Source organism: Brienomyrus brachyistius, unplaced genomic scaffold (assembly GCF_023856365.1).
Source record: "Brienomyrus brachyistius isolate T26 unplaced genomic scaffold, BBRACH_0.4 scaffold93, whole genome shotgun sequence".
Taxonomy (NCBI): domain Eukaryota; kingdom Metazoa; phylum Chordata; class Actinopteri; order Osteoglossiformes; family Mormyridae; genus Brienomyrus; species Brienomyrus brachyistius.
In genome coordinates, this window is record NW_026042368.1 from 581,266 (window position 1) to 725,444 (window position 144,179).

A 144,179-nucleotide genomic window follows, 5' to 3' on the forward strand; every position below is an offset into this window, starting at 1 on the left:
ACCTAACAAACAATAAACACGAAATAAAGGAGTGGACACAAAAAAAATGTAATGCAATGACCAGATTTAACACCTGGATTATGTCCCCCCTTAGTCTCCTTTGCTCGAGGCTAAACAGATTCAGCTCAGCTAACCTCTCCTCATTAGGCATTCCTCTAAGACCAGGAATCATTCTCCCAGCTAAGCAAGCCTGAGTCCGGCTTCCACTCCCCCGATTCCCAGCAATGTTAACTTGGAAGGGCGTGTTCTGTATGCACAACTGAGACAACCCAGGTGGAGCTCAGCTTATCGGCTGGCAAAATTGCCTTCAGGTATCACCCACCCTAGTGAGAGTCCAAGCTAGGGCCGTTCTCAGAACTCACCCTAAACGAGGTCCTGCTCAAAAGTTGTAATGACCGCCTGAGGTACCTGTGAGCCTTGCCCGTAATGAGTCAGTAGGTGTAGCCGAGCTGACACGCTTTTGGGCGTCCAATTGCTGAGAACTCCCCTTCGGTTTTGACAAACTGTACGATCGCAAGCAGTGACAGCAGAGCCACAGACAAGCTCAACCAGCAGAGAGCGAATGGTAAGCACCCAACACCCGAAGGGCTCAACTGATCACATCCAAACGACTTCCTGATGGGATTGTGTACGTAACTGGTTTACTGTTGTTAATAGTGGTTGAACTTCTATGCAAGTCCCCTTGTTGGGGGAGAGGGAATGAATGAAAGCATAAGGTGAAATAAAACCTAAAATAAATCAAAAAGGTTAAACAGAAATCAAACCAAATGAATTGTGTTTCTTCTTCAATTGTAAACATAAATTAGTTATGCAACAATAACCTAATTGGATGTTAATGTATTGTGATCAAATTGATTTAGTCCATGAAGTTAATTCCTGCTTTCAGGCAAGAACCTGTGTGTCCAATTATGCGTGTTGTATCACCGCAGTTGACCACCAGAGACCCAACTCAGATGTTGTTAACCTACTATGGCGGACCACTAGAGGTGCAATTTCAATGGAGTGGCACTGCTATGGCTTGCCACTAGAAGCGCAATTTCAAAATGGAGTGGTAGTTCTATGCCTGACCATCAGGGGAGCAATATCGAAATGGGGTCGTAGTTCTATGCCTGACCACTGGAGGCGCGATTTCGAAATGGAGTGGTAGTTCTATGCCTGACCACTAGAGGCGCAATTTCGAACTGGAGTGGTAGTTCTATGCCTGACCACTAGGGGCGCAATATCGAAATGGAGTGGTAGTTCTATGCCTGACCACCGGGGGCGCAATATCGAAATGGAGTGGTAGTTCTATGCCTGACCACTAGAGGCGCGATTTCGAAATGGAGTGTTAGTTCTATGCCTGACCACTAGAGGCGCAATTTCGAAATGGAGTGGTAGTTCTATGCCTGACCACCGGGGGCGCAATATCGAAATGGAGTGGTAGTTCTATGCCTGACCACCGGGGGCGCAATATCGAAATGGAGTGGTAGTTCTATGCCTGACCACCGGGGGCGCAATATCGAAATGGAGTGGTAGTTCTATGCCTGACCACCGGGGGCGCAATATCGAAATGGAGTGGTAGTTCTATGCCTGGCCACTGGAGGCGCAATTTCGAAATGGAGTGGAAGTTCTATGCCTGACCACTAGAGGTAACCAAACGGTTGCCGACGCAAGATGAGTGACACACACATTTAATGCATGCGCATGCCGCTTGCGGCCTTCTTCTGTGCCTTGCACAGTATAAACCCCCTTAAAACAATTACTGAAGCGAGACGGCGCTCGCGTTACGGCGACGGATTTAAATTGTGAGTGCACTATAATTTGTCGCAAATGGTGCTTAACCACGGTGGGTCTCAAGCACAGGAGACTCCCAATTTCTAAATGACACACTCACAGCGCAAAGTTGTGTTAAACTTGCTTTGTCTACAGCAGGCACACACATACGAGTATGATCCTGATAGGTAACTAAGCTATCGGTCTTATGTCCAAGCGCAACATAATTTAGGTTAGAACCTCGTAACAAGTATTCCCGTTTGCTAATAGAGAGATCTCTCCCAGGATATATAGAAACGGAGAAACTCCGAATCGAACCTGGAAACAAAGCGCTACATCTGAGAATTTCGTCAGACATATGGTTAAGGTTCACTGCAGTTTAATACGAAAGAACTACAATGAAATAACCGAAAATAAAACAAAATAATATAACTACTAATAATAGAAATAAAAATAACTATAATAAGCCCTTATGATCCCGCTTAAATGCCTTCAGATTGCCATGAGTGCGACTTTGGCAACCAGTTCACAGTAGCGCTTCTTCACTGCACGTTCGGTCATAAAAAATTTAAATTGTGTGCTCAGAATAAGTTTAAACCTTCTGCCTTGTGATTATTAACCAATTGTTATGCCGAATGGTCGGCTCCTCCAAACTCAATTGCGAAACACTGTGAGTCTGTTAATGTGTGACTTAAATGGAACTCATTAATAACCAGTATCGCGTAATAACCTGGGTTAGAATAGAAGGCTCATACAACAAGCTGCGTCACCAGGTAATGTAAACGATCGGTAGCGAAGCTCCCCTCACGGCCAACGAGAGAGAGTCTCGCGATATTTCAGGCGAATTTGAGGTTTCAGAGCGTAGATCGCACAGGCAGGGATTCTTGTGAGCACTCAATGAACAGAGGCTGAAGTTGTGTAAAAGACATGCATTTATTCCTATAACTAACATAAGACAGACATTACACCTAACAAACAATAAACACGAAATAACGGAGTGGACACAAACAATGTAATCATGAAAATGCAATGACCAGATTTAAAATGAGTAACCTTAAAAGGGAAAATACTGTTCTGCAATGCAAGCAATTTTGCAAAAAATCTTATCTAGCTCTGATTTAAAAGAACCCAGGGTTTTAGCTTGTGTTACAATAACAGGAAGACTATTCCATACTCTAACTACACGCTGTGTACAGAAATGCTTCATCAAATTCGTTTTAAAATGTTCTCCAGCTAATTTCCACTTATGGCCACGAGTTCTGGTATTTAAACTAACATTGAAATAGTCATTTGGCTGAAAAGCATCCAGACCTGTTAGAATCTTAAACACCTGGATTATGTCCCCCCTTAGTCTCCTTTGCTCGAGGCTAAACAGATTCAGCTCAGCTAACCTCTCCTCATTAGACATTCCTCTAAGACCAGGAATCATTCTCGTTGCCCTACGTTGCACCTTTTCCAAGGCAGCAATGTCCTTCTTAAGGTATGGTAACCAAACCCGCACACAATATTCTAGGTGGGGTCTTACCAAGGAATTATGTTATCGTAGCATCACTTGCCTTGTCTTAAACTCCACACACCTAGAGATGCAATGTGCCTTCTCGCGTGGTGTTCCTGCAGAGGGAGTCTGTGAGTGCTGGAGATTGGGGGAGGGGGCAGTGTGGCTATGTCTGCTCTGTGTTCCTCCAGACGAGCAAAGAAGCTGTTTAGCTCCTTTGCTAAAAGGGCGTTGCTGTTAACAGTGACGGTGTTGTTGCCTTTGAAGTTTGTAATGTGTTGTATTCCCTGCCACACCCACTGTGGGTTGTTGTATGTGAAGTAGACCTCTATTTTCTGTTTCTCTGCCTGCCTGGCAACCTTGATGCCCCTATTCAGGTTAGCTCTGGCTGCACTCTGTGTTCTTGACTGCGCTGTCTTGTCCTGTAGTATTGTATTGTTGCTCTTGTGTTTATCTTGCACTTTCTCCCTCTGTTTGTGCTCCTTTCACTCTGTATAGTTCTATCTTGCCCGCACTTGTGTCATCTTGTGTTGTTTCTGTTTTTCTTCTTTGTCTTGCACCGTGGTCCAGGAGGAACAATGTTTCCTTTCACTGTGTACTGTGTATATTGCTGAAATAACAATAAACCCACTTGACCACCTGCCTCGATTCATCCTGAAGAGTTTTCCAATGTTGTTCAAAGGTCTGTTTGTTTCGGGTGAAGGACACGCCCCTGGACGTGCTGGATAAGGGGACCACAGATCAGTGTCCTCAGTCCTGCTTCTCCCTTCAAAGCTGAGAGGAAGATGACCCGCCTGCTGGTTCTGGTTTTGGCTTATGGAGCTCTGCTTATCTCCACAGAGGCCCAGCAAGATTACCACAGTCTCCCTGCACTCTACAAGACGGCCATTAAACTCGCAGTCGAAAATGCTCATCAAGGAACCCGTCAGCACATGAATTTCTATAACATCCAGGGCCGTCCGAAGGTAACTGCTGAGAAAGTGTTTACAAAAGTGTGAAACTTTCATCATCTGCAAGCTGAACTAATGAGAATCACATTGATTTTGATGTTTTAATTTCAATGCATATGATGCTTAATGTCTCTTCACAATGAAAGTGATGGTTGTATATCTCAGCCCTGGTCAATTTTACCTTCTCACAGTTTCTCTCTGAATCTGCTGCAGTCAAGTCTGTGACAGTTTGCCATTTTTTGGGTGATTATTGTTTGTTATATTGCCTTTAAAACAGTTGTAGGCAATTTTGTATATAACGTGTTTATGTGATTTAGATCAGCAGTGAATACATTGACATTGAGATTCTCTTGAGAGCAACAAAATGTCCAAAGTCAACTGCAACAGACCATCGGGCTGACTGTATTTTCATGGACAAGAGGGTAAGTAAAGAGTCACTGTGACTGTGAGCATTGGACATATCAGTTAGCAAATTAATTTAGGTTCATGTTAACTTTTTTGATGCCCTGCGGAGGAAAGTTAGCCAACAATAAAGTAACAAATAGATAGGTGGCCTCAAACAGCCAGTTCCATCACCTTATTCTCAAATTTTAGTAGGTTTACAGGCTTAAAGGCTGGATTACCAGGCAGTTGAAATCAGCCTTAAATGGCAGTGTGGTGTTTTGTGGTGAAAGGGCAATTAAATCTGGTCAGAGCAGGGTAGATGCGCAGTGTGAATTACCCTTTAAATTTACCTCTTTAAATAGTGAACTACAGGACCACTTAGCTTGATCGGAGGACAGTATTTTAATACAGAGCAGTGTTCAGTTAAACGGGATTTGTTGTTCATACTTTTAGATGAACTTGCTTTGTATAATATAGCCTTAAGGTGACCCTGCTTTGGAAGCTCTTTCCTCTAAAATTGTTCTGTGTCATTAAACCCTGCAGTCCAGCAGCTCTGCCTTAAATCTTTAGATATATCTTTACTACACCTTCTCTCACTGTATTTATTGCCCACCACTCTTTAAATACTGTTTTTGTGTGTCTGTGTGTTTTTGCAGCCATTCATTAACTGTAGAGTTTGCAGCAGACGGTCTGGTAATAATCTTACACATCCATCAATTGACTGTGTACCAAACAAGAAAGTGGATGAAGTAAGTGTAGAGAGTCTTAGCATTATGGAAATGTAACAGGTGTGTGAATTGTGTCTAAACATGTGGTTAAACTTTGATTGTGTTTGTACATGCAAAAATTTGATCAGAGTACTGTTTATTAATGACAATGTTACTTTTAATCTGAACAACAGTGGCAGCACCAAGGAAAAGCTTGGGGGGGGGGGCTCTAGCTCCTCCTCCAATGACCATAGTACCCCCACAGCACCCCCAAAATATTGGTTTCATTTTTTCTTTAACTATCTGTAAAATCTGTATATTGTGTAAGACATTTTTGCGGTTTTTACAGCATACTTGTAGTGTATTTTTTCTTCAAAGTACACATAGAGGCTCTGTGAGCTAGACGTTAGAATTTCATATTTTATCATATTTTATCCATGCTGTAGCTTATCGTGCTGTGTGCTTCTATACAGCATCTACATAAGCTGAAAAGCTAAAGCACCCGCTCTAAATAATCTCACTCCCCTATAGCACCTGTAGCATTAAGTCACTGGCGCTGCCACTGCTGAATAAACGACTCCAATCTGACTAAACCGCTTAACTTTTCCTCCCCATGTTACATTTCAGGACAAACGACGTAATATGTGTCCTTCTGATAAACCTCCTCTCAGATCTAAAACTGCCTTGGCTTCCAAGGACACTAAAGAAGCTGAAGGAGACTGTCTGGGCTGTTTCTGATGGCTGATGGTCCTGCAATGTGGACCAGAGGAGGAAACTGGAAGGGAAAATGCTTTGCTTTATATCATGCCCACCCAAAGCCCCCAGTGAGTAAGCCATAGGCGCCGATAGCATGGAAAAACTCCCAAGAAGGAAGAAACCTTGGGAGGGACCCATCCTCCTGGGGCCGGCAAAGTGTAGGTGCAGGATCACAAAAAACTTAACGAGAGAATTCGACTGTCCCTCACAAAAACTGTAAAGTTTTAGTGGCTAAATTGCTTTTTCTATGCCTTTTCAAACAGGAGGAGATTTGTTTGGCTATATGTAGAAATTTTCTATACAATTTAGACAGCACAGAATCATTAACCTACTTTAATGAATTTATTTATACAACCACATATTTCACACATTTTGACATCAGTCATGCAGTGAAGATACAGTCTCTTTATTTCTTGACGCCAACCCTCCCCATTAATCCGGGCTTGGGACCGACACCTAGTTGAGCTGGCTTGCTCCCTTAAGTGGCTGGGTTAGGCTAAACTATGTACATATTTATAAAGACTACAATAAATTTATAAAGACCTCCCTAAATATGTAGTCTAACAAAACGCAGTTTAAAGAAGGTAGCCTACCTGGTAAACAAAGAAATTAAAAGGCCCACAGCATATAATCGGGCTATATTCCAAGCAGTTTTTAAGAACGTAACCTACATGGCGAAATTGAATTACTTTCTGGACCAACAAACGCAACCAGGCATGAACATTATGCACCTTCCTAGTCTTGATGTAAGTCGTCCTACAGATGAGGACGTTAGGCAGCCTTTAGATCCGACCCATCATGCACTGCAGTTTTTTGCAAATTCCTCAGACGGAAAACCATTAAATACCTCTTCTATTACCTTATATTACCTTATATTCATGTAATAAATATACAAATATCAATTAGTTGGAAATCAGCCAGACAGACGTAATTACTACAAATGGTTTCCACTGTATTTGTGACTCTGAGTGCCGCAGGCTTGGATGCAGTGCCGCACCATTTTGTAAGGCATGCACTGGCCAATCATGTAGCACTTCTCTCAGAAATATTAATGAGACATCACCTACCACCCTGCAAAAAAGATATTTGCCGCTTGTCCCCCTGCACATGAGCCAACTTGGCTGCGTCAACCAGCGGAGCTCCGGAGCCTCTGGAGAAACACGCGGCAAAAAAGGCTCGCATGCGGTCTTCCAAAGTTTGGGAATACTTCAGTCATGACACCTTTTCTGCGCCTCTACTGTAGCTGGCGTTAATGATGCTGTTTCAGCCATTTTATATTTTCTGTTTACTTATTCTGTCATGTAAGACTGAGACAAATTATCGTTTACGACAATTCTTACACACTGTAGCCTGACTTGCTGACTTAAGTAAGTTTAACTATAAGCTACCTTTGCTAGTGTTTGTGAATAACATGTTTCTCTAGTTATGAAATTATTCCATGTTTTAGCATCTGTTTCAACATTAAAGTCAAATTGGTATACTGAAATATATAAAAACTATTGAACTATTAACTTAAGTCTAACATAGAAAATCCTACTGAATCTCTTAAGATTTTCCTTTTTTGTTAATGCACTAATGTTTAAGAAGTGTCTTAATAAATTGAATTTCAGATTTGTGTGTGGGTGGGAGTGGGTGAATTGTATTAAATTCATACATTCATTCTTTTGGCTCAGACATTACTGACCTAAAACAAATTGAGGCATTGGGTAAGTGCTTAAATTAGCTACTAAATGGCAAAAAATATTCTAAATATCACATTTTCCATTCTTCGGTATAATTTTAACGAATCACCTATGCTGCCAAACATTAACGCATAGATTGTCACAACACTCTATGTTTTAGTTCTTCTTTATGTGTATAGGACGGTGTGATGGTTCTGGTGGTGGGTGTGGCCGACGCTGCTCGCGATGTTTGGCTATGCTGCAGTCCCAGGGACCAAGTTGGAACACATTTCCACCTTCAAGCTTAGGTGGAAAAACGGCACCGAGACCCAGCAGCAGGACAACTTCACTTGTCCAGACAACCAGCCCTGCTTCATCATTGAAGTAAGCCCTGTGAACAGGAGCGAGATGTACTTCTGCAGTGGATGTTATAGCGGAAAGAACATCCCCATCCTCACGTCTGCCGGAGTGCCCCCTCAAGTGGGTGTGTGACTTAACTCGATGGATGAATTGGACAGAATGTACTGTTACTAGAGGTCGACCGATATGGGTTTTTCAATAGCCGATGCCGATATTTAGGAGTCAGGGTCAGGCGATGGCCGATATATGCTGCTGATTTTTTTTGGCCGATAATTGGACGTTTTCCCCTCTATTTGCATGGTAAAATATCACACTAATAATAACAAACGATACACAAAATTTCTCAATTTAGCATTTATTGAATACTCAACTTGGAAACAATAACACATTTATAAACAATAAAAATAGCAGCATCAGAATCTCTGTTAGTGCACAATATAACAGCAAACTCCTCATGTTTGACGGAAGGAAATTTGTAAACAATACAAAAAGGAATAAGCATGTTATCTTCAGTTGTAATCCCACTTCCAGTCCCTGAGTCTTACTCACCACACTCATACTTCACAGCAATCAGACAGCAGTTAATTAACCAGAAGAGAAAAATGCAAAAACACAACAGAACTTGTAAATAATAACAAACTAATAGACAATAAAAATAGCAGCATCAGAATCTCTATTAGTGCCAAATATAGCAGCAAACTCCTCATGTCTGACGGAAGGAAAATTTGTAAATACACAAAGGAATGAGCACATCTTCAGTTTTAATCCCATTTCCAGTCCCTGAGTCTTCCTCATCCCACAAGCAGGCAAGGCATGTCACCCCGGTTGTGTGACACTTATTTTATATAATAAAATAAGTGCCCCCTGCGGCCCCAGAGCCCGAGCAGCCGTCTCCGCTGCCTGCAGCTACCGCGCCCACGTCCGAGGCGCTTTCCCTGCCTGCAGCTCCCGGGCAGGCGCCCCCTCTGCAGCCTGCAGCTCCAGTCCCTGGCCCCACTCCAGTCCCTTCTCCCCCTGTGACTCTGGTACCCTCACCCCGACGAGCCCGACCCCGGCCGCAGGTCCTTATGTCTGTGTCCCATAAGGGGAGAGGACACAGACGCACGGCTGGGGTCCCACCCGCCCAGCCCCCTGGCTCGCCCTCCCTCGCCGGCGCTAGGGCTTGGTCGGCGCCTGCGGGTCCTGGCCCTCCGGGTCGGCTGTCGTCTGCGGGTCCCCCTCCGCGGCCTCGTCGCCCTGCCTCGGTCCCTCCTCCGGCGTCTTATCGGTTGCCTGCGGGCCCCCCGACGGCGGCTCCTCATTCGCCTGCTGGTCCTCCCGCTCTGGCGTGTCGGAGGACGTCGCCGTCTGCTGCGGCTCCCCCTCTCTCCTTGCCCTCGCCAGGGTCCCTTCCAGCTCCTTCGTCCCCTTCCCTGGTCTCCCCTCCGACTCCCTCCTTCGTCCCTGCGTCTGTCCCTCACCCCGTCTCCTCGGCCCCTCCGGCTCCGGCCTCCCGGCCGCCTGCAGCCCTTCCGGCTGCCTCCCGTCGCCCGCTGGGTCTCCCTCGGGCTCCTCTTGGTTCCCCCTCCTTCTCTCCCTGGCCTCCCGTCTTTGTCCCTCCTGCCTCTGCTCCCCCTCGCTTTGTTCCTCCTGTCTCTGTCCCTCCTCTCTTTGTCCCTCGTCCCTCTGGCTTCTGCTCCTCTTTCCCCGATGTTCCCTTCGTTCACTCCCGGTCCTTTTGTCCTGCCTGTTCCCTCCGTGTCCCCCTTTCTGATCTGTTTCTCTGCCTTTCCTGTCTTATGTCAAGTCTTGTCCTGGCTCCTTCCCCTGTGCCAGTTCTGTCTGTCCGTTCTGTTCCCTGTCCCTCATTAATGAGGTTTTATATAGATATACATATATGCCCGGCTTGTCCGCTCCTCGTGTGTGCCACGCCCCCTGATTACCCACGTGTGCTTCCCTGATCGTCTCCTGCTTTGCCCGATTACTTTGATTAGTCATGACCTATTTTAAGTCCTGGTCTTACCTGTTTGCCCTGTCCGTCATTGTAGTTTGTCAATGCCTGCGTTCCGTCCTGCTCTACCCGCTCCGTTTCCCCGATTAAAGACCCGTTTTCACAAACACAAAAAAAACTATATGTATACATATACATACACTGAACAAAAATATAAACGCAACACTTTTGTTTTTGCTCCCATTTTTCATGAGATGGACTTAAAGATCTACAATTCATTCCAGATACACAATATTACCATTTCTCTCAAACATTTCTCACAAATCAGTCTAAATGTGTGATAGTGAGCACTTCTGCTTTGCTGAGATAATCCATCCCACCTCACAGGTGTGCCACATCAAGATGCTGATCTGACATCATGGGTAGTGCACAGGTGTACCTTATACTGCCCACAATAAAAGGCCACCCTGGAATGTGCAGTTTTGTCTCACAGCAAAATGCCACAGATGCCACAAGCATTGAGGGAGCGTGCAATTGGCATGCTGACAGCAGGAATGTCAACCAGATCTGTTGCTCGTGCATTGAATGTTCATTTCTCAACCATAAGCCGTCTCCAAAGGCGTTTCAGAGAATATGGCAGTACATCCAACCGGCCTCACAACCGCAGACCACGTGTAACCACACCAGCCCAGGACCTCCACATCCAGCAGGTTCACCTCCAAGATCGTCTGAGACCAGCCACTCAGACAGATAATGCACGGCCCCATGTTGCAAGGATCTGTACACAGTTCTTGGAAGCTGAAAATGTCCCAGTTCTTGCATGGCCAGCATACTCACCGGACATGTCACCCGTTGAGCATGTTTGGGATGTGCTTGACCGGCGTATACGACAGCGTGTACCAGTTCCCACTAATATCCAACAACTTCGCACAGCCATTGAAGAGGACTGGACCAACATTCCACAGGCCACAATTGACAATCTGATAAACTCTATGCGAAGAAGATGTGTTGCATTGTATGAGGCAAATGGTGGTCACACCAGATACTGACCGGTTCTGAGTCCCCAGACCCCCAATAAAGCAAAAAACTGCACATTCCAGGGTGGCCTTTTATTGTGGGCAGTATAAGGTACACCTGTGCACTACCCATGATGTCAGATCAGCATCTTGATGTGGCACACCTGTGAGGTGGGATGGATTATCTCAGCAAAGCAGAAGTGCTCACTATCACACATTTAGACTGATTTGTGAGAAATGTTTGAGAGAAATGGTAATATTGTGTATCTGGAATGAATTGTAGGTCTTTAAGTCCATCTCATGAAAAATGGGAGCAGAAACAAGAGTGTTGCGTTTATATTTTTGTTCAGTATATATATTTATGGGTGTATCGAGACTAGATGGTCAGTATGGATAACTAAGGTGCACTAAAACTGGGTGAGCAGGCAAGGCATGTCACCCAGGTTGTGTGACAATTATTTTATATAAATGTATATATGTATATATATATTCCATCCACCATCCCTCCTTTACGGAGAACTGCGTTATTTTTATTGTCCATTACGAAAAAAATAAAAAAACTATATATATATATATATATATATATATATATATATATATATATATATACATATATATTTATGGGTGTATCGAGACTAGATGGTCATTATGGATAACTAAGGTGCACTAAAACTGGGTGAGCAGGCAAGGCATGTCACCCAGGTTGTGTGACAATTATTTTATATAAATGTATATATGTATATATATATATATTCCATCCACCATCCCTCCTTTACGGAGAACTGCGTTATTTTTCTTTTCTATTGCTAATAAAAAAACTATATATATGTACATATATATACATATATATATATATATATATATATATATATATGGGTGTATCGAGACTAGATGGTCAGTATGGATAACTAAGGTGCACTAAAATTGGGTGAGCAGGCAAGGCATGTCACCCAGGTTGTGTGACAATTATTTTATATATATGCATATACATATTCCATCCACCATCCCTCCTTTATGGAGAACTGCGTTATTTTTATTGTCTATTGCAAAAAAACAACAGAAAAACTATATATATATATATATATATATATATATATTCATGGGTGTATCGAGACTAGATGGTCATTATGGATAACTAAAGTGCACTAAAATTGGGTGAGCAGGCAAGGCATGTCACCCAGGTTGTGTGACAATTATTTTATATAAATGTATATATACATATATATATATATTCCATCCACCATCCCTCCTTTACGGAGAACTGCGTTATTTTTCTTTTCTATTGCTAATAAAAAAACTATATATATATACATATATATTTATGGGTGTATCGAGACTAGATGGTCATTATGAATAACTAAGGTGCACTAAAATTGGGTGAGCAGGCAAGGCATGTCACCCCGGTTGTGTGACAATTATTTTATATATATGTATATATATATTCCATCCACCATCCCTCCTTTACGGAGGACTGCGTTATTTTTATTGTCTATTGCAAAAAAAAAACAGAAAAACTATATATATATATATATATATATATATATATATATATATATATATATATATATATATAGATATATATATATATATATATATATATATATATATATACATATATATTCATGGGTGTATCGAGACTAGATGGTCATTATGGATACCTAAAGTGCACTAAAATTGGGTGAGCAGGCAAGGCATGTCACCCAGGTTGTGTGACAATTATTTTATATAAATGTATATATATATATATTCCATCCACCATCCCTCCTTTACGGAGAACTGCGTTATTTTTCTTTTCTATTGCTAATAAAAAAACTATATATCCATCCATCCATCCATCCATTTTCCAAACCGCTTATCCTATTGGGTCGCGGGGGGTCCGGAGCCTATCCCGGAAGCAATGGGCACGAGGCAAGGAACAACCCAGGATGGGGGGCCAGCCCATCGCAGGGCACACTCACACATCATTCACTCACACATGCACACCTATGGGCAATTTAGCGACTCCAATTAGCCTCAGCATGTTTTTGGATTGTGGGGGGAAACCGGAGTACCCGGAGGAAACCCCACGACGACATGGGGAGAACATGCAAACTCCACATACATGTGACCCAGGCGGAGACTCGAACCCGGGTCCCAGAGGTGTGAGGCAACAGTGCTAACCACTGCACCACCATGCCGCCCCTAAAACTATATATATATACATATATATTTATGGGTGTATCGAGACTAGATGGTCATTATGAATAACTAAGGTGCACTAAAATTGGGTGAGCAGGCAAAGCATGTCACCCCGGTTGTGTGACAATTATTTTATATATATGTATATATATATTCCATCCACCATCCCTCCTTTACGGAGGACTGCTTTATTTTTAATATCCATTGCGAAAAAAAAACACAAGAAAAAGAAAAAATATCTATATATATACATATATATATATATATATGGGTGTGTCGAGACTAGATGGTCATTCTGGATAACTAAAGTGCACTAAAATTGGGTGAGCAGGCAAGGCATGTCACCCAGGTTGTGTGACAATTATTTTATATAAATGTATATATATATATATATATATATATATATATATATATATATTCCATCCACCATCCCTCCTTTACGGAGAACTGCGTTATTTTTCTTTTTTATTGCTAATAAAAAAACTATATATATATACATATATATTTATGGGTGTATCGAGACTAGATGGTCATTATGAATAACTAAGGTGCACTAAAATTGGGTGAGCAGGCAAGGCATGTCACCCCGGTTGTGTGACAATTATTTAATATATATATTCCATCCACCATCCCTCCTTTACGGAGGACTGCTTTATTTTTAATATCCATTGCGAAAAAAAAACACAAGAAAAAGAAAAAATATCTATATATATACATATATATATATATATATGGGTGTGTCGAGACTAGATGGTCAGTATGGATAACTAAAGTGCACTAAAATTGGGTGAGCAGGCAAGGCATGTCACCCAGGTTGTGTGACAATTATTTTATATATATATGTATATATATTTTCCCTCCACCACCCCTCCTTTACGGAGGACTGCTTTATTTTTAATATCCATTGCGAAAAAAAAACACAAGAAAAAGAAAAAATATCTATATATATACATATATATATATATATATATATATATATGGGTGTGTCGAGACTAGATGGTCAGTATGGATAACTAAGGTGCACTAAAATTGGGTGAGCAGGCAAGGCATGTCACCCAGGTTGTGTGACAATTATTTTATATATATGTATATATATATTCCATCCACCATCCCTCCTTTACGGAGAACTGCGTTATTTTTCTTTTCTATTGCTAATAAAAAAACTATATATATGTACATATATATATATATATATATATATATATATATATATATATGGGTGTATCGAGACTAGATGGTCAGTATGGATAACTAAGGTGCACTAAAATTGGGTGAGCAGGCAAGGCATGTCACCCAGGTTGTGTGACAATTATTTTATATATATGTATATATATATTCCATCCACTATCCCTCCTTTATGGAGAACTGCGTTATTTTTATTGTCTATTGCAAAAAAAAACACAAAAAAAACTATATATATATATATATATACACATATATATTTATGGGTGTATCGAGACTAGTTGGTCATTATGGATAACTAAGGTGCACTAAAATTGGGTGAGCAGGCAAGGCATGTCACCCCAGTTGTGTGACAATTATTTTATATAAATGTATATATATATTCCCTCCACCACCCCTCCTTTACGGAGGACTGCTTTATTTTTAATATCCATTGCGAAAAAAAAACACAAGAAAAAGAAAAAATATCTATATATATACATATATATATATATATATGGGTGTGTCGAGACTAGATGGTCAGTATGGATAACTGAGGTGCACTAAAATTGGGTGAGCAGGCAAGGCATGTCACCCAGGTTGTGTGACAATTATTTTATATATATGTATATATATTCCATCCACCATCCCTCCTTTACGGAGAACTGCGTTATTTTTATTGTCTATTGCAAAAAAAAAAACGAAAAACTATATATATATATATATATATATATATATATATATATACATATATATTCATGGGTGTATCGAGACTAGATGGTCATTATGGATAACTAAAGTGCACTAAAATTGGGTGAGCAGGCAAGGCATGTCACCCAGGTTGTGTGACAATTATTTTATATAAATGTATATATATATATATATATATATATATATATATATATATATATATATATATATATATTCCATCCACCATCCCTCCTTTACGGAGAACTGCGTTATTTTTCTTTTCTATTGCTAATAAAAAAACTATATATATGTACATATATATATATATATATATATATATATATGGGTGTATCGAGACTAGATGGTCAGTATGGATAACTAAGGTGCACTAAAATTGGGTGAGCAGGCAAGGCATGTCACCCAGGTTGTGTGACAATTATTTTATATATATGTATATATATATTCCATCCACCATCCCTCCTTTATGGAGAACTGCATTATTTTTATTGTCTATTGCAAAAAAAAAACAAAAAAAACTATATATATATATACATATATATTTATGGGTGTATCGAGACTAGATGGTCATTATGAATAACTAAGGTGCACTAAAATTGGGTGAGCAGGCAAGGCATGTCACCCAGGTTGTGTGACAATTATTTTATATATATATGTATATATATATTCCCTCCACCACCCCTCCTTTACGGAGGACTGCTTTATTTTTAATATCCATTGCGAAAAAAAAACACAAGAAAAAGAAAAAATATCTATATATATACATATATATATATATATATATATATGGGTGTGTCGAGACTAGATGGTCAGTATGGATAACTAAGGTGCACTAAAATTGGGTGAGCAGGCAAGGCATGTCACCCAGGTTGTGTGACAATTATTTTATATATATGTATATATATATTCCATCCACCATCCCTCTTTTATGGAGAACTGCGTTATTTTTATTGTCTATTGCAAAAAAAAAAAAAAAAAAACAATACATATATACATATATATTTATGGGTGTATCGAGACTAGATGGTCATTATGAATAACTAAGGTGCACTAAAATTGGGTGAGCAGGCAAGGCATGTCACCCCGGTTGTGTGACAATTATTTTATATATATGTATATATATATTCCATCCACCATCCCTCCTTTACGGAGAACTGCGTTATTTTTATTGTCCATTGCGAAAAAAAAAAACTATATATATACATATATATTTATGGGTGTATCGAGACTAGATGGTCATTATGGATAACTAAGGTGCATTCAAATTGGGTGAGCAGGCAAGGCATGTCACCCAGGTTGTGTGACATTAATTATTTTATATATATGTATATATATATTCCATCCACCATCCCTCCTTTATGGAGAACTGCGTTATTTTTATTGTCTATTGCAAAAAAATAACACAAAAAAACTATATATATATATACACACATATATATTTATGGGTGTATCGAGACTAGTTGGTCATTATGGATAACTAAGTTGCACTAAAATTGGGTGAGCAGGCAAGGCATGTCACCCAGGTTGTGTGACAATTATTTTATATAAATGTATATATATATTCCCTCCACCACCCCTCCTTTACGGAGGACTGCTTTATTATTAATATCCATTGCGAAAAAAAAACACAAGAAAAAGAAAAAATATCTATATATATACATGTATATATATATATATATATATATATATGGGTGTGTCGAGACTAGATGGTCAGTATGGATAACTAAGGTGCACTAAAATTGGGTGAGCAGGCAAGGCATGTCACCCAGGTTGTGTGACAATTATTTTATATATATGTATATATATATTCCATCCACCATCCCTCTTTTATGGAGAACTGCGTTATTTTTATTGTCTATTGCAAAAAAAAAAAAAAAAAAACAATACATATATACATATATATTTATGGGTGTATCGAGACTAGATGGTCATTATGAATAACTAAGGTGCACTAAAATTGGGTGAGCAGGCAAGGCATGTCACCCCGGTTGTGTGACAATTATTTTATATATATGTATATATATATTCCATCCACCATCCCTCCTTTACGGAGAACTGCGTTATTTTTATTGTCCATTGCGAAAAAAAAAAACTATATATATACATATATATTTATGGGTGTATCGAGACTAGATGGTCATTATGGATAACTAAGGTGCATTCAAATTGGGTGAGCAGGCAAGGCATGTCACCCAGGTTGTGTGACATTAATTATTTTATATATATGTATATATATATTCCATCCACCATCCCTCCTTTATGGAGAACTGCGTTATTTTTATTGTCTATTGCAAAAAAATAACACAAAAAAACTATATATATATATACACACATATATATTTATGGGTGTATCGAGACTAGTTGGTCATTATGGATAACTAAGTTGCACTAAAATTGGGTGAGCAGGCAAGGCATGTCACCCAGGTTGTGTGACAATTATTTTATATAAATGTATATATATATTCCCTCCACCACCCCTCCTTTACGGAGGACTGCTTTATTATTAATATCCATTGCGAAAAAAAAACACAAGAAAAAGAAAAAATATCTATATATATACATGTATATATATATATATATATATATATATATGGGTGTGTCGAGACTAGATGGTCAGTATGGATAACTAAGGTGCACTAAAATTGGGTGAGCAGGCAAGGCATGTCACCCAGGTTGTGTGACAATTATTTTATATATATGTATATATATATTCCATCCACCATCCCTCTTTTATGGAGAACTGCGTTATTTTTATTGTCTATTGCAAAAAAAAAAAAAACTATATATATATATATATATACATATATATTTATGGGTGTATCGAGACTAGATGGTCATTATGGATAACTAAGGTGCACTAAAATTGGGTGAGCAGGCAAGGCATGTCACCCCAGTTGTGTGACAATTATTTTATATAAATGTATATATATATTCCCTCCACCACCCCTCCTTTACGGAGGACTGCTTTATTATTAATATCCATTGCGAAAAAAAAAACACAAGAAAAAGAAAAAATATCTATATATATATACATATATATATATATATATATATATATATATATGGGTGTGTCGAGACTAGATGGTCAGTATGGATAACTAAGGTGCATTAAAATTGGGTGAGCAGGCAAGGCATGTCACCCAGGTTGTGTGACAATTATTTTATATATATATGTATATATATATTCCATCCACCATCCCTCCTTTACGGAGAACTGCGTTATTTTTATTGTCTATTGCAAAAAAAAAACAGAAAAACTATATATATATATATATATATATATATACATATATATTCATGGGTGTATCGAGACTAGATGGTCATTATGAATAACTAAGGTGCACTAAAACTGGGTGAGCAGGCAAGGCATGTCACCCAGGTTGTGTGACAATTATTTTATATATATGTATATATATATTCCATCCACCATCCCTCCTTTATGGAGAACTGCGTTATTTTTATTGTCTATTGCAAAAAAATAACACAAAAAAACTATATATATACATATATACACATATATATATATATATATATATATATATATATATGTATATATATATATATATATATATATATATATATATATATGGGTGTATCGAGACTAGAAGGTCATTATGCATAACTAAAGTGCACTAAAATTGGGTGAGCAGGCAAGGCATGTCACCCCAGTTGTGTGACAATTATTTTATATATATGTATATATATATATATATATATATTCCCTCCACCACCCCTCCTCTACGGAGGACTGCTTTATTTTTATTTCCATTGCAAAAATAAAACATTTTAAAACACAAAAAAAAAAAAAACGAAAATAATAATAATAAAAATTATTTTGAATGTGTATTCAAATAAGTTTGAATGTGTGTGAACTATATATAAATATATATATACACATGCATATACAGAAATATATACACACACACACATATATATATATATACACACACACACAGACACACACTCACATAAACACATACACACACTGTGTACAGTCTTATGCAAAGGTTTGGCACCCCTTGACAAATAACATCTTTTCAATTACAAAAGCAACAATATCAGTTAATACAGTCTCTTTAGGAACTGGGGGGAAAATACACAATATTTTCAGCAAACATTGATGAATAGTTACTTTTTATGCCATAAATTGAACAAAATTACAAAATAAAAACATTATTATGGCACTCTGCAAAAGTTTGGGCACCCTACGTAATCAGTACTTAGTAACACCTCCTCTGCCAGATATCACAGCTTACAAGCGCTTCTTATAGCCAGCTGAAAGGCTTTCAGTTCTTGTACTTGGGATTTTCTCACATTCTTCCTTGCAAAAGGCTTCTAGTTCTGTAATATTCTAATATATCAAGGGCTGTATTGTCAAATAGGAGATCGGCAGCATTCTCCCACCTGAGAAAACTGTACTACAATGCCCTTGATAGTGTGTAGAAACACACTCGTCAGCTCTAGTCCTCCTGTAACAACGCAAAAGGACTGGCAACCCTCAGGTATTTATGCGTGCGATTGTATGATAAATTCACCCTGACAGTCTCACACTTCTCTTGGTACCAACAGGTCTCATGGAATATATAAAAGGCAACTGCAACAATTATACTCGGCACTAAACATCGAGGCACGGAAATGCAGCAGAGCTTGTGTATTTCTCAGGATGCATTCTAGTAAAATGCCCGGAAAATGAGCTAAAGACATATTTCAAGGGGCACTATATAAAACCGATGGAAATTTTACTGATTAAATAAAAGGAAAAGCATCGTTTGAAAAATCACAAATGTTTCTAAGATTCAATGCATCGCTTTTTGACCACATCATAGCGATGAACACATCATTGTTCCTGACAATGTCCTAATACAGAAATAAAACTTTATGTTGGTAAACTCAAAAAGCCTTCAGCTGTCACACTGGCTAACGATCTCAAACGATTATAAAGCAGCATTTTGAAAAGCGCTGTTTTAAAATAACAGGTACAACACTTACCTTGTCTTCTGGCCAAATGCTTTTCACGGCTTGGCACTCCAACGGTGCTGAAACGAAATTTGTATTTCCTCCTACCTCGTTTGCCCTTCAGTTCTTCTTTTCTCCCTTTGGATGTTTTTTTCCTTCTTCTTTGGATATTGTTTTTTATTTTTGTTTGTTTTTTTTACTTTGCATGTTTTTCCTTCTTCGGATATTATTTTTTTGGCTTATTTTTTTAGACGATGTTTTTTTCGTCTTCTTTAAAAATTGATTTTTTTCGTCTTCTTTAAATATTGTTTTTTTTTTCATCCTTTTGATGTTGTTTTACGGAACAAGAGCCATACAGTGCTACTCTATCAGGAGGTAGCGCCAACTGAACGCCTTGAAGCAGTACCCAGCTCTTTTATAGGGAGCGTCAACCCGAAGTCAAGTTCTAGAACGTTGCACTCACTTTTCATTGGTTTCCCAGCTATGCTGTCAGAATAATGTTTGCTGATTGGTCGAAAATTTTAAAACGTACCCGAGTACTGTAAAAAAACTCAAGATCTTGCTACCCTACGGAGCACCCATAAGGTGATTTTTTTTATACGTTATATGCAGCTATTTGTAGCAGGCCGTAATTAGACTAATCCACCCTTTGTCAATAAAGCCAACAAGAGAACAGGTTGCCCAAAGTTTGCTCAGGTACACGCCACAGCACAACCTTAAAAACACATCCAGCACAAATCACACTAGTGAATGACACAGCAAATCACAGCAATAAAAAAGACCCCTATGGGCAATCCAGCACCCAGACTACAGGTGCCAAAAGGCCCAGCCTGCCTAATAATGAACCCAAAATATACATACAACAAAGAAAAAGACACAAACAAAAAAGAAAATAAAACTAGCCAGCTGCTCCCACTAAACCCCGCTCCCGAGGCCACTAAGCCGGCTGGCTTGATAATACACGATACAACCTCAGATAAAACATATTAAAGCAACACCAGGGAGGTTTACAACCTGATCCTTAAAATTATCGACCCGTAATTCCACCTTGAAAACCCCTAAAGAACAGTAGTTTACCCCATGACTCACTGCCCCATTCAAACAAAAAAAAAACAGGTTTTTGGGGTAACCTTTAGGTCAGCTCTTCAAAACCAGGTATGAGGACTCTTCAGCTAATCAGTCCTCTAATTAGAAATCTAATTAGGGAGTTGCAGCGAAAACCTGCATACACACCGGCCCTTTGCGGATAAGATTGTTCACCCCTGAAACAAGCAAACAGAAAGGCTGCTACACTGCAAATTCAATATGCCCGCCGATGCTCCACCAAATCTATCAGGACCCTGCCTGTCTTTCCCGTGCCTGCTCCTTTGCCAATATGCCCTACCATCGGAACATGCACAGCCATCTCGCCCCGGCTATGCCTCCAGTCCGAACTGCAGTTCCTATACCTGCCTATAATTGCCTGGCTACAATCCATCCCCCAAAATGAAATTGATGACCCAACGATCACAGCTAAGAATTCTATCCCCAAACCACTGGTCTTCCTCCCCAACCGAACGATCATTCACTGACCGTGGTAACTTATAAGGGTTGGTATGATGACCAGTGGTGGACCTCACCGAACGTTTAACTGGTCTCTACACCTCGGGGGGGACATAACCTCCTCCATTATACGAGGCCTACTTGTGGATGCTCTATTGCGACCCCTCCCACCAGCCCTGTCCCCGTAAAATCACAGAGTCCTCATCCGATTCCATTTCTGTTGCCCCTGTGGGCAACCCAGACTCAGGAGACATTACCAGAACATCTTCCCCTGACATAACAACCCCCTGTGGTACTGGACGCAACTCTGTTCGGTGAACTTGACGGACAACCCCGTCCCCCTCCATTGGAGTTGCAGAGTAAACTGCACCCTGATCTTGGGGACACCGAACTACCATATACAAACAGGCATCCCAATGATCCTGTATTTTACCTCGAACATGGTTCCGCAAACACACCAGCTGACCTTCATCAAACCCCTAATCATTAACCAACTCATTGTGTTTCCGATTTCGTGGTGTGGCTTGTTCCTCCAACTAAGCCTTCACATACTCTTGAAGCACCTGCAAACTTTCCTGATGGTTTTGTACCCATTCCTCCAAAGGTCCACCATACTGACTGATCCCGGCAGGAGCCTGAAGATAGTGTATCGGTAATCGAGGCTCACAGCCAGACCTTAAATAAAAAGGCATCATCCAGTCATTTGGTGGGGTGTAGTATTGTAAGCTTCTCTGCTGGAGGAAGTGTGTGAAGCAAATTGTGCAAAAAAAATATTAAAGCAACACCAGGGAGGTTTACATCTAGATCCTTAAAATGATCGACCTGCAATTCCACCTTGAAAATCCAATTACCATATAAAGGATACAAGATGTAAAGATGACAAATGACATGGCACACATTTGTTGTTTAGACTGTTGTGTCAGGTTAATTGAAAGCTGAAGGATCTTAGTGTTTACTAGTCTAAGTAACAGAATGTCTAAACACTGTGCTTGCCTTTATGGGTTTTTAAGCAGAACATATAGGTATAGAAACATATTAACATTACGTTTCACGATTCACTGACTGGAGAATAGGAGAATATACACATCAATATTACTACTTAAGTTAACTAACCCTAATCCCAACCCCTATTGGCACGGAGCCCGCCAGGGTTCAGGTGAGATATAAATCTGTAATCTGTATCAATGGTTTTGCTATCCATACCCACCCTATTAATGTTAGCTTCCCAGGGTTTCTTGTTAGACAAGCTCTGTGTCTCTCTATACCCCCATTTACTGCACGACTGATTGTCCATTTATAAAGAATCAAATAGGGTGAAGATGGTTTTAGTTTACAATTACTCTGGAAGGTGACCAGATTAAAAAAAACTAAATACCATGCCTACGTGTATGTAATCTCCATCACAGTCCCCATTTTCCCCATAATCCTCGTTTTGATAGTGCCAATTTGTGTAATGTGAGTTTTTTTTTTTTTTTAAAAACTGTTATAGAAGAACATACTGGATGCCACATGTGTACAATTACCCCTTTCTAATTAGTGGGGTCCGTTGTGTCAGCTACAGCCTTTACTAACATACACATAAGTATACAGTCTTACAGCACTTTTGTTTTCCTTTTGTATTTAATGGTTTTCCATTTAGGGGGCAGCATGGTGATGCAGTGGTTAGCACTGTTGCCTCACACCTCTAGGGCCCGGGTTCGAGTCTCCACCTGGGTCACATGTGTGTGGAGTTTGCATGTTCTACCCATGTCATCGTGGGGTTTCCTCCGGGTACTCTGGTTTCCCCCACAGTCCAAAAACATGCTGAGGCTAATTGGAGTTGCTAAATTGCCCATAGGAGTGTATGCGTGAGTGAATAGTGTGTGAGTGTGCCCTGCGATGGGCTGGCCCGCCATCCTGGGTTGTTCCCTGTCTCGTGCCCATTGCTTCCGGGATAGGCTCCAGACCCCCCGCGATCCAGTAGGATAAGCGGTTTGGAAAGGCTGCCTAACGCCCTTAATTTGTTTGCAATTTCGCCAGGTAGGCTACCTTCTTTAAACTGCGTTTTGCTAGACTACACATTTCGAGATGTTTTATTGTAGTCTTGGTAAATATATATATATAGTTTAGCCTAACCCAGCCACTTAAGGGAGCAAGCCAGCTCAGGTAGGTGCCAGTCCCAAGCCCGGATTAATGGAGAGGGTTGGCGTCAAGAAATAAAGAGAAATAAAGACAACTAATACTCCTAGTTTGCGAGATCTGACTGCAATGGCAGCACTGCTACAAGGGTGTGGATAAATCTATACAAATATCACCTGCATGCACATTACTTCTTTTACAATAACCAACTCCTGATCCATACTGTTAGTCGTGAAAAAAAAAACTATCGTGTACATAGAGGCCCTGTGTAAAAAGATAACTGCCAAGGAAAAGATCAAAAACATTTATTTCAAGGATACAAAGTTTTTATGGTCATGTACAGTGTACAGTGCAATTCTTATTTGATTAACTTGAATGTCTCCACAGACTAGACGATTAAACAAATAAAGCAGCGCAACATTACAGTAACTAATAACAAATAAACAAAGCTCACGAGTACTATTACAGTATTTATATCATTTATTTAAACTTAATTTTACCAGGTAAATTAACTACAAAGCAGTTACCACTGCTTTACCTGCTTCTCGGGAGAAATAGCAGATATACGTCATGTATGTGACTAAATTCTTAAGCCAATAAGGGCAAAGTTGTGTCGTAATGGAGGCGGATCCAGTTTGTGCAGCCGGTTAAAGACACTACGGGCATGTAAATGGAGAACGAAATTATAGTTATACCGAATCTCCTACACACAATACCAAGGTTACCAACTTTGGTCAGCTGACCGGAGTGAGACGTTCAATTCCCGTAAGATTTCTTTGCGCCAGCCTGAGAGTCTGAAAACACGTCACACCAGATGCATGAGAGATGGAAACCTGGGATATTCAGTCGAATCAGATCAAATATGATGCTAAGTTAGTACTAAGTTAAAATATGTTCCGGACTTGTAACATGCACCCATGATTTGGAACAGTCAGCAGGCTGTCTCTGGCCACGCCCCCTACACTCGGTCCGGCCCCTGGCTTTTCCTGAATTCTGATTCCTTTAGATAAACATTGACTTCATTGATATTGTTATTGATTTATCGACAGACCATCATACGTTTTAGACGTTATAATAACAACACTCTATTGATCCCCAAAGAGAGAAATTCTCTCCTTGCCTGCCCCCTCTTACTGTCCATGATACACAAGCACATATGTAGAAAAACGTCAGCTTGGAAGCCAAGGCTGGACTTAACCTACTCTTTAGGGTTCAACTGGAAACTGCCCCATGGCCGAGCGGTCTAAAGCCTCCTGCGCAGCGAAAATGGCCTTTCAAAGTAAGGGGTATTCTGTTCTCCGAAGTAAGGCGTGGGTTCGAATCCAACTTCCGACAAAAGTTCTTCAATCGCTACAGCAGAATTTGAGCCACTGATCGGCTTTAATTGCTTATGTTTTATTTTTGCGTTTCAGGCAAAACTACATAACACTTAAAGACACTACGGGCATGTAAATGGAGAACGAAATTATAGTTATACCGAATCTCCTACACACAATACCAAGGTTACCAACTTTGGTCAGCTGACCGGAGTGAGACGTTCAATTCCCGTAAGATTTCTTTGCGCCAGCCTGAGAGTCTGAAAACACGTCACACCAGATGCATGAGAGATGGAAACCTGGGATATTCAGTCGAATCAGATCAAATATGATGCTAAGTTAGTACTAAGTTAAAATATGTTCCGGACTTGTAACATGCACCCATGATTTGGAACAGTCAGCAGGCTGTCTCTGGCCACGCCCCCTACACTCGGTCCGGCCCCTGGCTTTTCCTGAATTCTGATTCCTTTAGATAAACATTGACTTCATTGATATTGTTATTGATTTATCGACAGACCATCATACGTTTTAGACGTTATAATAACAACACTCTATTGATCCCCAAAGAGAGAAATTCTCTCCTTGCCTGCCCCCTCTTACTGTCCATGATACACAAGCACATATGTAGAAAAACGTCAGCTTGGAAGCCAAGGCTGGACTTAACCTACTCCTTAGGGTTCAACTGGAAACTGCCCCATGGCCGAGCGGTCTAAAGCCTCCTGCGCAGCGAAAATGGCCTTTCAAAGTAAGGGGTATTCTGTTCTCCGAAGTAAGGCGTGGGTTCGAATCCAACTTCCGACAAAAGTTCTTCAATCGCTACAGCAGAATTTGAGCCACTGATCGGCTTTAATTGCTTTGTTTTATTTTTGCGTTTCAGGCAAAACTACATGACACTTAAGAGGTGCAGGATGATCTGTCTTGCTCTCGCGAGGTTTTTGTACGACGTGACATGGTGACATAATGCAGCGGACGATAAAAATCTAACCACAATGCATTGCGTCAGGACCAGAATGTATTGCTTTAAGCCAGCGCTGTATGTGGGTACATGAAGTGGAAAGCACCCAATAACAAACATAACATTTAAAAAAAATCTACAAACTAGTGGGAATATAAAATAAAATAAATGTGTCTGGGCAAATTGGTAAGTTAAATTAAATCGTTTTAAGCAGTGTTAAGCAGTGTGTGGTTTTAAACACGAGTAGCATGTACCGTGTTGACGGCGCATGAACGTATCTTGGCAGCACATGTAAAACTTAGATTTGCAAGCGGGATGTGAAACAGCATTTAGGTGTTTAAAACAGCAATAGAGTGCGTGTTTGTTCACGCAGTTACAATGTTTAGTTGTTATTTCTGTGGAACATCAGTGCAAACCCTTAGGGAACATGTTTTACATGTCAAACTTCACCGTCATGAACCACGATGCGTGTTCAAGTGTGGCGCTACAGATTGCCACAATACGTTTCGTTCATATGGGGAATTTAAGGCTCATTTTTACCGTAAACATAACACAGATTCATATATTGATACTACAAATGCCCTTACGGTGTTTACGTGTAATATGTCTATGTGCCAGCGCCAATGTCGCGATGTCAGATCACTAACAGCTCACTTAAAGGAACATATAGCCGAAGGACGTGTTGTGACATGTCCGGTGACAGGATGCGACCATACGTTCACTGTGAGATCGTCGTTTACAGCCTACATGTCCAGGAAACACAGACAATGTTCTGTGGACAGTATAAGAGATCTTTATAAGGAGACAGTTTCTCAGTTTCTTGAAACTGAACCGTTAGTTACAGGCCCTACAGAGAGATTTAGTGAGACTGATGAAGGTGAAGTCCATCTTACAGAAAATTTCAGTGACCTTTTTCTTAGAAATATTTCTCTTTTCTACTTGAAATTACATGGGCAGTTTCTTCTGCCAGCATCAACTATACAAAATATTATTGAAGAGATGCTAAGCATACATGAACTAGGACAGACATATACTTTGAATAAATTAAGTGCATTCCTGAAAAGTGACTTAACTGAATTAACAGATGAGGTTATTGGTAGTATATGTGATGTTGTGAAGGAATCTGACCTTTTCACCATTAGTCATGAAGGACCAATGAGAACCAATTTTTCAAGAACTAGGGCTTTTAAACAGATGTTTAGATACACAGAACCTGTAAAGTTGTACTTAGGAAGGGATGAAACAAGGTCACAGAGGTTTGCCTACTATGTTCCATTGAAAGACACTTTGAGACATTTACTGGAGTCAGACTTATGGCAGAATTGTGCTGCACAGGGTACATACGTACCATACACTGATGTGCTTTGTGATGTCAGTGATGGTCAGGTATATAAAAACAATGAGTTCTTTTCTCAAAACCCATCATGTCTAAAACTAATTCTATATCAAGATTCTTTTGAGGCGGTGAACCCATTAGGTTCAGCAAAAAGCAGCACAAAGTAGTAGCTGTATATTTGTCTCTGGCTAATTTACCACCTCATCAAGTACAGACCACATGTCACTTGTAATGCTGTGTCAGGAAAAAGACTTCAAACACTTTGGCCATGACAAAGTTTTCTCAAGGCTCATTGCAGACTTAAAAGACCTGGAAGACAATGGAATAACGGTGGCAGAGGAAAAAGTTAAAGGGACTGTTTTGTGCATTGCAGGGGACAATTTGGGGTCTCATAATATCGGTGGATTTACAGAAAATTTTAGTTTTTCTGAATATTTCTGCAGGTATTGCCGGACAACCCGAACAGATTTTCAAACAGATCCAAATGCATTTTACAGTCTGAGGAACAACAAAACGTTGAAGGTATAATATCTGAGTTTTAATTCATTGAATTACTTCGATGTTTGTATGCCTGGCCTGCCACCTTGTTTAGGCCATGACATTTTTGAGGGTATCCTTTCCTATGATTTAGCCCTTTACCTGAAGTACTTCATCAAGCAGAAAAAGTGGTTCACTTATTCAATTCTGAATAGACGCATTAAGAAATTTAAGTACAGTGGCTCTGATGTGTTGAGTAAGCCATGTGCAGTAAACTCCAATGGAGTAAAGCTTTATGGTCAGGCTGTTCAGAACTGGAATTTTCTAAGACTTCTTCCTGTGATCATGTGTGACAAGGTGAAAGAGCCCACAGATGATGATTGGCAGTTGACCCTTCAGCTAAAAGACATTGTGGAGCTGATTTGTGCACAGAAAATTTTATTGCCAGAGGTTGCATACCTTGACGTTCTTATCCAAGAATATCTTGCTTGTAGATTTTCTTTCTTTCCAGGACATAGGTTAAAGCCTAAGCATCACTACTTGCGACACTACCCTGCACTGATTTTAAAGTTTGGTCCTTTGATCAGGTTGTGGACAATGCGATTTGAAAGTAAATAAGGCACCATGGCAACAACAGTCAGAACAGCATCCAGTTCACAGCTAGTTTTAAAAATTGCTTTAACGCAGAGTGATTACAGGAAATAGGTGTACTGCTTAATATTAATTAAATTATTAAAATGTGCTAATAATAGACATATTTGTCAGTCAGACATTGTGCTTTTTAAAGAGCAGAAGGGATACATTAAATTACGATTATATTGTCCTTACTGTATATATTTTTACATTTTTCCCCTCAATGATATAAATATTTTCCCCCCTGACATATAATCAGTGTAAGCACACAAACACATTGGCCGGTTATCCTATTCATTCAGTTCCACGGACAGTGACCTGTGTTACTGTGCTGTGACATCTGGTTCCTTCATTGGCTCTGTATATTTCTATAAATGACTAAATGGCTCTGTTGTAGAAATTTCCAGCCAGAGACTTGGTTCCTATATAACGAGAAGATTTTATTTTTACTCGGACTGAGAAGCTACAGAAAATCATCTCTGCATGTGATCTCCCCTTTACTGCTCAAGCAGAGCACACGCACATCAGCAAGTGTCAAGGCAGCAAGTGCATACAAACAACTTCTCAGGACAGTTATAGGGCCTTCAGGAGGAACCAAACTGCTGCCTCATTCAGAGATACCATTGTCTAAGACTTGCACTAAAACATTCTGAGCACTTGGGCATATTTAAACAAAGTAGTATGGCACCTGTGTCAGAATCCATCCCTGCCTTGTCCTGTTCACATGTCACTGGCCATCCTATTCTCTCCTCTGTCTTGTACCCCTTAGCCCATAGTGTGTTTGCCTGCTCATAAGGCCACCATGTGGCTTAACGGGTCAAGTGGTTCCTGACTCCCCTTTTAGTTGTGGGTTTTGAGGATATCACAGGGTCTGTGTTTTCATGATTGTCCCCCAGGCCACCATGCAGCTCAGCCCAGGATTCTCCACCCATTCTACCTTTACTCCTTCAGCCGCATACACGAGTCAGGCCTAGGTTATTCAAATTTCGTCCTGCCAAATTTACTGGACAGGAAGTGGACACTGCAAATGAATATGTGAATACTCCAATACCTACATCTTTACAAGTTACATTAAGGGGTTTGGTACAGTAAATGGTTGTGAGGTGGGATTTCTTCTTGATGTCTGTTTGTAGCCCGTCCACCAGCAGCTGCTGCTGTATTTATCACACCAAGCAGGGAACGTATATTGCTAAGTTTTTCTTAGTTCAATTACACTTGACTAAGCTAATTAAGCTGGCTATGTTGTTTACATTCAGAAGGATGCCGCCATATTGGGTTATACACAGATGCCACAATAGCTCACACTCACATTCCCTCTTCATTATTTTTCTAAATACACTCTATCCTGCCTTGTCACCTGCAACAAGATCTCACTCCCTGTATCGAGTAAAGTCTTTCTAATGGTTGAGCAGATTTCTGCTTCTCTCCTAACCATGGACATCCAAAGTAAGATGAAGCAAAATGTTAGGGAATTTGACAACACATGGTTACTCTTTTGGTAACAGTGACTTTGGTTTTATTTTGATAGATGTAAACCACATAATATGGTCTTAACCTTGTTTTCTGTCCTAAAAGCAAACTTTTGTGTTACAGGAGAAAAGTGCACAGCTGCTCGGATCAACCCCAGCTAATCAGCGCATATGGGAATCTTTTCAAAATACCATGTGAGTCTAAATACCATCTAAAGTAATATAAGCTCTTTAGATGACGCTCAAATAATCAATTCCCATCAACTTGGTGTCAGAACACAAACTCGGTGGCAAAAAAGTGAAGCACAACAGACTAAGTTGTGAAAATGAAATCTGCATGTGATGAAAGGGCATGTGACAGTATCTCGATGATTATAATATCAGATCAAACGGAGTTGGCGGTATGGCCACACTGCTGGTCCCATGTCAGTAGGGTATAGCACACCCCTGGGCCCGGATACCACTAGGATGTCACTGGTGTACCACTGTGCCGTCAGAGTGTGGTGTGTCACTCCACAGTGTTGGCAGGATTGCTCTTCTCCCTGCGGCGCCACCATACGCACACGACGGTCATCTGTGGTACTGCAGAACTGAGATGTATCGCTGAACATGGTAGGACGCCAGTCGTCATCAGTCCATGCCTCCCAGTGACTACACCACTCCAAACGCAACCGTTTCTGTGCTATTGTGAACGGCAGCCTATGCATGGGACGGTGAACCCGTAGTCCAGCTGATGCCAGTCATCGCGACACGATGATATAGGGTGTTGTAGAGAGTCCAGTAGCTGTGTCCATATATCAGGCGCAGGTGTCATGGGGATCTGTGATGCTTGGAGCACAATCCAACGATCCTTCCTTGGCGTGGTCTGTCTTGGATGACCAGAAACTTCACGACGTGTGTGGATGCCTCACGTGCCCATTGGTTTCAATATCAGGCGACTGATATCCGCATGGCCCACATGCAGTTGCACCATATGACCACCTGGCTTCATGCAAACCCGCAATGCAACCCTATCAAACTCCGTCAAGTGCTGTTAACTGGCTAATGTGACTACGAGGCATCCTGTGTCTGGTAATTAAACATGCCAACTCCTTGCAATTCTAATCATTTACATATCCATCACTGGTCTGCACGTGTACCAAATTACATCTAAATTGGATAGTTCTGGGTTTTCAACTTTTTTTTCCCTGAGTGTATATGCCCTTCACTGATGAGAAATTCATCAACATCTAAGTCCTACATTCATGTACAATGCATATTAAATGAATATTTTGTCACTATTAGTCTTGATGTATCATTCTTTGAATGCACTCAATTGAATCATGGACAGTGGTTCCACATGGTAAAAAAATGAATATTCTGAAAAGGAAACATCCTTCTTCGGTTGATACATTCACTTTGTATTCTGAGAAGGTTTTTCCCTTGATTGCCTTGTACAGTGTGTCTAGTGTGTTTTTTGGTATGAATGTGGCATTAATCATACAATGAAAAAAACACTGACTTGTAGTGAACATGTAAAACAAAAACATGCAGTGTCATCTATCCATTTTTCAAACCGCTTATCCTATTGGGTCACGGGGGGTCCGGAGGCAGGGAACAACCCAGGATGGGGGGCCAGCCCATCACAGGGCTCACTCACACATGCACACCTATGGTTAATTTAGCGACTCCAATTAGTCTCAGCATGTTTTTGGACTGTGGGGGGAAACCGGAGTACCTGGAGGAAACCCCACGACGACATGGGGAGAACATGCAAACTCCGCACACATGTGATCCAGGCGGAGACACGAACCCGGGTCCCAGAGGTGTGAGGCAACAGTGCTAACCACTACACCACCATGCCGCCCCCATGCAGTGTCATATATAACTGAAATAAGAAATGCTGGATTGCCTGAGTTGCATGCGTGTGTGTTTTTTAATATGGGCAACATGGTTCCCTGAGATGCCTCAGTGTTGCTCACCTCCATCTCTAACACACAGCCTCAGAAATGATTTTAAAACTACTGAAAGAAATAATTGGCTACACTGCAGCTCCACTGTTTTGTTTGGCACCCCTGCATGTCCTGCATTGTGTGGGGAAAAAAGTTGAAGGCTGTGTTACATACTGTAACACAGCTAGAATGCAAAAACACTTTATACTTCACATAAGATGGTGGACCTTATTGACAAAGGCAAATTTGTGTTGACCCCAGCAAGGCAGCTAGCGTACTTTGCATTTCTCACTTACCCGGATGTGACAATAAAGCGCTCCACTACAGTAAACCCTGCAGACAGCATTCCCCTGGAGGATGAGGGGCAGCCACATGAGTGTGTGGCAGAGTCTTTGGTTTACACTAAACTGAGAGCAGACTTGGAGAGCTCTCCCACTGAAAATAGCGAGATGGTTTTGTTTGTGGATGGCTCATGTTGGAGAGATGGGGATGCCTTGAAGGCTGGGTTTGCTGTAGTCCAGGCACAGGGTGATGATTTTCACACTCTCGTTTCAGAGCCAGTGGCACAACCCTGTTCCGCTCAATTAGTGGAGATAAAGGCTTTGACTACAGCGTGCCGGCGAGGACAACATAAGACAGTTACTATCTACACAGACTCTGCATACGCACACGGTGTATGCCATCTCTTTGGAGCAGTCTGGAAGCAAAGGGGCTTTCGCAAAAGTGACGGCTCCCCCATTCAGCATTATAATCAGATTTTGGAGTTGCTACACACAATGATGCGTCCCAAGCGTTTGGCTATTGTTAAGTGTCAGGCCCACCGCAAAGGTCGTGATTTTGTTATTCAAGGAAATGCAGCCTCTGATGCGGCAGCCAGGGCGGCTGCGCAGGTGAGTACTGCTGATCTTTTACCTATGGTGACTACAGAGCAGGTTTCTGATCTGGTGGCCCTGCAGGAGCGGGCGGGCCCCTATGAGGCCTCAGTGTGGCTAAAAAGGGGGGCCTCTAAGGATGCTAATGGTCTGTATCGCAACCATGAGGGACTTTTGGCTGCACCTCTGTCTCTGGTGAATATTTTGATAACGGATGCGCATGGTCTTGACCATTGCGCACGGGGGGAGGAGTTAAGGAAAATTACACAACAAGCTGCAAGCAATGATGGATGCAAGGTTGTCAGAATGTGAATATGAGGTGTGCATTAAGAACAATGTACGCAAAGCAATCACGGCCCCAGTAGGGCACATTCCAGTGCCTGAGGGACCGTTCAGTCACTTGTGGTGGACTATGTGGACATGGGAAAAACAGCATATGGAAAGCGATATATGCTTGTGATTGTGGACAGGTTCAGCAGATGGGTGGAGACAATACCGTCCAAGGACATGGGGGCGATGACAGTGGTGAAATTCCTGATCAGAGAGTCCGAGGTTTGGGATCCCAACTGAAATAAGCTCTGATAATGGAGCTGCCTTTGTGGGGAAAGTTAAAAGTTAGTGGTTTAACAGCTGAGAATAAAACAAAAGTTGGCATGTGTGTATCACCCTCAGTTGCAGGGTATGGTGGAGAGAGTGAATGGCACACTTAAGCAGAAGCTGAATAAGATTTGCACCACCATGAAAATGAACTGGGTGGATGCCCTGTCAACAGCCTTGATGGCATATCGGATGGAAACGCACAGGTGATGCATTTGTCTCCGCATGAAATGCTGACTGGGAGACCTATGCCTGGATCGACTTGAGGGGGCGTATAAGGGACCCAGCCTAGATCAGCTGGGGGATGAATTAAAGTTGTACATGAGGACTTTAACCAAAATACACAAAACTATTTCCAAACAGGAAAAGGAGAAAGCACAGAAAGAAGACACAGACCAGGAGGAGCCAGTCATCTTTCCCGGAGATAAAGTCTACCTGCGAGTGTTCCGGTGAAAGTGGCACGAGCCCCGACGAAAGGGACCCTTCAAGGTGACACGAGCCACAGCAACAGCGGTGCAGGTAGAAGGGAGTAATACGTGGTACCATTTGAACCACTGCACTAGAGTACCGCACGAAAGACAGAGTCACTGAAAACTACACAGAGGATGCAGCTGCCCTTGACTCAGATGGCCCTGATGGAGCTCCCAGAGGAGCTCCACAGCTTGGGGTGGAGTCAGTTTCAGGATCAGAGCAGAGTGAGGGCCAAGAGGGAGCATCGCAAGCAGACCAGCCACTCCAGACAGGACACGAAGCTGTGGGTTCTGGTACGGCTGACAGCAACGATGTTAGTGATGCTAATGATTTATCAGGCCCTTCAGGTCTGGGTGCACAGCAGGACCACAGGTCAGGTGAGCACAGGACAACTGACTTCACTGACTCAGCCTGGTCCTTTGATGCTGAATAACCTCTCAGATTACAGTGAGCGAAAGCGGAGAGAAATGGGGGGAGATATGGGAGTGAGGAGAGTGAGCAAATTTTAGAAGGATGCCCAGGATGAAGTAGACCTGGATGGGTTAGCAAAACGTACACTTGGAAATTGGTGGTATAAATGGGCTAAGTATACCGCCACTTCATTAGGGCAGGAGGGATGTGTGTTGTGTGCAAGTCCTGACCCTTCAGTTAGGGTTGTCCCGTTCCCATACACTAATAAACAGTGTGAAGAATGGGAAATGGAGAGGAGTATGAGATTCTGGAAGAGTCTGTGTCAGGAGGGGCAGGCCCCTAAGAAAGTGCAGGCCCACATCTAACCAGACGGAGCGCATACCGTACTGCCCATATCAGCGTCTGATATATCAGGGAAATACTAAATATGCATAGAGGGTGGAAAAGCATTGTGGGCAGTTTAAGCCCTGGGAAGGAGGTCAGCAAGATATTATGGCGAACAAATTGAGTTTTTTTACAGCAAATTTTCCTCTCTTCATGTTGTCCCTACTGCGCAGATTAATCGTCCCATGTGCCGATGGAAGTCGTCATGGGTCCATCGCCGTAGGTGTTGCAATGGAGCTAGTGGGAGCAAGGACAACCATACAAGTCCTACAACAAGAATGACCCCTAGAGTCACCTTACCACATCCCCACCCCGTCAGAGCCATCCTAATAGAGTGCAGTTCAGTTGTTTTCTTCACCGGGTTGAGACAGCAGCACCCTATTGGTTACTGTGCCTTTGTAGCGGACTTCCACTGCTACTCTGTCGCTGAGGCCTCTGATAAGGGCTTGATGGGTTTACAGTGACTTTTGTGTATCCAGGAAGGTCGTTCTGCTATTTTCACAGCTGTTGGTGTTGTGAGGAGGACTTGATAAGGACCGTCCCACCGAGGTGTGCTCCACTCCTTCCGCAACAGGACCTTGACCAGGATCCAATCCCCTGGCTGCAAGTTATCCTGTTGGTTAGAAACAGAATTTACTGGCAGACTACTGGGGCTATGTTTTTGTTGTGATGATAGCAACTTTCGCATCCAATTAGCCAATGTATTTTCTCTGTCCGCTTTCCCTATATCACTCATTTCGGTTGCTAGGGGAAACGGCCTTCCGTACACTATCTCAAAAGGTGTTAATCCTGCAGGAATGGGAGTTATTCTCATCCACAATTTTACTAGAGACAAACATTCTGGCCACAGCCTTTTTGTCTCTTCCATTGTTTTTCTGAGCCTTGTTTTAATAGTGCCGTTAGTTCTCTCCACTAAGCCTGCACTCTGAGGGTGATAAGCACAATGATTCTTAAGCGTAAAACCTAATGCTTGTGAACAAAGGGACATGGTCTGATTTACAAAATGAGTCCCATTGTCTGATCTTATAATATGAGGTATGCCATAAGTAGGGAAATAATAGCCTACCAAACATTTTGCAACAGTCATTGCATCACAGTGCTTTACAGGGTATATTTCTACCCACTTAGAAAAGGTGTCTATAATGACTAGACAGTACTTCTTCCCTTGTGACCAAGATAATTCAATAAAATCCATATGTACAACTTGAAACGGGTACTCAGCTACAGGGAACTGGCCACGTTTTGGTCTCATGTTACCCTGTGCATTATGTTTACAGCAAATTAAGCATGTTCTACAAAATTGCTTTGCATAATCAGAAAAATTTATAGCATAAAAGTATTGCTGGATAATATGTACCATCCCTCCTGTTGAGACATGAGTATTTCCATGGCTCACTAAGGCAGCTGTTTTGTATAAGTTTTTTGGTAGGATGGGCTTGTCATTCATATAGTAAACTTTCCCTTGCTGTATTGCTCCTCTCTTGATCCAACTCTGTATTTCTGTTTTAGGAGCATGAATCTGTGCATCACACAGCACATCACTATCTATGAAAAGAATGTCTGCCACTGATAAGGTGGGCTGTTTCAGGGCCGCTTCTTTGGCAGTTTTATCTGCAAAGTTGTTTCCTTTAGCTATTGTGGAAGCATCGGTTTGGTGTGCTTTACATTTGCACAGTGCAAGGGGAGTCGGTAATTGTACAACATCTAATAATCTAAGTAGTAAGTTTGTGTGAGTTAGAGACGTTCCCTGCGATGTTTTAAAACCTCTATTTTTCCACACTCTTGCATGGTGATGAACAGTTCCAAACACATATTGACTATCAGTGTATATAGTAAGTGACTTATTTTTGAATAGCTCGCATGCCCTAATTACAGCATAGAGTTCAGCCGCTTGTGCTGAACAAGCAGGTGGGAGTGCACTGGCCTCTAACACTTCAGTGGACGTAACTACAGCATACCCGACCTTATTTTTTCCCATATCATTTTTTGATGCTGATCCATCTACATAAACAACCATTGAATCTGATATTGGGGTCTGTAAAATATCTGCTCTGGGTTTTGTTTGCTCTTCCACAACTGCTTTGCACGAATGTGGCTCTCCATCTTCCGTTGTCGGAAGAAGGGTGCTAGGGTTAAGAGGACCACATCGCTGTATAGTAATGTTTGACTGTGAAAGCAGGAGTGAGACTAAGGTCAGATGTCTAGCATGTGTGAGGAACAGAAGCGGCGTCTGCAGTAAAACTAATGAAACTGAATGTGGCACCTTCAGGGTGAGTGGGTGACACAACACTAATTCTGCTGATAATTTTACTGCTTCTGCAGCAGCTGCACATGCTTGCAAACATTGTGGAAAACCAGCTGCTACTGCATCTAATCGTTTAGAATAGAATGCTAGTGGTCTTTCCTTTGTCCCGAACGGCTGTGTTAATACCGCTTTCATATAACCTTGATTAGCATCAACACATAAGGTAAATGGTTGTTGATAATCTGGTAAGGCAAGTATCACATTTGTTTGTAGCATCATTTTTAAGTTTGCGAATGCCAATTCTCCTTCTTTTGTCCACTGAATTTTATCTTTTAAGGCCATGTCTTTCCCATAAATTAAGGTTTGCAGAGGTTGAACGAGTGCGGCATAATCAGGTAGCCATTCTCTGCAATAATTACAAAGTCCTAAGAAGGACATCATTTGCTGTTTAGTCTTTGGCTTTGGTGCCTCTTGTATTGCCTGTTTTCTAGTTTCTAATAATGATCGACCTTGTTGGGAGAGTTTATGTCCAAGATATATAACTTCCTCCCTGCAATATTGTAATTTTTGTTTTGATGCTTTATGTCCTGTATCATATAAATGCTGTAACACCAACAGTGTGGCTTCCTTACAATGCTGTTTTGTATCTGAAGCAATTAATATATCATCTACATACAGTAGCACTTGACTATGGGATGGTATTTTACAGGTACTCATAGAATATCTAAGGGCCATGGTATATACATGTGGACTTTCAGAGAATCCCTGAGGGAGTCTAGTATATGTGTATTTTTTTCCCTTATAGGTGAAACCAAATAAATGTTGAGAATCAGAGTGCAATGGTACTGAGAAAAATGCATTACTGAGATCAACTACTGAGAAGTAACTTTTATCAGGGGTTAATGAGTTGAGCAATAAGTGTGGGTTGGGCACGTCTGGTGCTGCGTGTTGCACTATGTTATTAACTGGTCTTAAATCCTGCACCATGCGCCATTTCCCTGTATGTCCCTTCTGGACAGGGAAGATAGGAGTATTGCAAGTGGCCTCAGGAGCCTCTCGCAATATTCCTGATGCCAACATATCCTGCACTACAGGGGCTATACCTTTCTCTGCCTCAGGTTTTAATGGGTATTGTCTAACTACCGGGCGGTGTTCTGATTTCACAATTACTTTGTATGGTGGGAACCCCTTTACCAGTCCTACATCAGTGGGGGAGGACGACCACAACCCTTCCGGGAGGCGATCTAGATCTGGACATGATCCCCCCTCCAGAACAGAAAAAATTTGTCAGGTTGGGTCCTGCAAGTGTGTGGTGAGAGTGGTTTGAACTCTCCATCCCAAAGGGAACCGCCACACATTGTGTTTTTTGTCATAGCTCCAACAGGAGCCAGGTACGGGTTGGTAGTCATTGTAACCTTGCATGGAATCTCGTAAGAACATCTCTACGTCCCTCCACTGCATCTGAGGTGGTTTTGATAGAGATACGTGTGGTGTTTCCCCTCTGAACACAGCCTGTTGTTTATTAGATAAGATGACTGAGGCAGCAGAAAAGCCAGTAGTGGAGTTAACATACAAATGTTGTAAGGTGATACAAGTGTCTTGGAGGGCATGAAACGTTTTGTCATAGGCATAATCTGGTCCTGGGGTGCCTTTGTACCACATAGTGACGTGTAAGGCATCGTCAGGCATGAACTGGGTTTGTTTAGGGGACTGCTTTTCTCTAGTTTTTCGCAACAATTCTCGTGTCTGTGCAGTTCCCCCTAGGTCCAGTGACCAGTAATATTGTGGTGCTCCGGTTCCTTGCACAACATAGGCTTCCTCATTTATGATTGCTTTCATGCCAGAGTTTGTGGCAACTACACTAATGCCCATCTGTACCATAAGGTCACGGCCTAACAGATTGACAGGGCAAGAAGGGCTTATTAACACTTGTGCTTGACATTCAATCCCAGTTTCCTTATCTTTTACTGCAACTGGGTTTGTTAGCTGATGACTGTCTGTTTGGCCTCCTGCTGTTTTTATATTTATGACAGATGAGGAGTATGTGACTTCAGGAGGACTGGAGGTTAGGACAAGGGCCGGCATGGTGCTGCAGTGGTTGGCACTGTTGCCTCACACCTCTGGGACCCGGGTTCGAATCTCCGCCCGGGTCGCATGTGTGTGGAGTTTGCATGTTCTCCCCATGTCGTCGTGGGGTTTCCTCCGGGTACTCCGGTTTCCCCCCACAGTCCAAAAACATGCTGAGGCTAATTGGAGTTGCTAAATTGCCCTTAGGTGTGCATGTGCGAGTGAATGGTGTGTGAGTGTGCCCTGCGATGGGCTGGCCCCCCATCCTGGGTTGTTCCCAGCCTCGTGCCCATTGCTTCCGGGATAGGCTCCGGACCACCCGCGACCCAGTAGGATAAGCGGTTTGGAAAATGGATGGATGGATGGAGGTTAGGACAGTCCTACAGGCTCCAGTATCACACAGGCATTCGTATACTTTGCCATTTATGATTAATTTCCGACTTGGCAAAGTTCCCCACTGCCTTTCTGCTAATAGCTGACATACTGCTTGCAAATCTATTTCCTCATCCAGGAGGTCTTGTAAGGTAACCTCCGTTTCTTCCCTTAAAATGACCTCTGTTTCACCTCGGATAGTGTCGGCAACAGGGGTCTCCGAGGAGGGTCATTGGTCATTTTCGGTGGAGTTTTGATTAAATGGTCGCTTCCCTGACCTGCAGTCCCTGCTTAAATGTCCAGGTTTCCCGCATGTCTAACACTCTGTTTCCTGTGAAAACCCTCCTGTTTGTTTATTTCTAAATCTTCCTCGGCCTCTAAATCTTCCTCTTCCTCTACCTCTGAATCCCCCGCGTCCCCGAGGGTTCGTTTGCACTAGCGCTACCACGTCAGAGGCGCTGAATATTGTATCTGTCTTTTGCTGTTTCTGCGCTTTCTGTGCGTGTTGGGCATATTCTAAGGCTTGTTGGACTGAGCCAGTATTCTGATGTACCCAATGTTTGTCGAGATATTTTCGCAATTCAGGCTTTAGGCCTGCGACAAAAGCTCGTTTTAATTGTTGCTGATACACTCCTCCGTCTTCCTCGTCGTGAGGAATTCCTGAATTTCCCCTGAACACCACTCGCATCCTATCCATAAAATCCTCTGGTTCCTCTCCATGTTTTTGTTTGCACTGCGCTATTCGCCCATAATCTGCACATCTCACGAAGACTGTGTCTATCCTCTCTCGCAGGTATTGTAATGCTTGTATGAGTTCCTGCGAGTTATGTGCTAAGGGCTGATTATTGGCACCGTGTCCAGTGAAGTCGCCTGCCACACGTCCCCATTTATGGGTAAACAACTGTCTTAGGCATCGGTACATTTCCCTGCCGTTCAAATGAAAACTACTTTGTAATTCTAGGATGGCAGTCCAAAACTCGGGTACCCCTTCTTCAACCGGGGGTATTCCTTTTAAAGCCGCTGTTCTATCCTCAGCGGTCCAGGGTCTATATACTAACATAGTTTCGGGTCCTGCATTATTTGGCCCTCGATTTGGGTTTGCCACTTCTACGAGGGGACACTGCCATTCTACCTCCTCTTGTTCTGTGTTATTTTTTGGATGCCATTGTACTTTAGCTGTGGCCAAATCTTTTACAGGATATAGAGAGGGATCAGACCCTCGAGTTAACATGCGAGATGGTTCCACCCCCCCCCCCCTTGCTTCTTGTCTATCTGTGGCTGGAACCAGCGCCGGTGCAGGCACCGGAATTTGTGGGGGCGGTGGAGGAGCTGGAGGGGCAGAAGGTCTTGCTGCCGTTTCTTCGTCTAGTGTGATTAAAGCCACCTGCAGTTTTTTCTCCTTATTTCTCTTTTTCTGTTGTCTCTTATTATCTCTTAGTTTACTCTGTTCTAACCATGCATCAGAGAAAACGTATTCCTTTTTTCTATCTTGGCCTTTTTTATTATTGGTAGTCTGTAACATCTCCAGTTTTAAGTTTCCCTGTAACTTTAATATGTCTGGAGTATGGAGTTTTCCTTCAAACCCATGTTTTTTCCTCCATCTCTGACTACTTATTTGTCCTGATCCTGGTTTATATCCTTCCATAAACTTCTCATCTCCCTCTAATTTGATTTGTTTACTCAGATTTTTTCCCATTGTTACCTTTTATTGAATACACTACAAAACATAAAAAATCCTAAAAGCAAGTCCCTGGCATGAGACCTCAGGAGGACACCAACACGGCCTTCTACTGCTCACTATTAGAGCAGCGGTGTTAGTTTTCAGGGATGAAACCCGTCCTTTATCCTTCAGTCACCAGTATGTTGTTGCTTTTAGGGTGGATCGTGTAGGTTAGTCTAAAACCTGTAAGGACACATCCACATAGAACGCCGTACACTCTCTCCCACAACGCCTACTTTCGCTCCCGCTTAATTTCGGCTAAGCTTAACCACATGCATGCCTTGGCCACCTACTCACTTAGGTGCCGTATGTCTCACTTGGCCACCTATTCACTTAGGTGCCGTGTTTCTCACCTATGTAGTGTGCTCTCTGTTCCGTCACCGAGGTCCTTCAGACATCACCAGACGTCGAGCGCAGTTCTAATCACCGGCCTGATAACGAATTCACATCACAGGTCTTTCTTGCACCCGTCTTCGAGTGACTGCCGGCAGTTTTCGGTGTCGCTTCTCTCGGCGTACTGGAGACGTCTTCGGGGTTCCTCGGATCCGGCTCGAAGGACCAAATTCTATGTTGGGGAAAGCGCCCGGCGTTTCCACCCCAACTCCACCTTTTATTGAGACAACACACTTTATAGTTTTTACTTGCAAGGGTACCCACACTCTCTGCAATGCAAACTACAGCAGAATGTGTTACAAAGGGTGGTTCCCCTTGACTCCTTTATTTATAGTCAGTGGGAGGCGCAAGAGTCATGCAGAATAGGGAGGTGAGAGAAAGCTCCGGTTTTGCTAAGGTGGGAATGCTATTATTAATATAATCTAAAGTATGAGGCTAGGGGAAAACAAAATAATATATATACATATTTACATTCATTGCTGATCATACAGGAGTGATAACAAAATGATTAATAACAGTTTCTTCAACCTAACAGACCGATTTGCTGGTCAGATTTATTTATGAATCATAAACATGTTGTGGGCTATATAAGTAAAGTCAGGGCTCTCAAGTCTTGTGCATTGACTGTGAGACACTTGCATTTCAACCAGTTCACATGCTCACGCGCCGCACCTTATGTTTGTCAAGCTGAGAAGTAAGGGTTAGGGTTATAATTATCAATAAATAATGTACTTCCCTGTGAAACAATGATGCTGGATGTTTATTTGCATATCATGATATGGTGCAGCCTTTTAATAGGTTTCTGTTTTTCTGTTAATCCATTCATGGTGTTGAATAAGTCAGCAAGCATAAGTGTAAGGCTAGTGAGTGACTGGTGTTTTCGGGGGAGACTCCCTAGAGCTGGAGAGAAATACCTTAAGGCACGGGATGAAAAATCCCAAATCTTCCAGGAAAAATGTCAGCATTATATGTATTTGCCACACAGAACAGAACAAAAAATTCCTTAGGGAATCACACGCCTACCATAGTCACTATACTACTCAGAACGCCTGGCAGCCACCAAATCAAACATAGGAAAAGGTCCGGATTTATAGCGTTAGAATGTGGTAGAGACTAATATCCATAACGTACCATCCTAGAACACACTGTGCTCTAAAATTTAAGCCCAATTAAAATCTGAATATTAAATGAGGAAAATAATTTGATTTGTTCTTCTATCTCAAGTTGTGGTCTAAAAGCAATAAGACCACCATCCATTATACCTGCTTTGGGGAAAATGCACTCCTGTAGCCACTAGGGGAGCTCTCACCTCTTCTGGGCCCAGCTAAATAATTATGTTACGCATTCTAACAAGCTTTATTATCTGTGTCAATAAGCCCTGCTTTTACACTAACACTCCTGCTGAGAGGCTAGTTTGATTACCAGTCTTGCCCTTGTCATTAGGAACACATGAGAATTTGCGCAGTGCTGTTTCACAGTGGATTCTCACTGGTTTTCCCCAAGACTGGTACGATACATTTTATTCAGTTTCATACCACAGGTTATTGCAAGAGGGATCAATTGGTTTACTTTTATACTGGTGCAAGGAAACTATTATTATGATGGTGGGTTATCAAACACAGTAGCTGGCTACCTCAGACATAAGACGCCCATTACGTACCTGTGTATCACCTATATGGGCTTGGAATCTGTATATCAATTGAAATAATTATTCATAGCCCAGATAGCATCATATTATTGTTTCAGCGTTGAAGTATAGTTAAATGCATTGAATTATGGTCAGTGATAAATTATCAGCATTGAAACTGAATTGATTTTTGGTCATTTTTTCAATATTGAAAAATTAATGGTGGCGAAACCTTGATATAAAGTGACTTTTTCAACACTGAAAATAAGATGCTGAGTTAACATCAATATTATTGAAAATAAAAATGGAAAAATGAATTTATGGGGGGCGGCATGATGGTGCAGTGGTTAGCACTGTTGCCTCACACCTCTGGGACCCGGGTTTGAGACTCTGCCTGGGTCACGTGTGTGGAGTTTGCATGTTCTCCCCATGTCGTCGTGAGGTTTCCTCCGGGTACTCTGGTTTCCCCCCACAGTCCAAAAACACGGTGAGGCTAATTGGAGTAGGAACATTATTGTACACGGTGCCATAATCAATGTCCCAGGACAGCGTGGTGGTAACATAACTATGTGCGCAGCTATAAGTCAGAACGGTGCTGTTCACCATCATGCAACCCTGGGCCCATGTAACACTGCACACATTATTACATTCCTGGACAGCCTACATCATATGCTCACTAATGTTCACAGACCAGTTATGTCATCATATGGGACAATATTAGTTTCCATAGGACTGGTTTACAGTCGCCCACTCTTCACTGTACTCAACCTCCCGCCTTACGTGAACTCAACGTGAACTCGCTACATAACAAAATGGATGAACTGTGTGCTTTGAACAACCACCGACTATATCGTGAGTGCAGTTTGTTTATCTTCACGGAGACGTGGCTAACCGAGCTAACGCCACAGGCTAACGTAGACCTATGCGGTTTCACATTCGTGAGATCCGATAGGGACACGCAGGCCAGCGGAAAAAGCAGAGGTGGGGGACTCATTGTCTACATTAACAACAGATACTGCAACCCTGGACATGTCTCCGTTAAAGTTTCGGTATGCCGTCCGGACCTGGAGCTGCTAGCCGTTAGCTTGCGGCCATATTATTTACCTCGGGAGTTTAGTCATGTGATCTGTGTGTGTGTTTACATCCCTCCGAGGGCCGACGCAGCAGCTGCCTGCGAGAAAATACACACAGTTACAGCAAGACTGCAGACACAAAACCCAGAGGCTTTCATTATTATATCTGGAGACTTTAATCATGCCACACTGGACTCTACTCTGGCTGCTTTTCACCAGTTTGTGGATTGCCCCACAAGGAGCAACAGGACAATTGACTTACTGTATGCAAATGTGAGAGACGCATACAGAGCCACCCCCCTCCCCCCGTTAGGGAAGTCAGACCACAACCTGGTTTACCTACAGCCACAATACACACCCCTCGTCCATAGGCAGCCTGTCACAACACGCTCCATCAGGAGATGGACTCCAGAAAAGGAGGACGCTCTGAGAGACTGCTACGACACCACAGACTGGGATGTGCTTCTGAGCCCACATGGGGAGGACATAGAGGGGGCGACACACTGTCTGACAGACTACCTCAACTTTTGTGTGGACACGGTTGCCCCTGCTAAGACGGTACGGTGTTATCCTAATAATAAACCGTGGGTAACACAGGAAGTCAAAGCTGTCCTCAACATGAAGAAGAAGGCTTTCAGGAGCAAAGTGAAGGAGGAGATGAAAGCAGCACAGCGGGAGGTGAAACGCTGCCTGAGGGAAGCAAAGGACACCTACAGGAGGAAGGTGGAGCAGAAGTTGGAGAGGAACAATATGAGGGAGGTCTGGAATGGTGTGAAAACCATTACAGGCTATAACATCAAGAACAGCTTAGTGGGGGGGACGGTGGAGAAGGCAAACGAATTTAACAACTTCTTCAATAGGTTTGACCAGCCCACAACCCCCCCACCCTCATCTTTACTACAGAGCCCTCTCACCACTTTCCTACCTCCCTCACTTCCCCCCCTTCTGGACACTATGACACCCTCCTCCTACAACCCCTCTCTCAACAGCAGGACATCTTCCCCCCCCCCCTTCCAATCATCTCCCAGTATTACAGTGGATCAGGTCAGGAAACAATTGAGGAAGCTTTGCCCCAGAAAGGCAGCAGGCCCAGACAAGGTGTGTCCTAGGATGCTAAAGGCGTGTGCTGCTGAACTTGGGGAGCCGCTACAACGAGTATTCAATCTCAGTCTGCAACTGGGGAGAGTGCCCGCCCTATGGAAGACATCCTGCATTGTACCAGTCCCCAAAAGGAACCGGCCCAATGAGTTGAATGACTTCCGACCGGTGGCACTGACGTCACATCTTATGAAGACTCTAGAGCGGCTCTTCCTTAACCTCCTACGACCACAGGTACAACATGCCCAGGACCCACTACAGTTCGCATACAAGGCGGATGTCGGCGTTGAGGATGCCATCCTGTACCTCCTACATAGAGCCCACTCACACCTGGACGGGGGGAAAGGCACGGTCAGGATCCTGTTTCTTGACTTCTCTAGTGCCTTTAATACCATCCGGCCCTGTATGCTCCAGGAAAAACTGAACAGGATGCAGGTGGACCCCTGCTTGATAGCTTGGATCTCCAACTATCTCACTGACAGACCACAGTACGTCAGGCTGAAGGACATCATGTCTGACACTGTGGTCAGCAGCACAGGAGCACCACAGGGAACTGTGCTGTCCCCTCTTCTTTTCACCCTGTACACCTCTGACTTCTACTATAATTCTGAATTATGCCACATTCAGAAGTTTGCAGACGACACAGCCATCATGGGGTGTATCTGGGAGGATCAGGAAGAGGAGTACAGAAGTCTGGTGAGGAATTTTGTTACATGGAGTCACACAAACCACCTGCAACTCAACACCTCAAAGACCAAGGAACTGGTTGTGGACTTCGGGAGGTCCAGAGAAGGTCCACTGCCGGTTCAGATAGAGGGGGAGGAGGTGGAGGTGGTCAACAAATACAAGTATCTCGGGCTGTGGGTGGACAACAAACTGGACTGGTCATGCAACACAGAGCACCTGTATAAAAAAGCCCAAAGCCGACTGTACTTCCTCAGGAGACTGAGGTCTTTTAACATCTGCAGGAAGCTCCTGAGGATGTTTTACCAGTCAGTGGTTGCTGGAGTACTTTTCTATGCTGTGGTGTGTTGGGGGAGCAGCACAGCAAAGAAGGACTCATCCAGGCTGGAAAAACTGATCAGGAAGGCTAGCTCTGTGGTCGGCATGAAGCTGGACACTATGGCGATAGTGGCAGAGAAAAGGACACTAAAAAAATTGCTGGACATTATGGACAATGCTGGGCATCCTCTGCACACGGCCATAAACAACCAGAGGAGTCTGTTCAGTGACAGGTTGCTTCTCCCAAAGACAAGAACCAACAGACTTAAAAACTCCTTTGTCCCATACGCCATCAAGCTGTTTAACTCCTCTCTGGAGGGGAGAGGGAGGGGAAACAGGTGGACAAAGGAGGGGGGGACAACTAAGCTGTAGTGCCTCTTCACTTCACTGTGCAATACTCTTGTGCAATACTTTTGGTTTTTAGTTCAATACTGGAAATGTGCAATACTTTTGGTTTTTTTGGTTCAATACTGGGAATGTGCAATTCCCTTGTATTCTCTTATTCCTATTTATTCTATTTATCCCTTTGTATTTTATTTTTCTTGTATCTATATATGTATATATATGTATATATATAACATTTGCTCACGTTGTTATTTTTATTTTTTGTAACTTCTGTCGGTGCTGTGCTCTTGGAATCCGAATTTCCCAGAGGAATCTACCCGAGGGATTAATAAAGTTTTCTATCTATCTATCTATCTATCTATCTACTCTCCATTCTTGAATCCGATTGAAGAATTCTTCTCTGCCTGGTGCTGGAAGGTCTATGATCGTCATCCCCATCAACGCATGGCTCTTTTACAGGCAATGGAGGAGGCATGCGAGAATATTGACCAGGCATCATGTCAGGCCTGGATGAGGCACTCCAGGAGAGTTTCCCCGGTGCCTTGGTCTAGAAAGCATTGCATGTGATGTTGATGAAATTCTGTGGCCGGACCCAAAGAGACGACAAGAATGATTTTTTTTCTCTCTCTCAGTGAAATTGTATGTTGTCTTATGTTTCTTTTGATGCATGTGAATAAACATTCATACTTGAAATTTGAATCTTGAATTGTGTTTACAGAACTATTTATGACAAAAGTATGACCTCAAATTGACATACCTCGTGCACAGAGAAAGCAAAAGCCAGATGTGTTTTCCATTCCTACCATAAGTGTGTAGTTGGCACATTGTGTGCTTATTAAGATGATGGTTAGTGTTAACTGATTGGTACAAAAATACAATTTTTCCAAAGGTTTGAAGAGTTAAGCACGATTTATTAGCTTTTGCAAGAGACCTACAATGTTTTGCTGATATGGTGGTTTTTTTATTTGTGTGCAGAGTTTTTGCAAAATAGCCAGTAGTTACAAAAATGTGTTTAAGCCACCAGAAAAAAACGTGTGTGCTTTGGTGCACATCCATCCATCCATCCATTTTCCAAACCGCTTATCCTACTGGGTCGCGGGGGGGTCCGGAGCCTATCCTGGAAGCAATGGGCACGAGGCAGGGAACAACCCAGGATGGGGGGCCAGCCCATTGCAGGGCACACTCACACACCAGTGACTCTCACACACACACCTACGGGCAATTTAGCAACTGCAATTAGCCTCAGCATGTTTTTTGACTGTGGGGGGAAACCAGAGTACCCGGAGGAAACCTCACGACGACATGGGGAGAACATGCAAACTCCACACATGTGACCCAGGCAGAGACTCAAACCCGGGTCCCAGAGGTGTGAGGCAACAGTGCTAACCACTGCACCATCATGCCGCCCCCCATAAATTCATTTTTCCATTTTTATTTTCAATAATATTGATGTTAACTCAGCATCTTATTTTCAATGTTGAAAAAGTCACTTTATATCAAGGTTTCGCCACCATTAATTTTTCAATATTGAACATCTGACCAAAAATCAATTCAGTTTCAATGCTGATAATTTATCACTGACCATAATTCAATGCATTTAACTATACTTCAACGCTGAAACAATAACATGATGCTATCTGGGCTATGAATAATTATTTCAATTGATATACAGATTCCAAGCCCATATAGGTGATACACAGGTACGTAATGGGCGTCTTATGTCTGAGATACAACAACAACAACAACAAATTTATTTTTATATAGCGCATTATCACAACATTACATTGTCTCAAAGCGCTTTACAGTATCCGCACCCAAAGCCCCCAGTGAGTAAGCCATAGGCGACAGTGGCAAGGAAAAACTCCCTAGAAGGAAGAAACCTTGAGAGAGACCAGACTCAAAGGGGAAGCCCATCCTCCAGGGGCCGGCAGGGATAGTCAAATAGAGAGAGGAGAGCAAGGAAGATAAGCCAATGCCGAAGCCGAGTCTTCTTCCAATTGCCAGGCAACCAGAGGTAAGGCAGCGGGTCATACATGGAAGATCAGAACGGCGAGCTGGATGCAGGGACGTCACTGGTGGTGGTCGGGTGTGCTGGATATCTTGATAGATTGAGGTCTCCAGGCATCACCCCCCAGGAGGAGTAGGGGAAATAAAATGTACAATTAGGCATAGTAGAGGAGGCTATTGGCAGTGCTAAAAGCTAGGTGAGTACAATATGAAGTGCAATCTGCAAGCTCCGGCAGATATGGCTATGGCAGCATCAGTAGGAGGGAGAGGCAAGTGGGAATGCCGGCATGGGGAGTCCCTGAAATGTCAGCACTCCAGTTCCACAAGAGATTGCAAAGCTAGAGTGACAGCACTGACAATCCAGTTCATCCAAAGCCAATGGCACCGATCCCCACCCAGCTCTACACCTCACACTACAGGTCTGACTGGGAGTGAAGAGTTAGCTAGGGCTAGAATTGGTGTCCCTATACGCTAAACTAAACAGGTGTGTTTTTAGTCTGGACTTGAATATTGAGAGTGAACCTGAAACCCGCACATCCGGTGGAAGACCATTCCACAGCTGAGGAGCTTTGTAGGAGAAAGCTCTGCAGCCTGCCGTAGCTCTTTCTACCCTAGGCACTAACAGATATCCCATGGCTTGAGAGCGAAGCAAGCGTGGAGGGTTGTATGTGGTCAGCAGTTCACTAAGGTATTCTGGTGCAAGGTAGCCAGCTACTGTGTTTGATAACCCACCATCATAATAATAGTTTCCTTGCACCAGTATAAAAGTAAACCAATTGATCCCTCTTGCAATAACCTGTGGTATGAAACTGAATAAAATGTATCGTACCAGTCTTAGGGAAAACCAGTGAGAATCCACTGTGAAACAGCACTGCGCAAATTCTCATGTGTTCCTAATGACAAGGGCAAGACTGGTAATCAAACTAGCCTCTCAGCAGGAGTGTTAGTGTAAAAGCAGGGCTTATTGACACAGATAATAAAGCTTGTTAGAATGCGTAACATAATTATTTAGCTGGGCCCAGAAGAGGTGAGAGCTCCCCTAGTGGCTACAGGAGTGCATTTTCCCCAAAGCAGGTATAATGGATGGTGGTCTTATTGCTTTTAGACCACAACTTGGGATAGAAGAACAAATCAAATTATTTTCCTCATTTAATATTCAGATTTTAATTGGGCTTAAATTTTAGAACACAGTGTGTTCTAGGATGGTACGTTATGGATATTAGTTTCTACCACATTCTAACGCTATAAATCCGGACCTTTTCCTATGTTTGATTTGGTGGCTGCCAGGCGTTCTGAGTAGTATAGTGACTATGGTAGGCGAGTGATTCCCTAAGGAATTTTTTGTTCTGTTCTGTGTGGCAAATACATATAATGCTGACATTTTTCCTGGAAGATTTGGGATTTTTCATCCCGTGCCTTAAGGTATTTCTCTCCAGCTCTAGGGAGTCTCCCCCGAAAACACCAGTCACTCACTAGCCTTACACTTATGCTTGCTGACTTATTCAACACCATGAATGGATTAACAGAAAAACAGAAACCTATTAAAAGGCTGCACCATATCATGATATGCAAATAAACATACAGCATCATTGTTTCACAGGGAAGTACATTATTTATTGATAATTATAACCCTAACCCTTACTTCTCAGCTTGACAAACATAAGGTGCGGCGCGTGAGCATGTGAACTGGTTGAAATGCAAGTGTCTCACAGTCAATGCATAAGACTTGAGAGCCCTGACTTTACTTATATAGCCCACAACATGTTTATGATTCATAAATAAATCTGGCCAGCAAATCAGTCTTTCATTTTCCACAGAATAAAAAGAACGATAATGTTATCCCGCTGATAATTGCAGGCGCGTTTCACCCCCGGCACTGGCTGGAGACACAGGCAAAAGGCATACAATCTTATTGAGGTACAAAAATTATTCCATCTACTCTGCACTTCTGCATAACTTCCATCATAGTGCCAGTTTTTGCGGTCAGCAAGTTTATTACTGTAAGCGCCTCCATAGTAGTGCCTCTGAGGAACTGAACCGGACTTCCGATGGTGTCTCTCACATGCACATCATACATATATATATACACTCACTCTCTCCGGGTCTTTCACATGATATGTGGTCAGCCACTATATGGGAGGGATATTCAGGCATAAATTAAGGGCATATTTACAAGCCGCACTAGTGTACCTATGTAACCGGTCATTCCCTGCCTATACTCTGCATTGTGTTTTGGGGTGTTATCAGGTGTGTGTGGGGTGCAGGAGGAAGGGATATTACAGACGCCGTTGTCGTTCCCGGATTTTATAGAACCTGTTGGGAACAATAAGGAAAGGGGTAAACTTCATATGCTCTGGCCCTCTTGCTCTCTCTGCTCAAAGTAAAACAATGTATATACTTATGTATAGATGTGTTTTCTATCCCTTGCTTATGATGAATAATAAATCAAATATAATATATAATATATGTGTCATAATTATACAATTGATTTACTAACTCGGGGGATCCTCACCTCTTCCCGCGTGTGCAATACACCAAAGGGAAGAAGAAATGAGGTCGGGACCCTTATAAAGGGGAAAAGACAGAGGGAGGGGCGATGCAGGACAAAAGCATCATGGGAAAGTTTAAAGGATATTGTACCCATCAGGTTAGACAGAAGAAGGAAAACAGAATCTTGTATAATTATAAATTAAAAGTAAAATAACAACCTGTTACACGTCACCTACACTTCAGACTTCATCCTCAAAATCAAAGCAGTATTAACACAAGCAACATGTTCCATCTCTTAAATCCAATCTAACATTTAAAAATAAAGTCTGTTTCAACTGGACTTTTATCTAAGAAAAACAAACATTTTATGTTCGAGTTGTTATAAAACTACTGAAACAAATAATTGGCTATACTGCAGTTCCGCTGTCTTGTTTGGCACCCTAAATTATGTCCTGCATTATGTGGAAACAAATGAAGGCTGAGGAATGTTACGTAACACAGCTAGAATGCAAAAACTCTACCTGGTGTAATTCAGTGCATAAAACCAATGGTCTTAAGTGTGGTGTCTTCTTCGTAACACTCCCTGACTTTTGTATCCATGACCATGAGATAGGGTGGGCTGCTTTTCTTCCTTCCTTTGACTAGTATTCCTCCCTTTCCTCCCAGCCTTGGTTGGTGGGTCAGGCAGCATCACCTTCTTTTAATAGACCCAGGTGTCATTTATCTTGAAATTAGGTTCAAGTGCAGAAAATGATCTAGCAGAAGTCTTAGACAATCTCTGAATTACAGAGAAATCTGATTTATTCTGAAACTGTGAGAAATTGTTCATCTGTATTTTGCTGCATTGCTAATTGTTGATGTGTGTGCCCTCCTTGTGCAGTAAAGGGGAGATCACATGCAAGCCTGAATTAAAATAAAATATTCTCTTCATATAGGAACCAAGTCTCTGGCTGGAAATTTCTACAAAAGGTCCATCTTCTTTTGCCGTATCAACACTTAAATGAGAAAAGCAGACAGGGACAGTATAGGTGACAGCAGTGACTGTCCTTCCATGCAATCCATATGTACAAGGGGTATGACCAGAGTACACATGTACAAAAAATTATATATCGAAAGCAAGTACCTTTGTTGAAACGTGAATGTAATCGTTTACAGCATAACAATTCCATCCTAAAAAAAAGAATTTGTCTGTGTATTGCCTAGGAACTGCTACAATGTTAAAATGGTAAATCCCAACCAAACAGAGCAAAAACTGACACGTTATTTAAGAACTGAAAGAAGGAGAAAATTGAAAACTTTCTTCGAGGGATCAATAACATATATGTTTTGTTTCCCATGGTCCTGTTACTAATTCAAATCTTAAATCCTGTACTTTGATATTTTGGGCTGAATGTAATGACAGCAAACGTAACAGCTGCCTCAATGCAGGTGAAGGCAGCCCAGAGGGTCCAAGAGGTCAGTGGTCAATTACTGCATAGGGATCAAATCTGCAATCAGAAAATGACTGCATACATGCCTTTATATTACGGTCAAGCGGAGAGTCAGAGCAGTTTCCATAGAAACAACGTAAACAAACTTTACCGTTTGAAGCACAACAAACTCTGAGTGAAAATGGCGCAGAGGTGAGTAGCTTGTTAGCTCTCCAAAATGTCTTTGAATTCTTCAACTGATGTTGTGCTACTTTGATTATTTAGCCTTTTATACTATAATGACATAGTAAATGTCTATAATACAATAAAAAACATTACATTTTTTTTATATTACATATTTTTTAACGTCATTTAAAGTGCAGTGGTTTTTATTGCTACTGTGGTTGCTAATATTTAAATAATGACAGACTATTTGGTTAGTAAATTCATCTCAAACATGCTAGTTTAGTAGGGCTTCCCAACCTTTCGATGTCCGCGGATCGGTTTCCGTCGTAGAAAAGTGTCACGGATGGGTAAGACGGCGGTATAATTTGGGGGTTCCCACGCCGAGCGGCGGGAGATTGACGGTGTATACGGACATGCGGGGCTAATGGCGTATTTCCGTACATCAATACGGGCAGCTTTCTTTCCAAAACGGCGCGATCCCCTAATAAACGGGACGGCTGGCTCCTCTACCCCCGGTTGTCTGCCGCCCGGTGCAATACTCCGCGCGGACGGTACCGGAACACCGACCGGAAGTTGGGACCCCCTACTGTACAGGGTGGTAGGTAAATTGTAAAAAAAAATTTGGGGCATTACTTTCAGAGTAGGCTAGATGCTTCTAAGTTTATCATTACATCTATTTACATTGTTACACAGGATTAACACTTTCAAATATTCTTAGCTTGGTTAGTGTTAACTCAGTTCTTGGTAGTATTCATCTGGGTATTCATTTGATGTGGAGCACAGTTGTTTCGTATTTGATTCTAGTTATAATTTGGTGACATTACTGTTTAATATGCTATTGCACTTACAGTATCGTGCATTTTACAGTAGATTTTTTTTGCAATCTTGCTCGCTGTTTCTTTTATTCTTTCTTTTTTATATATGTGAACCCTGTAATTATTTATTATAATAATTATAACAATTGTATTTTCTGTATGGTTGAAGAATTTCCAGCTCTTTATTTTATTATCTCTCTTAAGTGCTGGTTAATCTCTCATTTATTCCCCAGAGAGCGAATTGAGAGAGCTGATCGATGGACCAACACCCAACACTGGGAAGCCTGGAACCTGTGGGATGAAGTGATCAACTGGGGAGAAGGTGTGGAGGAGTTCTCACCAGTGACACTCCCCACTGTCCAGGCTGGGGGGGTTAAGGGGGGATTGGGGGGGTCTACCGATTTGGGTAAGGGAGGGGAGAGTGTGGAAAACGATGGACTGCTTCAGAGTCTTCAGAGTAATTACGGCCTTTCATCTGAAGACTGGGAAATTTATAAAACTTGCTACCTTAACAAAAAAAAGAAAGTCAGGAAGGACCGGACAAGCCGGGGGGAGGGTGAGGTAAGGGGGCAGAGTAGTGAGGAATATGTGGAGGTACCAGAGTGGGGAACATTTGAGGGGAAGGCCTCCAGGGTTGTGATGGAGGGGACAGAGGCTGGTATTAGTATGATGGATATGCTAAATGGAGGTGAGGAGAATGTATGTGAGGTGGGAGTGAATGTGGAGGAGGTTAAGGGAGGAGGAGGGAAAAGTACAGGGAATGCTGTGGAATATGTGGTGTCACAAGTAGGCAGAACTTGGCTAGAACCCATCCAGGAGGAAGACCTTGAGGAAGATGAAGAAACAGATGAGGAGCTTCAGGAAGCAGAAGACACTGATGCTGCCACAGTGGACAGTTGGCAGTGCATGGCGGCATATGTAGCCAGAATATGGCTGCAGACTTTACAGGAAGATGGACCTGAGGAAAATGAAGAAGCTGATGTGGTATTCCAGCAGGCAGAAGATGCTGATGCTACCACACTGGTCAGGTTTCAGTGTATGGTGGCATCTGAAGACAGATCACAGCTACTGACTATACCAGAAGAAGGACCTGAGGAAGAGGACGAGACTGAAGTGATGAAGACAGATAAAACAAAAGAAGATGCTGATGCTGCCGAGAAGATCTACAGTGAAGAAGAAGTATCATTCCATGTGAATGCCGAAGATCTTTCTGAAGAAGATACTGAGAAGAGCCACAAGAAGAAGAAGAAGATGAAGTGGTGCTTCTTCTGCTGTCCCCTGCCTTTCAGAAGAAGTAGCAAGAGGCAGTAATTATAAGGTTGTGAATTCAGGTTTACAAATGACTTAAAGCAGTAATATAACTGCATTATTGACACCTTCACAATGCACTGTAATGCATCCATAAATATATTATAGACATGGGTATAAATATTGAAGAAAAAAAAGCATAACACATTATAGCCATGTTTATTATGGATTAATGGCCGATATAATGTATTATGAAGATATTTATTGTGTATATATAGATCAGAGCATTCATAATGCATTATCAAGATAGCTATAATGTGTTATGCCTTTGTATAAGTATTTACAGCCGTGTTTTTAATACTTTTATAAATGATTTATAAGGCATTAATTGGGTATGTATAATGCAGTTATATGACTGCTTTAAGTAAAGTTAAGTAAAGTGTTTATTTTCTTTTTCTTAGAATATCCGTGTTAGAGCCCTGCATTGGGACTGGGATCCCGCGGGACCCAATGGAAAGTGATACTGTTTAAGTGTTAATGTAGCTATAAGATACGATAGGATAAGATATGCTGAGTTAAAATATAAGATAGGCTAAGACGAAATATATTAATATAAGCTAAGTTGAAATATAATAAGATAAGATAGGTTAAGTTATATGATAAGATAGGCTAAGTTAAAATATAATAAGATAGGTTAAGTTAAGATATGACAAGATAGGCTAAGATAAAATATGATAGGCTAAGTTAACATATGATAAGATAGGCTAAGTTAAAATATGATGATAGGCTAAGTTAAAATATAAGATGGGTTAAGTTAACATATGATAAGGTAGGCTATGTTAAGATAAGAGATTTGCAATAAAACATATTTACTTTTCAAACTGTGTCTTTTTCATCTTTTCAGTGTTGTGTCTGTCTTTGTTTGATAATTTTGAATTGTTAATTTATATCTGACACTCTCCTAAATGTCAATAAGCAGAGACGGAGGAATGGGAGGAAGGTACAGTTAAGTATAAATGATAAAGTATCAAAATCACAGTGTTGCCTTATTTTGACGCAGAGAAAGTAATTTCAGTGTTACTACCACATATGAGTTAATGGCTGCAAATGTTGGTGTTAGAAGTGCCGGTAAATAACGCGGCGTAAGTTTAACTCCGGTGTGTTTCTGAAAAACGCGCCGCCTTCTGCCTGCTGTCATTCGTCGCACGTGTAGGAGGCTATTCTGGTAAGTAACAGGTAAAGTTGTCATTTAACGTAATGCTAACGTGCATTACCAGTTAGTAAGTGTTTTACTATATCACACACCTTACGTCCTTTATAGTTTTAGCCCGGTGCACTCTGTATCCATGCTAACTAGCTAGCTAATGTTAACATGACGCAGTACAGTCTTCCAGCTTGGGGATTCCCACCCCTGTCCGCGGCCAGTATTCCGCAGGGGGGTTTGCGGAGGTGTTGGTTGCAAATGCAAACGATCCCTTCATGTTCATGCGTTGTGTTCTAATGTGTAAATAAAAGATAACTATCAAATTCAATGTTTATGTCCTATTATACTAGATAAGACTGTAAAATAGTTTGCCCTGCATATGGATGCCATGTAGTCAGAGTATGATCAAGATAGGGTGTGAGTGTGGAAAAAAGACAAATGTAACAGTATTTGAGGGAAGAGTGTGAAGGAGGGAAATGTAGGGAGAAGGAGGTTCCTCGGAGCTCCGAGATGTGTTTGGCTGTAATAAATCTGGAATATAGCTATATGACATAGTTTTTGATAAAACCAGCATTTATTTTTTAAGTTTGTCGAGCTCCGTCAAAACAATTAGAACGAGTTCATTATGTAACTGGAACCCCTCTCACATGTAAACACAGTGACACACTACAGCATTGGTTTGTTGTCTGAGGCTATGATACTGACCACAAACACATTCTCAAATTTCACTGCACCAATCACAGCATATGCAGGCAGAAAAATGATCGCAAAAAACATTCAGCATTAGACTCTAAAACCGTCTGTAATGTCTGTGTTTATCCAGTGGACCATAAATTAAAATAAGCTTTCCTATTTCAGTTTCTTTTAGATGTTATAAAGTAATAAATAAACAATCATATTAATTAAACCATGTATTACTGACTATCAGACAACTTCAACAAGTTACCACATGGATGCAAAATCAAAGATATTCATTTGCGCCTGGCACTAACCATGTACTCCTTCACAGTACTAAGCCATAGAAAGGGCCCCAATGAAACCCCTGCATTCCTGCATCGCAGATACTCTAATCTCAGCATTTATAAGATTATATTTGTACTACCTGCCAATTTTTATATTAGATGAGACTAAAAATTGAGAAATATCTATATGCAGAAGTAGTTTTTCCTGATAAGAAGGATAAAATCAAGACTGTCAGCATTTACAAATCGAATTATGACACATCTGAGTAGCCCAGACTGTCCGGAAAACAAAGCCGTACAGCATATGTGGCTGACTAATGTACATACAGTGTAATAAGCTGATAATCAAATGGATAGAAAAACGCTCAATAATAGACAGGATTCAGAGGGTAAATAAGGTGCATCATGTGGAAGAGAAGTTAGGTGGCGTTGGGGTGCATTGTGAGTTTCATCTGGTAGCTAGAAAGGAACAAACAGGGCTTTGGGGGGGGGGGGGACTTCTCCGGGGGCTACATCGCTCTACTTTTTTTAAAATGATTTATTTAAAAAAAAATCTTTTCTCCTTACTCTATAATGGCAGGTTTAGGACTAATACAGTACAGTCATAACCAGTGTCAAGGATTCTATGCATCGCTACACAGAGACAAGTCCATATATTGAGCCCAAGGCTAAAATTGTGGTTTACTTACAAGTGCACTTTGCTGGGCAGTGGGGGTGTTTGTCCTTCTCTGCTCACATTTTCCCCTCTTATCCTGTCTTCTCCTCTGCAGCCCTTCCTCCTTCTCTCTGTTGCTCCTATATTCCCTCCCCTCCAGTCATCTATGTTCTCCTTCCTCTGCAGTCTCTCCTCTTCTCCCATTATTCAGTTATACTGCCTTCTCCGCTCTCCCTGTATCCCTCCTGTCTTCTGGTCCTGTCGTCTCTTCTCCAGTCATCCCCTGCTTCTCAGTCATCTCTGCATCTTTTCTCTCATTTGTTTGCTTATTCTTTGATTGTTTGTGTTATTCGTTAACCCACCACCCCATGCTGGATGAGTCTTGATGTTTTTTGTTCTTTTTAAAGTTAGGCTTCTTCCTGTGTTTTTGTGCCATATCTTCTGCCCTCTTCTGGTTGCGGCAGTGCATGACACGGGTGGAAAATAGGGTTTTTTACAACACACACATCAAAACCAAAAGGATCAGGATGGATCCAAAATAAACAGCAAATGACCAGGAATGAACTAAATGATGGAATAAACACAACTAGAGAACTATATACATACATACAACATACAGCTATAATGAACCATCAAAGAACAGAAGCAGAACAGGCACTTAAATACACAGCTAACAAGACACAATGCAGGACAGTGAGAATCATAACCAATAACAAGGACTGAGGGCAACCCAGGAACAGGCGTTACAGTTAAACAGCACTGGTGAAATCAAAGTGACCTTTCAGCCACATGGTCAGCTCTGCATCGCCCTCTGCTGTTTGCATTAGAAGCTGCTTGAAATTCCCACTCTCCTTACCAACACCTCGAAAAGCCAGGCCTTGCCGTGCCAAGTACTTAACTTCAGAAGATTTTTCCTCACTTGCTGCTGCTCTTTCCAGCTCATCTGAAGGTTGAATATTAACAGGATTGATCTTCTGAATCCATGTCATCAGTGCTAATCTGTGGCACTGCCTGTCTTTATGTGCACTGAATTTCCCCAGTGCCTTTTCCAGTTTCACATGCCAGTCTTCACAAGAGCTGAATGTGTCTTTCATGCCAGTTTAGACATTTGTGTTACAAATTATTTTGCACAGTAGAAACAAAGAACCCCCCTTAAGACGAGGGGGGGCTGTAAGGGAGCCCAGTGTGATCTTTAAACCATTTCTCCTGAAAGCAGGGTCTCCTGTTTGATAGACGTGACATTTACATTTGGCTGATTTGGTGAAGGTCCAAGCTCCTCCCCCCTCCTCCCTAATACACCTTCATCTTCACCTGCCTGTCTGCTCTCTCTCTCTCTCTCTCTCTCTCTGTCATTGACTCACACTCAGTCTCCCTGATTAAATGCTGTATCTGAAATACACACCACAGGCCAAACTAAGAAGCATATTAAACTAACATCAGGATCAGGCTGCTGTGACGTCATTATTCACTCTTAACCATCAATATTTGCTCCTTTTCTCACTCCCCTCCATGTCGCCTGCATTCTCTGCCGTCAGCAGCCTCTTGCTGTCTCTCCCTCTTCATCTTTACTCTCAGCACAGCAGAGTTTACATGAAAGCAGTTATCAGTAAACAAGTGGTGCTTCTTGGCATGATGCTCAGGAATGGATTTCTAAGGATTTGTTACCTGAATGGGAATGATTAATATATGAAGAACCTTTGACTCACATACTGTATACGTCTATCATCTGACTGGCACTAATTATCTCACTGTCTGTACTTACTTTCCTGCTTTTCTGTGGTTGCCCAAAAACTCACGATTGTCACACTTCCTCTTCATGATGACAAGCTACTCACTGTGAATAAATGCTGACTGTAATAAAACTATTTGCATTTAAATCACACATTAATAACGCAAAATACCTTAAGTAAGCAAGTATAGCTTTCTACAGTAATGGAATATAAAATTAATTAAACCTATTACTGTCTACAAAATAACACATTCAGCACTATATCAGACTTTACATCAGCTTTCTGACCATTATAAATATACCTGAGTGAGCACTGTTGTTAGTTTCTAGGAGAATGTGCAGTTAATAACATTTCCAGGTAATTTAACCAGCGTAACTGCACATGAGGCAATTATTATAATTATAATCGTAGTAGGGGTAGGGGGCGCTATAGAGCGAAAGGGTGACTACGCCACTCTGTAACTGTCGCTAAGACGGTTATTTTATAATCACCTTTTGCTGGTTTGATTTAATATAGAATGGATACTGTGAGGGCGGCATGGTGGTGCAGTGGTTAGCACTGTTGCCTCACACCTCTGGGACCCGGGTTTGAGTCTCCGCCTGGGTCACATGTGTGTGGAGTTTGCATGTTCTCCCCATGTCGTCGTGGGGTTTCCTCCGGGTACTCCGGTTTCCCCCCACAGTCCAAAAACATGCTGAGGCTAATTGGAGTTGCTAAATTGCCCGTAGGTGTGCCTGTGTGAGTGCATGGTGTGTGAGTGTGCCCTGCGATGGGCTGGCCCCCCATCCTGGGTTGTTCCCTGCCTCGTGCCCGTTGTTTCCGGGATAGGCTCCGGACCCCCCGCGACCCAATAGGATAAGCGGTTTGGAAAATGGATGGATGGATGGATGTATACTGTGAAATGTATGCCAGTGCCCTCTGCTGACTATTTAATTGATCCGTGTTAACCCTTGAATACATGGTCATGTGACGGAATAGGGTAGGAGTAAATGCATGCTGGGAGATTCATGGAGTCAACTTGTGGTTTGTCGGCTTGTCACGGCAGGATCTGTAATAACTCCTAAGCATTTGGTCAGAAGGCGCACACGGTAATTTATATTTATTGTATTTACTTGTTGTCTTGTATTGAAAAGTGGAATTGCGGTGATGTATGAGCCGCTGTTTAGCGGTAAAATCATGGATCTTTTAGAATGTCTTGTAAGATTAAATGTAATGCAGGAATTTAATAATATGTTTATTTTATAGTTTTTCACGGTGTCTAGAAGAATAAAGACGGAATAAATTTCAACATCTGTCAGGCGTATGTTTTCTGTACCAGATGAAGAACTTTGGGAGCTGTTATATCTTCTATAGTAAAGGTAACCTTACAGTAAATGACGTCTGCTGTCATCTGACGCTATATAGAAAATGTAATTAAATAAGATTAAATTTACCTTCTGCGAGGGGCACCCTAATATAATGATATATATAATAATTATAATATAATATAATTATATAATTATAATAAATATAATATAATTATAATATAATAATACACTGCTGTCTGCCATAAAATAAATAAAAGGGGGAATTGGAATTGCATATGACTATGGAGAGAATGGTTGTCTATGGTGAAAGAGGTGTGGAAATGTTTACTAATTCACATAAGGGACAGCATAAAGGGTTGTTTAATTCAGTATCAGAGGAATTCATATATTTGTGTGATTATGATAATCACACTATTATAACTTGATAGTACATCTCTTGAATTGAACTAATTACAGTGTCATGTATAACACTGCACTTTTTAATACATTGTTTGGCAGAACAGACTGCAAAACTGTAGTCTCAATGGAAAGCTGGATGAAATTCCTAGGGTGGCGTAGTCAGCTGTCCACTGAGTCTACAGTTTTGTAGTTCGGTCTGTCGCAGTCTGGCGCAGTTGGCAGGATCATCGTCCTGAGAGCAGAGACGCGTGTTCAGTGTGAATGACTCTTCAGTTGTTTTTCTATTTTTAATTACCTTTTTATTCCTATCCATGTCTTTTTTTCCTTTTGTATGCTCATTATTTAGCCAGTACAACTGTTTTTATTGTAGTCGAAAACAACAGTGAGTGCCAGTCACTGGCAAATCCCTTGGTTCCCGGTTCCACTCCATCTGTCCTCTGGTGGTCCCCTTGAGCTGTGGACCCCTTTCCAGTGTTCTGCAGCCTGATCCTCCAGATGCACACGGAAAGCAGGGCTGCCGACTACCATGCATCTGGCATGACTTTCACGCTCTCAGACACTCACGCAAGGAATCTTCCACTATATTATTCCACTATAAGCCTAAATGTAGCTACATCAGAAGCGTTGGTGTAGTTTGCATACCCTACATACCATTTAGAACAGGGGTCACCAACATGGTGCCCACTGGCACCAGGATGCCCCCAAGGACCACCTGAGTCACCCACGGACCTGTTCTAAAAATACCACAACTCACCAGTGGGCAGCGACTAAAATTTAATTTAATCTTGTTGCTATTCTTCTTTAATCACATTTGTATTTATATAGATTTGAAAATGACAATATCCAAAAAAGCATTTAAAACGTGTTTATTCTACATGAAGTTTAGATAAGTTTAGGTAAAGTCTGTTCTGGTAGCCTTTGTATGGCTCAGTACCCGTGAAGTAGCTCTCAGTTTCAAAAAGGTTGCTGACCCTTGATATATAGTATACCCCAATCTTGGGTGATATATCCTAATCAGTAAAATAACAGTCGGCTAAATTCCGCATAGTGATCTCATTAACTGCGTGTTGTTGCTGAAATACATCACACAGACGTCGGGGGAATGTCAAATCATCAGAATATGTAAGATTTATACATTTGGTTAAGTTGAACGCATTTGCTGTTGAATGCAATTCCTATCACATTAACAATTACTGGTTGAAAAATTGCTGTTAGTGTCTTAAATCATACTGCTGTAAAAGTAAAATTTACAACAGAAATCAATATGCTTAGAATATGGGTTAAGATGGAAAATAATTTTTCCATCCCAATCCTAATCATGTTAATGCTAATTTACAGCAGTGTGGATTCTCAGAAAAAAAGGTACTCTGACATAAAGATCAGCAATACAGTGCAAATAACATTTAATTTCACATTTATACAAAAAAAGGACAGGGCATTTCGATGATAAAATCTGTAGTGAACAATAAGTCGCATCAAAACAAAACCTGGAATTCGGTCATGCTACCTTAAGGTTAAACATTACTTTGTGCAAAGTTCCTTGTTCTGAAATAAATACTTTCTGCAATAGCACATCCAACCATATTCACACAGTCTTTATCGTTATTTATTTATTCAGCCGTTTTTTTCTTACTGCCAGCATCTCATAAAAAGAGTCAGTGCTCACAGCAGCAGTGATGCTCTGTATCCACTTGTCCTTCTCCTCAGGGGTTGGCGCCGAGATGCGGTACACCACATGATTGCCCTCTACCAGGCGGCCGTCCGCCTCCGTTTTGCAGGCTTTCATCAGCTGTCTGCTGTTGTTAGGGATGTACAGTTCAAAGCAGTTAGGCTTCCTGAGATCCTTCACCTCACGGATGCTCAGATTCTCCAGCGGAATGATCACCCTGGGTTTCTTATCCGTAGTATGTTTAAAGTAGTAAAGGCAGTTGTCCATCAGGATGAACCACCGCCTTTTCCATGTTTTCACCCGACCTCCTCCCAGTTTGAAGAGCCAACCCTCTCTGTCAGGGTTGAAGAAGGCATTGTTCCCATTGTCTTCAGGAATCTTGAATGGCTCATTCTTTATGCTCTTATAAAGATTTCGGAGGAGATCATCTGGCAGGTTGCCTCCATCATTGATTCCTCGATTCATGGAGATGAACCTGTCCACACTGGGCTTGTCTCACACATTTGGATTATGAAGGCTAGTCTTTAGCATGATTATGGAAAATGAAAGTACATAGCAGGTGTCAATGTTTTGAAAGACTCCAGGATTACGTTGACAGTACCTCTGCGCAAAGGCCTCCATCATCCTGTCAATCTTTTGTGCTTCTCCTGGCAGACGGAAACTCCAGAGGAACTGCCTGAGAGCCTGCACCAGGTTGAACCCTGCGAATTCATGAAGCCCAAGAAATGTTTGGAGGACTTGGATATTGAAGTCGTCTCTCTCACCCAGGTAATCCCCAATGGCTGTTTTGTTCAGCCCCTCTCCCTTGTATAGGAGCTGGGCGATGTCCTCAGACGTGTGCCGGAGAAGATTGTTTTGTACCATGAACAAGATACCCTTCTTAGGGTCCATGTTGAATTTCTTTCTTCCCATGGCGACATGCCTATTCTTTTCTAAGATTTGGCTGCGTTTGGTGCTGGATTCAAGGCCCTCCACTTCCATGAGGGCCTCTCTCAGCGCATCCCGCAGCCTCTGGATCTCCAGCAGAAGGGCTCCTTTCCTCAGCCGGATGTCCTCAAGTTCAGAGTGCTTCTCTGGACTCAGGTCCATGGAGACTGCAGCAGACAGGAAAAGGAGATCGTCAGCGGGTGTGGAGCTCAGCAGGTTGGCCATCTCTGCCAGTTTGGTTGTTGGTTCAACTCCCATGGCAGAGTAATCGTAACATTGTTAAGCCCTTGAGCAAGTCCCTTAGACCCAAGTGCTCTGACCCCAAACTCTCATCACTTCGGACAAAAGCATATGCTGAATATATGTAATCCCAAAGGGCAGTTACAGAAGACCCCAGGACCGGAGTAACGTGGGAAGCAATTACTGATGCCTGGAAGCTTTGGGGCATGCAAATAAACTGCATCCAAAGGCAAATGGCTAATAAAAGAATGCTCTGAATGCCAGGCATTCGTCCAGCAGTGAGATCGTAGAGATAATGAATAAAGATAGAAAGTGTGAATAAAGATAAAACATTTTGATTGTATTTGCGAAGCGATGCTGGATGTGCTGAGCTCACCGGGAAGGTCATGTGGTCCGCATTCCCTCCCCATGCACACGTGATCAGCTCAATCACACCGAAATTGTCGGTTTGCTGCCCTTCAGGGAAACAATCTAAAGGGTGTTACGGGAAAAGTAATCGATGCAAGAGCCAATGATGTTCTCCTGGTGCCTACCCTTGTTTATGTTATCGTTACTGACACAAACAATGATGAACGATAATAAGCATTTATAAGCCATGATGACCGCACCATTAACGTGGAGTTGCACTAACATCTGTTTTTATAGCTAACCAGCAAGTCAACCTCTCACCCTGGTAATGCAACAGCGCCGGTTAAACAATACGTTTACACAGAGTGCTTGTGATCAGTGGCCTATACTACGAATCAGGGTTACTGGCTTATCGAGGTAACTTGACGGATTTAAGGTACCACAGTTTAAATGAACTTCATATTTGTTCATCGGGATGTCTGAATCGGTGCTGATCAGTACTACGATGCCAGTTATGCAATGTAGTTTTGATAAAACTTTTCTGTCATTTAACATAAGAGGAAAAAAATAATTATACTGTAGTCAAATTGGCTGATATAAAATCGTTTAAAACTGTGACAAATTTTGCCTTTTTTTACAGTGTATACTTCCAGTCACAAGGTAGCAGATACGGATTTCTGAAATAGCAAAGGTAAAGGTCAATGATTAATATCCCTCATCTCTTTTAAAACTATAGGTAAGATGCTGTTTTGATATCCTGTCTAGGGTTGGAGTGTAACAGTATTCACGGGAAAGGGGAATGGGATAAAGGGACAAACGGGGTTGAGGGCAAGAAGGGAACACCAGTGGACAAAGGGATATTTTTTGTATTTTCATTTTTTTTCATGTATAATACTGACACTGAACAAATAACCCGGTGCAAAAGACTTTGGGAGTGACCACAGGCAAAATAACAAACAAAATCCCCAACTATCAAGTGCGACCCACAGCTAATCTCACCTAAGTGCAAAAGAAAAGGAAACCAAAAGACAAACACTCCACCTCACTCCCTGACCAAATAAACAGAGTCCAACACACACTTGCAAAACAAAATAGCTAGGGGTGCAACGGATCGCGGTTGATCCGTGATCCGTACGGATTACAACCCACGGTTCGGAACGCACGTGATCCGCGGATTAACTCGTTTTTTAAACTTTTAGATAAATAAAAAAAAAATAACCGCAGATAAAACAGTGTTTTCTGCTGATATTGCTTAAATAATAAATAATTAATTACACAGAAGTCGTGTTTACGTCAGCGGAACATGTGACTCAGTCAACAACGATGGCTAGCGGCGGAACAGAGGAACTCGAAAAGCCTCCCGCGTCATTCAAATCTTTTGTATGGGAGCATTTTGGCTTTCCTGTAAAATATAATGATGACGGAAGAAGGGTGGTGGACAAAACAGTTACATTGTGTAGACACTGTGGCACGAGAAAGCCGTATGAAAGTGGCAATACATCGAGTATGGCCACGCATCTGAAGCGACATCACCCCGGTGTGCAGACAGGATGCAAACCGAAGCAACCACAGCAACAGCTGCTCACCGCTGCATTTAAGCAGCACTTTGCACCAGAATCAGAGCGGGCTAAAGCTATTACCAAATCTATCGGGATGTTTATCGCGGCAGACATGAGGCCATACTCTGTTGTTGAAAACAAGGGTTTTATAAACCTCCTAAAAGTGCTTGAGCCACAGTACGAAATACCCTCGCGCACACATTTCAGCATGAAGGTCATGCCTGAACTTTACGAACAGGAAAAAAGCAAAATCGTCGCAGACTTATCAGATGCATCCTCTATTTCGTTCACCACAGACGGGTGGACATCAAGGGCTACCGAAAGCTACGTGACTGTGACTGCCCATTATATAACAGCGGGATGGGAGATGCAAAGTCCGGTGCTACAGACACGCCCCCTCTATGAGACTCACACAAGCACAAATCTAGCGCAAATCCTGATAGAAGCAGTAGCTGAGTGGAAGTTAAAGAGACACAATGCATGTAGCAATATCCCAGTCACCACAGATAATGCCAGAAACCAAGTAAATGCAGTGACAGAAGCTGGACTAGGGCCACAGATATCTTGCTTTGCACATGTGATAAATTTAGCATGCCAAAGAGGAATCTCAGTTAACCAGATGGATCGCCTTCTTGGGAGGATTAGGAAGGTGGTTTCTTTTTTCCACAGAAGTACAACAGCAGCTCATGTCCTTAAAACAAAGCAAGAAATGCTACAGCTACCAGCCCACAAGCTCATACACGACGTCACTACAAGATGGAATTCCACATATGACATGTTGGAGCGCTATCTTGAGCAGCAGGCAGCAGTATACTCTGCACTGACAGAAAAGACACTGAAAAAAAATATCAGAGACATTGTCACCTTGTCTGATGATGATGTGAAAGTAGCAGAGGAGGTCCTTCAGCTCCTCAAACCTCTCAAAACAGTCACAACCCTATTGAGTACTGAAAATGCACCATCTGTGTCCATGATCCTACCTCTGAAAACCAGAATTATACAATCCATGTGTGCAAATGAGGAAGACACCAGCATTACCAGAGATGTTAAGGCTGCCATAAGAGGGGACCTGATTTCCAGATACACCAACCCCCCTGAAATACAAGATTATCTTCACAGATCTACTGCACTTGATCCAAGGTTCAAGTCCTTGACTCACATAGAACCAGCCCTACGCGAGAAGACATACACTGATCTCACAACTGAGATTGTGGCTACTGAAGAGGTAAAAAATAATACAGTTATTCATATTATTTAATATTAATATAATTAAGTTATAAAATATTTTAACTATTATTTATGTGAATATTTGATCTTAATTTTGAAAATTACCAGCATATGTTATTGATTGCCTATGAAATATATAACAAGAAATATAGTTAAATAACTCAGTAATTTTTTCTGCAGGGTCAAGCCACAGAGCCAACACCCTCTGAAGAAGACACAGGGCCAAATGCATCTCCTCCACAAAAGAAGTCTGCCATAGAAGAGCTTTTTGGGGATACATTTGTGAAAGAGTCAGACACAGAGAAAACTTTTTACAACACAATCAAAGAGGAGGTAGCGTCATACAGGGCAGCAAGCAGTTTGCCAGTGGATGGTGGTAATCCGCTGGCGTGGTGGAAACACAATGAGTGTAAATACCCTCACATTGCAAAAATGGCAAGACACTACCTTGCTGTGCCTGGCACTTCAGTTCCTAGTGAGAGGGTATTCTCCACAGCAGGTGACATAGTGACAGCTAAGAGGTCTACTCTCTCCCCAGAGAATGTAGACATCCTCATCTTTTTGAAAAAAAATTTGTCATTATAAGGTTTGGCCTGTTTTCAGTTCTCAGGTTGTTTTTCAATTGTTGCATTGAAGTATTCAAGTATTGAGAATTTTATTTAAAAATTGTATTTATTCAGCTTTTTCAGTTATTTCTTGGTTTTATTTTTGTAATTTATTTTAGTTATTTTTGATAAAACCAAAAGTTCCTTGCCATACTGTTCTTGTAATAAATGAGAAGCAAATTACATTTGACTTCTCCCCTTTTTGCTGATCCGAAAATTGATCCGATCCGTGACTCAAAATCCGTGATATGATCCGAACCGTTAGTTTTGTGATCCGTTGCACCACTAAAAATAGCAGTCACTCCCTATGCAGCAATACAATCACACATACATAACATACACACAAGTCAAAGCAACAAGGGGGCTAGTGAAGACGTAAACCAAAGAAAACCAAGCGGGGAGACAGCAAGCCAAACTGAGGTCGCGGGGGGGACCGGAGCCTGTCCTTGGAACAACAGGCGTAGGCAGGAACCAACCCTGGGCAGGAGTCAACACTCTGCAGGGCGCAAACACTCACAACTCAGATTTGCCAATTAACCTACCCTGCGCACTTTTGGACTGTGGGAGGAAACCGGAGCCCCTGCTGGAAGTCTTTCCCCATTCACCAGATTATATTGCCAGAAGACTGAAAATTAGATATCAAATACTAGAGTGACATAAAAACAAAAAACAAGTTTGCTTGTAATGAGACGCAAAACAGAAGATTATCTCTTTTTATATTTTGAGAAAACATTTTAATATTTATCCAACCGGTCAAATGGTTTAATACTTCATACAGCAGCATTTCTAAACTCATTCCTCAGCCCACCAGACAGCTCCACGTTTTTGCTCTGTCCCAGATCCCTGCATGCATGAACCAAACAGTCACCTTTTACTGCTGTGCTGAGAGCTTGGACAGAGCAAAACTGTGGATCTTTGCAGTGGGGTCCAAGGACTGGGTTGAGAAACCCTGGCATAGAGGAGACTGCAGTGAGAGCCAAGAAAAAAAGAGATTAGAGAGGAAGGTAAAATGCTTCCATTAGCATGGCAAATAAGCTGCAAGTACAGACCCTGTGCTTCCATTACAAACAAAAAGCCTGTATGACCCTCCTAAACACACAAGTCAGATTAACTTAACCAGGGGAAATAAGCATTAAACTTGGCAAAGACTAGACTATGAAAAGGGAAGGTGAACATCATACTTACACGAACTTCTGCTAAAGCAAATGGAAAAACCCCTTTTAACTGAATCAAGTTACTTTAAAAAATTAATAATTCAAAAATAAATCAATAAAAATTAAGAAAAACACAATCATGCTTTGAACTAATACTGCAGTCAGTCCTAAATGTTCCCATGACATTCTTTTCGTCACGACGCACACTCGGTACATACTGGTTAAAAACCATTTATAATCCTTCATGTATCAGTCTATGATGGAGCACCCCAACCTGGGCCGCCCATCCAACATGGCAGATTTCTGCCCCCTGGCCCCGGAGACTAGCAGACTAACCTCAGGAAACAGGGAACCAGGGGGACATGGGCCGCTGACTGTATGGGCGACCAGAATGAGGTGAAGCAGAAGGTAGACTCCACAGCAGAGGACCGAGGAATGTAGAGCAAAACCAGGGAACCTGAAGTGGCAAGAACACAAACCAGGACAGACATATAAAACCCAAGCAAACGCATCAGTGGCACAGCCCACCAGCTTGTGAAAGATGGCTACCTGGCATCATGAATCCCTTAATCAAAAACCTTTGTGATGGCAACTTTGCCACCCAGGACTGATCCCTTCTAAAGACCTCAAGTTTCAATGCAAGGTTTCCGAAATGTTTTGAAACATTAGTCCATGTGACTGCTGTGGTATTGTTCCAGGCAGGGAAAACAACTTAGGAGAAAATTTCCGTGCATGTTGGGTGTTTGTGGTACTGTTGGGCTGAGGGGGTAATTGAGTGACTATTAACCTTTGAAATCCAATTATATTATTTAAACAGGTTAGTAGTTAGACAGTGTGATTTAGATGAGGATAAGGATGTTTTATTGTCATTACAAAACGTGTTCTACATGAAGGGAACAAAATGAGGCACTCAGATCCGGTGTATTAGCAATAATAAAATAGAAATAAAATCGAAAGAACAATACAATGAATAATATGGTAACAATTAAAATAAAATATAATAAAGACATTAAGATAGATTCCATTAGGAGAATTTAACCATGGATGTAAAGTGAGCAGGTGTGAGTGTAGCAGAGATTACTGAGGTCTGTGTGTAATAAAGTATATGTGACACTGGCTGAGGAAGCAGCAACGTGTGTGTGTGCAAAGTCACAGTAATAACCTGCAGCACTGAAGGATCTATTGCAGCGAAGCCCTGACATGTAACACTGGTGATGAATAGCAGTGTTAGATATAGGTATAGTGAGGTACTTATAATTATAGTAGGTGTAGGATCAAGGCCTGGATTAGATTTAGTTAGAAACATACAGGGCAAATCTAGATAACACATACACACACAGATTACATATAATTATAAATTTAGGGGCAGTGTGTAGCTCAGTGTGCTAAGCCTGTGATCAGAAAATAGCCCACTTTAGCCCAGCCTGGGCACATCTGTGGGTCCTTCAGCAAGGCCTGCTGATTCTCCACAGCTATATATATTCAGCACTGACCTTTTTCCATTCAGTGGTTGTTAAAATAACTTTGTGTAGCCTAGTAATGGTGTAGTGTAATATTCTTTGGTTTGTAATATAAGGGATTAAATAATATCTTCTAAGTGAGATACAGGCCCTCCACATTTTCAGTGAAAGGAGGCCAGACAGCATGAAAGCTCTTCCTACATTTGCCTCTGCTGTATCTCAGATTTTCAAAAGGTAACATAGAAAACACATCCTTAACCTATTGTCTGAAGGCAGGGGGTCTGGAGGACTTCCACTGTGTGAGAGGAGAAGGCTGTGGCTCTGGCCTGTGAGGCGGTGTATTGTTTTTCTGCGGGGAGATGTGAGCATCGGGTGAGACTCGACTCAAATGCAGCCACTTTGAGACAGACGTGGACTTTAAGGAAACACAGACTACACATGGAACAGCAATGACTGAGCTGGGGAACGCAGTGAGGGCAGACATATTTATACACAGCACACTAATCAGCGACAAAACAGGTGTACAGGGTTAGGATGGAGAACTATAATGGGATACAGGAGAATTAGGAAGGTTACAAAGGGCCAGCAGCGACCCCTGCTGGCATGAGTGGGAGGAGACATGAAAAAATAAGAGATTACAGATCATGACAGGAGCACCAAGCACAGCAACAGTGGGGTCATGCTCAATTATCACACCACATATATTAGAAAACATTATGAAAATCTGTTCCCAAAAATTGTTCAAACATCAGCATGAACGAAACATACGACTGGTTGTACCTAGGCTACACTGGCACTGACAGCAGAGTGTAACAAATTACCAGCTACGACATATATCTGATGATTCAGAAGAAAGACAAGTTGAAGAAACAAAGTGGTTAATTGACTATTGTATAATAATCAAATCACTTCATAATCATGTAATACATAATATGTCACGATGGGAAGAGGGACAATCCAAGGGCAGCCTTGTGGGTTTTATTGCTGAACCAAAAGACATGAATAGAACCCAAGAGGAGGAGGAGAGCACAAATAGGAGGGAGGGAGGAAGGAATAAGCAGGAGGAGTCGGGGAGAACCTACTAACACGGGGAGCAGAGAGGGGTCCTCCTCCTTTTTGGGTAAAACTAATTGCTTGTGACATGGTAAGAGGCAACTTCTTTCTTGAGAGAATTTCTTTAAAGGGCAAGACAACCAAAGCTGTAAATCTAACAGGAAAAAATAGCCTTTGTAGAATTCTATGTGAAGACCCTCTGGACCAGGCGCCCTGCCACTCTGCATTGTTTTCTTTGCATGTACAACTTTGTACTCCATAATTTTAATATTTTATCACGAAGCCTGAAGAGCAATATGAACTATATCTTGCTTTAAGTAAATTGTCTCATCCATTATTAGATTTAAACACAGTCATAATCCACAGCAAACTGCACTTACAGCCTTCATCCTGCTCTTCAGTCTTTGACGTGCTGCATCTAAATGGGGACTCGTCAAAAAGCCAAGTGGAGCTGTCATGAATGAAGGCCTTGTTCAAGCTTCCCCAGCCTGACAGCAGGTTAGTCTCTCATTTGACTAAAGTATATTTAATTTCTACAGAACTTTGCAGGCTCATCTAGGATAGAGAATTTCTGCTGCTGAGCGCATTAGAAGAGATTCTCAGAGGGAGATACGAGTCCTAGGTGCCTGCTGGGTACATATTCAAGACAGAGTTAGGACCGACTTCAATAATTCTGCACTGTCTCCCAGATTACGGGAAAAAATTGTATTTTACTGAAAATTTAATTTATGGAATTTTACCTTAGACTTGGTCAACAGCCATGTGGATAAATTTCAGAACTACAGACGGTCTGTGGGTTGGGGGGGACAGGCAGGTTGGCCAGTGGGGGCACACGGAATGCTCCTGGGGGTGTGGTGGGTGTGCTTATATGATTTACAGGAGCCGAGGCTAACAAAGGCACTAAACAGCACAAACAGCCTCATGTACGAAGTTTTACATGAAAAGGGGCCATGGGCTTGTTGGCACTATGTTTCTTAGCACTCTGACTAATACAGCCAACTGGACCATCTACCTCTTCAAAAAACATCCATGCAGAGTTTCCTGCCTGTTTCTGACAGCTTTCACTGTTTTTCTTTTTTGCTCCAGTATCTTGACCTTTACAATCTGGAGGATTGCTACCCTCCAACTAGCTGTTTTGGGTCAAAATGGCCCCATCTGTGTTAATTTGCATCATTAATTACAGCATAAATCGATACATTCCAGATGAATTTTTAAGGTAATTTCAACAAAAGCCTGTAAAAGTGTTAGTTCTGTTAGGCAGAACTGAAAATATGATGTTAAATGTATCACAGTGCAATTGTATTAAAAATAAATCAATGACTTTGCATGACTATTTTTGCACGACAGATTTAAATTTCATGTTTATAGTTCAATTTTATGTTATATAAACAAAATAATTTTTAATACAGTGCATTTTTTTATTAATTCAACAGCACCCATGTTCAATCCACTTAAGTTTGGAAGGTGTATTGGAAGGTAACGCAGATATTTCTTAAGTGGGCATCCAGAGATATCGTCCCCCCTCCAAGCACCCCTTTTCTCCACTAGTTCTGTATGGAGCTCGACAGGAGAAATGGAGAGGTAGAGAAAGGGGTTAGTCTCACACATAATGTAATGCAAAATAAAGAGTAAATACAAGTGCCATGAAGCAGAATTGAGCTCCAGCAGGCCTCGACTTACAGTAAAGGAATTGTAAGGCAGACATGCTAACAAAACAGCTTTACATTCCCAATTCCAAACCATTAATGGGCAACCTTAGAGTGACAACGGCTAAAAAAAACCTTAGCTATAAGCAGGAATGAAACGTTGTGAAAAGCCAAGACTCCACATGAACATGTTCTCCCCTTGCAGAGTCAGATCACGCATTTGAAGTGTTCCCAAGTGTTTGTGTGTTTTAGGTTCCTGTTAGTGAGGGGTCCTTTGCCGTTCTGTCTGACATCCAACAGAAAGTCCACTGTGTCTCTGCAACTTAAGCTGAGTCAGTGTAAGTGTGTGGCTCAGTAGCTCAAGTATTTGGGCTTGTAATCCAAAGTTTGCTGGTTTAAATCCAGCTTCAGATGGATAACTGTATGTTTATGGGCCATTGAGTTATGAAAAATAATCAATGTAGTGAATCACTATATTCTCAAATTACTTGTACTTTTATGAACAACACCGTTTATTAAACAAACAAATCTACATTGGCAGAATGAAGAATTAAAAATGAAAATAAACTATCATTTAAGAAACTGTGGAAAACTGAATATACAATATTTGTAAATTGAAGGAAGAGTCCATTAACTTAAAACCGTTTTTTGGTGGATTCTTTTTTTTTACAGTGTATGACGCGCTTGAATTCACTGAGCTCAAGTGTATGTGAAAATTAATATATTTACATCTAGTATGTTTCATGGCTTCACTGTATTTCCCTCTGCAATGATCAGTTTCATCTAACTGGTGATGTTAAAGGCAGAGCTGAAATTTAGTTTAGTCATGACCTCAAAATTTAATTGAGTAGGTATTCTGTACAACCAGACGGAACTGCTGGTTGGGCTGGTCATCACCTGCTTTTTCTAAGTGAGGTCAAAATGTAAAGTTTCAAATTGCACAATATATATTAATCTGTTTTTAATGTTTTTACAAAATATTTTTATGTGTTTGCATCTTATATTTTGTATAATGGGCTTGTACATTTGATTCTTCCTTGATTTCGGTGTAATGAAGTGTAACTAGTGAAAAAGAGAGAAGCTTTTGGGAAGCATTATTGAGCTGATTGTCCAGAGTCACTTGGGTGATAATTAAGGTCAATATAAATCACCTATTACCCACTGTAACCCTTTGTATTCCCCCCGCACACTCTGTTAACAAAATAAGAGGGTTGAAGTTAAATCAGGTTAAAAAGGTAAATTTGATCCTCCGCCTATCGCGGAAGATGCGTTCCAGACCCATCAGCGATAGGTGAAAATCCACGATACAGAAGTTTTTTTGAAGTTTAAGCCTTAAAATACCCCTCCCACATGCTTTAAACATATGTAAACTCATTAAAACAACACATATATCTGTATGTCGGGCTAAGGATATGAGTGACATAATAATAATAATAAAAATGAAATAATAATATGTAATATATATATATACACACACACAACTTTCTGTCTATATATGTAATGGAATATATAAAAATAAAAACATATATGGCTCTTACATATTCTTTTCATACTTCTTCATGTAGCATACTGTTGATTCATTCAAGCCATAATGGCGAACGCCGTCCGCATAACGCTTTCCTTCCCGAAGCACATCCAGAAGTTTTACCTTCTCCTGAATGGTCAACGTCTTCCATCGTAGGGCTTAGAACAAAACGAAAACAATCGGACCACAAACAATGTACGGGAAACGCAGAGAATCGTGAGGCGTCGGAGAAAAATCTGTGATTTAGTGGGGGAATCGCTGTAATTTGAAATCTGCCAATCCTGGTTTTCAGCACCATGGACAGAAACCTGTCGTTTATAGGGACCTATTATGCCCATTTTCACTGTTCATAATTGGATTTTTATGGTCTGCTAGAATAGATTCACCCTTTTAATAGATGATATCCTAGAATCCAATATATTATTACAGGGCTGTTTTCATTTGATATTAACCAAACGTGATATTTTTATTTTTACTTTTGATATCTCATCCTTTTCCCCTTATCTGATAAGAGCCGCTGTCCGCTGAGACAAGCTGGTGTGTTTTTACTGCTCATTGAAAAGTGGGTGGTGCGGACTTTGTGTATTACATCACACTCTGAGACAGTCACTGACTGGTGGGCTCTGAGGGGGCGGTGTGACCTGAAAATCATCTATCAATCAACCCAGGATGGGGGGACAGGCAAGTGTAAGGCAACAGTGCTAACCACTGCACCGCTCCTGAAAATCATGAACCATTTTAAATGTTGAAGTTTTTTTGAAATATTTATTAAATTTAAATATTTATTAAATCAAAACATTGAGCAGTATACATGATATAGCGACTCATTAATGAATAAACAATATAATAAGATTCAATTTTGCTTTCACTACTTAAAGCGCCAGAACAACGCATTTGAAAAAATCAACAGCTATATCTCTTACCAGAAATCAGGAACAGGTTAAGAAAATCCACAGACTTCGTCGCGAGCAGTTTAATATACGAACTATTTCCTTCTACCCAACTCCACACACCAATAATATCACTGCGCAGCAGATATCGCCAGGGAGCTCGCGCTCGTGTCTAATGCGCAGTGATACGAGTAGTGTACTTCGATAGAAGCCCGACATTTCTACGACTGATATTTCCAAATCTGAACAACTCCCAGCACAACTTTGATGGATAGATAGCATTAAGGCCCCTCTAAAATATCTTTTTATAGTTTTGGGGTGAACCTCCCATTTAAACGAAGTACATCGTGGTGCTCATGAATTTGAAAGCCTAGATGCCTCACCTCGCTTTTCCACAACGTGTCAGCAGCGCCACCATCTTGGAGCGGTAATTAGGCATAAACAAGCAACATGTCAGGGTGTAGATGGAAAGATCTTTTGGCCATAACTTCTTTACTAATTAACGCATTTATATCTTACAATTATGTAGAATAAATAAAAAAGCCCACCACTACAATATGATCAGTATCGACATTTCGGTAGACTCCTATGTTGTAATAAAACTGTATGGTCCTCTGGGAGTTGGGCAGTAGAAAGGAAATGTAAAGTATCAATAAGAAATACTATTAATGAAGTAGCCGCCCTATCCTTTTACTTTGTATGGAGTGTGCATACAAGACACAACTAATGCAGTTGTACTGTTATGTATATAATTTAAAAGGTATACTTGCCAGCAAAAGATTGAGTTAATAAAATTAAATGAAAAGTATTAAGACCCCTTGTCATTCATAGTATTATATACTTCTTAATTTTACAAAGACTTTTTTCCTATCATATTTTTAAGTTTTTGAAGTTGATAATCTGGAAAACTGCTGCCTGGGATCAACTATCCATTCTTGACTCTTGGAATAGGAATTGAAGTCGAATAAAACAGCCTTACAGCACCCTCTTGTGACATACAGTAATATGGACAACAGAACAATTACTAACTGAACGCAACATCCCCCCTTTACTTATGTATTCTTCTTCCTGCAGCAGCACTGTAATCTATAAAAGACACGCCTTACCTGAAACATTTATTCCTATAAGGTCACTACACCCCAGAAAAAACAATAATGTAAGTTCAACAAAAAACATTGTGCTTGTGCCTTCCTGTAAGTGCACAACCTTTTCACTATGAACTGCCTGTTTTGCTTCCAACAGAAATCAATTACAATTAGAAATGTTCCATTCACTGAGGACCACAGTAAGAGGATCTATGAACAACTGTTATATATTTTACACTGAATCTATCTTTTCCTTTAAGGTATCTCTTTCTAACCAGAAAATCACGGTCAGAACATGCATTTCATTTCTTTGTTTAATTCTGTGAAGTTCCATAGTCCTTGAGCCGATGATGGTTTGTGTGCCCTGGCTGCACAGCTTCCAGTTCCTTAGGCCATTCCAAGCTCAACTGTTCTTTCAGGACCAGTCTTTGGCAGGGCTGGAAATTTGGGAAGTCCACTGGGTACTGAGGCCAAATGGGCAGCATGCCATGCTTTCCCGTCAGCCAGGATGGGTCTCGATGGGTGCAGAGAATTTCTGATGCCCTTTTTGCACATGCGCTGGTTTCCACAGCCGCACTCTGTGCCCTTCTCTGAATGAGGGAGTGCGAGCTCCCTGTCTTGCATCACAGTACTGTTTCATGTGAGATTGGCAAAGAGACACCCAGCAATGCACTTTATTATCATGTCACTTAATTATCACTTATGCCCCTTCAGTATCAGGCCAAGTACAAACACTACACAAGCAGAGTATTCTGTGGGGAAAGATTAATGTCCTCAACTGCTGAGAGCAGCGTGCTGGTGATGCTCTGTGCTCATTACATCTGTGAGTTCATTACTCTCTGTAGTGCTTTTCAATGCTGCATTGAGCAGTTGCCAGGATGTTATGCTGCCTCTGAGGATAACTGTTTGTTTTGAAGTAGAATAATTCTGAATAATTCAGAAGATGGATACAGATTTTCTCTTATTAAACAAGACACTGGCTCACTCATAATTGTCCAATAAGAGATAAGGAGCATTCCTATTGAACAATCATGACTTCTAGCTTAAGTTAACTCCGCTAACTGAGAAATCCTGCTTAGTGGAACACCTCCCAGGTCAGAAGAGAACAACTACAACAACCAAGAGTCACTACCTGGCTTCTGGTTATTGTGCATTAGCTCACAGCTCAGACTGGGAGTCATTTCATAATGAATCGACTCCTCAAGTCCAAGCCTTGCAGTGGACTGCAAAGCATCCAGGGACACTGCGCAGCACGTTAAAGGACAGCTCTTATGGAGTGACCACTAAACGTAAAAGTGGAAAAATAAATCATTTAAAAAATGTTAAATGAATAGTTAAGGAAGATGTAGCATTTGATTATGTCCATGCATTTTATAATCTATTCAGTACAGGATCATAGGGGAGTCACAATAGGACATACTGTAAGGAAGGGGAATATTCTGCCAAGAAGGTCAGTGCATCATAGGACTCACTGACAGACACAGACACACACAGGCACAAGGAAACAAGCAGCAGAACATGCATATTACATGCAGAGCCAACAAGCCTGTAGGACCTAAGAACAAACTTAGATTTGGGTTTAAAGTGTTCTATCTCGGATTTTCTTGCTGTTGGTACTACAGCCAGACACACAACAGTCTGTAGTCATGATCCTCGTTCCCCAGTAAAATACTCTTATTTTCTTTCATGCGTACTTTGACAAAGACATCAGCTTAATACAATGCACAAGGCTCACAAGTTGAAACTTCAAGAATAGGCACAGACCATGACATCACCTTAAAACCAGCTTGGAAGGTGATGAAATTGTAACCTGGCTGTCTTCATCGCCTGATTTAATCCCCATCATTAACTATGGGGCCTTAATGTAGCATAAGATTAACCACGATCACAAACATTACACTTCTCAGAGCGGCGTCTAGGAGGTTGTCCTAGTTGCTTGTGTGTGTGTGTGTGTCTGTGTGAACTGATACCAGGCTCATGATGGTCATTGACAAGAAAGGGCATTAAACTTGGCAAAAGGGACCGCAAAGAATGGCAGATTGTTATTCTTTATATAAATTCAATAACTAACTAAGTCTTCTTTTATTATTGCTTCTCTTAATAGAAAAGAGAGAAAAATCCATCAGTTTCTTTTGTTTTCATTTGTAACTAATTTTCTCTAAAAAAGAATTTACTTTTAGCAAGACAAAACTTCTGAATTCATTTTCTCAGTCTGTCAGTTTGCACGCACACACACACACACACACACACACACACAGTCAAATGCATTCATAAATGTATATATATAGTCAGGAGTGGTACTTTCACCACGATATGTCACCCATGTGCACTGTCTTCGAGTAGTGAACCAGTTTTCAATACAATGGTTAAAAAGGCTGTTACGATCCTCAGTCTAGGGTTGAGGACCGCCAGAAAGGTAAAGGGAAAGGAGAGGGGAAAACGAGACAACCAGGGTATGGGAAAAGGGAACACGGGACACAAAGGGATCTATTTTTGTATTTTTTTTATGTTTATTCACAAAGACTTTCACACACAATAGGGCAACAGACTTCGGGAGTGACACCGCCAAAACAATAAACAAAACACCACTAACGAACACGTCCCAAACTAAGCTAACTCTAAACGAAAAGAAAAATGACACAGACTAATCCTAACTCCCTAACCAAAACACAGAATAAGCAACACGTACGCAAAACAAAACAGCCGTCACTCCCTACGCACTTAACAGAAACCAACATACAGAACACCAAAGCCGAAACACAGTATCCGAGGGGCGAAGCAAGAGAGGAGTCAGGAGGAAGGCAATAGATCACAAACCAGAAAGCAGTCAAAACCAAAGGCAAAGGTACAGAGGGATAAGGCAAGAGACGAAAACCAGAAAACCAAAACTGTCATACACGATCAATCAAAAGAACACAAGCAACCCAATAACGCAAAAACCAACTGTGAGCAGAGCTGCCGCTACTCTCCCGCCACGGCCTTTTAAATCATAAATGCGGAAGTAGCGTATAGCTCGGGGCGTGGCCAGGTCCGGGAGGCGGAGACGAAGGCAGCCGGACAACGATCAGGACAATCCCCCCCCCAAACCTTACGGCATGTAACAAGGCTCAAACCTTCAGTGCCTCGTTGTGCCATCTCTACCAGTGTTTTTTTCAACAGGGAAAATACAACTTGTATGCTGGCCTTAGAAGCACAACTTAAAATAATAGCTGCCATGCTTCTGCCTAGCATGGCAGAGGGAGTAAAATGGTATGGGACTGCTTTGGTGCTGGTAAGGTGGGTGATTTACACAGAGTACAAGGTGCAATGAACCAGCAAGGTTACCGCTCTGTTTTACAACTCATGCCACCCCCTGTGGTCAGCACTTCTATCAAGCAGCAAGGCTGATTCAAAGCACACTGGTGAAAGATGAGGAATCCAGAGAACTGTCCTGCTTGACTGGCCTACAGAATCATCACATCTCCAGCCTATCAAGCTCATGTGAGACCAGCTTCACCGTGAGGTCAGAGAAAATACCAAGCCAGTCCCACCTCTGGGAATAGCAGGATTGAAATTTCCCCTAATATTGTCATAAACGGACAGCTCTAATGGCAAAGGACTGCAAAGCTGTAATTGCTGCAAATATAGTTTTCATACAGTTTGATTAATTGAAAATGAAGATGAAACTTATTGCAATATTTATTATATCACAAAGCAGAAGGCAGCAGGGAAAAGTAAAAAAAGAATCACCCCAGATGGGACTTAAAACCACAATATCCAGCTCAGAAAGTCAGGGCCGTGGGCGTTTGGCCAGTGGGGCAACCGGCAGACCTGAGCTTATGACCGGGACACTTGACTCACAATGGAAGCTCAGCAAATTATAAGCAAGCCTGCAAAAGTGACATGAATGGATCTGTGTAATCTATGGTAAAATGCATCTTGGGGCCGAGACACTAACACTCACAGTCCATGAGAAGATGACATCCATCACTGGATCTCACTCAAATGCGCTCATCGAGTTTCCGCTATGCCTTTGGCATTTAATGTTTGTACTTAGCTATAGAGTGGCAGGAACACAAATGAATGGGAAGTTTATTTGCATTACAGCAATACGTCACACATGACTATGTAAGGGAATAGATGAAACCCTGCATACATCACTATACTAGTGCAATTCAGTACAAAGTGCACTGACATGATTCATATGATTTCTGGTTTGTTTGGAAAATTTAGGTCCACCATAAGCTATGTGTTTTATTTATGATGCACATTGATGAAACTATTTGGCTGACACAATATCAAACTTATTTTATAATTGTGACGCCCGCTCCGTCCGCTCCTCGTGTGTGCCACGCCCCCTAATTACCCACGTGTGATTTCCTGATCGTGCCCAGTCGTGTCTTGTTTCCTGCTGCCTTGTTTCATGTATTTAAGTTCCTGATTTGTACTAACCCGTGTCTGTCACTGATGTTACCTTATGTCAGTCTGTGTCTGATGTCCCTAGCCCCGATTCCTAAGAATAAACCCCCGTTTTTCCGTATCCCGCTTGCCTGCCTGCTCCTTCCGCACGATCGCCGCTCTCTGTTCGCGATCGCTGCCCACGACCCGTGACAATAATTTTAAAGGTTTAAATACAATTCTGGGTGTTGGACATCCTGTCAGCCTTCCCCTCAAGAGAGAGTAAACGATTGCAGGGCATTACAAAGGTCCAGAATGGATTTTTCATTTACAGATGTCTTCTTTGCCTCTCGTGACCAGTATCTCACTCCGGACCAGTGGTGGATCTCGTACTCAGGCACAGAGAATGGGTCCTTCCGCCCCGTGGATCTCCTCATCCCCTCAGCCACAGATTCCCTCCAAGCTGATGGGGTAACTATGGTTGGCAGAAGTGGGGTTTGCTGTTCACTGTCATCCGCTTGACGTTGATGGACCACTTGCTGAGGCTGAGGATGGTGGTCTTTACGTATCCTCACTGTTAGGCCTCTGCACACCCATTTCTTTTGCTGACCTGTTGCACAGAAACATTTCATAGTAAACTGTAACATGACTACAGCAATTATTTCAATGTTGTTCAGTCAGTGAGAATCATTTACATAGTAGGGAGCAGATAAGCAAGAAGGGAGGTGGTGCTGCAGAATATGTAAAAGAGAACTTGCAGGCAAGGGAGCTCACTGATAAAAATATAGCTAGAGAAGCTACAGCGCCCTCCACAATTATTGACAGCCCTTGTAAATATTTGTGTTAGGTTGAAGAAACAGTTGTTAATCATTTCTGTATGATCAGCAATGAGTGTAAATATATATGTATACGTTATTTCTTATCTTCTAGCCACATACTCTTAGCTATTGTACTCTAAGTAGGTGGTTAACAGCTGCCTACTTAGATAAGAATCTCACTTCCCTCTCTTGCGCCCCCCATTGACTATAAATAAAGAAGCCAAGGGGAACCACCCTTTGTAACACATTCTGCTGTAGTTTGCATTGCAGAGAGTGTGGGTACCCTTGCAAGTAAAACTGTAACCTGTGTGTGTCTCATGAATGTGGAGTTGGGGTGGAAACGCCGGGCGCTTTCCCCAACACCTCTAGACCTCTGAAGGTTTGCTGTACTATCTGCCATGTAATGAGCCTCCGTCACCCGTTCATGTATTTCCCTACAGTTTTGGAGATGCTGTGACCGAATCATCAAGCCATCACAACTTGGCCCTTGTCAACTCAAATCTTTAGGCTTGTCCACTTTTCTGCATCCCAGTATATCCTACACATTGTTTATTTGCTGCCTAATAGGTCCCACCTACTAGCAGGTGCCACTATTACCAGGTAATCAATATTATTCACCTGTTAGTGGGCGCAGTGTTTGACAAATATAGTTTAAAATATCAGTCATTTAACCTAATTCCGAAATATTAAATGTGGAATGGAAATAATGGAAGCTATTGCTTATGTGGAGTGAACTGAACTTAATTTTGAACAATGTTTCAAATTGCTACATACCTGAAATGTTTGTGGTTTCTTGTAGAAAGAACAGAAGCACTTGAGGTTTGCCTCCAGGACATCACACCTCCTATTAAGCACCGTTACAAAGTAATTTCCTTGAAATATCATCAAAATTTTTTTTTTTCTGGACAGCTCTAAGACTGGGTTTCCGTGGGACATTATTAGGATTAGAAGTAATTAAACCAATTTGGTCTTACATAGCATTAAAAATGGTTTAATTGACAAACAACGCCTTAAATGGCTTTAAAAAGCATGACGTTTTAATGTCATGTACATTAAACATTTAATATACACACAGGACCAGTTGGCTAAATTCTCCAACCTGTGATTGGCTGGTTTGTGATGCTTGTGGATATCACTGTGCTCTCAGAATGGAGCAGTGTTGTGCAAGTTCACACTTTTCATGATCTAGTTCAAAGTTCAGTTCATACATGCTCAAAGTGAACTGTTCACATTCATAGCTCACAATTTAAATTTTTGAACTAGTTCAAAGTTCAGTTCATTTTATTTTTAGGTGCAATATATAGTCTAAATCAAAATTTATTTTGTTTTAACATACATCTATAACCTACCTACATTCTTGCATATATGGACATGTATAGACAAAGGACACAAAATATTATTCTTATTTATGGTTTATTTATCTCTTGCCCCAATACTAGACAAGGGAAGGAAAAGAAAAGTACTGTAAACACATATCGGCATCATATCCATCTCAAATGAAAACTAGACAGAACAGAATATTTATTATTCAGCAAAATATCTCTTTAGTTTTATTTAAAAAAAAAAAAAAAAAACTCACGCTTCTTGAAGGTGTGTGGCACCATCTCACTGAACTATTAAAAATAAAAACTTTCACATACAGAAGCCATTGTTGTAGTAAGTAATGAACACTCCACAGACCATGCCTATGGCTTCAGTCCAAACTGTTTTTTGTTCACGTTTAACAGCAGTTGCTTTTCAAAGTTGGCATCTCCCAATCGGTTTCTCCTGGGCCTAAATATCTGGCCACCAGTATTGAAGAGTCTCTCCACTGGAGCACTTGATGGGATTGCTGTGTTATATTTGATGAAGAGCTTCTTCAGTTTGGGCAGCAGCATGTATTCAGTAAACTCGTCAGTGGTTGGGGCGTCCAGATAGATGTCCACCTCAGACTTATTGACAGCTGATGGGCTTTGCTTGAACTTAAAAAAGGATGAAGCACTCTTTTTCCCCTCTAGGTCATCAGGGGGTTAAAATAAAGGTTTGGATGAGGGGGCGGCATGCCGTCAGACCTGGTGTAGCTGTAGGCTTTGAACTCTCATCCAACAGACCATCCAAATCATTTTTCAATTGCACAATGGTAGGAGCCAGGTAGCCGAGGAATGTGTTTTTTTCCCCCTGAAGGATGTTCAGAGCACATGCCAAGGGACCCATCACACTCACAAACTTGTTGATGAAGTCTATTTCCTCTGGAGTGAATCAACGAAGCCCAAACTCATCACAGATGGTGTGCAGAAGGAGTCTGTCATACTCAGGAGTGGCATCCAATGGCACTGTTAGATTGCTGGTCTGGGGAGTCAAGGTGGCTATGTGAGCCAGGCGCTGCATTGAGAGGAACATAGAATTCCAACGTGTGTCGTTCGGAGTGACAAAGCCAATCTTTAGCTTTTACTCAACAAAATCTGAGGCTTTCGCACTCCTTTTCACCCTATTCCACAGAGCAGATGCCTTGGAAAATACAGGCCTCGCTAATTTGTTGTACAGCCTATCCGTTACATTCTTTGCATCTGTGGCAACAAGATTTAAAGTATGGGCCATGCACCTTCTATGAGGTGGGAGGCAGGGATCCTCTAACTCTGACAGAGGTGCAGGCTCAAGACCATCGTCCTCATCATCGGAGCTCTCAGCAGGGGTAGATCCTGTGTCACTGCCTTCAGTCACCTCATCAGCTGCTCTAATAACAACACTGTCTCCAAAACAGCTGAATGCTTTGACGAAATTGAAGCATTGTCAGTCACTGTGCACACAATTTTGTTTTGAATTTTAAATTCCTTGTACACATCCGTCAGCACTTTAGCCAGGACATCATATGTGTGTGACCCTCTGACACGACGACATGCAAGGGCTGCTGATCTCCTGAGTGACACATCATTTTTATCAAGCCAATGAATTGTGATGCCCATGAATCCTTTGTTGACAGCTGACCAGCAGTCAGCTGTTGTGCATACAAAGTCAAGCTCAGCAAGTTCAGCTTTTAAATTACTGATAACCTCAATGAATTCCTTATTCATTAGTCCCTGCACCTGTCTTCTTGAGGGCACATGTCTGCCTGGTTGCAAACCAGTTACTAGTTTTATGAAGGAGGGTTTTTCAACCTTACTCAGTGGCTGTAAATCTCCAACAATGTAGTCTATTATTAATCTGTCTACCTGTTGCTGGGAGATTATACCCCTGAAGGCAGCAGGCAGTGTGACTTGAGTCGTTTGGGGACTTTGGCTGGGGGTTTTGCCCTTCCCTCTATGACCTTGAAGGGCTTGCATATATGCTTTCACGCTGGACGAATGCTTCAACTCAACGTGTCTTTTCAAATTGGAAAATGAGGTCATTGATGTTCTAACTTGTTTTTTCAGCGCAGGTGGACAAAGCTTGCACAGAAAGGTTAGGTTTTTACCGTCAGAGTCTCTGTGAAACAGTGTGTAAAATGCCCGTAAATTGTCAAAGTTACAGCCAGCATCATCCGTGTTTTCTGTGCCAGCTCCACTAGTGGTTGAGCTTTCCTCCTCTGCGCTTGCCATGGTTACTGCTGCAGCAGTTCGCTTCGCGCTCATGCGTTGCCAAGGCTGTGCCCTTTGAGAAGTGTGTGTGTGCGCATTATGGGAAACGTAGTGTGAAGCTAAAGACATTAGATTCGACTGTCCTTGGCTTTACACTACGTTACCCAAGATGCACTGCACACAAGCACTGAGCGAGAGTCAGGCTGAGCATTTTATTTTTCGAGCGGAGGAGCCCTTCGCTAGTGCTTGAGTGACAACACAACATGCTGTTTAAATGTGTGAGCCGACCTTGTCACTCGACTCATCAGGTGAAAATAAATCCCGATGTTTAATTGCATTCCAACAGTGAACGACGTCTACGCCGTTCATCACACATAAAATTCACGTTCAAGTTCTTGATTTACTAATAAGTTGCGTTCAGTTCAAAGTTCACTGAAATATGAACGTGTTCAATGAACGCGTTCTTTTGAACTCGTTCATGCACAATACTGGCTGGTTGTCACTTGATACCTTTTCAGAACCTGCCTGTGTTTCCACCAGTTTAGAAAATGAACATAGGTGACAGTGACAGTAAAGGTTCATATTGTCACGTTCAAAGCCGGACGGAACGGCGATCGTGCGAGGCGAACGGGCAGGAAGCAGGCGGACAGGCGGAAGTCGGGGTAAACCAGGGATTTAATAAATAAACAGGGAGCAGGAGACATGAAACGCCAACTAACATCAATGACAGACAAAGGACTCAGGTAAGACACGGACTGAAATACACAGGACTGATTGAAAATAATCGGACACAGCTGGGTACAATCATGAAAGAACACGTGGGTAATCAGGGGGCGTAGCACACACGAGGAGCGGACGGGCCGGGCATCACACATATGTATTCCGTTTTGTTGGATTTATTCTTTTCTGTTCCAGAATAAGTTTTATAAGCTGCCAACTGTCCTTTTCGCACTATTAAAGATGCCAATAACTGAACTTTGCAATCTGCCTCATGATCTCTTTGCCACTCAAGTGCCATAATATTTTATTTATCAGACCCGTGGCATGGTTTTCATTTACAATGCAAAGTTACTCCGATAATAAGCTGGCTAGTTGTTTTACTGCTGGCACCGGAAATATTAGACAAAACTATATTGGTGATTGACTGAATTATCCAGATATGCGGATGGTTTGGACACGATGGCCCCTCCCACTTGCACTGATGTTATGAGAACTATTTTTTTTTTGTGGTGGCCTATAGCCTTGTGCCTTTGACCGAATCACAGCCATGATATACCGGAGTATCTTCTTATACATTATGTTATTGCTTAATTATACTGCACTCATAAAGCATTATAAACACAGTTATAAATATTTTAAAAAAAGCATAACACATTATATCCACCATTATAACGCTTTATGAATGCTTTATGACACACTCAACTATAAGGCACTATAGATACCTTCATAATGCAATACAAAGCATCCTTAATGCTTATACCGATCATTATAATGCATTATGAAGGTATTTATAGTGCACTAAAGAGAGCTTCATACATCATTCATTATGCATAATAAGCATGCCTATAATGTGTTATGCCTTTTGATAAATATTTAAAGCCATGATTATAATGCAGGGGCGGCATGGTGGTGCAGTGGTTAGCACTGTTGCCTCACACCTCTGGGACCCGGGTTCGAGTCTCCGCCTGGGTCACATGTGTGTGGAGTTTGCATGTTCTCCCCATGTCGTCGTGGGGTTTCCTCCGGGTACTCCGGTTTCCCCCCACAGTCCAAAAACATGCTGAGGCTAATTGGAGTTGCTAAATTGCCCGTAGGTGTGCATGTGTGAGTGCATGGTGTGTGAGTGTGCCCTGCGATGGGCTGGCCTCCCATCCTGGGTTGTTCCCTGCCTCGTGCCCATTGTTTCCGGGATAGGCTCCGGACCCCCCACAACCCAATAGGATGAGCGGTTTGGAAAATGGATGGATGGATTATAATGCATAACAATGGATTATTATTTGTTGTGATTTTTTTTTTAATTACTAACAACATGGCCTTAAGTGTTCCAGAGATTTTATAGTGTTCCGTAATCTGAGCAAATGGAAGCATGTAGATGTTGAACAAAGAGGCTCAGTGAGGATTATAATTCTAATTGGTGATCAGTGTTGACACACCACAGCACACAGTGTACAACACCGAAATGTGTCCTCTGCTTTTAACCCATATGTGACATCGTGACATAGCAAGGGCCAGCTAATTCAGCACCCTGAGAGCAGTGTTTTGCTTAGGGTCCCTCAGCGGTGCCTTGCTGGTCGGGGATTCAATCCAACAACCATTAAGCCACCACTGCCCACTGCCAATAACGGACCCTTGAGGAACTCCACATGTAATTTCTGTTCATTCAGATTCATAATTACCCTTCTGACAGAAAGTAGTGCCTGACTTGTAAAAATAATTCAAACCCATTAAATAAGGCGGCTGCTCCACCTCCTTCCCTAAGTGCTCTAGTCTCACTGATAAAGGGCAGGTAGGAGTAGCTGGTTTGATCAGGGCTGCTGCATAGTTTTCATGTGACCCCATTTCAGTTTAACGCATAAAAATCAAGGTTTATCCTGATAATACAATCAGTCATTAATAAAGATTTTCCAACCAAAGGCTTGATATTCAGTAAAGATCAGTTTAATGTATAAAACACATTGTCTGACCCAGTGTGTAGGTGACACACAACTGGAGTCAGATGAGAGAGAGAGTAGCTGTGGGCTTTGATGCACTTTGTTCCCCCTGAAGTCCTTCCCTCACATTTGCCCTTTTTGTGTATTCGCTGACTGTACTTTTTTCAGATTCTTTAATATTGTCCTAAGACGGCACCTGCAGTCTTACCCAAACTGGCTGTGACACTGAACATCTCCTAAGTCTGTGCTTTAGGGCCATGACTTCACACGACACGACTACACTTGCGTGCGTAGTTTACATCTATCTGGAGGATTGAAGGTCATGTCCACCGGGGGGCAGTGCGAGAAAACCATCTTGGGGAGAACATGCAATCTTTGTCATCGTCTACTGCATATAAAATATCTTCAAACTGGATATTAAACAGTTCAATCTTGAGAAAAAAAGTAGCTATTTTAAATATAGAATAATTAACTGACTTACACTGGAACAGACCCAATACAGAAAAAAGTATTGCAATAATAATATGATGTAGCAAAATTTGTCAGAAGGTTTAGTAGTGACTTGGCTCGAATCGGAAGAGATGAAGAAAACAAAATTATAAATGAGATTTACTGCTTTAACCTGCAAACCAGTCAGTCGTCTTACTGATACAGAAAATAATGTAGGAGGTGCCTTACAGAATAAATTGTATGATTATATATAAACATAAGGCAGAAGGAGCCTTTGTTAGATTGTGGCAAAAATGGCTTGAACAAGGTGAGCAGAACTCAGCCTATTTCTTTAGGCTGGAAAGTCAGCAAGTCAGGAACAACTGCATTATGCGGGTGAGGATTTATGGAAATGCTGCAGATGACATCAAGAAAATAGCCAAATTCTGCACTGAGTTCTTTAATAATTTGTATGTCAGGAGTCTTGATCCAAAATTTTTGATTTCTTCTCAAACATCACGGGAATAACTGATGTGGATCGTGAACTTTGTGACGTCCCAGTTGGTTTAACTGAGATGTGTGCAGCAATAAATTGCTTAAAAAAAAAAAAAAAAAAAAGTTAAAATTAAAAAAATTGCTTTTTTCATCATTGCTGGAGACTTCAATCAGGCAAATCTGAAGCCAGTTTTCCCCAAATTCTTCCAATATATGAACATCCCAGCTAGAGGGAGAATCTGTCTGGACAATGTTCACACAAACGTTTGTGAGGCCTACAAGCCCCCCCCCCCCCCACCTCGGCTACTCAGACCATGTCACTGTGATCATGGTTCCTGTGTATAAATCCCTGCTGAAGCACAACAAACCAGTCAGTCAGAGTGTGGCCAGCTGGTGCCGTCTCAGCTCTCCAAGGCTGCTTTGGATCTACTGACTGGGACATTTTTAAGGAGGCTGCTATAAATGGTGACGCCATCAACCTGGAGGAGTATATAAACTCTGTGATCGATGACCACGAGAGCCGACCAAAGGCCCTGGATGATGAGGGAAGTGCTCACATAGCTAAGAATCAGAAATGCAGCTTTCAGATCTAAAGACAAGACATCCCAGTGCTGTAGAAGCCATCAGTGACAGGCCTGAATGACTACTGCCCAGTAGCACTCATGTCAATCATCATGAAGTGCTTGGAAAGGCTGGTCATGGCAGTAATACATAAAGACTAATCTTCCCACCTCTCTAGACCCTCTCTGATCTGCATACCGGTCCAACAGGTCTACTGAGGACACCGTAGCCTCTGCCCGTCACCTTTCCCTGACACATCTGGGTAAGAGAGTCACAGATGTCAGGATGTTATTCATAGACTTCAGCTCTACCTTCAACATGTCCCTCAAAAACTGAGGGGGTTAAGCTTGAACACCACTCTCTGCAGCTGGATCTTGGATTTCCTGACAGAGACGCCCCAGTCAGTATGTATGGGCTGCAACACGTCCAACACCATCATCATCAAGTTTGTGGATGATACAACTGTGGTGGGACTGATAAATAGAGAAGATGAATCAGCATACAGAGAAGAGGTGGAAAGTCTGTCCACAAGGTGCAGAGACTATAATCTATCTGTCAACGCTGACAAGACAAAAGAGATGATTGTGGACTTCAGAAGGACACGTCCTGCCCACACCCCACTCAGCATCAACGGTACTGCTGTGGAGATTGTAAGGAGAACCAAGTTCCTCGGTGTGGACATAACTGAGGAATTTACATGGACAAATAACACCAGCTCCTTATTCAAGAAAGCCCAGCAAAGACTAAACTTCCTGAGGCGCTGAAATAAGCAAACCTTCCCCTCCCATCCTCACCATGTTCTATAGAGGCACCATCGGCAGTGTTCTGACTAACTGCATCACCATCTGGTGTGGCAGCTGCAACAAATCTGACCGCAAATTCCTGCAGAGAGCAGTGAAAACAGCAGAGAACATTATGGGATGCCTCTCCCTTCCCTACAAGCCGCTTTTTGCAAACGCAGTGTCCGCAAGGCCTGCAGCATTGTGCAGGACCCATCACATCCCTCACATGGTCATTCCACACTCCAGCCACCTGAGAGAAGATACTGCAGCATCAGAGCCGGGTCTGCCAGGCTGCGTGGCAGTTTTTACCCCCAGGCTGTCAGGCTCCTCAACACCATGCTGCCTCCCAGGATCCCTCACTCTGCCTCCTCACTGCCTCAACCCCCCCGTAACCCACAACTAAAGGCCACAGACTGACCCTTAAGCACTGCACTGAACTTAACACTTTGTCACTCTGACATGGGGGCAATAATAAGAATCCCCATTATTCTCTGTCTGCCCCATTATTCTGCTTCTATTCCTATTTTCAGCTGTTAGAAATGTTAGACGTGTTACTGCTGTTACTACTATTATCATACACTGTTTACACTGTGAACTCAGGCTGTTACAGCGTACATGATGGTGAATTCAGGTCTAACTGACTGCAGAAATACATCATATATTTAATATAGTTCTAACAATATTGCACATTGTCCAGTATTGCACATTACTGTATATTGCATAATCTACTCCTCTTCCTCAGTTGCACTGTCCTGTAAGTCCTTTGCACATTGTCTTGTCTTGTTCTCTATATTGGACTAAGTTTATGCTTACACTGTGGGCCCTGAGCTTCGCCATTTCATCTCTCTCTATACTTATATATGGTGCAGATGACAATAAAGTTCAATTTGGCTTTGATCTTGGGGGTTTGTTCACGGTGCAGCAATTTGGAAAAAGAGGGAACTGAGCTGGAAGGTGAAGCTTTTAATTTACCAGTTGATCTACGTTCCTACCCTCACTTATGGTTATGAGCTCTGGGTGATGACCGAATAAATGAGATTGTGAATACTGTATAAGCAGCAGAAATGAGTTTCCTCAGCAGGGTGTCTGGGCTCAGCCTTAGAGAGGGTGAGGAGCTCAGACATCCGGGCTCAAAGTAGAGTCGCTGCTTCTCCGCATTGAAAGGAGTCAGTTGATGGTTCTAGGATACCTCTTGGACGGCGCCCTGGGGAGGTGTTTCAAGGCATGTCCAACCAGGAGGAGGCCTGGGGGCAGACCCAGAGATTATATATTATATATAACCTGAGAGATTATATATAATATATACTACATTATATACCAGCCTAGATGCATCTACGTTGGGAGCGTCGCATTGGCGCGCTGCTGGAGAGAGGTGTGTGTCCAAAGTGGATTAAAAGACGTTCATATAGTGATCTAAAGACAAACTCACTTTTATTAATAGCTGTTGTAGAATCAATATTAAACTCACTATTTTATTTGTGTCCATTGCTTGGTCAAAATATCAGGCAGATCATTGTGAGCAGCAATAAGTAATAAACATAACAATCTCAAATAATGATAGACATTAATTAGCTTTGCACATTAGTTAATTTTGCACATTGCTTACTGAGCAAAATTAGCACAATACGATCATTAATAGCATAATCAGTTTACTGAATGTGTCTGGCAGGCTGTGGGGTGGACTCTCTATAAAACAAAACAGGTGTTTAGTACCAAATTAGGACCCAATATACTCATTTTTAATTCTTAATTAAAAATTAAGGATGGCATGGTGGTGCAGTGTTTAGCACTGTTGCCTCACACCGCTGGGACCCGGGTTCGAGTCTCCGCCTGGGTTACATGTGTGTGGAGTTTGCATGTTCTCCCCATGTCGTCGTGGGGTTTCCTCTGGGTGCTCCGGTTTCCCCCCCCAGTCCAAAGACATGCTGAGGCTAATTGGAGTTACTAAATTGCCCATTCAGTAGGTGTGCATGAGTTAGTGACTGGTGTGTGAGTGACTGGTGTGTGAGTGTGCCCTGCGATGGGCTGGCCCCCCATCCTGGGTCGTTCCCTGCCTCGTGCCCATTGCTTCTGGGATAGGCTCCGGACCCACCGTGACCCAGTAGGATAAGTGGTTTGGAAAATGGATGGATGGATATTAGATAAGTGGCAGAAAAATCGATGGATGGATGGAACTGTATGAAAAATAATGCTGCTTATGAAAGTAGGTAAGTAAGAATTTCAGGTTAGAATTTCATTGTACCTTGTACGCATGACACTGCTTTCTTAGAAACTTATACTGCCATTAAATTTTGAAGACGCTGTACAAAGAAGGACACAATAGTGTTCGGAATATTTTTTTCTTGTCTGTGAAAATATACAGCTCTTCTGGACACTCATTCTTAAAAAAATTAGATGCTACTTTAATACGATCTGTACCGTTAGTAAAGACAATGTTCCGTGACAAAACGTGACCATACTGCCACGCCAATTTCTGGTGGCACTGCACGTCGCGCATGCGTCTTGTTATCCTCATGTAAGTGCACAGACGAAGCTGGAATCAACACAGAAAACGTGGCGGCCAAACTGGTACCTCTCCGCGCCCGTATAAGCGGACGTGTTTGTATAGACTTTTATGATGCATTTTACTCCTCCGCGGACGACCGCCTGCCGCACTACAAATTTGTCTTTAAACGCCAACATAGATGATTTTGATGAGGATTGGGGTAGTTTGCAAACCCTACAGCCAATTTTCAAGGTAATAGAACTGTTACATACATATAAATGCGTATGCATATGTGTGCGGATTTGTCCCAAATTGAAAATCTCACGCCAGCCAGTTGATCAAAGTTGGCAGCCCCGTGAACTGCCGCTCTGAATTTGTAAAACGTAGGGAAACATACACAGACCTCGCGGCTGTGGTACGTGTGCAGGGAATATCAGAATTACTACTAATACTTAAATAGGACACGTGCGCATGTGCAAAGTACACAGCTTGACCAGAGAAATATGAACGTTTCCATGTACGCATACGCGGTGTAATACGCGAGTGCTGCGCTTTGCGGAGAACCAGCCTAGATGCGTCCGCGTTGGGAGCGTCGCGTCGGCGCGCTGCTGGAGAGAGGTGTGTGTCCAAAGTGGATTAAAAGACGTTCATATTGTGACCTAAAGACAAACTCACTTTTAGTGGTAATCTTTGTTGTGTAATTTTATGGTTAATATGTTTGATGAATGCTGTTTGTAATTTTATTTACCTGTAATTAAGCCTATTAGTTTAACACGCGCGTCATTTCGGCGCGTCTTCCCGCCGGCGTCGCGCGGGCGACCAACATTTCCTGAGGTAATTCACATATTTGACTTTTTATATTTTATGTATCGTACAGAATAATAGAGCGCAGGCTAAAGTGCAGTTCGGCCCCAGCGAGTCTCTCAGCGCGGCGTGTCTCACAGCGCAGGGGGCAGCCGGAGCGCCGCAGACTCGGGCGGCTACATGAGTATATTGGGAATAAAATGTGTGTATTGGAGCGAGTTCTGTGTGAGTGAGTGTGTGAGGTGTGACAGTGATAATGATGGAGATGCTGGGCTTCGTCATGGGATCAATCGCTCTTCCTCCTGCCTACAGACTCCTGCCAGCTGACGCTGGACCCCAACACAGCAAACAGAGAAGTATCTCTGTCAGGGGGGGACAGGAAGGTGACAGGGGGGGCAGAGCAGCCATATCCTGATCATCCAGAGAGATTTGACAGCTGGAGCCAAGTTCTGTGCAGAGAGAGTCTGACTGGTCGCTGTTACTGGGAGGCTGAGTGGGATGGAGATGCTGCCTGGATAGGAGTGACTTATAAAGGGATCGGGAGGAAAGGAGGGAGGGACTGTGGGCTTGGAGCCAATAACAAGTCATGGTGTCTGTGCTGCTCTCCTCACAGACACTCTGTCCGGCGCAATAATAAAGAGACTCTTATACCCATAGAGCCCTCAGGCTCCCACAGAGTAGGAGTGTATCTGGACTGGGGGGCTGGTGCTCTGTCCTTCTACAGAGTCTCCTCTGATGGACTGACCCCCCTGCACAGATTCACCTCCTCATTCACTGAGTCCCTCTATCCAGGGTTTGGGGTTTATCCAAACCCCCCCGTGTCGCTGTGCATGCTGGGATAGCTCACTGTGTGCTGGAGGAATCATTTTTACCGTATCAGAGTCTCACATGTCGCTGCTTCTCCATGGCAAAAAGGTAAAATCTCTGCTTTATAACCAGTATAACCCTTTTTACTCTGTCTGAAGTGTGACGTATGTTAATAATTGGGTTCTGTAAGCTGAACAAACATGTAGAATGACTGTTTTTCTCTGACTTATGTTCTATGTTGTCTGTAAATGCACCAAAACTGCCTAAACAAATTCATAGTACATGCAGTTGTACCAATGGAGTGAATTCTGATTCTGAATAAAATAAAATGTAATGAAATCTAAGCCTGATGAGTGGGGGGAGCTTTTCCCCTCCCCTCTATCCATCCATCCATCCATTTTCCAAACCGCTTATCCTATTGGGTCGCGGGGGGTCCGGAGCCTATCCCGGAAGCAATGGGCACGAGGCTGGGAACAACCCAGGATGGGGGGCCAGCCCATCGCAGGGCACACTCACACACCAGTCACTCACACATACACACCTATGGGCAATTTTGCAACTCCAATTAGCCTCCCCTCTATATGTATATTTTATATTTCTGTCTATATATTGTATTTGCTACCTGTACACTGACAATAAAGGCTTCCTATTCTATCCCATTAATGTCCCGGTTCCGCGCTGCCCAGAACGTAACTGAGTAACAGACTTAATCCGCGCTCTCTGCTCACTGAGCGCAGCAGCCTGATATCGCAGCGGCGACGCTTTGGCCAGCAGGGGGCGGCAGACGGCAGACAGTTTATTAACTCAAAACCTACAGCGGTCCTGAGGTAACAGTAAAGATAATAACATAATCAAATTAATCATATATTAACTAAGTAAACATAAATAACATAAAATCTTAATAAGTCACGTTAGTACAACAACAACAGAAAGGCACCTGATCATCAATGAAGTAGTGTAGGTGATTACCAATTACCAGAAAAAAAACACATAAATCCTGTTTCATTAGGAATCCTGAGATATATACAGTACTGTGCAAAAGTCTTAGGGAGTCATAGGAAATGTTTAAAGCTATTTATCTGGGTAGTAAATTTATATTTTCTCAGTATTAAAAACAAAATTTAATATTAGAACATGTGCAAATTATGAGTAAAACAAAAAAAACTAAAAGGAATTTCTTCTGTTCTCCAAAAAGTTACTGATATCTTGTTGGATGGCTAGATGAACACCAATATGGTTCCTAAACCTCTCCTCAGGTTCACCTCGGCCATTTCATGTATTTGTTAAATTTCACCACCAGCTCAATTAATTCATGAAACTAGTTTTGAAAAGTCACTGAGGTATTGATTAGCTACACACGTGGACAAAATTGTTGGTACCCTTCAGTCAATGAAAGAAAAACTCACAATGGTCACAGAAATAACTTTAATCTGACAAAAGTAATAATAAATAAAAATTCTATGAAATTTAACTAATAAAAGTCAGACATTGATTTTTAACCATGCTTCAACAGAATTAATAAAAAAAAAAAACTCATGAGTGTTGCTTGTTGCCCCTCGTTAGTCTTTGCATTTAAGTATCTATTTGTCTCGGCCATTGATGTTAGACCTTCCTGCTGCCTGTGACCTTCCCGGTTGCTAGTCCTCCCATTTGTGATCCCTCACGATCCTCTTTGTTTCCAGTCTCAGCCCATCTAGTTCAGCAAACCCCCTTTTTGTTTCGCTACCAAGGATACAGAGATGAGAGTCTTTTACCAAGCATACAGTGTCCAGAGTGGATGAGCATGACCACAGTGAGAAGAGGATCTGATGGATGGAGGACCTAAGTACCATAATCTTAGTAACGCATGAGCAGAATTGGACCATAAGAGGAACTGGCCGGCTCCATCTCACACATGGTACGTGGGTGTAGAAGTTACTCAAAACCATATGGCTGAAATCCTCCACATGTGCATTTTGAATGTATTGGGCATCATGTCCTGTTTTAACCATGAGAATCCAGTGAGGGGCGGCTCAGTGGGTAACAGGGCTGCCTTGCAGCTGCAGTGTTGAATGTTTCCATCCTTCTCCTACGCTGTCTGTGTGGCGTTTGTTTGCTCTCTTTATCCCACATGGGTTTCTTCCTGCAGCGACTCTGACAGGCATCTGTAAATTGTCCGGACTCCATAACTGTGAGTGTTCCTTGTGATTAAATGGCATTGTATCCATGGTGGACCCCAGCTTTTTGCCCTGCGTTTCCTGTAATTGGCTCTGGGATACCCTTGTGATAAGTGTTTGGAAGATGGATGCATCACATCTTGGTACTTGTGACGATCTGTCCCGTCTCCTCCCAATTGAGCCAGCAGAGGTCACTAATGGCCCTCCGTAACTCTCCTAACCCTCCCCAGCTGTATCCCATCGTTGACGTTCTCCACCCTGGTCTGTTAGCCTCCTACACCTCTCTCCCGTCGCTGATTACTGTGTATAAATGTTCCTGCTCTCATGGTTCCTCAGCTCCGTCATCATTCTTCCAAGTGTTGTTTGCTGTATTCCCTTAATAAAGCCTGTGTCTTTCCCAGAGCTACTGCATCTGAGTCGTCCTTAACCCAGATTATATTACTCATCACATAGAATATCCATTTACATTTAACCCCATGGACACTAAGCTTTTCTCCCAGGGGTCTAAGGTAAGTGAGACCAATTGGACCAATTCGTCCAGATAAATACATTTGTAAAAGAAGTAGTGAATACGTTTCCAATCAATTCCTATTACACATTGACGTTATAATCAGAAGCCACATTATGAAATGGAATATATCCAAACAGCATTTTAATCTGACCAGTAGGGCATGCTGTTGTACCACTTGTAGAAACACTTTTGCATTTACCAGACTTGTTTATCCAAAGTGACTTACAGCAGTGGGAAGGGTTATGTTTTATGCATATTCTTGGGGGATTTGAACCCATGACCAATGCATCATAAATGCAACACTCTACTTGTTCAGCTAGAGAATCTCTATGAAAAAAGTCCTAATGACTTGAAGTAATCAGCTCCTAATGCCAGGTAGCTGAAAACACAATGAGGTTCTTCCTCAATGTGATGCTGCCCAACCCAGCAGACGGGAATCTGATGAATCAGACACGCTTGCCAGTGTCCAGTTTAACCTTTGGGGTCCGTGGACTCGACGGCCAATCAGAGATGGCAGACAGCTGTCCACATGGCCCCGATTGAGCGGTACGTTTGCGTAACCTGCTGGCTGTAAAAGGAGACCATGTGTTTGAATGCTGCATCGCAGGCCTGACACATGAGAAAGACCAGATGCCAGCCACCTCAGACATGTGGATTTTATCTGTGTTCCACAGGCACTTTCATATAAGTGATTTACAGGAACAGCCAGTCTAGTGCAGGGCAGCGCAAACACCCTCATGCATATACTGGTTTTAGCACAGCTTCATTGTAAAGCATATCAGATGGCCTCAGAATCCTGCTCCCTGCTTAATACAAGGTGAATAGGGAGTAGGAACTAGGGGACTAAGGACTATGGGATTAGGGGCCACAGGACTAGGAGACTATGGGACTAAGGGAATAGGGAACCAGGGGAAAAGGGGCTACAGTGTTAGGGACCATGGGACTAAGAAACAAGGAGACTAGGGACTTGTGGATCATGGAAGTGGGGCAAAGGGGAATTGGGCACTATGGACTATGAGACTAAGGTATAGAGGGACCACAAAATTTGAGCACTTAAGACTAGAGGACTGTGGGACTGCAATGCAGCATCTCCGGAAACCTGTTTACTCCTGCTGGGCAGCTTTCATGTGGCACCCCCTGCTGGACAGTGGAGACACTACAGAGGCTGTGTATTGTGTTCAGTCACCTTTTACTGTAAATCACACATGGGTTCACGCTCATTTGTGTCTGCTCTGAATCCCCATGCGCCGAGGTGAAAACTCCATCCACTTTAGGTAATTCAGGGGCCTCTTGCCAAGTTATGTGAGCTTCGTGTCTGATTCTTTGGGCTTCCGTACTGGAAGCAGTCCAGGGTAATTCTGGGAAAGTGTGGAGCTTAGACAAACCAAACTACAGCGTAACATGCTGCCAAGGGGGATTTTAAGATTTTGGTATATTGTGTGGGCATCTTTCTGTTCTTGATATTGATTGATGTATGTAATTATGTAGTATTTTTAATATACGGATAGCGCACTATTGTATACAAAGCGACAAGCCAAGCTTGCAGTTTTGCAGTGTTCATGTGCTGCCACCTTCTGGGAAAACGAAGAACGGATTTTCAGATTAAGATCTAAAAAACTACACATTTACATTTTAGCCCATGTTACACTGGGCTTTTCTCCCAGTGCAGTAAGGTCAGAGAGACCTACCAGCGAGAAATCTACCATAGTTACTGTTGTATATACATTTATACTGACTTACATTTTACTTATTTATCAGAAGCTTTTATCAAAACGACATACAAATGAGGAAGCAGATTGACACTGTACGGTGCTGGGCGTCGCCCCGGTATGCAAAGTGCTTGGAAAGATTAAAAGCGACAAAACATTGTATAAAAGATCGAGTCCAAGTGCAACAATTATTAAAAATAATACTTAAGAATATCAGTAACAGAGCTCAGCACCAGCATGTATGGGCCCTCAGGACCTGTGATGATGAGCACAAAAACACCAACGCAAATCCCCAAACTGCACAATATTGTGTTTTGAGTGAAACCTCAATGAGTCTTTAGGTCCATGATACTGTAATAATTTCGAGGAACTTTATCGCTGCATGCAATTCCCAAAGCGCACCACTAGATGGCGGCTTCCTACCGTGAGCTGAAACAGCCGCCGTAGGGGCGATACGCGGCAAGTTTCCCCAGCCGCCAACCGGCGTGCACCGGGGCTGCGTCTGGGTCAGGCTTTTGCCTGCTGCTTTCCTCCAGCTTATTTTCTTGTGTAACTTGGTGCTGGGCTCCTCGCCATATAAACAAACTCAGCCTAGCAAACATTAAGAAATCTGGATGCTATGAAAGGATCGTCTACCATACTCCCATATTCCACTCTGCTTTCATCCAATTGTCTTTGGTTTGTGCTGCTGGGAACCATTATCGCTGTCCTTTTATTTTGCTGCAAACGTAATCGTATGATCACATTATATCGCGACGTCCCTTGTCCCCACCCACGTTTTGTTGAAACTGCATGAAGGTCAGACCCACTTTTGTACCCTTTGAAACACATGTTGATCATTTTTTCTCCTGCAAAAAAGAGCATTTACTTTTATTTTGGAGATATTTTTTTGCAAAGCGACTTACAATTGAGAAAGCGGCGAGTTGAGCAGCAAACTTAAGGCGGTGTGACTAAGCAGGTTTGGACCCACGAAGCTCAAATTCCACAGTCAAACAATTTAAAATTGTTTCTTTGAGAAGGCAGACGCAGGCAGTCACCGGTGCGTTTGGGGTTAAGGGCCTTAGTCACAGGAGCATAGTGATATAAGCCACTGAGCCAAACGCCAACCCACAGCACTGACCTCTGGCAGAATTCACCTTTACAAGCATGTTTGGCAAATGCCACTAAGTACAAAACTGATGCACTTTTACATAAATAATTGTACTTATCATCAGGGTTCAAGTGTCAGAAGTGCTTCTGCTACTCTTTAGTAAGGTTGCAAATTCCATCTGTCCATCCATCCATCTTCTGTAGCCAGGTATACACAGACGCACACACACAGACACACACACACACAGACGCACACACACAGAGGCGCACACATGCACGCTAATGCGCACACACACACAGACGCACATGCGCACACAAACACGCACGCACACGCGCACACACACATAGGTTTGTAATTATATCTTTGTGGGGACTCTCCATTTGTTTCTATGGTGAAAACTCTAATCTCAACAATGACAGTCTACCCAGCCCCAACCTTAACCATAAGTAAGCAAACAAAATACAAGATTTTAGGTATTTCCAGTTTTGTGATTCTATTCACAGATTTTTTTATGAAATTGAGGTTATGTTTGTGGGGTGTGGGGAGTGAAAAATATCCTTACATGGCAAAAGGTTTTTATCTCATCGTGGGGGACATTTGGTTCCCACAATGTAATACACTGTGTTCACAATTATTAGGCGAGTTGTGTTTTTGGGATTAATTTTAATAATAAACAAATATAGTGTCATCAGTCAGTCCAAAATGTTAATGAACCTGAAGCCTGAATGTTATGCAAGGGAAATAATAATAATAATCAACACTTTTATTGTCCCTGTAGGGAAATTGTCTTTACGCCTCCCACAACTTGCTCTTTTTTTTCCATAGAGGAAGTTGTCTGCGAAGGGCTGCCACCTGTAGCGGCACCCAGGGGTTAAGGGCCTTGTTCAAGGACCCACAGGCTGAGGCTGGGTTTGAACCTGCGACCTTCTGATTACAAGCACACAGGCTCAGCCCACAGAGCCACACGCTGCTCCCAATGTTCCCAGAAATGTGAGTGTGAACATTATCAGGGGAATACATGTCTGTGCACAATTATTACACAACTATTAGTGTGCAGAATTATTACACAACTATTAGTGTGCAGAATTATTACACAACTATTAGTGTGCAGAATTATTACACAACTATTAGTGTGCACAATTATTACACAACTATTAGTGTGCACAATTATTATGCAACTAAATGGAACACCTACATTTTCCCATCTCCCTTGTTCATTATCATCTTTCAAAGTGCGATTAATAAACAAACATCACATAATTTCCAAATAAACAATTCTGACATGAAATATCAATTAGTGAGCAATATAGCCACCTCCTTACGGATGTAGTGGGAAGTGCGAGTGTCCTGCAGGCTGGAGAGCTTCTGATGACGCGCTCAGCGGTCCGGACCCTTCAGAAGACTGTGCAGACCGCTGAGTGCATCATTGGCAGCTCTCTCCCCAGCCTGCAGGACACTTACACTTCCCACTGCATCCGTAAGGCCACCAGCATTGTGACTGACCGGTACCATCCAACCCACCAACTGTCTACTACCCCTCTTCCATCCGGAAGAAGATTCTGCAGCATCAGGAGCAGGTCTGCACGACTGCAATAGCTTCTTCCCCCAAGCAGTCCGGCTGCTGAACAGCAATAAGTCCTCCATTCATGGAATCTGGTATTTTCTTGTTCTGTTGACGATTAACTTTTTGTGCAGCCTCCCAGACACTGTTCAGAGAGCTGTACTGCTTTCCTTCACTGTAAATCTCCCATATAAGCAGGGCCCACAAGTTCTCAATAGGGATTATGTCAGGTGATTATGTCATTATTCTGTCATCCTTAAGGCCTTTACTGGCTAGCCATGCAGTGGAGTACTTCAATGCATGCGATGGAGCATTGTCCTGCATAAAAATCATGGTCCTCCTGAAAGATGCTGACTTTATCCTGTACCGCTGCTTGAAGAAAGTGTCTTCTAAAAACTGACAGTAGGTTTGGGAGTTGAATTTGAATCCATCTTGGCATTTTCTGGGAAAGTAGAGTGTACCCTTGGGGAGGTGGGCTCCGGCTGGGCTTAAGATACGGTTTCATTAATGAGACTCACATGGTCAGAAGGTTTGAGGTAAACGAGTCTCACTGGCTGTTTCTGAAGGTGGGACCCTCCCCCAATAAAAATCTCACGTCTTCAAATTAAAATAATAATTGTAACTCTCCACTACGATTATTCATGTTACAAGGTCCAACTGACAGCACTACTTTGAGGAGAGTTCTTCATCTTCTACCTGTGTGTTGGTAGAATAGTGATTCAGAACATGGGCTTGTGATCTGAAGCAGGCGGGTGTTCGCCATTGTACCTTTGAGGGAGGTTCCTCACTAAATTAGCCTAGTTGTGGGCATCTCCATCACTGCAGTTTGTGAGGGCTTGGTAATCTAGCCACTTGCAGTTGTTCCCGTTTTAAGGTTCCCTTTTAATACCGCTTGTAATCAGTCAGTGGATGGCGATTTGGTGGAGTGTTCCCGGACCGGCGTGAGCCAGGCAGCCGGTGGGATACTGAGCCACTACAATTGCTGCTGTTTTCTGCTTTTGTTTCGTTTATTTTGTTTTCGGGTTTCCTGTTTAATTAGTATTAAGTATTTATGTGTTTTGTTTAGTTTGTTGTACGTAAACCGTGGGGCGCCGTTGGGGAGGCTTGGTGTTGGGTGGTGAGGATCTGGTTTGGGGGGGGGGTTAGGTCGTGGTCGTGGTCGCTCTGCCTTCTTAGCCCACCCCCCTGGTGTGTGTATCTACGCCATGTGATGTGGTGCCCCTGTGGAGTACCTTCTGACAGTGTCCCCCCCCCCACCCCAAGGTAATAGCTGCCGGGTTTGGGTTTCTTTGTGTGATTGGAGTGTTATTCTAACATGATCTGATTTGTACCATTTGTGGGTAATTTTTAAAGTAATTGCTTTGCTGTTTGGTTTTTCCTTTGGAGTGTTAACTGAACGCAGAATAATAAAGGCAGTGTTCATGGTCTTCACGTCCCCCAGGCGGTGATTATGAATTTGTGTGCTTTTATATCGGAGTGGGCGTAGTCGGCAGGATTTCACCAGTACATGGTGCAGATGTGACTCCCTGATCGCTCCCTGAGGAGGTTAGGTGAGATTTTTTTTTGGTTTTTTATTTTTTGGTGTTTAATTTGTCATAGTGGAAAGGCAAAGCAAAACAGCAGCATTAGTTTCCCAGGAGCCGCTACTATTTTGAGTAAATTTTGTTTGCCGGGCTTCGTTTGTGCCGTCTAGTTTTATTGTCCTATTGTCATTATGGACGACGAAGTGCAGCAGCTCAGGAATTTGTTGGGGCAGCTCCAGCCTGATAATGATCGTTTGCACCAGGAACGAGCAGAAGTTCCAGGTCCCTCTACTGCCACCCAATCCTCCCCTGCACCTCCACCTGTTTCGGTCGAGCCTCGTGTCTATACTGAACGTTTTACTTTTATTTCTAGAGACCGGAAGTGTCCAATGTTTGGGGGCAGGTCTGGTGTGAGCTTTGAGGAGTGGGAGGAAGAGGTGCGAGTTTGTATGCGGGCCCGGCTTCTGTCGTCTGCTGATCAAGCATTTTTTCTTTTTGACCATTTAGAAGCGGAAGCTAAGGAGGAGATTAAATATGTCCCTGCTGTTGAACGGGGTGACCCAAAAAGGAGATACTGGCACATGGAGAGTCACGTCACCGGTTACAGGGTGGTCCCACACGCAACTACAACCGGATCTTATATACGCACGCTGGCCACAACAATTAATCTATCAATTCAACAAAATCACGATACCTGAAAAGATCGCACATGGAACTCATGTTTTTTTTCATTGGTACATGTCAGGGTCTTATGTTCACCAGAAATGGTTGTCAGTTCAACAAGACATGTATCAGGATGCACCAAGAGAGCTACAGAAAGTCAGTGATACCAGATGGGCATGCAGGTACTATGCATGTAAAAATCTCATGGACAGACTGCCAGCTGCATTGCGTGTACTACATGAGATAGATGGAGAGAGCAGTGCGGAGAGAACAGTGGATGCACGGGGCCTGCTTTCACAAGTAGACCTTACCTTTATTGGAATTCTAGCAGTTCTTAGGAAGATTCTTGGGGAAGCCAAATATCTGTCAGACATGCTTCAAGCACCTTCCCTTGATCTAGCTAGAGCTGTGGACCTAATCCAGGCCCTACAGGACACTTTATGGGAGTACAGGGGTGAATCATGTTTTGATCAACCGTGACAAGATACTGTGTACAGCAAAAATGTATAATGTTGTAGTTGAGGCTGTTTTTTTTGTGATTATAATTTTATTGTCATTCCGTCAATTTATCAGAAGACACATACAGGACAGAGATACCACAAGAATAAATGACAAAAAAAGCAGCAAGAGAAAGGAGAAAAAAGAAAAGAAAAAAAGAAAAGGAAACACAGAACAACTTTTCACACTTGACATGTTGGCAGCAAACTCATATAAACTAGACCATTCAAAGAAGCTCTTTAAGAGCAGCAGCCATATTCCTCCAGGTATTTACAGTGATTGCTTTGCCTTGTTAATCTTTGCAGTGGTATACTCTAAATAGACAATGTAATGGAATGAGACAATCCAGAATTGCTTCAGGTTTGTATCAGGGTGTATCCATCGCTGTTGTGTGGTTTTCTTAGCAGCTGTAAAGCCTGCCTTTAACAGTTTTTTATCACGTAATGAGAACTGGTACATCATGTCATCATTAAGCAATAGTAAGCAAGGCTCCATGTCAAAGTATAGTCCAGTAAGATCACATTACACACGAGTGACAAGCTTCCATAAATGCTGGGTCACTGGACAGTCCCAGAACATGTAGAAACGTACTGGTAGTGTCAGTGTTGCAAATGCTGCAGTATGGATGGGGAGCAGGTTTGATGAGATACCGTTTGTAGGGTTACAATAGAAACGATGGATAGTTTTAAAGTGAATACGTACATGACTAAGGTTTTTGGAAGTAAGGCAAAGATTCGACCGCACTGTTTCCCAAACCGGGTGGAATCCAAACCTAGAAAGTTCTAAATCCCATTTTGACAGAATCTTCAAAGGCTTATGAACGTTAAGGAGTAAATTGTTGTAAATGTTTGTGACTGTGCCTTTAGATGCCTCGACAGGATCGATCCAGCTAAACATTGGGTGATCATCTAAGACAGAATTCCATGGCACAGCATAGGCCTTCATTGTGGATCGTAGCCTGAGGTCGAAGAAAAATGAGAAGCCAGGCAGACTGTATTATTTTTGAATGTCCTGGAATGTGCACACAACATTCGCATCAAACGTATTAGAAAATGTGAAAACCCCCTTGGATGACCAGGGGGGACAAACAAAAGCTTTATAGTCTGACAGAAAGTGGAAATTGTTCCATAAAGGAGATTGTTGACCTATTTTCGGCGTTGTACCATGCAGCTAAGGTGGATGAAAAGATACAACCAAGTTTGTGTCGTGATTTACGAAGACCTACCCCTGGGAAAGGTAAGTCCTGGAGTCCGTAGGGATGCACTATAGCCGATTCAATACCTCTCCACGACACTACACTGCCTGCGTCTGTCCAAGTGCGCATAGCCCTAATTTGAAATGCCCAATGCTAGAGCTTAAAATCAGGGAGGGCGAGGCCACCGTCTGATTTGGTGCGCTGTAAAACTGAGAAGCGTTTCCTGGGTTGTCTGCCGTTCCAAATTAATTTGGATACAATGAAATTCAAATCTTCAAAATAATTTGGAGGTGGTACACATGGAATCATAAAAGACCAAAAGATAAGTGAGTAAAATATTCATTTTGATTGAACGGCATCTTCAGCTAGAGAATGACGTGGAGACAAAAGGCTGGAGGAGATAAAGACAGCGCAGAAAGAAGACGACGTATGCAGACAAGTGACAAACCACTGTTTCACAGAATGGCCAGAGAGATGTAAGTTAGATCCAGACATTAAACCATACTGGCAGCACAGAATGGATTTTCACCTTGTTCACGACCTTCTCATGAAGGGAGAAGGACTTGTGATACCTCCCCCCTTGAGAGCGGATGTTCTTCAGCGTCTGCATGAAGGCTATCAGGGAATTACAAAATGCCGAGCCAGAGCTACACTGTCAGTATGGTGGCCCGGTATCACAGCACAGATTAGCCAGATGGTGGACAGCTGGGTCCTAAATGGCCAGATCTGCAAGTTTTTCGCAAGCAGGATGAGGAGAGAAGGCGTCAGCAGGTAAAACACTACAACCGCAGACTCCGCTCCAGACCTCTCGCAGAACTGACATCTGGTCAGACAGTTTGGATTAGCACAGAAGGGACTGCTGGGAGTCGTCAGACCTGCAGATACTCCTAGACCATATGTAGTAGAGACTGATAAAGGTCATCTTTGGCCTACAGGGACTGTTACTAGGTCAAGTTGACTGGAAAACCACCTGACAGAATGGACTTGTGAACAAAGAGGGAAGTTCAGTAGAAGAGAGAGAGAGAGAGTGAGAAGGAGGTTGTTGATAGCAGAAATAGAAATTAATGTCAAAAGGTACACAGCACATTTGACTTAAGCTAAAAGAAGGAGGTGTAATAATAGGACTACTGTTCCCATAATGCTCTATTCCCCACAGTGCTTTTGTGCCTTTTATGCAGTATTCCAGTTGTTGTATTAAACACGATCTAACCATGTACTGACAGTCCCATCTGCTCATTATACAGTTTAGTCAGGGTGATGACTGACTGATGACTGATAACTGAGGGGGACAGTTAAGTTACTTTGGTTAGTCTTTATTTATTTATTATTTTTTTATTTTGGGTTATTTCTGAATTTTTTCCCCTTTTTTTAAATTTTCTTTAATTACATTTGGTTGTTTGGAGCCTATTGACACTTGATAGAGGGATTTAATGGACAATAAAGAATGTGCATCCTATCTTATCCTGTAAGGCATTCAAGTTTGTCCATCAGCCCACAGGCCAGCAAGCAAAGGCAGTTTAAAGTTTATAAAAGTTTAGATGAATGCAAGTATTTTCTGGCTGATCATGTACACGGGACTGATTGCTTCCTAATCGTATAGTTTTTATTGTTTATCGTTTTATATGTTTTATCCTGATTAATTCTGCAAGGTTTTTGTGGTTTTTCGACCTCCCAAGAGCAACTTCGATTTCGTTTTGTTTTTAGTTCATACTTGGTTCAGGCAGAAGTTCTTTTGGTAAGTAGTAGTAAATTTATCGGATTTAAAATTTTAAATAAAAATAATAATTAAGTTCCGTTTCAACCCAAGTAACTTATTTTAGTGTACTCGGCACTTTATTGCATTTAACGGTACGCTAATTAATCTTTAAAGTTAAATACGCTATATAAATTTACTGGGCTGGGAGTACGGGGTCATAGTGAGTTAGTTAATTATGGGGCCGGCTCAGTGTTGCGTTTGCAACATGTTTGCCCTTCTGGACGTTAGTGTCCAGTCGGACTTCATCTGCGAGCGATGTAAGCTAGTGGACTCGCTCATGGTCAAGGTTCGCGACCTTGAGGAGCAACCGGCTCTCATCCAATGCAACAGTGAGTTAGAGGAGCAAGTTAATACGCCTTTTAGGGAGAAGGTGTGTACGCCACTAGCCGGGAGGGGGGAGAATGAAGAGCAGAGAGGTCGAGAGAGCTGGGTGACCGTAGGTCGTAGACGCAGGAAAGGGCGTACACACGTTGCAGAGGCGGCATCACCTGAGGTGACTGTGTCGAACAGGTTTCAGGTTCTTCCAGCTTTAGAGCCGGAACGGACTGGGGAGGCAGGTGGGCCCTTGGGCACTGAGGAGCCCCCTCCCCCCAGGAAGAGGGAGGTTGTGGTAGTGGGGGATTCCATTATTAGGGGAGTAGACAGTTATGTGTGCACGCGTGATAGAGGGTCCCGTACGGTGTCTTGCCTGCCTGGTGCCCAGGTAGGAGACCTTCCAGATCGTGTGGATAAGCTTTTGGCCCCAGCTGGGGTGGATCCAGTTGTCGTGGTGCATGTTGGCACCAACGACATAGGCAAGGGTAGAAGGGCTGTTCTGCAGGATAAATTTATAGAAGTCGCCAATAAGCTTAGAAGCAGAACGTCCACGGTGGTATTCTCTGAAATACTCCCCGTGCCACGTGCAAGTCAGGCTAAGTTAGCTGAGATAAGGAAATTAAATGCGTGGCTAAAAGGATGGTGTAGGAAAGAGAGGTTTAGGTTTATGGGGCATTGGAGGACCTTCTGGAACAGGTGGGACCTGTTCAAGCCGGATGGGTTGCACCTGAACCAGAGGGGAACCAGTGTATTGGGGAGGCGTATGTGTAGAGTCGTTGAGGAATGTTTAAACTAGGGACTGGGGGGGCAGGGAGGTTAGTTAACTATGTCAGTGGGGGGAAACGGAAAGCCCCAAATAATCATTTTGTAAGTGGGCACCGTAATAGGCCTACCCTTTGTTGTCTGTATTTAAACGCCAGAAGTATTAGGAATAAAATTCATGATTTAGAGGCTTTTATCTCATCGGACTCTTATGATATTATAGGAATAACTGAAACGTGGTTGAGTGAAAAGGATGGACAAGAATATAATATGGATGGTTACACGTTGTTCCGTAAGGATCGTATAGGAAAAAAGGGAGGTGGTGTTGCAGTATATGTAAAGGAAAACTTGCAGGCAAGGGAACTTACTGATATAAATAAAACTACGGAAGCAATATGGGTAAAATTAGATGCTAAAAACTCAAATAGCCTAATTGTCGGTGTTTGTTACAGAAAACCTAATATAGCTGCTGAGGAAAGCAGATTGTTATACAGTGAGATTAGGACTATGAGCAATAAAAATGATGTGGTAGTTATGGGTGATTTTAATCTACCAGGAATGCAGTGGGACATTGTCACTGGCTCTTCAGAAAATGAACTGGAGATGGTGGAATTAGTACAGGATTGTTTTTTTACTCAGTTTGTTAACACCCCTACCAGGGGAGATGCCATTCTTGATCTTGTTCTCTCTAATAACCAGGACAGGATTGGTAAATTAGACGTTTTAGAACCACTTGACAGTAGCGATCATAACATGGTCAAATTTGAGGTTAAGTTTAGTGTTCGAAGAGCTAAGTCCAAATCAAAAATATATAATGTTAGGAAGGCTGACTTTAAGTGTATGAGACTAAAACTAGAAACTGTGAACTGGATGCAGTTAAATAACAAAACTGTTGAAGAGGCCTGGGAATTTTTTAAAAGCACATTATTGCAAGTGCAAGAGGACTTCATACCTGTTTCCAGCAAGAATAAATCTAGGAAATTGCAACCTAGGTGGTTTACTAGGGAAATAAAGCATAAAGTAAGGAGGAAAAGGGCTTTGTTCCAGCAATGGAAAATAACTGATGATGACAGAATTAAGCAGGAATATCTAAGTCTACAGGCTGAGTTAAAAAATGATATTAGACGAGCTAAAAGAAATGTCGAAAGGATGGTTGCATTGGAAGCTAAGGATGACGTTAAAAGTTTCTTCCAGTATTTTAACTCTAAAAGAGCTCTAAAACCTGAAATTACTAATCTGCAGGATAGTAAGGGTCTTATAATAGTAAACGACATTGATATAGCAAATGAGTTCAATGATAGTTTTGCACGGGTATTCACTGTTGAGGACCTTAGTAATTTACCAGTTATTACCTATCCAGCATTGTCTATAGCTAATATATATATAACTGAAGCAGATGTTTTGCAAAGCCTAGCTAAGCTCAAAATAAATAAATCACAGGGCCCTGATGGCATCTTACCTATAGTGTTAAAAGAGATGAGGGATATTATTTGCCGACCCTTAACTTTACTGTTTCAAAAATCCTTATCTGAAGGTGTGGTACCTTCGGATTGGAAGCACGCCTTCATAACGCCTATTTTCAAAAAAGGGGATAGAAGTAATTTGTCTAACTATAGGCCAATCAGTCTAACTTGTATAACTGGTAAAGTTATGGAGGCTATAATCAAAGAGAAAATGATAGATTACCTGGACTCCAATAACATTTTGCGGGATAGCCAGCATGGATTTAGAAGAGGTAGATCCTGTTTAACAAATCTGTTGGAGTTTTTTGAGGAAGCTACTCAGGAAGTTGATGATAAGAAGGCCTATGATGTCATCTACTTAGATTTCCAAAAGGCTTTTGATGTTGTCCCCCACAAGAGGCTCCTACTTAAACTCAAAGCGACTGGTATTTTAGGTACCGTAGCGACCTGGATTGATAACTGGTTAACAGATAGGAAACAGCGAGTAGTTATAAGAGGCACAATGTCACAGTGGGCTTGCGTTCATAGTGGGGTACCGCAGGGTTCGATTTTAGGACCACTATTGTTCCTAATTTACATAAATGATATGGATACCAATATATACAGTAAACTGGTGAAATTTGCAGATGACACCAAGGTGGGTGGTGTAGCAGATACTGAATTAGTGGCTCAGCAGCTACAGCGGGATCTTGATTTAATTAGTGACTGGGCCGATACCTGGCAGATGAAATTTAACGTCGATAAATGTAAGGTACTCCATCTAGGGAGCAGAAATATAAAGTACAGGTATTTCATGGGTGTCACTGAAATAAAGGTAGCTGATCATGAGAAAGACCTTGGTGTGTTTGTTGATGCTTCCATGTCCCATTCTCGCCAGTGTGGGGAAGCAATAAAAAAGGCCAATAGGATGTTGGGGTATATCTCCAGGTGTGTGGAGTTTAAGTCAAGGGAGGTAATGCTAAGATTATACAATTCCTTGGTGAGACCTCACCTAGAATATTGTGTGCAGGTTTGGTCACTATATCTTAAAAAGGACATTGTGGCCTTAGAAAAGGTGCAGCGTAGGGCCACAAAAATGATTCCTGGTCTTAGAGGAATGTCATACGAGGAACGGTTACTTGAGCTAAATCTGTTCAGTCTCAAGCAAAGGAGATTGAGGGGGGACATGATCCAGGTATATAAGATTCTAACAGGTTTGGATGCTGTTCAACCAAATAGTTACTTCAGCATTAGTTTAAATACACGAACTCGTGGCCATAGGTGGAAATTAGCGGGAGAACATTTCAAGCTGGATTTAAGGAAGCACTTCTTTACGCAGCGTGTAGTCAGAGTATGGAATAGCCTTCCTGATAATGTAGTGCAAGCTGAATCCTTGGGTTCCTTTAAATCAGAGCTAGATAAGATTTTAACGACTCTGAGCTATTAGTTTAGTTCTCCCCAAGCGAGCTTGATGGGCCGAATGGCCTCCTCTCGTTTGTATAGTTCTTATGTTCTTATGTTCTTATGAAGAACAAGGTGTGACAGGGGATGATTTTGTGGACATTGGGGAGCAAGATGTTTACCTTTTGTTCCCCAAAAACTTCAGACTGAGGAAATCCCTAATTTCCATTTTAAAACTAAAGGCAAGTAAACTGTCTGTTTGATAGCAAGCTCTGTGTTTTTTGTGGTTTCACAGACATACTGCTGTCAGGTCATGGTTACAGAATATATCATATTTAGTTTCATGGTCTTTCCTTCAAGCAGTCTGGAGTGGAAGCAGAAGACTTCCTAAAAAATAAGCAGGGAAATCAGCGGCAACACCTGAACAAAAGAGATTCAGTGTAAGTATCACACAGTCCTGGAAATAGAAACTAAAGTGGACAGAGCTGTTAGAACACAGACAGTGCAGGTGGAAGTAGAATCAGCAGAATAAGTGGTTATCACATCAGAAATACTGCTACCATTCATTCTGCTCATTCTATGTCCACCTGCACTCCTGTCTATTCTAACGTTTTTGGTGCAAAACTGATATCTTTCTTTTTTCTACACGTCTCCACCAGGCTGTTGTAAGATCATCCCTGGGTGCATCAAAAATGTGGACCACTGCCTGCAAGGGAGCGGAAATTGACTGGAACCCTGTCATAAGCAAAGTCTGTACCTCATAAAACTGTTTAAAATCAATATTTCTAATCAAATAGTTTAATTTCTCTATTTTACTTTTTTACCACATAAAGCCCAATGAGGGCTTAAATTTTCAATCACCAAATAAAGTGTTTTAACAGAATATTTCATGTAATTTCAAGGTCACAGCAGAGTTGCCCTGCAGCCTCGTCGGCAAAGAGCAGGAAATTCTGAAAAAAGCCTTAAAAATGCTCCGAAACAGGAGGGAGGACCTCCGAAGGTCAGGAAAGGTAATACATACTGTACATAGGGAACCTGCAAGAAAGTTAAAATTATTCAAGGGCCTTGCAATCAAATTAAATCATGAATGTAATGTCCGGAATACAGACCTAGTCAGCCAAGGCTGAATAATGTTCCTGTTCTTGTTCTGCTTCACTTTCCTGACTTCTCATGTCGTGGCAAAACTTCATTTCTACTGATTCCATTGTCTAGATAGATAGATAGAAAACTTTATTAATCCCTCGGGTAGATTCCTCTGGGAAATTCGGATTCGGATTGTCTAGAAGAGAGAAGGACTTCAGCTTCACTCCAACGGTATGTAGCTTATCTGTATTTATACCTTATCATTGTGTAATATATATAGTAATACGTTTCATAATTTAGCTTGTAAAATATTGTGCAATCACCAGCCCAATTGATATTTTTGCCATCTTAATCCTCCCAGGATCAGTACAGTATATGTGCAAACATATTTTATGTCTTTACAGACATGTAAGACTGCTGAAAAAAGATTGGAGAACAGTGGCCCTTGGAGGTAAAATGTGTTTTTACATTTTCCCAGTGCTGCTGCATGATTCACTGTACTGCAGTGTCAGGTTTCCCATTGCTCAGCACACATAATTTGGCTAAAGAACTTGATGATGTTACGATTATCAGTGTGTTGGCCAGTGAAACTGACAATGTGCTGAATTTTGGGAAATTTTGAAATGTATTATAAACACAGTATATTAATCTGCACAATGTAGCAAAACAGTCTGAAACGTAACTGAGATACAGAGGTTATACACTGATCAGCCATAACATGTGAAGCGAATAACATTGATTATTTGGTTACAGTGGCTTCTGACTGTGGGGGGGTTATATTAGGCAGCAGGTGGATGCTTTGTCCTTGAAGCTGATGTGTTGGAAGCAGAAACAATGTGCAAGTGTAAGGATGGGAGTGACTTTGATATGGGCCATTTGGTGATGGCTAGAGAGCTGGATCATAACCCCCAGCTCTTGTGAGATGGTCCTGCAGTGGTCAGCAGGTTCATGGTGGGGCCCAGGCTCACCTTTGCCGCCAAAATAGCCATGACTCATCAGGGCGTGGATTCCTCTAGACCTCTGAAGGTTTGCTGTACTATCTGACATGTAATGAGCCTCCGTCACCCGTTCACATATTTCCCTACAGTTTTGGAGATGCTGTGACCGAATCATCAAGCCATCACAACTTGGCCCTTGTCACTCAAATCTTTAGGCTTGTCCACTTTTCTGCATCCCAGTATATCCTACACATTGCTTATTTGCTGCCTAATAGGTCCCACCTACTAGCAGGTGCCACTATTACCAGGTAATCAATATTATTCACCTGTTAGTGGGCGCAGTGTTTGACAAATACAGTTTAAAATATCAGTCATTTAACCTAATTCCGAAATATTAAATGTGGAATGGAAATAATGGAAGCTATTGCTTGTGTGGAGTGAACTGAACTTAATTTTGAACAATGTTTCAAATTGCTACATACCTGAAATGTTTGTGGTTTCTTGTAGAAAGAACAGAAGCACTTGAGGTTTGCCTCCAGGACATCACACCTCCTATTAAGCACCTTTACAAAGTAAGTAATTTCCTTGAAATATCATCAAAATATTTTTTTTCTGGACAGCTCTAAGACTGGGTTTCCGTGGGACATTATTAGGATTAGAAGTAATTAAACCAATTTGGTCTTACATAGCATTAAAAATGGTTTAATTGACAAACAACGCCTTAAATGGCTTTAAAAAGCATGACGCTTTATTGTCATGTACATTAAACATTTAATATACACACAGGACCAGTTGGCTAAATTCTCCAACCTGTGATTGGCTGGTTTGTGATGCTTGTGGATATCACTGTGCTCTCAGAATGGAGTCACAAATATCCCAGTGTAAAATATACGGTGTTAAGGGGGAATTTGCTTCTGGGTTAATTAGTGACAATTGCAAATGTTTTGTGTTGATTCTTCAGCTTCATATACAGATTCGCAGATTCATAATTACCACAGAAGGGGAAGTAAAGTCTGTTCTATTTAAAAGCCAGACATGTTAAATTACTGCAGGGCACATTAACCTGTCCACAGTGCCTGTTGTATGAGAGCATCATGATTATTAATAATATACACTGTATTTCAAAAGGACCTGTGGGATTAAAACTGAGGGTTATTAAGACACACCTTGCTTATACCTCTATACCACTGTGAGTCCAAGTCCTCACCCAGCATTTACTGACACAGGTTAATGTAAAGAAACATCAGCACATTTTAACATGGCCACGATTCCATCTTTAGCAAATACCTTATATATATAACATAATATGGATTTGCACACACCCTCAAAAACCCTGTAATAACAAGAATAAGGCTATATAAACTCTTTCACTGGCTGGTTTGTTTTTTATCTCATACATCTTACTGACTGATCCGAATGTCAATACATTTTGATGTACAAGTTGTAGTAATTGCATGTTTGAAGAAGCTCCATCCTCCTAATATTTTTTTCTTCTTTACCATCATAGGCAGGAGAAAGAGTGAAATGGAGGAAAAAATACATAGATGGGTCAAGTAAGCAGCAGGAGCAAAGAGCAGAAGAGGAAATAGGAAAGAAGAAGGGAGAGGAAAAGAGAGAGAGAGGAGAGAAGACAGATGAGGAGGGAAAAGCAGTGGAAGAAGGAAGCAACAAATGTAAAGGAGGAAGAGGCTATGAAGACGGAACTTATAGCCCAGCGAAGGCTTTCCAAGCCCAAGGGGGCAAGCGGCCGGTAAAAGGAAGGAAGCAACAAATGTAAAGGAGGAAGAGGCTATGAAGACGGAGCTTATAGCCCAGCGAAGGCTTTCCAAGCCCAAGGGGACAAGCGGCCGGTAAAAGGAAGGAAGCAACAAACGTAAAGGAGGAAGAGGCTATGAAGACGGAACTTATAGCCCAGCGAAGGCTTTCCAAGCCCAAGGGGGCAAGCGGCCGGTAAAAGGAAGGAAGCTTTTCTCATTGTAATTCATTCATGCATGATAATAAAACAATACGTTTGTCATACTGGTTTGTGATTTATTATGCTTTATTTTTACATAAACATTTGAGCACACAATTAAAATTAAGTGGCGATATAAGGATATTTTAAGTGCTTAAGAACTTAAAACAGTCTTAAATAATCACTTAAATAATAAAAATTCATAGGTGAAATAAAGAATTTTAATGGTTTGTGGACCCCTATAATAATATTAAACTCCCTTTATTAGAATTGAGGACAGATGTAAGTAATTTTAAGTAGTAATGGAACCTTGCAATACTCTTAAACTGCCCCTTAATTAATCAGAATTAAAGGGCAATGTTATGTAATTACAGACCTTGAAACAATTGCCCCTTAATTTATAAAAAAGGGGTGAAATAAGGATTTTTTGAGAGTAAATTTAAGAGGCAAATTTGAAAAAGTAAAGAGGAAATTCAGTAGTTTTACCCCTTAATTGGCCTTAATCATTGCACCTTTTCCCTTAATTTCACATATAGCAATAATTAAGGACAAAATTAACGTAATTTTAATTTTAAAAATTAAGGGGTTTGATTTCGTAGTGTAAGTACGTGTAAGTACGTAGTGTAAGATATAGTAAAACACTTACTAACTGGTAATGCACGTTAGCATTACGTTAAATGACCACTTTACCTGCTACTTACCAGTTTTGTCACTTACCGTTTTTCAGAAGCACACCGGAGTTAAACTTACGCCGCGTTATTTACCGGCACTTCTAACACCATTTGCGGCCACTAACTCATAGGTGGCAGTAACACTGAAATTACTCTTTCTGCGTCAAAATAAGGTAATACTGTGATTTTGATACTTTATCATTTCCTTTAACTTAACCGTATCTTTTCCTCCGTCTCTGCTTATTGATATTTAGGAGAGTATCAGATATAAATTAACGATGCAAAATTATCAAACCACAGACACGACACTGAAGAGATGACAAAGACACAGTTTGAAAAGTAAGTATATGTTTTATTGTAAAGCTCTTATCTTATTTTAACTTAGCCTATCATATGATATTTTAACTTATTGTCTATCTTATTGTATTTTAACTTATCATATGTTAACTTAGCCTATCTTTTCCTATCCTATCTGACATCTATAATAATACTTAAACAGTATCTCTATTATCCTTCCTACCCCGGCCATAACCCACAAGTCCGTCAGGAACAATGTCTCTGTCCTTCCTCCGTCCCTGGCCATAACCCATAAGTCCATGTATTCTTGTCTGGAGTTGCTGCTCCACCGATGGCTGACGCTGCCCCTGGCCTCTCTCTGCTCGCAGGGCGCAGGAGCCGTTGCTGTCTGTCCGATGGAGGAACTTCAGCTGGGGCCTCTTCCTGGTCGCTCCTGCTTCCTCCAGGGGGGGTGGCCTGTCCCTCGCGCTCCATGGACGACTCCTCTGGCCACGGAAACTTTCTTCGGTTCCAGTCTGGGACAGCCGATTGTTAAAACAAGGAAAGATGATTGATATAACACATTTTAAGCTCGAATTAAAGTGTTCTAATAAGGTCTCTTAAGCCAGTGCTTTACCTTCGGTATGTAAGACACCCTCCATGTCGATCCGGGCTTGTCCGTGTCATCCTTCTTAATGATCTTCACCATGTCCACCCTCTCGCCGATGTTCTTCTCCAGTGCCTCATTTTTTGGGGAAAAAGTTCCCCCTTCCTTAGGTGTTATTTTAACTTTGATTTTAATTTTAATTTTAATCTTAACAACTTTAATTTCTTGCTTGTCCATTTTTTAAAATGCTGTGAGTTTTCCAAATGCAAACTGTCTCTCAGATGATCGTAAGAAGTTTGAGAACATAAGTACATGTGATTCAAAAGTAACCAAGCTGTTGTCACGGACGCCTATTCGTACCATAACAGACGATGCGATCCTCTGCAGCTCGTCGGTGACTTTCGGCCGCGTTCGGCTCCGACTGACCGGTCGTAGGTCCGATTCGGCTGTAAGCAGGTTGCCAACTCTGACGCATCTGGCGCGAGACTCGGGCTTTCAGACTCAAACGCACACAGCAATAAATCTTATGGAGAATCTCTATTAATCCATTTAAAACCTAAAACTGGCTACATCAAAAGTGTTTGGGCAGTTTGCAAATCCTGAAGACTATTTACAAGGTAATAAAACCGTTTTATAAATGTGAATACGTGTGTAGACTTGTCTCGAATTGCACGGTAATTTCTTGTCATAGCGTGAATGCACATAAAATAAATACGCATTTGCGCTGCTACAACAAGGAATTGCCACGCGTGTACGGGGAATGCGTACTTGCGTACCATGCAGTTATGTGATCCTGATCATATGTATAGTATATTGTACAATAAATGCTATAACATTTAAGTCGTATTGTTAGGTCTTTTTTAATCATAAATTTCTTAGTTCATTCCTGCCGACAGTTGGGGCAGAGACTGTCATATGCTCTGGGTCATACTCACAGCCAAACGCGGCGCAACAGTGAAAGATTTACAAATGTGACAAAAGGTCTTCTGTGTGTCAATTAATTCCTACATAGAGCTTTTATCCCGTTTACATGAAAAGCTGTAGTTATGTTGCCCCTGACAATTCCAAATTTCTATTTGCAGCAAACTGACAAACCGAATAAGCCCAGGACACTGGAAAATACTTGAAAAACATGGTAAAGTGGATTTCAGCATTTTCTGTCGTTACATTTGTATTAGAATTGTAACAAATGTCTTCGTTAATACTATATTGTATTTCGCAGGATGTTCCTCATCAGATTGGTTCTGTGGACTGTGGTGTGTTCATGTTGATTGTTGTCACGTCACGAATCGGGGAAACAAAGGATTTATTGGGGAAACCAGCTAGGAACACGGGACAATAGAAGTAGCGACTTAAATGACATGATTGGGGAAACATATTTTGAAGCGGAGTTAAATACATAGGACTAATGAAAACAACTGGAAACAGCGAATGACATCGGGGTTCCACACGAGGTTAACGAGGGGGCGTGGCACACGGGAGGATCGGACGAGCGGCGCATGACAATTGTAAGACAGACCACCTTGAATTGTTGGACTTGTGATACAGAGAATGTATTGAAGTTTTCCCCCCTCCCCTCCCTTTTATCAGTATGCACTCTGCATGGCCTTGGTGTGTCTTGAGTATTACAAAATGCACCATGAACTGTCTATATTATATGTCTGTATTATATTTTTATTTATGTCATAATATGTGAATTTGATCTGTTGTTTTTCAGTGAGTTGGAGGGATTTGACAAAAACATCCTTTTAGAAATGTGTGAGGAAGTAAGTTCTTTTCTTTTTGACAAGTAGTGTATCTGTCAGGTTTGCGATGCAACAGAGAAATTAAATATTTTATTTCACTCCTCAGGGTCAAGACTCTGGTCTCCAGCTCACCGCTCTCTGTTATATTTCCATAGCCATGTTGTCCGATAGTAACATTGAATTTTTCTATGCTATAGTTTTTTATGTTTAATCATTGCATGCTATATAAATTATTATAAATAATAGTTTATTTTCTTTGTGACGTGTCTGTGCTTAATAGTATTAAATAAGAGTTAAAACAACGGCAGTTTCCTCAGTATTGTATTTCATGAACTGATACTTCCCCAACAAAACCCATGTTTGCGTTCAAGCCTCTGTCATGGTTTGTGCATAATATTTGCAACAACCATTATGAAATTTTTGCAGAATATGTACTACAAGCCTCTCCAGTTGCAGCCACACCCATATCCAAATTCACATATAAGGTATATTTGTATATTTGTGTTTCCAAGGTACCAACATTCCTACAGAACCATGTTACATAATATATCCAAATATAGGGAATTTCAGTGTGAGCCCTGATGCATTATGCATACTGCTTTCAAATCTGTGATCAAAGCACTGACTTCAAAAAACACGTAGACCATTACGTCTGTAAAAGGTGAAAACACTGCATGTCAAGCGCCCCCTACTGGCTAGCTGCAGTACCATTATTAGCACCACGCATTCCCATGTGTTTCAGTGGTAAGAGGCGATTTTCCACATCACTTTCATGTCTTTCCAACCACATAATGACAAACCATTTCTTCTCAATGTATTATTAGTTATGTAATTAATGTAATCTAAAAATGAACGTCACTAATACTTTTATTACAATTAATTTGCATATTTTGAAAATCTATACTTTTCTTCAAGACAATAGTGCAGCTTCTATCCCAAGCACAATTCACATTATTACTTAAAAGCTTATTGACCCCCTGATTCTGGTATCAGTTACTTTTCAGTATTTTCAAGTAAACATTATCTGTGCTGTATTTGTATGATGAAACCAATCCTTGAGTCCAATATAAAATAACTGAAATAAACACACAGTGATTCAAACTTCTGCATTTTTTAATTTTGTTTTGTCTTTCAATAAAAGCTGAAAAGGCTAAAAAGTAAATGCTGGTGTTATCAAAAACTATGTCATATAACTATATTCCAGATTTATTACAGCCAAACACATCTCGGAGCTCCGAGGAACCTCCTTCTCCTTACATTTGGGGAAGATGGTGGCGCAGGAGGTAGTGCTGTCGTTTAGCAACCAGAGAGTTGCAGGTTCGAGCCCTGGTTTCTCGTGACCCCATCAAAGTGTCCTTGAGCAAGACACTGAACCCCAAATTGCTCCCGGCGTGCAGGTTGGCGCCTTGCATGGCAGCCTCCGCCACCGGTGTGTGGATGGGTGAATGTGAGGCATGAATTGTAAAGCGCTTTCAGTTCTCATAAAAGTAGAAAAGCACATTTACCATGTGTGTTTTGGATTTGGATTGTATTGGTGTGTAGTCAATCGCTCATGTACATACTCAATCGCAGTAACATTTTCACAGGAATTTGGGAGGTTGAAGTGCTAATTCCATGGGGGTGTATTCAGTGGGAAAGGTGTGTATGTAGGACATGTCCCCCCCCCCCCCACTTCGTGGTATTAGATATTCTGTTTCCCCCCCCCCCCCGTGTGTTAAGTACTGGGTTTGCTCTTGCGTGTTTAATAAAAGATTGTACTACACTGCTTGTCCTGGCATATTGCCTGTGGTTTGAGGGGAGGTTAATCTGTGTGTGTGACCGTGAGTGACGCGACATGTGTGCTACAGTATACATCCAGTATGTAACTGTATAAAGTAAAACTCACTGTGTAATATAAAATGTAAATGGATACTGTAATATGAAGCATTGCAGTAAGAGGACAATATTACAGTACAGGGCACATTGTTGGATTACATACCTGTTGGCTCTATGAAATGTTTGAATGGTTGAGGACATGGTTGTTCTCCCATCATTCGGCCAACCAGCCTCAGCCATTGTAAGGCCATGATTGAGGACCTAAATATATATATATACAGTACTGTGCAAAAGTCTTAGGCAGGCAAAGAAGGCAGGCACCTCATACAGCTAGTCAGTCTCTCACTGACTTTTTAAACCAATATATTTAATTATTTAATTGAGCTGTTGGTGAAATTTAACAAAATCGTGGAATGGCTGAGGTGCCCCTGAGGAGAAGTTTGGGAACTGAAGTTGTGTTCATCTAGCCATCCAACTAGATATCAGTAACTTTTTAGAAAACAGAAGAAATTATTACTAGTTTTTATTGTGTTACTCTTAATTTGCACACATTCTAATGTTAAATTGTATTTTTTTGTTCTAAGCCAAAGTACACTTGCTACCCAGATAAACAGCTTTAAACATTTCTTTGGACTGCCTAAGACTTTTGCACAGTACTGTACTGTATATGGTAATGCTAAATTGATAACTCCTATCAGTGTTGTGTTTATGGGAAATATGCTAAATTTGCTGATGCAGTCTTCTCAGTTGCCCCTTTATCCACCTTACTTACTGTTGCTATGCCTGCTATGTGATCACTCTGCGTGCCTTAATTATATTATGGGGTTTTATTATTAATTTATTCATAATCATTGTTATTTTTTCAACCTCTGTGTGGCCATAATATTTTGGGTTTTATAGTTACAGTCATGTGGATTAATCTATTTTCTCTGTGTTTTACCATGAAGAACAAGGTGTGACAGGGGATGATTTTGTGGACATTGGGGAGCAAGATGTTTACCTTTTGTTCCCCAAAAACTTCAGACTGGGGAAATCCCTAATTTCCATTTTAAAACTAAAGGCAAGTAAACTGTCTGTTTGTTAGCAAGCTCTGTGTTTTTTGTGGTTTCACAGACATACTGCTGTCAGGTCATGGTTACAGAATATATCATATTTAGTTTCATGGTCTTTCCTTCAAGCAGTCTGGAGTGGAAGCAGAAGACTTCCTAAAAAATAAGCAGGGAAATCAGCGGCAACACCTGAACAAAAGAGATTCAGTGTAAGTATCACACAGTCCTGGAAATAGAAACTAAAGTGGACAGAGCTGTTAGAACACAGACAGTACAGGTGGAAGTAGAATCAGCAGAATAAGTGGTTATGACATCAGAAATACTGCTACCATTCATTCTGCTCATTCTATGTCCACCTGCACTCCTCTCTATTCTAACGTTTTTGGTGCAAAACTGATATCTTTCTTTTCTCTACACGTCTCCACCAGGCTGCTGTAAGATCATCCCTGGGTGCATCAAAAATGTGGACCACTGCCTGCAAGGGAGCGGAAATTGACTGGAACCCTGTCATAAGCAAAAGCTGTACCTCATAAAATTGTTTAAAATCAATATTTCTAATCAAATAGTTTAATTTTTCTATTTTACCTTTTTACCACATAAAGAACAATTAGGGCTTAAAATTTCAATTCACAAGGTAAAACACCAAATAAAGTGTTTTAACAGAATATTTCATGTAATTTCAAGGTCACAGCAGAGTTGCCCTGTAGCCTCGTCGGCAAAGAGCAGGAAATTCTGAAAAAAGCCTTAAAAATGCTCCGAAACAGGAGGGAGGACCTCCGAAGGTCAGGAAAGGTAATACATACTGTACATAGGGAACCTGCAAGCAAGTTAAAATTATTCAAGCCCCCTGCAGTCAAATTAAATCATGAATGTAATGTCCGGAATACAGACCTAGTCAGCCAAGGCTGAATAATGTTCCTGTTCATGTTCTGCTTCACTTTCCTGGCTTCTCATGTCGTGGCAAAACTTCATTTCTACTGATTCCATTGTCTAGAAGAGAGAAGGACTTCAGCTTCACTCCAACGGTATGTAGCTTTTCTGTATTTATACCTTATCATTGTGTAATATATATAGTCATACGTTTCATAATTTAGCTTCTAAAATATTGTGCAATCACCAGCCCAACTGATTTTTTTGCCATCTTAATCCTCTCAGGATCAGTACAGTATATGTGCAAACATGTTTTATGTGTTTACAGACGTGTAAGACTAATGAAAAAAGGTGGGAGAACAGTGGCCCTTGGAGGTAAAATGTGTTTTTACATTTTCCCAGTCCTGCTGCATGATTCACTGTACTGCAGTGTCAGGTTTCCCATTGCTCAGCACACCTAATTTGGCTAAAGAACTTGATGATGTTACGATGATCAGTGTGTTGGCCAGTGAAACTGACAATGTGCTGAATTTTGGGAAATTTTGAAATGTATTATAAACACAGTATATTAATCTGCACAATGTAGCAAAACAGTCTGAAACGTAACTGAGATACAGAGGTTATACACTGATCAGCCATAACATGTGAAGCGAATAACATTGATTATTTGGTTACAGTGGCTTCTGACTGTGGGGGGGTTATATTAGGCAGCAGGTGGATGCTTTGTCCTTGAAGCTGATGTGTTGGAAGCAGAAACAATGTGCAAGTGTAAGGATGGGAGTGACTTTGATATGGGCCATTTGGTGATGGCTAGAGAGCTGGATCATAACCCCCAGCTCTTGTGAGATGGTCCTGCAGTGGTCAGCAGGTTCATGGTGGGGCCCAGGCTCACCTTTGCCGCCAAAATAGCCATGACTCATCAGGGCGTGGATTCCTCTAGACCTCTGGAGGTTTGCTGTACTATCTGACATGTAATGAGCCTCCGTCACCCGTTCACATATTTCCCTACAGTTTTGGAGATGCTGTGACCGAATCATCAAGCCATCACAACTTGGCCCTTGTCACTCAAATCTTTAGGCTTGTCCACTTTTCTGCATCCCAGTATATCCTACACATTGTTTATTTGCTGCCTAATAGGTCCCACCTACTAGCAGGTGCCACTATTACCAGGTAATCAATATTATTCACCTGTTAGTGGGCGCAGTGTTTGACAAATACAGTTTAAAATATCAGTCATTTAACCTAATTCTGAAATATTAAATGTGGACTGGAAATAATGGAAGCTATTGCTTGTGTGGAGTGAACTGAACTTAATTTTGAACAATGTTTCAAATGGCTACATACCTGAAATGTTTGTTGTTTCTTGTAGAAAGAACAGAAGCACTTGAGGTTTGCCTCCACGACATCACACCTCCTATTAAGCACCGTTACAAAGTAATTTCCTTGAAATATCATCAAAATATTTTTTTTCTGGACAGCTCTAAGACTGGGTTTCCGTGGGACATTATTAGGATTAGAAGTAATTAAACCAATTTGGTCTTACATAGCATTAAAAATGGTTTAATTGACAAACAACGCCTTAAATGGCTTTAAAAAGCATGACGTTTTATTGTCATGTACATTAAACATTTAATATACACACAGGACCAGTTGGCTAAATTCTCCAACCTGTGATTGGCTGGTTTGTGATGCTTGTGGATATCACTGTGCTCTCAGAATGGAGCAGTGTTGTGCAAGTTCACACTTTTCATGATCTAGTTCAAAGTTCAGTTCATACATGCTCAAAGTGAACTGTTCACATTCATAGCTCACAATTTAAATTTTTGAACTAGTTCAAAGTTCAGTTCATTTTATTTTTAGGTGCAATATATAGTCTAAATCAAAATTTATTTTGTTTTAACATACATCTATAACCTACCTACATTCTTGCATATATGGACATGTATAGACAAAGGACACAAAATATGATTCTTATTCATGGTTTATTTATCTCTTGCCCCAATACTAGACAAGGGAAGGAAAAGAAAAGTACTGTAAACACATATCGGCATCATATCCATCTCAAATGAAAACTAGACAGAACAGAATATTTATTATTCAGCAAAATATCTCTTTAGTTTTATTAAAAAAAAAAAAAAAAAACTCTCACGCTTCTTGAAGGTGTGTGGCACCATCTCACTGAACTATTAAAAATAAAAACTTTCACATACAGAAGCCATTGTTGTAGTAAGTAATGAACACTCCACAGACCATGCCTACGGCTTCAGTCCAAACTGTTTTTTGTTCACGTTTAACAGCAGTTGCTTTTCAAAGTTGGCATCTCCCAATCGGTTTCTCCTGGGCCTAAATATCTGGCCACCAGTATTGAAGAGTCTCTCCACTGGAGCACTTGATGGGATTGCTGTGTTATATTTGATGAAGAGCTTCTTCAGTTTGGGCAGCAGCATGTATTCAGTAAACTCGTCAGTGGTTGGGGCGTCCAGATAGATGTCCACCTCAGACTTATTGACAGCTGATGGGCTTTGCTTGAACTTAAAAAAGGATGAAGCACTCTTTTTCCCCTCTAGGTCATCAGGGGGTTAAAATAAAGGTTTGGATGAGGGGGCGGCATGCCGTCAGACCTGGTGTAGCTGTAGGCTTTGAACTCTCATCCAACAGACCATCCAAATCATTTTTCAATTGCACAATGGTAGGAGCCAGGTAGCCGAGGAATGTGTTTTTTTCCCCCTGAAGGATGTTCAGAGCACATGCCAAGGGACCCATCACACTCACAAACTTGTTGATGAAGTCTATTTCCTCTGGAGTGAATCAACGAAGCCCAAACTCATCACAGATGGTGTGCAGAAGGAGTCTGTCATACTCAGGAGTGGCATCCAATGGCACTGTTAGATTGCTGGTCTGGGGAGTCAAGGTGGCTATGTGAGCCAGGCGCTGCATTGAGAGGAACATAGAATTCCAACGTGTGTCGTTCGGAGTGACAAAGCAATCTTTAGCTTTTACTCAACAAAATCTGAGGCTTTCGCACTCCTTTTCACCCTATTCCACAGAGCAGATGCCTTGGAAAATACAGGCCTCGCTAATTTGTTGTACAGCCTATCCGTTACATTCTTTGCATCTGTGGCAACAAGATTTAAAGTATGGGCCATGCACCTTCTATGAGGTGGGAGGCAGGGATCCTCTAACTCTGACAGAAGTGCAGGCTCAAGACCATCGTCCTCATCATCGGAGCTCTCAGCAGTAGATCCTGTGTCACTGCCTTCAGTCACCTCATCAGCTGCTCTAATAACAACACTGTCTCCAAAACAGCTGAATGCTTTGACGAAATTGGAAGCATTGTCAGTCACTGTGCACACAATTTTGTTTTGAATTTTAAATTCCTTGTACACATCCGTCAGCACTTTAGCCAGGACATCATATGTGTGTGACCCTCTGACACGACGACATGCAAGGGCTGCTGATCTCCTGAGTGACACATCATTTTTATCAAGCCAATGAATTGTGATGCCCATGAATCCTTTGTTGACAGCTGACCAGCAGTCAGCTGTTGTGCATACAAAGTCAAGCTCAGCAAGTTCAGCTTTTAAATTACTGATAACCTCAATGAATTCCTTATTCATTAGTCCCTGCACCTGTCTTCTTGAGGGCACATGTCTGCCTGGTTGCAAACCAGTTACTAGTTTTATGAAGGAGGGTTTTTCAACCTTACTCAGTGGCTGTAAATCTCCAACAATGTAGTCTATTATTAATCTGTCTACCTGTTGCTGGGAGATTATACCCCTGAAGGCAGCAGGCAGTGTGACTTGAGTCGTTTGGGGACTTTGGCTGGGGGTTTTGCCCTTCCCTCTATGACCTTGAAGGGCTTGCATATATGCTTTCACGCTGGACAAATGCTTCAACTCAACGTGTCTTTTCAAATTGGAAAATGAGGTCATTGATGTTCTAACTTGTTTTTTCAGCGCAGGTGGACAAAGCTTGCACAGAAAGGTTAGGTTTTTACCGTCAGAGTCTCTGTGAAACAGTGTGTAAAATGCCCGTAAATTGTCAAAGTTACAGCCAGCATCATCCGTGTTTTCTGTGCCAGCTCCACTGGTGGTTGAGCTTTCCTCCTCTGCGCTTGCCATGGTTACTGCTGCAGCAGTTCGCTTCGCGCTCATGCGTTGCCAAGGCTGTGCCCTTTGAGAAGTGTGTGTGTGCGCATTATGGGAAACGTAGTGTGAAGCTAAAGACATTAGATTCGACTGTCCTTGGCTTTACACTACGTTACCCAAGATGCACTGCACACAAGCACTGAGCGAGAGTCAGGCTGAGCATTTTATTTTTCGAGCGGAGGAGCCCTTCGCTAGTGCTTGAGTGACAACACAACATGCTGTTTAAATGTGTGAGCCGACCTTGTCACTCGACTCATCAGGTGAAAATAAATCCCGATGTTTAATTGCATTCCAACAGTGAACGACGTCTACGCCGTTCATCACACATAAAATTCACGTTCAAGTTCTTGATTTACTAATAAGTTGCGTTCAGTTCAAAGTTCACTGAAATATGAACGTGTTCAATGAACGCGTTCTTTTGAACTCGTTCATGCACAATACTGGCTGGTTGTCACTTGATACCTTTTCAGAACCTGCCTGTGTTTCCACCAGTTTAGAAAATGAACATAGGTGACAGTGACAGTAAAGGTTCATATTGTCACGTTCAAAGCCGGACGGAACGGCGATCGTGCGAGGCGAACGGGCAGGAAGCAGGCGGACAGGCGGAAGTCGGGGTAAACCAGGGATTTAATAAATAAACAGGGAGCAGGAGACATGAAACGCCAACTAACATCAATGACAGACAAAGGACTCAGGTAAGACACGGACTGAAATACACAGGACTGATTGAAAATAATCGGACACAGCTGGGTACAATCATGAAAGAACACGTGGGTAATCAGGGGGCGTAGCACACACGAGGAGCGGACGGGCCGGGCATCACACATATGTATTCCGTTTTGTTGGATTTATTCTTTTCTGTTCCAGAATAAGTTTTATAAGCTGCCAACTGTCCATTTAACAGTCGCACTATTAAAGATGCCAATAACTGAACTTTGCAATCTGCCTCATGATCTCTTCGCCACTCTAGTGCCATAATATTTTATTTATCAGACCTGTGGCATGGTTTTCATTTACAATGCAAAGTTACTCCGATAATAAGCTGGCTAGTTGTTTTACTGCTGGCACCGGAAATATTAGACAAAACTATATTGGTGATTGACTGAATTATCCAGATATGCGGATGGTTTGGACACGATGGCCCCTCCCACTTGCACTGATGTTATGAGAACTATTTTTTTTTTGTGGTGGCCTATAGCCTTGTGCCTTTGACCGAATCACAGCCATGATATACCGGAGTATCTTCTTATACATTATGTTATTGCTTAATTATACTGCACTCATAAAGCATTATAAACACAGTTATAAATATTTTAAAAAAAGCATAACACATTATATCCACCATTATAACGCTTTATGAATGCTTTATGACACACTCAACTATAAGGCACTATAGATACCTTCATAATGCAATACAAAGCATCCTTAATGCTTATACCGATCATTATAATGCATTATGAAGGTATTTATAGTGCACTAAAGAGAGCTTCATACATCATTCATTATGCATAATAAGCATGCCTATAATGTGTTATGCCTTTTGATAAATATTTAAAGCCATGATTATAATGCATAACAATGGATTATTATTTGTTGTGATTTTTTTTTTAATTACTAACAACATGGCCTTAAGTGTTCCAGAGATTTTATAGTGTTCCGTAATCTGAGCAAATGGAAGCATGTAGATGTTGAACAAAGAGGCTCAGTGAGGATTATAATTCTAATTGGTGATCAGTGTTGACACACCACAGCACACAGTGTACAACGCCGAAATGTGTCCTCTGCTTTTAACCCATATGTGACATCGTGACATAGCAAGGGCCAGCTAATTCAGCACCCTGAGAGCAGTGTTTTGCTTAGGGTCCCTCAGCGGTGCCTTGCTGGTCGGGGATTCAATCCAACAACCATTAAGCCACCACTGCCCACTGCCAATAACGGACCCTTGAGGAACTCCACATGTAATTTCTGTTCATTCAGATTCATAATTACCCTTCTGACAGAAAGTAGTGCCTGACTTGTAAAAATAATTCAAACCCATTAAATAAGGCGGCTGCTCCACCTCCTTCCCTAAGTGCTCTAGTCTCACTGATAAAGGGCAGGTAGGAGTAGCTGGTTTGATCAGGGCTGCTGCATAGTTTTCATGTGACCCCATTTCAGTTTAACGCATAAAAATCAAGGTTTATCCTGATAATACAATCAGTCATTAATAAAGATTTTCCAACCAAAGGCTTGATATTCAGTAAAGATCAGTTTAATGTATAAAACACATTGTCTGACCCAGTGTGTAGGTGACACACAACTGGAGTCAGATGAGAGAGAGAGTAGCTGTGGGCTTTGATGCACTTTGTTCCCCCTGAAGTCCTTCCCTCACATTTGCCCTTTTTGTGCATTCGCTGACTGTACTTTTTTCAGATTCTTTAATATTGTCCTAAGACGGCACCTGCAGTCTTACCCAAACTGGCTGTGACACTGAACATCTCCTAAGTCTGTGCTTTAGGGCCATGACTTCACACGACACGACTACACTTGCGTGCGTAGTTTACATCTATCTGGAGGATTGAAGGTCATGTCCACCAGGGGGCAGTGCGAGAAAACCATCTTGGTCGGTTCCTTCGTTTCCAGTCTCACTTGTGAGCATGTGGTTGTGGCATTAAATGTAGAAGGAGGAGGGAGTCAAGATGGCACTCTATCATACACTGTTTGATTAGAGCTGCAAGCCGACTTGTTTTGTTTACCATGTACTGTGAACTATATGCAGATTTACTACTGTCTGGATTTATCATCCAGTGACGGCAATAACTATACATAGTCATGATGACAGGCTCTGAAAAAAGAAAAAATGATGGAAGAGATTAAACAAGAGATTTTCCAACCAAATGTGTTGGACCTTTTCAAATCAGTCACAGACTGATTTTTGGCTTATTTCTAATGAATTAGGAAATATTTAAACAAACATTATAGCTTCACCATTTTCTGACCACCGAGCCATTGACATCCATATATCCATATTGTCATCGTCTATCCATCTATCCATCCATTTTCCAAACCGCTTGGGTCGCGGGGGGTCCGGAGCCTATCCCAGAAGTGATGGGCACGAGGCAGGGAACAACCCAGGATGGGGGGCCAGCCCATCGCAGGGCACACTCACACACCATTCACTCACACATGCACACCTATGGGCAATTTAGCAACTCTAATTAGCCTCAGCATGTCTTTGGACTGTGGGGGCAAACTGGAGTACCCGGAGGACACCCCACGACGACACGGGGAGAACATGCAATCTTTGTCATCGTCTACTGGATATAAAATATCTTCAAACGGGATATTAAACAGTTCAATCTTGAGAAATAAAGTAGCTATTTTAAATATAGAATAATTAACTGACTTACACTGGAACAGACCCAATACAGAAAAAAGTATTGCAATAATAATATGATGTAGCAAAATTTGTCAGAAGGTTTAGTAGTGACTTGGCTCGAATCGGAAGAGATGAAGAAAACAAAATTATAAATGAGATTTACTGCTTTAACCTGCAAACCAGTCAGTCGTCTTACTGATACAGAAAATAATGTAGGAGGTGCCTTACAGAATAAATTGTATGATTATATATAAACATAAGGCAGAAGGAGCCTTTGTTAGATTGTGGCAAAAATGGCTTGAACAAGGTGAGCAGAACTCAGCCTATTTCTTTAGGCTGGAAAGTCAGCAAGTCAGGAACAACTGCATTATGCGGGTGAGGATTTATGGAAATGCTGCAGATGACATCAAGAAAATAGCCAAATTCTGCACTGAGTTCTTTAATAATTTGTATGTCAGGAGTCTTGATCCAAAATTTTTGATTTCTTCTCAAACATCACGGGAATAACTGATGTGGATCGTGAACTTTGTGACGTCCCAGTTGGTTTAACTGAGATGTGTGCAGCAATAAATTGCTTAAAAAAAAAATAAAAAAAAAGTTAAAATTAAAAAAATTGCTTTTTTCATCATTGCTGGAGACTTCAATCAGGCAAATCTGAAGCCAGTTTTCCCCAAATTCTTCCAATATATGAACATCCCAGCTAGAGGGAGAATCTGTCTGGACAATGTTCACACAAACGTTTGTGAGGCCTACAAGCCCCCCCCCCCCCCCCACCTCGGCTACTCAGACCATGTCACTGTGATCATGGTTCCTGTGTATAAATCCCTGCTGAAGCACAACAAACCAGTCAGTCAGAGTGTGGCCAGCTGGTGCCGTCTCAGCTCTCCAAGGCTGCTTTGGATCTACTGACTGGGACATTTTTAAGGAGGCTGCTATAAATGGTGACGCCATCAACCTGGAGGAGTATATAAACTCTGTGATCGATGACCACGAGAGCCGACCAAAGGCCCTGGATGATGAGGGAAGTGCTCACATAGCTAAGAATCAGAAATGCAGCTTTCAGATCTAAAGACAAGACATCCCAGTGCTGTAGAAGCCATCAGTGACAGGCCTGAATGACTACTGCCCAGTAGCACTCATGTCAATCATCATGAAGTGCTTGGAAAGGCTGGTCATGGCAGTAATACATAAAGACTAATCTTCCCACCTCTCTAGACCCTCTCTGATCTGCATACCGGTCCAACAGGTCTACTGAGGACACCGTAGCCTCTGCCCGTCACCTTTCCCTGACACATCTGGGTAAGAGAGTCACAGATGTCAGGATGTTATTCATAGACTTCAGCTCTACCTTCAACATGTCCCTCAAAAACTGAGGGGGTTAAGCTTGAACACCACTCTCTGCAGCTGGATCTTGGATTTCCTGACAGAGACGCCCCAGTCAGTATGTATGGGCTGCAACACGTCCAACACCATCATCATCAAGTTTGTGGATGATACAACTGTGGTGGGACTGATAAATAGAGAAGATGAATCAGCATACAGAGAAGAGGTGGAAAGTCTGTCCACAAGGTGCAGAGACTATAATCTATCTGTCAACGCTGACAAGGCAAAAGAGATGATTGTGGACTTCAGAAGGACACGTCCTGCCCACACCCCACTCAGCATCAACGGTACTGCTGTGGAGATTGTAAGGAGAACCAAGTTCCTCGGTGTGGACATAACTGAGGAATTTACATGGACAAATAACACCAGCTCCTTATTCAAGAAAGCCCAGCAAAGACTAAACTTCCTGAGGTGGCTGAAATAAGCAAACCTTCCCCTCCCATCCTCACCATGTTCTATAGAGGCACCATTGGCAGTGTTCTGACTAACTGCATCACCATCTGGTGTGGCAGCTGCAACAAATCTGACCGCAAATTCCTGCAGAGAGTAGTGAAGACAGCAGAGAACATTATGGGATGCCTCTCCCTTCCCTACAAGCCGCTTTTTGCAAACGCAGTGTCCGCAAGGCCTGCAGCATTGTGCAGGACCCATCACATCCCTCACATGGTCATTCCACACTCCAGCCACCTGAGAGAAGATACTGCAGCATCAGAGCCGGGTCTGCCAGGCTGCGTGGCAGTTTTTACCCCCAGGCTGTCAGGCTCCTCAACACCATGCTGCCTCCCAGGATCCCTCACTCTGCCTCCTCACTGCCTCAACCCCCCCGTAACCCACAACTAAAGGCCACAGACTGACCCTTAAGCACTGCACTGAACTTAACACTTTGTCACTCTGACATGGGGGCAATAATAAGAATCCCCATTATTCTCTGTCTGCCCCATTATTCTGCTTCTATTCCTATTTTCAGCTGTTAGAAATGTTAGACGTGTTACTGCTGTTACTACTATTATCATACACTGTTTACACTGTGAACTCAGGCTGTTACAGCGTACATGATGGTGAATTCAGGTCTAACTGACTGCAGAAATACATCATATATTTAATATAGTTCTAACAATATTGCACATTGTCCAGTATTGCACATTACTGTATATTGCATAATCTACTCCTCTTCCTCAGTTGCACTGTCCTGTAAGTCCTTTGCACATTGTCTTGTCTTGTTCTCTATATTGGACTAAGTTTATGCTTACACTGTGGGCCCTGAGCTTCGCCATTTCATCTCTCTCTATACTTATATATGGTGCAGATGACAATAAAGTTCAATTTGGCTTTGATCTTGGGGGTTTGTTCACGGTGCAGCAATTTGGAAAAAGAGGGAACTGAGCTGGAAGGTGAAGCTTTTAATTTACCAGTTGATCTACGTTCCTACCCTCACTTATGGTTATGAGCTCTGGGTGATGACCGAATAAATGAGATTGTGAATACTGTATAAGCAGCAGAAATGAGTTTCCTCAGCAGGGTGTCTGGGCTCAGCCTTAGAGAGGGTGAGGAGCTCAGACATCCGGGCTCAAAGTAGAGTCGCTGCTTCTTCGCATTGAAAGGAGTCAGTTGATGGTTCTAGGATACCTCTTGGACGGCGCCCTGGGGAGGTGTTTCAAGGCATGTCCAACCAGGAGGAGGCCTGGGGGCAGACCCAGAGATTATATATTATATATAGCCTGAGAGATTATATATAATATATACTACATTATATACCAGCCTAGATGCATCTACGTTGGGAGCGTCACATTGGCGCGCTGCTGGAGAGACGTGTGTGTCCAAAGTGGATTAAAAGACGTTCATATAGTGATCTAAAGACAAACTCACTTTTATTAATAGCTGTTGTAGAATCAATATTAAACTCACTATTTTATTTGTGTCCATTGCTTGGTCAAAATATCAGGCAGATCATTGTGAGCAGCAATAAGTAATAAACATAACAATCTCAAATAATGATAGACATTAATTAGCTTTGCACATTAGTTAATTTTGCACATTGCTTACTGAGCAAAATTAGCACAATACGATCATTAATAGCATAATCAGTTTACTGAATATGTCTGGCAGGCTGTGGGGTGGACTCTCTATAAAACAAAACAGGTGTTTAGTACCAAATTAGGACCCAATATACTCATTTTTAATTCTTAATTAAAAATTAAGGATGGCATGGTGGTGCAGTGTTTAGCACTGTTGCCTCACACCGCTGGGACCCGGGTTCGAGTCTCCGCCTGGGTTACATGTGTGTGGAGTTTGCATGTTCTCCCCATGTCGTCGTGGGGTTTCCTCTGGGTGCTCCGGTTTCCCCCCCAGTCCAAAGACATGCTGAGGCTAATTGGAGTTACTAAATTGCCCATTCAGTAGGTGTGCATGAGTGAGTGACTGGTGTGTGAGTGACTGGTGTGTGAGTGTGCCCTGCGATGGGCTGGCCCCCCATCCTGGGTTGTTCCCTGCCTCGTGCCCATTGCTTCTGGGATAGGCTCCGGACCCACCGTGACCCAGTAGGATAAGTGGTTTGGAAAATGGATGGATGGATATTAGATAAGTGGCAGAAAAATCGATGGATGGATGGAACTGTATGAAAAATAATGCTGCTTATGAAAGTAGGTAAGTAAGAATTTCAGGTTAGAATTTCATTGTACCTTGTACGCATGACACTGCTTTCTTAGAAACTTATACTGCCATTAAATTTTGAAGACGCTGTACAAAGAAGGACACAATAGTGTTCGGAATATTTTTTTCTTGTCTGTGAAAATATACAGCTCTTCTGGACACTCATTCTTAAAAAAATTAGATGCTACTTTAATACGATCTGTACCGTTAGTAAAGACAATGTTCCGTGACAAAACGTGACCATACTGCCACGCCAATTTCTGGTGGCACTGCACGTCGCGCATGCGTCTTGTTATCCTCATGTAAGTGCGCAGACGAAGCCGGAATCAACACAGAAAACGTGGCGGCCAGACTGGTACCTCTCCGCGCACGTATAAGCGGACGTGTTTGTATAGACTTTTATGATGCATTTTACTCCTCCGCGGACGACCGCCTGCCGCACTACAAATTTGTCTTTAAACGCCAACATAGATGATTTTGATGAGGATTGGGGTAGTTTGCAAACCCTACAGCCAATTTTCAAGGTAATAGAACTGTTGCATACATTTAAATGCGTATGCATATGTGTGCAGACTTGTCCCAAATTGAAAAGCTCACGCCAGCCAGTTGATCAAAGTTGGCAGCCCCGTGAACTGCCGCTCTGAATTTGTAAAACGTAGGGAAACATACACAGACCTCGCGGCTGTGGTACGTGTGCAGGGAATATCAGAATTACTACTAATACTTAAATAGGACACGTGCGCATGTGCAAAGTACACAGCTTGACCAGAGAAATATGAACGTTTCCATGTACGCATACGCGGTGTAATACGCGAGTGCTGCGCTTTGCGGAGAACCAGCCTAGATGCGTCCGCGTTGGGAGCGTCGCGTCGGCGCGCTGCTGGAGAGAGGTGTGTGTCCAAAGTGGATTAAAAGACGTTCATATTGTGACCTAAAGACAAACTCACTTTTAGTGGTAATCTTTGTTGTGTAATTTTATGGTTAATATGTTTGATGAATGCTGTTTGTAATTTTATTTACCTGTAATTATCCCATAACATGCGCGTCATTTTGGCGCGTCTTCCCACCGGCGTCGCGCGGGCGACCAACATTTCCGGTAATTCACATATTTGACTTTTTATATTTTATGTATCGTACAGAATAATAGAGCGCAGGCTAAAGTGCAGTTCGGCCCCAGCGAGTCTCTCAGCGCGGCGTGTCTCACAGCGCAGGGGGCAGCCGGAGCGCCGCAGACTCGGGCGGCTACATGAGTATATTGGGAATAAAATGTGTGTATTGGAGCGAGTTCTGTGTGAGTGAGTGTGTGAGGTGTGACAGTGATAATGATGGAGATGCTGGGCTTCGTCATGGGATCAATCGCTCTTCCTCCTGCCTACAGACTCCTGCCAGCTGACGCTGGACCCCAACACTGCAAACAGAGAAGTATCTCTGTCAGGGGGGGACAGGAAGGTGACAGGGGGGGCAGAGCAGCCATATCCTGATCATCCAGAGAGATTTGACAGCTGGAGCCAAGTTCTGTGCAGAGAGAGTCTGACTGGTCGCTGTTACTGGGAGGCTGAGTGGAGTGGAGATGGAGCCTGGATAGGAGTGACTTATAAAGGGATCGGGAGGAAAGGAGAGAGTGACTGTCTGCTTGGATACAATGACAAGTCATGGATGCTGTGCTGCTCTCCTCACAGACACTCTGTCCGGCGCAATAATAAAGAGACTCTTATACCCATAGAGCCCTCAGGCTCCCACAGAGTAGGAGTGTATCTGGACTGGGGGGCTGGTGCTCTGTCCTTCTACAGAGTCTCCTCTGATGGACTGACCCCCCTGCACAGATTCACCTCCTCATTCACTGAGTCCCTCTATCCAGGGTTTGGGGTTTATCCAAACCCCCCCGTGTCGCTGTGCATGCTGGGATAGCTCACTGTGTGCTGGAGGAATCATTTTTACCGTATCAGTCTCACATGTCGCTGCTTCTCCACGGCAAAAAGGTAAAATCTCTGCTTTATAACCAGTATAACCCTTTTTACTCTGTCTGAAGTGTGACGTATGTTAATAATTGGGTTCTGTAAGCTGAACAAACATGTAGAATGACTGTTTTTCTCTGACTTATGTTCTATGTTGTCTGTAAATGCACCAAGACTGCCTAAACAAATTCATAGTACATGCAGTTGTACCAATGGAGTGAATTCTGATTCTGAAAAAAATAAAATGTAATGAAATCTAAGCCTGATGAGTGGGGGGAGCTTTTCCCCTCCCCTCTATATGTATATTTTATATTTCGGTCTATATATTGTATTTGCTACCTGTACACTGACAATAAAGGCTTCCTATTCTATCCCATTAATGTCCCGGTTCCGCGCTGCCCAGAACGTAACTGAGTAACAGACTTAATCCGCGCTCTCTGCTCACTGAGCGCAGCAGCCTGATATCGCAGCGGCGACGCTTTGGCCAGCAGGGGGCGGCAGACGGCAGACAGTTTATTAACTCAAAACCTACAGCGGTCCTGAGGTAACTTAGTAAAGATAATGATATCCAGCCATCCATCCATCCATCCATTTTCCAAACCGCTTATCCTATTGGGTCGCGGGGGGTCCGGAGCCTATCCCAGAAGCAATGGGCACGAGGCAGGGAACAACCCAGGATGGGGGGCCAGCCCATCGCAGGGCACAGTCACACACCATTCACTCACACGGGCAATTTTAGCAACTCCAATTAGCCTCAGCATGTTTTTGGACTGCGGGGGGAAACCGGAGTACCCGGACTGACGACATGGGGAGAACATGCAAACTCCGCACACATGTGACCCAGGCGGAGACTCGAACCCGGGTCCCAGAGGTGTGAGGCAACAGTGCTAACCACAACACTACACCATGCCGCCAGATAATGATGTAATCAAATTAATCATATATTAACTAAGTAAACATAAATAACATAAAATCTTAATAAGTCACGTTAGTACAACAACAACAGAAAGGCACCTGATCATCAATGAAGTAGTGTAGGTGATTACCAATTACCAGAAAAAAAACACATAAATCCTGTTTCATTAGGAATCCTGAGATATATACAGTATTGTGCAAAAGTCTTAGGGAGTCATAGGAAATGTTTAAAGCTATTTATCTGGGTAGTAAATTTATATTTTCTCAGTATTAAAAACAAAATTTAATATTAGAACATGTGCAAATTATGAGTAAAACAAAAAAAACTAAAAGGAATTTCTTATGTTCTCCAAAAAGTTACTGATATCTTGTTGGATGGCTAGATGAACACCAATATGGTTCCTAAACCTCTCCTCAGGTTCACCTCGGCCATTTCATGTATTTGTTAAATTTCACCACCAGCTCAATTAATTCATGAAACTAGTTTTGAAAAGTCACTGAGGTATTGATTAGCTACACACGTGGACAAAATTGTTGGTACCCTTCAGTCAATGAAAGAAAAACTCACAATGGTCACAGAAATAACTTTAATCTGACAAAAGTAATAATAAATAAAAATTCTATGAAATTTAACTAATAAAAGTCAGACATTGATTTTTAACCATGCTTCAACAGAATTAATAAAAAAAAAAAATTCATGAGTGTTGCTTGTTGCCCCTCGTTAGTCTTTGCATTTAAGTATCTATTTGTCTCGGCCATTGATGTTAGACCTTCCTGCTGCCTGTGACCTTCCCGGTTGCTAGTCCTCCCATTTGTGATCCCTCACGATCCTCTTTGTTTCCAGTCTCAGCCCATCTAGTTCAGCAAACCCCCTTTTTGTTTCGCTACCAAGGATACAGAGATGAGAGTCTTTTACCAAGCATACAGTGTCCAGAGTGGATGAGCATGACCACAGTGAGAAGAGGATCTGATGGATGGAGGACCTAAGTACCATAATCTTAGTAACGCATGAGCAGAATTGGACCATAAGAGGAACTGGCCGGCTCCATCTCACACATGGTACGTGGGTGTAGAAGTTACTCAAAACCATATGGCTGAAATCCTCCACATGTGCATTTTGAATGTATTGGGCATCATGTCCTGTTTTAACCATGAGAATCCTGTGAGGGGCGGCTCAGTGGGTAACAGGGCTGCCTTGCAGCTGCAGTGTCGAATGTTTCCATCCTTCTCCTACGCTGTCTGTGTGGCGTTTGTTTGCTCTCTTTATCCCACATGGGTTTCTTCCTGCAGCGACTCTGACAGGCATCTGTAAATTGTCCGGACTCCATAACTGTGAGTGTTCCTTGTGATTAAATGGCATTGTATCCATGGTGGACCCCAGCTTTTTGCCCTGCGTTTCCTGTAATTGGCTCTGGGATACCCTTGTGATAAGTGTTTGGAAGATGGATGCGTCTAATCTTAGTACTTACGTGATCTATCCCGTCTCCTCCCAATTGAGCCAGCAGAGGTCACTAATGGCCCTCCGTAACTCTCCTAACCCTCCCCAGCTGTATCCCATCGTTGACGTTCTCCACCCTGATCTGTTATCCTCCTACACCTCTCTCCCGTCGCTGATTACTGTGTATAAATGTTCCTGCTCTCATGGTTCCTCAGCTCCGTCATCATTCTTCCAAGTGTTGTTTGCTGTATTCCCTTAATAAAGCCTGTGTCTTTCCCAGAGCTACTGCATCTGAGTCGTCCTTAACCCAGATTATATTACTCATCACATAGAATATCCATTTACATTTAACCCCATGGACACTAAGCTTTTCTCCCAGGGGTCTAAGGTAAGTGAGACCAATTGGACCAATTCGTCCAGATAAATACATTTGTAAAAGAAGTAGTGAATACGTTTCCAATCAATTCCTATTACACATTGACGTTATAATCAGAAGCCACATTATGAAATGGAATATATCCAAACAGCATTTTAATCTGACCAGTAGGGCATGCTGTTGTACCACTTGTAGAAACACTTTTGCATTTACCAGACTTGTTTATCCAAAGTGACTTACAGCAGTGGGAAGGGTTATGTTTTATGCATATTCTTGGGGGATTTGAACCCATGACCAATGCATCATAAATGCAACACTCTACTTGTTCAGCTAGAGAATCTCAATGAAAAAAGTCCTAATGACTTGAAGTAATCAGCTCCTAATGCCAGGTAGCTGAAAACACAATGAGGTTCTTCCTCAATGTGATGCTGCCCAACCCAGCAGACGGGAATCTGATGAATCAGACACGCTTGCCAGTGTCCAGTTTAACCTTTGGGGTCCGTGGACTCGACGGCCAATCAGAGATGGCAGACAGCTGTCCACATGGCCCCGATTGAGCGGTACGTTTGCGTAACCTGCTGGCTGTAAAAGGAGACCATGTGTTTGAATGCTGCATCGCAGGCCTGACACATGAGAAAGACCAGATGCCAGCCACCTCAGACATGTGGATTTTATCTGTGTTCCACAGGCACTTTCATATAAGTGATTTACAGGAACAGCCAGTCTAGTGCAAGGCAGCGCAAACACCCTCATGCATATACTGGTTTTAGCACAGCTTCATTGTAAAGCATATCAGATGGCCTCAGAATCCTGCTCCCTGCTTAATACAAGGTGAATAGGGAGTAGGAACTAGGGGACTAAGGACTATGGGATTAGGGGCCACAGGACTAGGAGACTATGGGACTAAGGGAATAGGGAACCAGGGGAAAAGGGGCTACAGTGTTAGGGACCATGGGACTAAGAAACAAGGAGACTAGGGACTTGTGGATCATGGAAGTGGGGCAAAGGGGAATTGGGCACTATGGACTATGAGACTAAGGTATAGAGGGACCACAAAATTTGAGCACTTAAGACTAGAGGACTGTGGGACTGCAATGCAGCATCTCCGGAAACCTGTTTACTCCTGCTGGGCAGCTTTCATTTGGCACCCCCTGCTGGACAGTGGAGACACTACAGAGGCTGTGTATTGTGTTCAGTCACCTTTTACTGTAAATCACACATGGGTTCACGCTCATTTGTGTCTGCTCTGAATCCCCATGGGCCGAGGTGAAAACTCCATCCACTTTAGGTAATTCAGGGGCCTCTTGCCAAGTTATGTGAGCTTCGTGTCTGATTCTTTGGGCTTCCGTACTGGAAGCAGTCCAGGGTAATTCTGGGAAAGTGTGGAGCTTAGACAAACCAAACTACAGCGTAACATGCTGCCAAGGGGGATTTTAAGATTTTGGTATATTGTGTGGGCATCTTTCTGTTCTTGATATTGATTGATGTATGTAATTATGTAGTATTTTTAATATACGGATAGCGCACTATTGTATACAAAGCGACAAGCCAAGCTTGCAGTTTTGCAGTGTTCATGTGCTGCCACCTTCTGGGAAAACGAAGAACGGATTTTCAGATTAAGATCTAAAAAACTACACATTTACATTTTAGCCCATGTTACACTGGGCTTTTCTCCCAGTGCAGTAATGTCAGAGAGACCTACCAGCGAGAAATCTACCATAGTTACTGTTGTATATACATTTATACTGACTTACATTTTACTTATTTATCAGAAGCTTTTATCAAAACGACATACAAATGAGGAAGCAGATTGACACTGTACGGTGCTGGGCGTCGCCCCGGTATGCAAAGTGCTTGGAAAGATTAAAAGCGACAAAACATTGTATAAAAGATCGAGTCCAAGTGCAACAATTATTAAAAATAATACTTAAGAATATCAGTAACAGAGCTCAGCACCAGCATGTATGGGCCCTCAGGACCTGTGATGATGAGCACAAAAACACCAACGCAAATCCCCAAACTGCACAATATTGTGTTTTGAGTGAAACCTCAATGAGTCTTTAGGTCCATGATACTGTAATAATTTCGAGGAACTTTATCGCTGCATGCAATTCCCAAAGCGCACCACTAGATGGCGGCTTCCTACCGTGAGCTGAAACAGCCGCCGTAGGGGCGATACGCGGCAAGTTTCCCCAGCCGCCAACCGGCGTGCACCGGGGCTGCGTCTGGGTCAGGCTTTTGCCTGCTGCTTTCCTCCAGCTTATTTTCTTGTGTAACTTGGTGCTGGGCTTCTCGCCATATAAACAAACTCAGCCTAGCAAACATTAAGAAATCTGGATGCTATGAAAGGATCGTCTACCATACTCCCATATTCCACTCTGCTTTCATCCAATTGTCTTTGGTTTGTGCTGCTGGGAACCATTATCGCTGTCCTTTTATTTTGCTGCAAACGTAATCGTATGATCACATTATATCGCGACGTCCCTTGTCCCCACCCACGTTTTGTTGAAACTGCATGAAGGTCAGACCCACTTTTGTACCGTTTGAAACACATGTTGATCATTTTTTCTCCTGCAAAAAAGAGCATTTACTTTTATTTTGGAGATATTTTTTTGCAAAGCGACTTACAATTGAGAAAGCGGCGAGTTGAGCAGCAAACTTAATGCGGTGTGACTAAGCAGGTTTGGACCCATGATGAAGCTCAAATTCCACAGTCAAACAATTTAAAATTGTTTCTTTGAGAAGGCAGACGCAGGCAGTCACCGGTGCGTTTGGGGTTAAGGGCCTTAGTCACAGGAGCATAGTGATATAAGCCACTGAGCCAAACGCCAACCCACAGCACTGACCTCTGGCAGAATTCACCTTTACAAGCATGTTTGGCAAATGCCACTAAGTACAAAACTGATGCACTTTTACATAAATAATTGTACTTATCATCAGGGTTCAAGTGTCAGAAGTGCTTCTGCTACTCTTTAGTAAGGTTGCAAATTCCATCTGTCCATCCATCCATCTTCTGTAGCCAGGTATACACAGACGCACACACACAGACGCACACACACAGAGGCGCACACATGCACGCTAATGCGCACACACACACAGACGCACATGCGCACACAAACACGCACGCACACGCGCACACACACATAGGTTTGTAATTATATCTTTGTGGGGACTCTCCATTTGTTTCTATGGTGAAAACTCTAATCTCAACAATGACAGTCTACCCAGCCCCAACCTTAACCATAAGTAAGCAAACAAAATACAAGATTTTAGGTATTTCCAGTTTTGTGATTCTATTCACAGATTTTTTTATGAAATTGAGGTTATGTTTGTGGGGTGTGGGGAGTGAAAAATATCCTTACATGGCAAAAGGTTTTTATCTCATCGTGGGGGACATTTGGTTCCCACAATGTAATACACTGTGTTCACAATTATTAGGCGAGTTGTGTTTTTGGGATTAATTTTAATAATAAACAAATATAGTGTCATCAGTCAGTCCAAAATGTTAATGAACCTGAAGCCTGAATGTTATGCAAGGGAAATAATAATAATAATCGACACTTTTATTGTCCCTGTAGGGAAATTGTCTTTACGCCTCCCACAACTTGCTCTTTTTTTTTCCATAGAGGAAGTTGTCTGCGAAGGGCTGCCACCTGTAGCGGCACCCAGGGAGCTGGGGGTTAAGGGCCTTGTTCAAAGACCCACAGGCTGAGGCTGGGTTTGAACCTGCGACCTTCTGATTACAAGCACACAGGCTTAGCCCACAGAGCCACACGCTGCTCCCAATGTTCCCAGAAATGTGAGTGTGAACATTATCAGGGGAATACATGTCTGTGCACAATTATTACACAACTATTAGTGTGCAGAATTATTACACAACTATTAGTGTGCAGAATTATTACACAACTATTAGTGTGCACAATTATTACACAACTATTAGTGTGCACAATTATTACACAACTATTAGTGTGCACAATTATTATGCAACTAAATGGAACACCTACATTTTCCCATCTCCCTTGTTCATTATCATCTTTCAAAGTGCGATTAATAAACAAACATCACATAATTTCCAAATAAATAATTCTGACATGAAATATCAATTAGTGAGCAATATAGCCACCTCCTTACGGATGTAGTGGGAAGTGCGAGTGTCCTGCAGGCTGGAGAGCTTCTGATGACGCGCTCAGCGGTCCGGACCCTTCAGAAGACTGTGCAGACCGCTGAGTGCATCATCGGCAGCTCTCTCCCCAGCCTGCAGGACACTTACACTTCCCACTGCATCCGTAAGGCCACCAGCATTGTGACTGACCGGTACCATCCAACCCACGAACTGTCTACTACCCCTCTTCCATCCGGAAGAAGATTCTGCAGCATCAGGAGCAGGTCTGCACGACTGTGCAATAGCTTCTTCCCCCAAGCAGTCCGGCTGCTGAACAGCAATAAGTCCTCCATTCATGGAATCTGGTATTTTCTTGTTCTGTTGACGATTAACTTTTTGTGCAGCAGCAACCACAGCCTCCCAGACACTGTTCAGAGAGCTGTACTGCTTTCCTTCACTGTAAATCTCCCATATAAGCAGGGCCCACAAGTTCTCAATAGGGATTATGTCAGGTGATTATGTCATTATTCTGTCATCCTTAAGGCCTTTACTGGCTAGCCATGCAGTGGAGTACTTCAATGCATGCGATGGAGCATTGTCCTGCATAAAAATCATGGTCCTCCTGAAAGATGCTGACTTTATCCTGTACCGCTGCTTGAAGAAAGTGTCTTCTAAAAACTGACAGTAGGTTTGGGAGTTGAATTTGAATCCATCTTGGCATTTTCTGGGAAAGTAGAGTGTACCCTTGGGGAGGTGGGCTCCGGCTGGGCTTAAGATACGGTTTCATTAATGAGACTCACATGGTCAGAAGGTTTGAGGTAAACGAGTCTCACTGGCTGTTTCTGAAGGTGGGACCCTCCCCCAATAAAAATCTCACGTCTTCAAATTAAAATAATAATTGTAACTCTCCACTACGATTATTCATGTTACAAGGTCCAACTGACAGCACTACTTTGAGGAGAGTTCTTCATCTTCTACCTGTGTGTTGGTAGAATAGTGATTCAGAACATGGGCTTGTGATCTGAAGCAGGCGGGTGTTCGCCGTTGTACCTTTGAGGAAGGTTCCTCACTAAATTAGCCTAGTTGTGGGCATCTCCATCACTGCAGTTTGCGAGGGCTTGGTAACCTAGCCACTTGCAGTTGTTCCCGTTTTAAGGTTCCCTTTTAATACCGCTTGTAATCCGTCAGTGGATGGACCGGCGTGAGCCAGGCAGCCGGCGGGATACTGAGCCACTACAACTGCTGCTGTTTTCTGCTTTTGTTTCGTTTATTTTGTTTTCGGGTTTCCTGTTTAATTAGTATTAAGTATTTATGTGTTTTGTTTAGTTTGTTGTACGTAAACCGTGGGGCGCCGTTAGGGAGGCCTGGTGTTGGGTGGTGAGGATCTGGTTTGGGGGGGGGGTAGGTCCTGGCGATATAGCGCTGTGTGGTCGCTCTGCCTTCTTAGCCCACCCCCCTGGTGTGTGTATCTACGCCATGTGATGTGGTGACCCTGTGGAGTACCTTCTGACAGTGTCCCCCCCCCCACCCCAAGGTAATAGCTGCCGGGTTTGGGTTTCTTTGTGTGATTGGAGTGTTATTCTAACATAATCTGATTTGTACCATTTGTGGGTAATTTTTAAAGTAATTGCTTTGCTGTTTGGTTTTTCCTTTGGAGTGTTAACTGAACGCAGAATAATAAAGGCAGTGTTCATGGTCTTCACGTCCCCCAGGCGGTGATTATGAATTTGTGTGCTTTTATATCGGAGTGGGCGTAGTCGGCAGGATTTCACCAGTACATGGTGCAGATGTGACTCCCTGATCGCTCCCTGAGGAGGTTAGGTGAGATTTTTTTTTGGTTTTTTATTTTTTGGTGTTTAATTTGTCATAGTGGAAAGGCAAAGCAAAACAGCAGCATTAGTTTCCCAGGAGCCGCTACTATCTTGAGTAAATTTTGTTTGCCGGGCTTCGTTTGTGCCGTCTAGTTTTATTGTCCTATTGTCATTATGGACGACGAAGTGCAGCAGCTCAGGAATTTGTTGGGGCAGCTCCAGCCTGATAATGATCGTTTGCACCAGGAACGAGCAGAAGTTCCAGGTCCCTCTACTGCCACCCAATCCTCCCCCGCACCTCCACCTGTTTCGGTCGAGCCTCGTGTCTATACTGAACGTTTTACTTTTATTTCTAGAGACCGGAAGTGTCCAATGTTTGGGGGCAGGTCTGGTGTGAGCTTTGAGGAGTGGGAGGAAGAGGTGCGAGTTTGTATGCGGGCCCGG

The 144,179-nt window shown here is 42.2% G+C and overlaps 1 long non-coding RNA gene across 1 annotated transcript; it reads left to right on the forward strand.

Moving 5' to 3' along the window:
* Nucleotides 1-121,114: 121,114 nt before the first annotated feature.
* LOC125727329 (uncharacterized) lies at nt 121,115-122,981 on the forward strand. Its single transcript, XR_007388695.1, has 4 exons — nt 121,115-121,522; nt 121,725-121,755; nt 121,929-121,975; nt 122,970-122,981. It is a non-coding gene; the product is annotated as an uncharacterized LOC125727329 (long non-coding RNA).
* The last annotated feature ends 21,198 nt before the right edge of the window (nt 122,982-144,179 follow it).